This window comes from Lagenorhynchus albirostris, chromosome X (genome assembly GCF_949774975.1).
Source record: "Lagenorhynchus albirostris chromosome X, mLagAlb1.1, whole genome shotgun sequence".
NCBI classification, from domain to species: domain Eukaryota; kingdom Metazoa; phylum Chordata; class Mammalia; order Artiodactyla; family Delphinidae; genus Lagenorhynchus; species Lagenorhynchus albirostris.
Window position 1 is genome coordinate 120864027 of NC_083116.1, and position 144179 is coordinate 121008205.

General features: G+C 40.3%; 1 protein-coding gene across 1 annotated transcript; it reads left to right on the forward strand.

The window, feature by feature from the left end:
* The first annotated feature begins 12390 nt into the window (after positions 1-12390).
* LOC132513229 (cytochrome b-c1 complex subunit 7-like) lies at positions 12391-96924 on the forward strand. Its single transcript, XM_060137384.1, has 3 exons — positions 12391-12503; positions 13394-13577; positions 96474-96924. The coding sequence occupies exons 1-3, from the start codon at positions 12391-12393 to the stop codon at positions 96831-96833; spliced, it is 657 nt and encodes a 218-aa protein (XP_059993367.1). The 3' UTR covers positions 96834-96924.
* Positions 96925-144179: the final 47255 nt, after the last annotated feature.

Consider the following 144179-nt stretch of genomic DNA (forward strand, 5'->3'; position numbering starts at 1 on the left):
AGTGACAAATTAACAGAACAAACACATTAGGCTCAACGTTTACATGAGTAATGTCTATGGAGTTCTAATTAGAAACATATTAATGAGGAATGTTGAATATATAAAACTTGGAGTGAAAGAGCTATTTTGAGAACTTTGCTTTTCTTTAAAGGTCACTTTTATATTTATAATCTCTGTTGAACTTACGTTTTTTATTCTTCTTCTATGAATCACAGTATATTAGAGATGCGGATGGCCTTATTTCAAGTACTTTGTGTTTGTATTGATGCCAACAGGCTATGTTTTCTTAGCCTAGTGAAGCATGTGGACTTAGTAGGGACGGTGGCATTTGCAAGCCAAGATGGCAAGGTGGAGGGGGGTCACTGTAATTTTCCTATCTAGCGACATTGAGAAATTATCGATAAGGGTGAATACATTTTGTTTTACCTTGAGGGCTTACATTTAATTTGAGGAAAGAAGACAAAAATCACAACGGCCTTGATCAGAAAAAAGAAAAGTTATAATCTCCTGAAAGGTTGTGCAAAACAAACCGTTCATGCTCTCAAAGTATGTGGATCTGAGCTAGCTTCTTTTTTAACTTTTTCTTTTGACATAATTATAGATACACCTGCAGTTTTAAGGAATGATACAGAGATATCATACATACCTTTTATTCAGTTTCACTCAGTAACATCTTGTAAAACCAAAATACAATATCACAACCAGGGTATTGCCCTAGTTTTTACTTGTACTCATTTGTGTGTGTGTATGTGTGTTCGTTTAGTTCCATGCAAGTTTATCACATGGGTAGGTTTGTCTATCCACCACTATAGCCAACATCCTGAACAGTTCCATCACCGCAAGAATCTTTCGTATTGCCCTTTTCAAAGCACAACTACCTCCTACCTGCTCTCTTGTTTCCCTGTCCTTAAGTCCTGGCAATCACTAATCTCTTCTCCATTTATACACTTTTTTTCATGTCAAGAATGTTATATAAATGGAATCCTATAACATGTAGCCTTTTGGGATTTGCTTTTTTTACTCCGCATAATTCTCAGGAGATTCGTCCAAGTTTGTTGCATGTTATCCATAGTCTCTTGTTTTTACTGCTAAGTCAAATTCTGTGGTGTGGATGTAGCATAGTTTGTTTTACTCTTCACACATTGAAGGACATCTGTGTTGTTTCCAGGTTGGCGTTATTCCGAATAGAGCTGCTTTGAATATTTGTGCACAGGTTTGGTAGGAACTTACGTTTCCATTTCTCTTGATTAAATGCCCAAGAATGCAATTGCTGAGTCTTATGATGACTGCAGCTTTAGTTTTACGAGAAACTACCAAACTGTTTCCCAGAGTGGCTCTACCATTTTACATTCCCACCAGCAGTGCATGACTGATTCTATTGTTTCTCCACATCCTTGTCAGCACTTCGTGCGTCACTATATTTTATTTTAGCCAATCTGATTGTCATGGAATGTACTTTTAATCCGGGGCTTCTCATCCTCAACACTACTGACATTGGATAGGATAATTCTTTGGTGTTGGGTGGTGGGGAGGGGCGGTCCTACACATTGAAGGATGTTGAACCACATCCCTGACCTCTACCTGCTAGATGCCGCGTAGCTCCCTGCCCCCCACTGGGACAACCAAAAGTGTCTTTAGATATTGCTAAATGTCCCTGTGGGGACAAAATTTTCCCCTCTTAAGAATCACTGTAATCCATCATGACATTCTAAATCTAAGCAAAACAAGATCACTAATGCTCATTTATCTCCTCCTCTGGGCTCTTTCCCGTTTTGGGAAATTAAACACTTTTCTTAACCACCCACTTCCCTCCTCTTTTCCAACCAAACTCCTCAGCTCATCACCCAGATCCGTAAGATGATAAGCCTGCTCTGATGACTTACTAGACTAAGACCAAAGTGAACTTGCTTTCATATGATTTTAGCTATTAAGTCTTGCCCAGACTCTAAACTCTCAAGTTGTCTCCACTAGCTGTGAATGTGCCCTGCTCCAACTTGTCTATAAGATGCTAATCTCATGGAGGAGAAAATTCAGAACATTTATGAGACAAGAAAGGAGAGGAAAATCTGGACAATGGGCTTTCTTAAAGGGGGGCTGGGGCAGATCAGAATGAATCCAGGTTAAAACAGATAATGCTACAACTTGGGAAAAGCTAGAGGTCCAGTGGCTATGCCTGCAGCCTTTTACCTCTAAGCATACACTCTACCCATCACTTCAGGTATACGTCAAAACACTAATTCCCCCACTTCTCAGCCTATTAAAATGCTTCTCATCTTCCAAAGCTCAGATCAAGTGCTGTCTCTTCTTGAACACCTTCTCTAATCCTCCCAGCTGGAACAAAATCATCTTTCCCCTGGATTCTGCCAACATTTATCTCCACCTTGATCATGGCTAGGATTTATATCATTCTCAACATGCTTTAGTTATGTGTGCCTCTTCCTCCATAGTGAGATGGCCAGCTTCTTGAATTTTATTTATCAGTGGCTTAAAGACCAGAGCAAGAGTGCCTGTACAGGGGTACGGTAGAGTACATAGAAGGCCGAAGGGGAAGAGATGGAGAAGCAACCGGCAGCTGAAAGACAATGGAAGAAAGGGCGATTTCCAAGTCAGCATTTTTAGGGGGCTTTGGGGCTAAGCCCATCTTGGAATTGGAATCCAAGTAATCTCTGGGACTGGGAGAAAAAACTGTTTACTGTGAAATAAGGGCAAAAGATCTTCTGGGTCAGTGGCTGTCAAACTGAATCACTTGTAAGGCTCCTTAAAATACAAATTGCTAGAAATTTTGATTTGGTGTCTGGAATGAGCCTGAGAATATGCATCTTTAACAGCTTTCTAGGTGATACTGATGCTGGTAGTCTAGCACCACACTTGGAGAACCACTGTTCTAGCACTGGCTGTGTTGATGGCATGGGCTTACCATGAAGGTTCCAACACAGCCTGTGGAGGTCAGCCCAGCTGCACTGCAATGGAGAGCTATTGGGGGAAGGACTTGAATAGGGAGACCAAATTGGGTAGCACCTCCTCTTTGCTCAGACAAGTCTAGAATCTCCCCATGAGCATGGGCTCTGGACCTCTTTTAATGACTTTAACTAGACAAACATTCAATGAGACATTCGTAGTCATCTTTGTATCTCTCAAATGCTTTGCATGGGTAGGTAGAGGACACTCAATAAATGCTCATTAAATTAAAAAGAAAAGGATGGATGAACTTAATATCCTTTTAGTCCTTCCGTGTTCTTTACATAGAGAAGTTAGTTGCCCAATAAAAGTTTGTTTGTCTTCCAGCTGCTGCTGCTGCTGCCATAATATCCTTCTCAATCTGATGCTAAACAAGGTGCTATCTATGGAGGACAGAGGGTGAGGAAATAGTTGGTGGAATGAATAATTAGTTTTGAGGTGATAAAGGTCTATAAAGCTAATCTATGCTGCAGATATTCCCATGAGCTATTTAACTACTGGAATCTTAATAAAGATGCATAGGTAAGTAGGTGGATGGATGGATGGATGGATGGATGGATGGATGGATGGATGGATGGGTGGATGGACAGATGGACAGACAGATAGTTAGATACAGAGATATACCCACTCCCCTTCATGGGTTCTGTGGATTCTGCAGGCAAACTTCTAAGATGGCCCCAAGGAGCCCCACCTCCTCGTATTCACACCCATGTATAACCCATGCTCTTTGAGTATGCCTGGACCACCATAGCAAGTTGTTTTAAAAATTGAATACAGAAAAAGTAATAGGATGTTACTTCCTCGATAGAAAGTAACAAAAATTCCAAATCACTGTGACTTTCTTCCATCTGACTTTCTCCCGTCTGACTTTCTCTTGCTTTCTCATATGCTCGTGCAAATAAATCCAGATATGATATTGAGAGATGACCTGTGGAGAGACCACATGGCAAGGAACTGAGAGAGGCCTCTGACCAACAGACAATGAGAAACTGAGACCCTCAGTCCAATATGGGTCCCACAGCCTCATGAGTGAGGTAGGAAGCACGTCCTTCTAAGTTAGCCTTGAGGGGACAGTGGCCTTGTTAGAGACCCTGATACAATGGACCCAGTTATGCCATATGTGGATTCCTGACCCACAGAAACTGAGATAATAAATGTGTACTGTTTTAAGCCCCTAAATTTGGGAGTAATTCGTGATGCAGCAATAGATAATGAATACAGATTGTTTTCTAAAAATGCCAAATAATTAGCATCTTCTGCATATCATCAAAGAAGTAGTGTGTGTGTGTGTGTGTGTGTGTGTGTGTATGATCAGGCAGGATTCCAAAGAGATTTTTGATCCCCTCTAATGGGCATAGTCTTATTTCCCGTCACACAAGACTTGTTGCCAATCTGATTCCCTAAAAATGTAAACACCAACATTTCCAGGATTAATTAGGCTTGTCATTCTTATCATTATTATTCAAACTTGCCAGTCCTAATCGGTCCATCCCACGCACCTTATTCATAACTAATTGACAGAACTGTGATATTGTGTAATAATTTTTAGTCTTACTCTTTCTGACTTACATTTCTAGCTCCACTCATATCTTCCCGCAGACTTAAGTGAGACTCAAGAAGAATGTGGCTACCCCCCAGCCATGGCTAGAGTCTCAAGTCCTTCAACCATACATAGACACTTTTACACATCAAGAATAACAGACAGCATTCATTCACCTATCCATTTAATTTTCAACAGATCTTGACTGACGGTTTACTAGGAGCAATGTGCTGTGCTAGGAGCGGTAATGGGAAGTCTGCCATTGGCATGTACTTTGACCAGCCTTTAAAAATGAAACACCAGCAATGCACCCCTTCAGCTATTGCTGGCATGGCATCTGACTTGAGGTTTGAAACTCTGGCTAGTGCTTTCCCAAGGTGCCACCATGAGCGCTAAGGGAAGATTTTAGGGGTTCATCTCTCTGTAAAGATGAACCTCAGCAAGGCAGACACCAGTGTGTGTCTGATACGGATTCATCTCTGCTTGCACAGCCAGCAGCTAGCACAACCACAGTTCATAACATCCCTTGTCCCTCAGGGTTCCCAGAGATCATAGGAAGTGAGCAAGAGACGGAATATGCTCATGAGACACATTGCTTATAACTGAAAAGCAATATATAAGTACTAAAACGGATCCAGAAGAGGCAATTTGGCAATGCATATGAAAAGACTTAATTTGTAGTTTGCAGATCTTTTGATCTAGCAAATCTACTTCTAGGAATTTATCCTAAGGGGGGAGGAAATCACAGGGCTTTGAAAATCTGCTTACATGAGTATTTGCTAAAATTATGTTCATGAGGGAAGAAAGCTTAAATATGCACCAAGTATAGACGGAGTAAATGGATTATTATATAATTCACAACGGAATGTAATCCAGCCCCTAAAATAATATTGTGGAAGAATAATTAAGAAGGATGTTGAGCCTCCTTTCATGTGTTTGTTGACAATCTGTATGTCTTCTTTGGAGAAATGTCTGTTTAGGTCTTCTGCCCATTTTTGGATTGGGTTGTTTGTTTTTTTTATATGGAGCTGCATGAGCTGTTTGTATATTTTGGAGATTAATCCTTTGTCCGTTGCTTCGTTTGCAAATATTTTCTCCCATTCTGAGGGTTGTCTTAAGAAGGAAAGTGTTAATGTTCATTATATATTATAAAGTGAAAAAGTAGGCTAAGAAACAACATGTACAATATTTTTATGTTTTTGCTTAAAAATGCGTGTGTATACATCTGTGTGTTTTATATATGTATACATACATACGGAGGGAGGGAGAGAGAGAGACTTTAATAGTGGTTCTGTCTAGATGTTGAGCTTATGGATAGTTTGAATATTATTATTTAACTATGGTCTATTTTTCTATAATGCATGTATTATTGAAATTAGGGATAATTTAAATTTTATTAGTTTTATTTGACTATTGTCTGTATTTTCTACAATGACCATACGTTGTTTAAAAAACTTTGAATTATTATCAGAAAAAGGGATCAACTGAAAAAGTACACTAAAGGGATTCTTAAGCCAAATCTTGAGGCTTTTAGGTACATAAAAAAGGGAATATATGTAAGCATCTTCAGTTCTACCTTCTGCCCAGAGACTTAGCTATCACTCAAAGGCAATAGAAAGGTAAAGGGTTTCAAACGTCACTGTCAGGTAACAATTCTAGGTCCTGTTATCTTCTGTCATTGGGACTTTCCTTTCGCCAATGAATGAATCAAAAGGAACTTGTCTTTGGGCTGTGGGAGAAAAAGGAAATGGCCTTTCAAGGAGGAAGGAGAGAGAGAGGACAGTCCCCTAGATGAAGACAAACAAGTGTCAGCTGAGGAAGGCACATATGCGTGGCTGCTACAGAGAGCTACGTCCTCAAAGGCAGTTCAAACACAGATGCATTCTGTTCAGAGACAGTGGGTGTTTTTCCTTTTCTTTTTCTCTTTTTTTAAAATCTCAATAGGCAAATAATTCAGAGAAACTGAAATCTAGAAGATGTGAATATAATAGGTGTAGGGAATACTTGGTCTCTTCCTGAGATCCAATAAAACCTGGTACTTTACCAGGCAACTGACTTTTATTTTAAATCAAAATAATACTTCACACTTAAGTAATTTTCCCCTCTGAGAAATTTTCCATTTCTTTTATCTGAATAAAGAAAGAGAGGTTTCCAACCTGAGTTCATTTGAAGCATACCTAAAATATCTAAATAGACCAGAAACATATAATTTTTTTCACATCTTTATTGGAGTATAATTGCTTTAGAATGTTGTGTTAGTTTCTGCTGTTTAACAAAGTGAATCAGCTGTATGTATACATATATCCCCATATCCCCTCCCTCTTGCGTCTCCCTCCCACCCTCCCTATCCCACCCCTCTAGGTGGTCACAAGGCACCGAGCTGATCTCCCTCTGCTATGCAGCTGCTTCCCACTACCCATCTATTTTACATTTGGTGGTGTATATATGTCAATGCTACTCTCTCATTTCGTCCCAGCCTAACCTTCGCACTTCCTTGTGTCCTCAAGTACATTCTCTATGTTTGCGTCTTTATTCCTGCCCTGCCCCTAGGTTCATCGGAACCATTTTTTAATTTTTTTGATTCCATATATATGTGTTAGTATATGGTATTTGTTTTTCTCTTTCCGACTTACTTCACTCTGTATGACAGACTCTAGGTCCATCCACCTCACTACAAATAATTCAGTTTCGTTTCTTTTTATGGCAGAGTAATATTCCATTGTATATGTGTGCCACATCTTCTTTATCCATTCATCTGTCGATGGACACTTAGATTGATTCCATGTCCTGGCTATTGTAAATAGTGCTTCAATGAACATTGTGGTACATGACTCTTTTTGCATTATGGTTTTCTCAGGGTATATGTCCAGTAGTGGGATTGCTGCGTTGTATGGTAGCTCTATTTTTAGTTTTTTAAGGAACCTCCATAGTATTCTCCATAGTGGCTGTATCAATTTACATTCCCACCAACAGTGCAAGAGGGTTCCCTTTTCTCCACACCCTCTCCAGCATTTATTGTTTCTAGATTTTTTGATGATGGCCATTCTGACCAGTGATACCTCACTGTAGTTTTGATTTGCATTTCTCTAATGATAAGTGATGTTGAGCATCCTTTCCTGTGTTTGTTGGCAATCTGTATATCTTCTTCGGAGAAATGTCTATTTAGGTCTTCTGCTCATTTTTGGATTGGGTTGTTTGTTTTTCTGATATTGAGCATAAGCTGTTTGTATATTTTGGAGATTAATCCTTTGTCAGTTGCTTCATTTGCAAATATTTTCTCCCATTCTGAGGGTTGTGTTTTCATCTTGTTTATGGTTTCCATTGCTGTGCAAAAGCTTTTTAAGTTTCATTAAGTCCCATTCGTTTATTCTTGTTTTTATTTCCATTTCTCTAGGAGGTGGGTCAAAACGGATCTTGCTGTGATTTATGTCATAGAGTGTTCTGCCTTTGTTTTCCTGTAAGAGTTTTATAGTGTCTGGCCTTACATTTAAGTCTTTAATCCATTTTGAGATTATTTTTGTGTATGGTGTTAGGAAGTGTTCCAATTTCCTTCTTTTACGTGTAGCTTTCCAGTTTTCCCAGAAGCATTTATTGAAAAGGCTGTCTTTTCTCCACTGTATATTCTTGCCTCCTTAATCAAAGGTAAGGTGACCATATGTGCGTGGGTTTATCTCTGGGCTTTCTATTCTGTTCCATTTCTATTTTTGTGCCAGTACCATACTGTCTTGATTACTGTAGCTTTGTAGTATAGTCTGAAGTCAGGGAGCCTGATTCCTCCAGCTCTGTTTTTCTTTCTCAAGATTGCTTTGGCTATTCGGGGTCTTTTGTGTTTCCATACAAATTGTGAAATTTTTTGTTCTAGTTCTGTGAAAAATGCCATTGGTCGTTTGATAGGGATTGCATTGAATCTGTAGATTGCTTTGAGCAGTGTAGTCATTTTCACGACGTTGATTCTTCCAATCCAAGAACATGGTATATCTCTCCATCAGTTTGTATCATCTTTAATTTCTTTCATCAGCGTCTTATAGTCAGAAACATCTAATTTAACAAATGCTTTGACTCGACTAGGTTCCTTCTTCCTAGGAGACACAAAACGTCCCAAGAAGATATACACTCACTAAGTGTGCAGAGAAATCATTTATCCATTTACTCATTTAACATGAATTTACTCATTGCCAGCTGTTAAATGTCCAGGATAAAAAAATAAATAAAGACCAATCCTGCCCTACAGGAACCCTCAGTAAGAGAATAGGTGGGACAGTTGAGAAAGAAGACTTGTTAAAATAAAGCAGAGAAGCAAATCCTATTTTCAGCACAGTGTATTAAGTGCTTTAATAGATTAACGCACAGTGTGAATGCTATGGAAGACCATGGGACAGATATTTTTTTTAAATAACCAACAGAAGGAGCCATTCGTGAGGCTTCCAGAGGAGGAAAGACTTGCCGAATCTTGAAAGGATGGAAAGTTAACACAGTAGATGAGTGGGGCACACATGTAAGGGCAGAGACGTGTGACAAAGCAAGGATCACTAGCTAGGTTGGGAACTTATAAATGATCTGGCAGTAAAGATGGGCAGAAGTCAATAATATTAGGATATAGGCTCCAAAATACCAGTGGCTTAAATAAGATAGACATTCATCTTCTCTCTTGTAACTTCAATCATAAATCATCCAGGGAGATAAGACAGATTTACAGTGTGGGCTACCCAGGCCCTTTCCATCTTGTTACTCTGTAATCTCCAACCCATGGCTTTCTTCTCACGGTCTGAATGGCCACTCCAACTCCTACCATCATGCCTGTATTCCAGGAGGAGTGTGGAAGGCATGCTCCTTTCCTTCAAAGTGAATGAGCCAGATGTTTCACTCATCACTTCTGCTCATACGCTTTTGGCCAGCACCAAGTAATATGATTGCAAGAGAGAATGGAAATGCAGTCTTTACCTGATCATCATATGCACAGCAAAAACTCAACGGTATTATTACTAAAGTTCAAGGGGAAGAATGGATAACGGGGGCAATTAGCAGTTTCAGATACAATTATCCAGTTGGTAAGTGGGTTGGATTGTGGGATCTGGCTGGAAAGCAGGAGGAATAGCATTATCACACTTATATTTTTGAAAAACCACTTAAGTTAAGGTATGGAATTTGGATTTGAGGGAATCAAGTCAGGAATTATGGAGACCAGTTAGGAGGCAGGTGCAGTAGACTAGATGAAAAATGATGGTAGCCTGAACTCTGAAAAGAAGTGGTCTGATCTGAGAGAATTTTAGGAACGATAACCCGTAGCACTTGGGGACTGATTGAGTATAAGGAGTGACCAAAAGAAGGAAATAATCAGGAATGTTTCCTAGACTTCTGCCTGGAGATTGGGATGGACCATTCTCAGAGACTGGGAAGTGTAGAGAGGGAGTCAGATCGGTCAGCTTGAAGTTATGGTGAACTGATATTGTAAGAGAGGACAGGATTAATAAAATGAATTTTGGACTCATAAGAGATCATGTCACTGATGAAATGTGGACTGGATACATATGAAACAAAGGAATTCTTAGGGCAACCTAAACATACCTGTTAATTTCTGTTATTTCACTGAAACGGAATTTGATTATACGTTGGCTGTTAACAAGCTCATATGGTTTAAGAACTTGTAAGATTTCCCGACTGTGGTATAGTAAGTTATTGTTAAAAAATTATTTATTCAAAAAAAAAATTATTTATTCACCCCCGCATTTTTGTGGGTGGAGTATACTTGCCCAATCCCTTGATTCTGGGTTTGTCCACTGACTTGCATTAGGCAATGGGATGTCAGGAGACACGAGGCTTGAAAAATACTTGAGAGGTTGGGCTTTATCAATTGCACCTCTGCTATAACCATGAGAAGAACTTACTATCTCCTTATTCCTGGGAAGAAAATGAGAGCCACGGAGAGCAGAACCTCCCCATCCTAGTCCCTCCCAGATTAGTCATCCCCAAGCTCATCTTCGAATCTGTGGGCTTATTGCTGTATGCTTCTGAGATTCCATGGTTGTTTGTTATGCAGCAGTATTGTGATCATAGTTACTGATACACCAATAAAAATATTTCCTGATACAATGCCTAGAATTCCCAACATAACTAATATTTCTTAAATGAGTAACTCATATGACAATTTTGTATCGTGTTACTGTATGATATGCGAGTTTTGATTGGAGAGAAGAAATACAGAGTTTGGTTGAGATGAATGCCAGACACCCAGAAGAATTCGTGAAGTTCCTGGGCTTTGGGTGGTAGGAAAAGGAGAGGAGAAGACAAAAAGAGTGGAGAGCAGGAATGAAGCTAATATTAACCTTCTTCACATATTTTTTCAGGACGTATCTGGCATTCAACTAAATGCTTGACTTGGAGGGAGGCAGATCTTTTTAAACTTTAACACTGCTCCTCCAGATATACTATATTCGTGGATTAGAAGACTCAATATTGTAAAGATACTATTTCTCTCCAAATGGATGTATAGATTATATGCCATCTCGATCACTGTGAAAATATACAAACTGACTGTAGCATTTACATGGAAATGCAAAGGCCAGGATATCCATGGTAATCTTCAAGAAGCCCAAAGCTGGAGGAAAATGCCAGATGTCAAGATTTATTATGAAGCTAAAGGAATGAAGTCCGTGTGGTACTGGGGCAGGGAGAGACAAATAGACCATTGGAACAAAATAGAGAGTCCAGAAACAGACTCACCCATATACAGTCACATGATTGATGACCAAATTGCTGTGCAGGGGGAGAAAGGATATTTTCAATTATTTAAATACCCAAATGTAAAAAGCAATGACTCTTGCCTACTACCCCACATTTTCCCCCAAATTAATTTCAGACAGAATGTAGACATAAATGTAGAAGTAAAGCAATGAAAAAAAATAGGATACTATTTTCATGACATATGAGTAGGCAAAAAGTTCTTAAATAGTATCATAAAGGAAATGAATGGCAATTTGGACTATAATTCTAATCATCCGGTTTTGAGATGACACTACCAGTACCATTTCAAGGGTGAAATGTGCACCAGAAGTCATTATTTCATTTATGGAATAGACACTTAAATGTATTATCGCCACTTCAAGCCTCACTGTATAAAATTCCCAATCTCCGATAGGAAAGACCAAAACTTTCCTTACTAATGATATGGATGCTGAGTAGAGGATGAATGAGTCTCCTTTCTAATATCAGATGTTATTCACTGTATTAGAATCAATTTAGGGAGCAATCCTAAAGAAGTCATCTTCTTCCAATATAATTTTCCCCAGTATTAGTATGCTCACCACAGAGAGGCATCACAGAGCCAGGAGAGAATGCCTCCTTGCTTCGTGCCCTCGAAGCCCTGGAGTACTGCATTAAAGGCCCATGTGGATAGCAAGCTTCCTTACTGCGTTGTGATGGTCTACAGACACTGACTACTTGACTGACTGGTGGCGGCAAATCTCAAGTGTTAGGTCACTCTGAAATGGAAAGAAAACATCACACATGATGATCTGAGTCAAGGGAAAAGACGATTAAACCTATATAAGCAATACTTAATAGCATCCATCAGATACAGGAAGGTAAACATATTCAATTTCAAGAGCTGAGAGGTTCTTGGGAAAGGGAGACTCAAAAGAGTAACTGCCAAAGAAGCATGGAAGTGAGCCCAGGAAAGGACAGCCAGGGCAGGAGCCCTGTGTTCTCTGTGCTCTGCGATCACATACACACAGGGCGCAGACCTCGCCTCAAGTGGCCCAGAGGCTGCCCCAAAAGGCTGCGCCTGAGTAAATGAAACGGTGAGCTATTTTTCCCCTGCAGATGTGCGTCACGATGGATTTGTAGTCCCAAAGGGAGGAGTCAGAGCATGAGCACTGAAATCATTCCGTAGCGAGATGTCAGCACGCCCCACAGAGAACCGTTCCTCCCTAACAGGCATGCTCCCTGGCGTCATGCAGCCGACCTTGATGATTCCAAGTGAGGCCTGGCAGAATTCGAAAGTTCTGATGTGAAGGATGTGTGTGTGTGTGTGTGTGTGTGTGTGTGTGTGTGTGTGTGTGTGTGTGTGTGTGATTCTGTCACTTACAACAGGATGGGAGGCGTTTTACAGCCTACTGCATGGGGGTACTCAGACGCAACACTTTTCTTTTTACTGAAGTATAGTTGGTTCACAATGTTGTGTTAATTTCTGCTGTACAGCAAAGTGATGCAGTTATACGTATATATACATTCTTTTTTATACTATTTTCCATCATGGTTTATCACAGGATACTGAATGTAGTTTCCTGTGCTATACAGCAGGTCCTTGTTGTTTATCCATCCTATATATCATAGTTTGCATCTGCTAATCCCAGACTCCCAGCCCATCCCTTCCCAACCCCCCTCCCCCTTGGCAACCACAAGTCTGTTCTCTATGTCTGCAGATGCAACAGTATTGAGCCGTAACAAAAAGCTGCCTGTTAAGGATTACTCTTGTATCTCTCGGGGAAAGAAGGAGACATAATGCCTCCCAGGAGGAAAAGCAACGTATATTATCAACATTCAAGAAATACTGTCAAGAGGTCATTTTTTAAACATAATTCCCACCCCCACCCCCCATTTAAGCTGCTACAGTGACAGCATCAAATAGTAGCTTCTCCCCTGGCGATGTTACCTACTCAGATCTTGGATTAAATTAGTTAACCTCTTCTGGATTTCTTTACCTGAAAAATTAAAATGTAAGGTATTTGTTAAGGTCTCCCCCCCCCGAATAAAGAACCTATGAACATTTAAACTTGGACCATTACTTTCTGTTCTGCCAGCTCACTGTGTCACGCAGTAGCGTGCTAATACCCAAATGTAGTTAACCTTGGCCGAGACTGATTGAGCGACTTAAAGTGACTTCAACTTTTATTTTAGAAGTGCACAAGTACAGGTGGGCGCCGGAGACGGCGGATCCACGCAGGCGGCGCCCGCGCCTCCGCTCCCCGGCCGGCCCTCGCGCTCTCCCGACCGCCGGGACCGTCTGCAGCCTCCCGCCGCTGCCGCCGCAAGGTTGGCGGCGCCGCTGCTCGTCTTCCAGCCTGTGGATGAAAAGCTTTTGGTGCTCCAGCCAGGAAGCAGGGCACTGCCTCTGAGGTAGGACAGCCAACTTCAGGACACTGATCAACAAGAGACCTCCCAGCTCCACATAATATCAAACGGCGAAAATCTCCCAGAGACCTCCATCTTAACACCAGCACCCAGCTTCACTCAACGACCAGCAAGCCACAGTGCTGGAAAACCTATGCCAAACAACTAGCAAAACAGGAACACAACCCCACCCATTAGCAGAGACGCTGCCTAAAATCATACTAAGGCCACAGACACCCCCAAACACACCACCAGACGTGAACCTGCCCACTAGAGAGACAAGATCCAGCCTCATCCACCACAACACAGGCACTAGCCCCCTCCACCAGGAAGCCTACACAACCCACTGAACCAACCTTAGCCACTGGAGACAGACATCAAAAACAGGAGGAACTACAAACCTGCAGCCTGCAAAAAGGAGACCCCAAACACAGTAAGATAAGCAAAATGAGAAGACAGAAAAACACACAGCAGATAAAGGAGCAAGATAAAAATGCACCAGACCTAACAAATGAAGAGGAAATAGGCAGTCTACCTGAAAGAGAATTCAGAATAATGATAGTAAGGTTGATCCGAAATCTTGGAGATAGAATGGACAATAGATTGGACAAAATGCAAGAATCAGTTAACAAGGACCTAGAAGAACTAAAGATGAAACAAGCAACGATGAACAACACAATAAATGAAATTAAAAGTACTCTAGATGGGATCAATAGCAGAATAACTGAGGCAGAAGAACGGATAAGTGACCTGGAAGATAAAATAGTGGAAATAACTACTGCAGACCAGAATAAAGAAAAAAGAATGAAAAGAACTGAGGACAGTCTCAGAGACCTCTGGGACAACATTAAACGCACCAACATTCGAATTATAGGGGTCCCAGAAGAAGAAGAGAAAAAGAAAGGGACTGAGAAAATATTTGAAGAGATTATAGTTGAAAACTTCCCTAATATGGGAAAGGAAATAGTTAATCAAGTCCAGGAAGCACAGAGAGTCCCATACAAGATAAATACAAGGAGAAATACGCCAAGACACATATTAATCAAACTGTCAAAAATGAAATACAAAGAAAGCATATTAAAAGCAGCAAGGGAAAAACAACAAATAACACATAAGGGAATCCCCATAAGGTTAACAGCTGATCTCTCAGCAGAAACCCTACAAGCCAGAAGGGAGTGGCAGGACATACTGAAAGTGATGAAGGAGAAAAACATGCAGCCAAGACTACTCTACCCAGCAAGGATCTCATTCAGATTTGATGGAGAAATTAAAACCTTTACAGACAAGCAAAAGCTGAGAGAGTTCAGCACCACCAAACCAGCTTTACAACAAATGCTAAAGGATCTTCTCTAGGCAAGAAACACAAGAGAAGGAAAAGACCTATAATAACGAACCCAAAACAATTTAGAAAATGGGAATAGGAACATACATATCGATAATTACCTTAAATGTAAGTGGACTAAATGCTCCCACCAAAAGACACAGATTAGCTGAATGGATACAAAAACAAGACCCTTATATATGCTGTCTACAAGAGACCCACTTCAGACCTAGAGACACATACAGACTGAAAGTAAGGGGATGGAAAAAGATATTCCATGCAAATGGAAGCCAAAAGAAAGCTGGAGTAGCAATTCTCATATCAGACAAAATAGACTTTAAAATAAGGACTATTAAAAGAGACAAAGAAGGACACTACATAATGATCAAGGGATCGATCCAAGAAGAAGATATAACAATTGTAAATATTTATGCACCCAACATAGGAGCACCTCAATACATAAGGCAAATACTAACAGCCATAAAAGGGGAAATCGACAGTAACACATTCATAGTAGGGGACTTAAACACCCCACTTTCACCCATGGACAGATCATCCAAAATGAAAATAAATAAGGAAACACAAGCTTTAAATGATACATTAAACAAGATGGACTTAATTGATATTTATAGGACACTCCATCCAAAAACAACAGAATACACATTTTTCTCAAGTGCTCATGGAACATTCTCCAGGAGAGATCATATCTTAGGTCACAAATCAAGCCTTGGTAAATTTAAGAAAATTGAAATTGTATCAAGTATCTTTTCTGACCACAACGCCATGAGACTAGATATCAATTACAGGAAAAGATCTGTAAAAAATACAAACACATGGAGGCTAAACAATACACTACTTAATAATGAAGAGATCACTGAAGAAATCAAAGAGGAAATCAAAAAATACCTAGAAACAAATGACAATGGAGACACAACGACCCAAAACCTGTGGGATGCAGCAAAAGCAGTTCTAAGGGGGAAGTTTATAGCAATACAAGCCCACCTTAAGAAGCAGGAAACATCTCGAATAAACAACCTAACCTTGCACCTCAAGCAATTAGAGAAAGAAGAACAAAAAAAACCCCAAACTAGCAGAAGGAAAGAAATCATAATAATCAGATCAGAAATAAATGAAAAAGAAATGAAGGAAACAATAGCAAAGATCAATAAAACTAAAAGCTGGTTCTTTGAGAAGATAAACAAAATAGATAAACCACTAGCCAGACTCATCAAGAAAAAAAGGGAGAAGACTCAAATCAATAGAATTAGAAATGAAAAAGGAGAGGTAACAACTGACACTGCAGAGATAAAAGAGATCATGAGAGATTACTACAAGCAACTCTATGCCAATAAAATGGACAACCTGGAAGAAATGGACAAATTCTTAGAAATGCACAAGCTGCCAAGACTGAATCAGGAAGAAATAGAAAATATGAACAGACCAATCACAAACACTGAAATTGAAACTGTGATTAAAAATCTTCCAACAAAGAAAAGCCCAGGACCAGATGGCTTCACAGGCGAATTCTATCAAACATTTAGAGAAGAGCTAACACCTATCCTTCTCAAACTCTTCCAAAATATAGCAGAGGGAGGACCACTCCCTAACTCCTTCTACGAGGCCACCATCACCTTGATACCAAAACCAGACAAGGATGTCACAAAGAAAGAAAACTACAGGCCAATATCACTGATGAACATAGATGCAAAAATCCTCAACAAAATACTAGCAAACAGAATCCAACAGCACATTAAAAGGATCATACACCATGATCAAGTGGGGTTTATTCCAGGAATGCAAGGATTCTTCAATATACGCAAATCTATCAATGTGATAAACCATATTAACAAATTGAAGGAGAAAAACCATATGATCATCTCAATAGATGCAGAGAAAGCTTTTGACAAAATTCAACACCCATTTATGATAAAAACCCTGCAGAAAGTAGGCATAGAGGGAACTTTCCTCAACATAATAAAGGCCATATATGACAAGCCCACAGCAAACATCATCCTCAATGGTGAAAAACTGAAAGCATTTCCACTAAGATCAGGAACAAGACGAGGTTGTCCACTCTCACCACTATTATTCAACATTGTTTTGGAAGTTTTAGCCACAGCAATCAGAGAAGAAAAGGAAATAAAAGGAATCCAAATTGGAAAAGAAGAAGTAAAGCTGTCACTGTTTGCAGATGACATGATCCTATACATAGAGAACCCTAAAGATGCTACCAGAAAACTAGTAGAGCTAATCAATGAATTTGGTAAAGTGGCAGGATACAAAATTAATGCACAGAAATCTCTGGCATTCCTATATACTAATGATGAAAAATCTGAAAGTGAAATCAAGAAAACACTCCCATTTACCATTGCAACAAAAAGAATAAAATATCTAGGAATAAACCTACCTAAGGAGACAAAAGACCTGTATGCAGAAAATTATAAGACACTGATGAAAGAAATTAAAGATGATATAAATAGATGGAGAGATATACCATGTTCTTGGATTGGAAGAATCAACATTGTGAAAATGACTCTACTACCCAAAGCAATCTATAGATTCAATGCAATCCCTATCAAACTACCACTGGCATTTTTCACAGAACTAGAACAAAAAATTTCACAATTTGTATGGAAACACAAAAGACCCCGAATAGCCAAAGCAATCTTGAGAACGAAAGAAGGAACTGGAGGAATCAGGCTCCCTGACTTCAGACTATACTACAAAGCTACAGTCATCAGGACGGTATGGTACTGGCACAAAAACAGAAAGATAGATCAATGGAACAGGATAGAAAGCCCAGAGATAAACCCACGCACATATGGACACCTTATCTTTGATAAAGGTGGCAGTAATGTACAATGGAGAAAGGACAGCCTCTTCAATAAGTGGTGCTGGGAAAACTGGACAGGTACATGTAAAAGTATGAGATTAGAACACTCCCTAACACCATACACAAAAATAAGCTCAAAATGGATTAAAGACCTAAATGTAAGGCCAGAAACTATCAAACTCTTAGAGGAAAACATAGGCAGAACACTCTATGACATAAATCAAAGCAAGATCCTTTCTGACCCACCTCCTAGAGTAATGGAAATAAAAACAAAAATAAACAAATGGGACCTAATGAAACTTCAAAGCTTTTGCACAGCAAAGGAAACCATAAACAAGACCAAAAGACAACCCTCAGAATGGGAGAAAATATTTGCAAATGAAGCAACGGACAAAGGATTAATCTCCAAAATTTACAGGCAGCTCATGCAGCTCAATAACAAGAAAACAAACAACCCAATCCAAAAATGGGCAGAAGACCTAAATAGACATTTCTCCAAAGAAGATATACAGACTGCCAACAAACACATGAAAGAATGCTCAACATCATTAATCATTAGAGAAATGCAAATCAAAACTACAATGAGATATCATCTCACACCAGTCAGAATGGCCATCATCAAAAAATCTAGAAACAATAAATGCTGGAGAGGGTGTGGAGAAAAGGGAACCCTCTTACACTGTTGGTGGGAATGTAAATTGATACAGCCACTGTGGAGAACAGTATGGAGGTTCCTTAAAAAGCTACAAATAGAACTACCATATGACCCAGCAATCCCACTACTGGGCATATACCCTGAGAAAACCAAAATTCAAAAAGAGTCATGTACCAAAATGTTCATTGCAGCTCTATTTACAATAGCCCGGAGATGGAAACAACCTAAGTGCCCGTCATCGGATGAATGGATAAAGAAGATGTGGCACATATATACAATGGAATATTACACAGCCATAAAAAGAAACGAAATTGAGCTATTTGTAATGAGGTGGATAGACCTAGAGTCTGTCATATAGAGTGAAGTAAGTCAGAAAGAAAAAGACAAATACCGTATGCTAACACATATATATGGAATTTAAGAAAAAAATGTCATGAAGAACCTAGGGGTAAAGCAGGAATAAAGACGCAGACCTCTTAGAGAACGGACTTGAGGTTATGGGGAGGGGGAAGGGTGAGCTGTGACAGGGCGAGAGAGAGTCATGGGCATATACACACTAACAAACGTAGTAAGGTAGATAGCTAGTGGGAAGCAGCCGCATGGCACAGGGATATTGGCTCGGTGCTTTGTGACAGCCTGGAGGGGTGGGATGGGGAGGGTGGGAGGGAGGGAGACGCAACAGGGAAGACATATGGGAACATATGTTTATGTATGACTGATTCACTTTGTTATAAAGCAGAAACTAACACACCATTGTAAAGCAATTATACCCCAATAAAGATGTTAAAAAAAAAAAAAAAAGAAGTGCACAAGTACAAAATATTTGCGGCCGTTACTGAGAAAGCTTTGGTGATTTATTTCTGTATAGCAGAACCAAAAGAATGTTCATTAAAAAAAAGGAGCTGCTTCTTAATCAAAAAATGACTTTTCAAAAAAAATGACTTTTCCCTTTAATAAAACAAAATCAGCCATTCATAGGAGATTCATGCATAACTGGCTGTGTGTTAAACACACTGAATAGGCTTAGAGGATTAATAATATATTTAGAGATTTTAGCACAGTTAGGAGTACCTCCCGTTCCTTTTAAACATCTCCCACAGCTCAAATCCCAAATGGACTCACAGAGAGAGGAAGACAATTTGTCAGTTCTGAAATATTGTGTAATATGGATAATCTTGAGAAACAAAGACTCTTTGAAGCTAACGTGTCAATCTGTGTGTCTAGAAGACAACTCTTTGCAATGGATTTAGCACAACACACTAAGATTCTGGCGTTGCTAGTTCTAAAAAGACGTGAGTAGAAAGTGGCTTTTTTGTTTTGTCTGATCAGTGTAAGTTACACTGGTCATCAGCCTTCCAAACTGTCCCCGCAGTCACTGGCTCCCTCCCTGCTTCTTCCCTTGATTAAAGGAAGTTGGCTACACTCTGATGGGCCATGGAGATTAATTCTGGATATGTGCAGAATCCACCTGGCAAACCGGATAAAGGCAGCTTCCAAGAGTAGAAACAGAACAAAGGCATGAATAATAACATAGGGAGATTCACAAAGGACAAAAATATGGGCCGCCATTTGAAAGTGACAGTAATTACTTAAGTAAATGTCAAAACTCTTGAAAGAAACAAGAGGAAGACAAGTCATGAATATTTAAAGTAGAAACATGCCATTCCATTGATGTGCTATTTGGAAAGAGAACCTTCTTACATTAGCTCCGGTAGTGTGTTTTGGAAGTGGTGTACAGCCTATCTATCTTTATAATGGGCCAACTGACTTATAAATGCTACATAATCCACACATATTTTATCCAGTTCCTTAGTGCCTTGCTACTCAAAAGACTAGCAGCCTTTGTCCCAGCTGGAAACTTGCTAGAGATGCAGAATCTCGTACCCCATCACAGACCTACTGATTCAGAACCTGCATCTTAACAAGACTCCCAGGTGGTTTGTGCGTGGTAAAGTTTAAGATGCCCAGTCTCAGAACATTTTTAGTTTTAGTTTTAGTTTTTTAATAAAATGATCCAGAGATTCTTTATTTTTTCTTTTATTTTTGGCTACGTTGGGTCTTCGTTGCTGTGCGTGGGCTGTCTCTAGTTGTGGCGAGCAGGGGCTACTCTTCCTTGCAGTGCGCAGGCTTCTCCTTGTGGTGGCTTCTCTTGTTGTGGAGCACGGGCTCTAGGCATGCAGGCTTCAGTAGTTGCAGTGCGTGGGCTCAGTAGTTGTGGCACATGGGCTTAGTTGCTCCGCGGCATGTGGGGTCTTCCCGGACCAGGGCTGGAACCCGTGTCCCCTGCATTGGCAGGCGGATTCTTATCTACTGTGCCACCAGGGAAGTCCCAGAACATTTTTAACTGGCATCTTTTCAGTGATGCGTTGTTCCAATCTTCTGTATTTAGAATAGTTTTGTGGATAGTAAAAGGGTTGCAGTTGCCTCAGAGAATAAAACTATAAGTAATTTGTTAACCTACCTGGTGTGGTCGTGAATAGGTTCCTAACTGTCCAATTGTGGTAATTTATAAGAGAACCTCTGAAGAATATGTAATCCCATAGAGGTTCACAGATTAGGTTTCAAGAAGAAAAGTCTGCAAATTATTAATGCATTTTTAATGCATTCCTGCTACATAAAGACAGTCCTCCATCTCCTTATTTCCTTAAAACATTGGTGTAGCATTTTCTTAAAAGAAATTTAATTCCAATTACTGATGGGAAGGTTATCAAAAGATTTCTGACCTCAAACAGTAGACCAAATCAAGTCAGTACCAAGAAAAGTACAGTGTGCTCAGAATCGTCAACTGTTAGACCTGGCAATCACTTTAGAAATCAGCTAGCACACCACCACCCTATTTTGACCATGCAGAAAATAAATTCCTACATGGTGAAATGACATGTTCAAGACTTCACAAATAATTGATGACAGAGCCAGAATTACAGGTCCGGTCTTAGGAATCAAATCAGTGCTGTTTCTCTGCTCAACATGCATGGATGTGATCTGCATGATGACTGAGGCGTGCAGATGGAAGAAAGCCCCCAGCTTTTCCTGTCTCCAATTGCATCACCCAGTGCATTCAACAATGCCTTTACCTGCTCATTTTGAAGCAATTATTTTTAAGTGAATTTCAAAAGCAGTGTCCAAAAATAAAAAGGGGGTGTAGCCCTTAAAAAAAATAGAACTTTTTCAAAAGGAGCCAGGTGCCTGTTTGAATGGTTAATAGACAATCTTGAGCATCTGCTTGAAGTTAGCATTTGTAACAATTATGTGTGCCAATGTAAGCTTTTTTTTTTTTTTTTTTTTTTTTTTTTTGCTGTACGCGGGCCTCTCGCTCTTGTGGCCTCTCCCGTTGCGGAACACAGGCTCCGGACGCGCAGGCTCAGCGGCCACAGCTCACAGGCCCAGCCGCTCTTCGGCATGTGGGATCTTCCCGGACCGGGGCACGAACCCGCCTCCCCTGCATCGGCACTGCGGCACTGCGCACTGCATCTCAACCACTGCGCCACCAGGGAAGCCCTGTAAGCTTCTCTGAAGAAAAGAAGAGGTGGTCTGAGTGAATTACTTTCTCAACTTGAGACCTGGAAAGTCACAATGAGGCCTGCTATTTTTCCCCTTGCTTTTGCCACATGGGCAAGAGGACCCGAGGAAGTTAGAAGGGCAAGCAAGTTCTCTTCCGTAGGCAGGGGAGAGTTTGTGTACAGAATTCTCAGCTAGCACAGAGAGATGAGAAAGCCAACGTGCTGCTCCTGTGAGACCTCCAGAGGCCTGGGCTGGTACCGGAAACACTCACAGTAAGAAAAGGCTCGTGGTAAACTGCTTTTTCCACCTTTAGAATAATTGCTTTATTCAACTTTAGAAGGCTTTTTAGTTTAGGAGGTGAAATTAAGCCAGCTCATAGTTAAGTTTGGTGATAGATTTGGTATTGCTTTCCCCTAATCACCAGTGAGTATTTCATTAGCATGTTTTCTTCCTTTAAAATATTTTATGGACTTCAAATGAATAAATAAATTATGTACTAATCTATAATATCCGATATCTTCAACAAGAGTAAGTCCTAACGGCATCAGCAACTGTTTTCATTCACGTGATAGTGCCTACCTACAACACAGCGTAAAGGAATATGTAACTTCCTAAGCATTCGTCATTTAAAGTTTTTTATAAGAGGATATTAAAATGAAACTCTCTCTCAGTTTTGGTTGAGAGGATAGAGAACAAAACAATCATTGGCAACAATTCCCACCCTCCAGACTGGAGAGCTACACCACTTCTGCAGGACTTGGAAAGGAGGGATCTGAAAACGTCAATGAGTTACTTTCTCGTCCAGCTCTTACTCCTTGGGAACCGGTGCTCCACTTTTGCTTTGGTCTCCCAAGAGTTAATCCATCGTTACTGGAAATGGAATTTGCCACCCAGCCACTCTTAACCAGGTGGAGTGATTTGATTCAGTTGCGGTATGTAGGAGCCAGGCATCTATCTGTCTTTGACAAAATGCCACAGTACTCCTGAAGTGAACTATAGAGAACTGGTGCCTTAAGCTGCCGGAGTGAAACTCTGAGTGTAGTTTTTTCTGGTAACGTAACAAAGGGAGATTTTTGTAGAGGGAGTGTCTTCATAGCACTCCTCAAATCACACGGTGCTGTCTCCCACATTTATCAAATGGACAGGGACTTGCGGTAGATTGTTAAATAATGGCTTTCAATTCATCACACCTCCCAGAAGCCTTGCCCTGTTTCATCCTCTCTCTCTTGGCCTCTGGACTTGGCCACGTGCCTTGCTTTGGCCAGTAGAACATCAGTACATGCCATTCAAGCAGAGGTTTGATACGTGCTTGTGCAGTGAGTTTTGCTCTCCTGGAACCCTAAGACCATGGTGGAGAAGCTGACACTGAAAGACTACGTGAAGAGAGGGGCGCAGCCATCCAAGCAGAGCCACCAGCTGGCTGTGGTGAGCTCTAGTGAGAGCACAGAACTGCAAGGAGTAATATTGGTTGGGCAGAAAGTTCGTTTGGCCAGCCCAGTACACCCTTGCTGAACGAACTTTGTGGCCAACCCAGTACACCCTTGCTGTTCTAAGTCACTATATCTTGGGCCAGCTTCTATTGCAGAAATAGGTAATCGAAACACGATGCAGGGAAACTGTTCACTATATCCATTTAAAAAAGCAACTAATCGGCAAATGCATGAAGTATAAATTTTAAAGTTGCTCGTAGAGTTGAAAAGTAAGATACCTAAACTTTGAGTAAAGTTACATCTCTGCATAATGGATTCCCAAAGAATTAATAAACAAAATAGCACACACATCCCTCTCATTCAGGGATTTTCCTGTTTCAACTCTTTAGTACCCATACAAGTCTCTGACTTCCAGTTCTTTATAAGATCATACAAAATTTCCATCTTCAATGTTTTTAATATAAAAGGCCCCCCCAATGTCATTTAATATGTATGTGTGCATGTGATCTAGAAAGGTCAAATTATTTACTAAGTCACCTTAACCAATTAGTTGCAGAACTGTATAAGTCTCAGGTCTCATAATTTTGAGTCAAAGCTTCTCTCTACTCACCATCTTTCTTAACTGCTCTACTTGTATTCTTGGAGAAGTCAGGCAGAGTACCAAGGGACTTGGGAAACTACAGGAAAACCATGGTGCACCTTTCTGGTGTGTATCTTTACTTGATAGAATTTAGTTTGATACTACTTTTTAAATTAAGAAAATATAAATATATTGTGCAAATGTAATATTCACAAAAGGCTTAGTTCAAAAAATAGTAAGCTAGCTAGCTCCCTGAGAGTAGATTCTTTTTTTTTTTTAACCAAATGAATACTCTGGTGGAATATTTTAGAAGCACTATACTAGGCTGTCACTCCTTTGCTTCTGGTGATCTCTCATTATCATCATGGAAGAGGAAAGAATTCCATGTGGAGAGGCATTGGAATTGTGAACGTTCCCTTGATAAGTCACTTCTCTACAAAGCATGAATGTAGGAAAGGAAGGTGAAGACTTGAATCAATTAGATAATCTTTGTGCAACACTCTGTACAGATTATCACAAGTCTAAGTCACTGGTTTTTTGTTTTCTTAGAGGATAATCGTTGATTTCATACGTCCACAGAATATTTACAAAGGACTGGCATGCACTTGGCCACCAAAGTCACTGGTTATTAAATATCCAAATTTGTACCAAACACCTAAGAGAGATCAGTGGTTTTCACACCCAGAGATTCTGATGTAATTAGATTTGGGTGGGACGTAGGCATCGGTATTCTTTAAAAGTTCTCCAGGCTTGTTTCTTACCATAGGACAAAGTTTTTATGATTATACTAGATACTGAAAATAAGAGGTCTTCAATTTGTTCATTGTCTTAAGTAGGGTTGGCAGTATTTTCCAGATCTATTTTTCATACTTCTTCAAGTCTTGAGAATACCCAGGCTAAAAAGGGAGGTGGAACAGAGTTCACAATCACTGACATTATCTCTTTTATGTTGAGAATGTCTTTGTACTAATAGTGGGTGAGGCTTGAAAGTCAAGAAGTTAATTTTTCATGACCCATCTTAAATACCAGCCCTATCTTGAAACTGCCCAGATGGTCTCCATCTTAATTTCGTTTTCTATTACAATGCCTTCAATGTTATCTTTCTAAAAAAAAAACACATGCTGTATTGTGATTGCCCTTCTCACAAATGAGTAGTGGTTGTCCATTTATTAAGAAAGTCACAGATTTCTTAGTCCAATATTCAAGACCCTTATTGAGAACCAAACCATTCTTTAAGCCAAATTCTAATGACCCAACACACCAGTCTCTTCTGTTGTTATTCCTAGACTATGTACGACGCTTCTGCTATAAGTGGCTTTGCCAAGACTTTCCTTCTTTCCTCTCTCTTTTCATGCTTCAGAGCCCTAGGCAGATGCTACCACCTCCATTAAAACATCTCTAACCCTAATCAGAATGAATAGTTCTTCTTCTACCTGCCCAGCGTTGATTTGCATCACAACTAGTATTTGTTGCACAGTGGTTTTCATTATTGGTATTTATGTGTCTGCCTTTCTCCCTAGAAGATGACAACAATAGAAAAAGACAAAGACAGTAAAAAAGAATGTTTAGCAACCACTTATTTTTTTGCCAGCTGCTAAGCTAAATGCTTTCTATAGTTCATACTTAAATTATCACAACAACTCTATCATTAATACCATTTTATAGATGTAGAAACTGAGGCTTAGACGGTTTAAGTAGCTCACTTCAAGGTCAAATAAGCTAGGAAGCTGTAGCTCTAACTTAGATTTGTCTCAGACCAGGGTTCAAATTTTACCCACTGTGCTATTCTACTTGTAGTCGGGGGCAGTATATAATTCTTTGTGTATCCTTTGCTATCTCCCAATATCGAGGATAATTCCTTAGTCATAGAAACTCCAAAAGGTTTATTAAATTGTATGTCTTGAAAAGATAAGATTTACTCCATTGGCCATGTAAACAACCACAACTTTTTCCCACAGACAAATTTATCATGTGTGTCTTGTGCTTCAAAATACAGTCTGACTTATCTTGGTTGACATGGGAATGGCAGATGGATAGATTTTCAATAAAGGTATATAATGGGCACAAAGAAGTCTAGTGGGGAGAGGGGGCTTGGGAGAGACTATTCGATGGCTTTGTATAAACTCCTTTTTCCCACAGGGCATATTTACATAGGAGGTTAGTTAAATAGGCTAAGAGACCATGTGTATTTGTGAAGGGCAAACAGTGAGGTCATCCTCTGTTTGGGAAACTCAGTTATCCATGTTTGATGTGACTCCCCCGAGTGCAACAAGCTGACCCCAGTTGGAATTGCTAGAATTTACGCATTGGCATTCAAAACATGTTGGGCATATGTAACACCTACCATCTCTCTGAAGGAATCAAACTTGGAAGAGAAAATTTACTAGATACTAGGCAGATCGTGGTCTCTCTGAATGTAGAGTTTGAATAATCCATCTGTCATTTATACTCATGACAATGAACCATGACACCTATCAGTGCCAGATGTGCTAATTTATGATTGGAGGTATAATTACTACTGAAAACTGCCAGAAGGAGGGAAGGAGAACTTTTGAATAAGTTTTCTTTTTTTTTTTCTTAACATCTTTATTAGAGTATAATTGCCTTACAACGGTGTGTTAGTTTCTGCTTTATAACAAAGTGAATCAGTTATACATACACATATGTTCCCATATCTCTTCCCTCTTCCATCTCCCTCCCTCCCACCCTCCCTATCCCACCCCTCTAGGTGGTCACAAAGCATCGAGCTGATCTCCCTGTGCTATGCGGCTGCTTCCCACTAGCTAGCTATTTTACGTTTGGTAGTGTATATATGTCCATGCCACTCTCTCACTTCGTCACAGCTTACCCTTCCCCCTCCCCATATCCTCAAGTCCATTCTCTAGTAGGTCTTGTGTCTTTATTCCCGTCTTACCCCTAGGTTCTTCATGACCTTTTGTTTTTTTCCTAAGATTCCCTATATATGTGTTAGCATACGGTATTTGTTTTTCTCTTTCTGACTTACTTCACTCTATGACAGACTCTAGGTCCATCCACCTCACTACAAATATCTCAATTTCATTTCTTTTTATGGCTGAGTAATATTCCATTGTATATATGTGCCACGTCTTCTTTATCGATTCATCTGTCGATGAACACTTAGGTTGCTTCCATGTCCTGGCTATGGTAAATAGAGCTGCAATGAACATTTTGATACATGACCCTTTTTGAATTATGGTTTTCTCAGGGTATATGTCCAGTAGTGGGGTTGCTGGGTCATATGGTAGTTCTATTTGTAGTTTTTTAAGGAACCTCCGTACTGTTCTCCATAGTGGCTGTATCAATTTACATTCCCACCAACAGTGCAAGAGGATTCCCTTTTCTCCACACCCTCTCCAGCATTTATTGTTTCTAGATTTTTTGATGATGGCCATTCTGACCAGTGTGAGATCATATCTAATTGTAGTTTTGATTTGCATTTCTCTAATGATTAATGATGTTGAGCATTCTTTCATGTGTTTGTTGGCAGTCTATATATCTTCTTTGGAGAAATGTCTATTTAGGTCTTCTGCCCATTTTTGGATTGGGTTGTTTGTTTCTTTGTTATTGAGCTGCATGTGCTGCTTGTAAATCTTGGAGATTAATCCTTTGTCAGTTGCTTCATTTTCAAATATTTTCTCCCATTCTGAGGGTTACCTTTTCGCCTTATTTATAGTTTCCTTTGCTGTGCAAAAGCTTTGAAGTTTCATTAGGTCCCATTTGTTTATTTTTGTTTTTATTTCCATTTCTCTAGGAGGTGGGTCAAAAAGGATCTTGCTTTGATTTATGTGATAGACTGTTCTGCCTATGTTTTCCTCTAAGAGTTTGATAGTTTCTGGCCTTACATTTAGGTCTTTAATCCATTTTGAGATTATTTTTGTGTATGGTGTTAGGGAGTGTTCTAATTTCATACTTTTACATGTACCTGTCCAGTTTTCCCAGCACCACCTATTGAAGAGGCTGTCTTTTCTCCACTGTATATTCTTGCCTCCTTTGTCAAAGATAAGGTGACCATATGTGTGTGGGTTTATCTCTGGGCTTTCGATCCTGTTGCATTGATCTATATTTCTGTCTTTGTGCCAGTACCGTACTGCCTTGATTACTGTAGCTTTGTAGTATAGTCTGAAGTCAGGGAGCCTGATTCCTCCTGCTCCATTTTTCTTTCTCAAGATTGCTTTGGCTATTTGGGGTCTTTTGTGTTTCCATACAAATTGTGAAATTTTTTGTTCTAGTTCTGTGAACAATGCCATTGGTAGCTTGATAGGGATTGCATAGAATCTGTAGATTGCTTTGGGTAGTATAGTCATTTTCACAATGTTGATTCTTCCAATCCAAGAACGTGGTATAACTCTCCATCTGTGTGTATATCATCTTTACTTTCTTTCATTAGTGTCTTATAATTTTCTGCATACAGGTCTTTTGTCTCCTTAGGTAGGTTTATTCCTAGGTATTTTATTCTTTTTGTTGCAATGGTAAATGGGAGTGTTTCCTTAATTTCTGGTTCAGATTTTTCATCATTAGTGTATAGGAATGCAAGAGATTTCTGTGCATTAATTTTGTATCCTGCTACTTTACCAGATTCATTGATTAGCTCTAGTAGTCTTCAGGTAACATCTTTAGGATTCTCTATGTATAGTATCATGTCATCTGCAAAGAGTGACAGCTTTACTTGTTTTCCGATTTGGATTCCTTTTATTTCTTTTTCTTCTCTGTTGCTGTGGCTAAAACTTCCAGAACTATGTGGAATAATAGTGGTGAGATTGGGCAACCTTGTCTTGTTCCTGATCTTAGTGGAAATGCTTTCAGTTTTTCACCATTGAGGATGATGTTGGCTGTGGGTTTGTCATATATGGCCTTTATTATGTTAAGGAATGTTCCCTCTATGCCTACTTTCTGGAGGGTTTTTATCGTAAATGGGTGTTGAATTTGGTCGAAAGCTTTCTCTGCATCTATTGAGATGATCATATGGTTTTTCTCCTTCAGTTTGTTAATATGGTGTATCACATTGATTTGCGTATACTGAAGAATCCTTGCATTCCTTGGATAAACCCCTCTTGATCATGGTGTATGATCCTTTTAATGTGCTGTTGGATTCTGTTTGCTAGTGGTTTCTTGAGGATTTTTGCATCTGTGTTCCTCAGTGATATTGGCCTGTAGTTTTCTTTCTTTGTGACATCTTTGTCTGGTTTTGGTATCAGGGTGATGGTGGCCTCGTAGAATAAGTTTGGGAGTGTTCTTCCCTTGCTATATTTTGAAAAGTTTGAGAAGGATAGGTGTTAGCTCTTCTCTAAATGTTTGATAGAATCTACCTGTGAAGACTTCTGCTCCTGGGCTTTTGTGTGTTGGAAGATTTTTAGCCACAGTCTCAGTTTCAGTGCTTGTGATTGGTCTGTTTATATTTTCTATTTCTTCCTGGTTCAGTCTCAGTGGTGTGTTTTCGGATGCCTGTGACCTTATTATGATTTTAGGCAGGCTCTTTGCTAATGGGTGGGGTTGTGTTCCTGTCTTGCTAGTTGTTTGGCAGGGGGAGTCCAGCAGTGTAGGTTGCTGGTCGTTGAGTGGAGCTGGGTCTTAGCGTTGAGATGGAGATCTCTGGGAGAGCTTTCACCGTTTTATATTACATGGGGCCAGGAGGTCTCTGGTGGACCAATGTCCTGAACTCGGCTCTCCCACCTCACAGGCTCAGGCCTGACGCCCGGCTGGAGCACCAAGACCCTGTTAGCCACACGGCTCGTACAAAAAAGGAGAAAAAAAGAAAGAAAGAATAAAATAAAATAAAGTTATTAAAATAAAATTTTTTTTAATTATTAAGAATAAAAAAATTTTAAAGTAATAAAAACAAGAAAATAAAAAAAGAAAGAAAGAAGAGAGCAACCAAACCAATAAAACCATCCACCAATGATAACAAGCACTAAAAACTATACTAAAAAATAAAACAAAAAACAGACAGACAGAACCCTAGGACAAATGGTAAAAGCAAAGCTATACAGACAAAATCACACAAAGAAGCATATATATACATATTCACAAAAAGAGAAAAATGAAAAAAATATATATATGTCAAAAAAAGGAAGAGAGCAACCAAAGCAATATACAAATCTACCAATGATAATAAACTCTAAATACTAAATTAAGATAAACATAAAACCAGAAACAAATTAGATGCAAAAGGCAAACCCCAAGTCTACAGTTGCTCCCAATGTCCACCGCCTCAATTTGGGATGATTCGTTGTCTATTCATGTATTCCACAGGTGCAGGTACATCAAGTTGATTGTGGAGCTTTAATCCTCTGCTCCTGAGGCTGCTGGGAGAGATTTCCCTGTCTCTTCTTCATTCGCACACCTCCTGGGGTTCAGCTTTGGATGTGGCCCCGCCTCTGTGTGTAGGTCGCCTGAGGGCGTCTGTTCTTCTCCCAGACAGGACGGGGTTAAAGGAGCAGCTGCTTTGGGGGCTCTGGCTCACTCAGGCCGGGGGGAGGGAGGGGTACGGATGCGGGGCAAGCCTGCGGCGGCAGAAGCCAGTGTGACGTTGCACCAGCCTGACGCATGCCATGCGTTCTCCCGGGGAAGTTGTCCCTGGATTCCGGGACCCTGGCCGTGGCGGGCTGCACAGGCTCCCCGGAAGGGGGGTGTGGAGAGTGACCTGTGCTCGCACACAGGCTTCTTGGTGGCGGCAGCAGCGGCCTTAGCGTCTCATGCCCGTCTCTGGTCCGCGCTGATAGCCACGGCTCGCGCCCGTCTCTGGAGCTCATTTAGGCGGTGCTCTGAATCCGCTCTCCTCGTGCGCCCCGAAACAGTGGCCTCTTGCCTCTTCGGCAGCTCCAGACTTTTTCCCGGACTCCCTCCCGGCTAGCCGTGGCGCGCTAGCCCCCTGCAGGCTGTGTTCACGCCGCCAACCCCAGTCCTCTCCCTGGGATCCGACCAAAGCCCGAGCCTCAGCTCCCAGCCCCGCCCGCCCCGCCCCGGCGGGTGAGCAGACAAGCCTCTCGGGCTGGTGAGTGGTTGGCACCGATCCTCTGTGCGGGAATCTCTCTGCTTTGCCCTTCGCACCCCTGTTGCTGCGCTCTCTTCCGCGGCTCCGAAGCTTCCCCGTCCGCCACCCGCAGTCTCCGCCCGCAAAGGGGCTTCCTAGTGTGTGGAAACCTTTCCTCCTTCACAGCTCCCTCCCACTGGTGCAGGTCCTGTCCCTGTTCTTTTCTCTGTTTTTTTCTTTTTTTTTTTTTGCCCTACCCAGGTACGTGGGGGTTTTCTTACCTTTTGGGATGTCTGAGGTCTTCTGCCAGCGTTCAGTAGGTGTTCTGTAGGAGTTGTTCCACGTGTAGATGTATTTCTGGTGTACCTGTGGGGAGGAAGGTGATCTCCGCATCTTACTCCTCTGCCATCTTGAAGGTCCCCCACCTTTTCCATCCTTTCTCGCTCTTAGGTCTACACAGCTAGAAGCAAAGGACTCCAAGATGGCTGAGTCACAAAATAAAAGTCACTAGTTCCTGAGTCCGTATTTGGAAGAAAGGCAGGCAAGAGGAGCATTCAGTCCACATGAATCTGTGCTCTAAATGCTTTTACTGTGTCAATCCACTGAAATTTGGAAATTACTATCACAGAGCTTTGCCTATTCTAACTAATAAACACACTATGGTAAATAGAATTAGAAAATTTCATCCACGTGATAGTCTCCTAATTGCCTATGCTCTTGGGAAGATGAATAACACATGAACCTAATCCACCCTGATAATCACAGATTTTCCTCCTTTCCAGAGAAATCGAAGAAACAGAAGATGTCTTAGAATTTTAGGGGGCTTAAAAGGGGGTCTCTGAAAGGAGGGGAGTGGGCGGAGGGCATTGGGAAGTAGTACTTTGGGGTTTCAGGATACCAGAGACAGTCCTCATTTACTTCAATGGTTAAAAGTTATACCAAAGGAAAATAAATTATAAAGGAATTATAATGTAACACCCAGCTCACTCATGCTACTGCTTCCTTTTACTTTATTTTATGCTAGATAAAGCTGAGTGGATGTATAAATAGAAATGACTGGAGCCTTTGTGTCTAATGGCAGAACTCATTTTTATTTCATTTTTGGCCTCTTGATAAAGCTAAAGGATAAAGTCCTTTTTAGAAAGCTTTTATTTTGGATCTGTTAGGCTGTTCTGTTCTAAAATGTCATCAATATTCTTTAAGGTATCAAAACTAATTTTAGCAAAAAGCCCCAGGAGTTGACTGTTGCTGGTCTGATAATGGATATCAATTTTTTAAACTTAAAACAACTAAGAGCTCCTAAAAAAGCACCATAAACCAAGCCGATTTTGCTCCTCAAACAATGAGCTCTATGCTTTTTTCACTTTCCACCATTGTACCTCTTTTTATAAGCTACAAGAGGCATATCTGAACCATGACAATGATATAATCCCTTTCATCTTAGACTTCTCACATTTCCCAGTTCATTTGATCTTCTGGCCAGAGGAGAGTAACAAAATCAAGATTCCAGTTTTTATTTCAACAAAGCCATATTGACATATGTGTAGATACACATACATTTACCAGCTGTCTTCATTTTCTACATCTTTTTATTCTATGTGAACTCTTTTTCCCAACATAGTCATTCAGTAAAGAATTTGGCCCAAAGAGAACATCTGGCCTTTGCCCTGTTTCTGGGAGGTAATCTGTGGGCTCTTGTGATGTTACGCCTGTTAGGACTGTCCTTGTATGCCTGGTGGCCTTCAGTCATACTGGATAGCCGCACAAAGTGATTTAGGATAGGGTATGGCCACACCCATAGAGTCTTTTTTTTTAGATGAGAAAGTTCATAGCATCTTTATTCACAAGAGCAAAGAATTATAAACCACTCAAATTTTCAGAAAATTAACAGAAGAATGGAAAACAAAGTATGGCAAAATCAAACAGTGGAAGAATTTTTAACAATCGAAACAATAAACTGATAAATACAACTACAGAGATAAATCTCAAAACATGCTGAGTGAAAGAAGCCCTGCAAAAAAGACCACATACTGTATAATTTTAGTAAATTGTAGAAATCATACACCAGATTTCTTTGATAGAAGACAGATCATTATTTGCTTGGGGCTGGGTCTCTGGGGGCACACCCATGTAGTCTTAAGGTGAGGGCTGGCCATGCCAGAGCGACCCACAATGTGATTTAGGGTGTGGACTTTGGGTCATGTGGTATCAGTTGGCCTGGAGACTGAGATCAACCATGTAGGCAATCAGTTGATCAATCATGCTTACATAATGGAGCCCCAGTCAAGCCTCCAGATGCTGAGGCTTGAGTTAGCTTCCCCGGTAGGCAATACTGCATGTGCGTATCTAGAAAGTAACATATCTTGACTCCATGGGGAGAGGACAATGAAAGATTTGTGTTTGGAACCTTCCTGGACTCTGCCCTATGCCTTTCTTCCCTTGACTAGCTTTAATCTGTATCCTTTTCCTACAATAAACCATAACCATGAGTATAATAGCTTTCAGTGAGTACGGTGCATTGAAACTGAGGGTGCTTTGGGGAACCCTTCCCAAACTTGCAGTTGGTGTCAGAAGTGAAAGCAGTCTTGGGGACTGTGCCCTCCGACTTCATATTCTGGCCTAAACTCTTCACAGTGGTATAATGTAATTGGCAAAGATCTAGGGGCAGAAAATCCAGGTTCAGTGGCAGGCTCTGTGACTTACTAGCTGTGTGAATTTGGGCAATTTATTTACTCTCTCTGTGCCTCAGTGTCCTCATCTGTGAAATGAAAACAATACCATCTACATGCAAGAAGACTACTGCAAAAATTAAATGAGATATTGTATATGGGCTGTTTAAAAATTGTGACGTTTTTATACATGTTAATTATACAAATGTTTCCTTGTCGCCTTTGAAATTATTCCATGTGAAATCATGCTCTCTGGATTCTTAATCTGCCACTATATCAAAATTATTTTTTTTCCTAAACACAGACTGCTTTCAAATTACTGGAAATATCTGTAATCTCATATCTCATTTCAAACTTAGGGTGCACTTTGAATGAAAGAACACTAATCATTTCCTGCAATGATAGGGCATAAAACCCCAGATATGATGAAACAAATAATCCAGTAAAATTAGGTATTCAGAGTATGGGCATTAGAGGGAAATCACACAACTGTCAATAACAACACCTTAAACTTGTGTAGTTTTCTCTAGATTTAAAATCTTTTTTTTAAGTTATTATTATTTTTTTACATTTATTTATTTTATTTACCTTATTTTTGGCTGCATTGGGTCTTCGCTGCTGCGCGTGGGCTTTTCTCCCTTTGGGGTGAGCAGGGGCCACTCCTGTTAGGGTGCGTGGGCCTCTCACTGCCATGGCCTCTCCTGCTGTGGAGTGCGGGCTGAAGGTGCGTGGGCTTCAGTAGTCGTGGCACGTGGGCTCAGTAGCTGTGGCACGCGGGCTCTAGAGCGCAGGCTTAGTAGCTGTGGCGCACGGGCCTAGTTGCTCCGCGGCATGTGGGATCCTCCCGGACCAGGGCTCGAACCCGTGTGGCCTGCATTGGCAGGCGGATTCCCAACCACTGCGCCACCAGGGAAGCCCCTAGATTTAAAATCTTTACAAACATACATCTTGACCCGTCCCAATAATTTTCTGAAATTGCCAGAATTTTTAATGTTACTTCACTTTGTGGCAACTTGAAACCGAAAAGAGCTATACAGCCCAGAGTTTCATGTGTTCATTCATTAAACACATAGCTATTGGGCAATGACTATCTATTATGTAATGTATCAATACTATTCTGGGTGTGCTGTTCTACAGTGATAAATAGGCAAAACCCTTGAGCTCATGAAACTTACATTTTAGGGATTCTGGTTTCATACATTCGCCATGTAGCTATATATTATAGAAGTATCTGAGACAGGACTTGAATGTGGCTTTTCTGAAAACTACTTCTGTGCTTTTTTTTTAAACCATTCTACTTTAATCTATCACTAATATGGACTCAATCTCCCATATACTGGTCAGACCATATCTTTCATCTGTACTTTAACTTACACAGTGAAAGAATGTCTTTTAAGGTGATTTCAGACAAGGAACAAACAAGTAAAAAAAAAGAAGAATGGATATCTTCACAAATCCCATCAGACTGTAAATGAAAAAATGTATATAGTGTTTGAACCTAAGGGAAATAACTATTTAATTGTTCATAGTCCCAGATTAGTAGAAGTGTATACAACCTTTGAGAATTAGAAAGTTGTGGAGTCATTGCGTATTTGGAACTAAGTTAGGAACTTGGGATATAAAGTTCATTACAAAAATTATGGACTCTAACATTAATAACATTGTAGTCTAGCCAAAGATGCATTTTTTTTTACCAAATTATACATTCTTTATCTCTCCCTAAAAGAAATTTGGTGACTGCTACCAAAGTTTTGTTGTAAAGTAATTAAAGTATTGATTCACCCATTCGGCACTTATTTATGGAGCATCTGTTATGTGCCAACAGTGGTGCTGGGACTGGGAATGCAGCAGCGTGTGAAGCAGGAGTAGCCTCTACCTTCTTGAGTCCTGCAGTGTAAGTTAGTAAGACAGAAATGCCCTCCAAAGGGAAGGCGAGCACAGGAGGGAAGCAGGTGAATGGGTTGGAGGTTGAGAATAGATGGGTGTGAGGACCTGGGTGTGGGGAGGGAACAGTCAGGGTGAGGGCATAGAAGCACTGGTCCATTCGAGATGGCTCAGAAGGACTGAGCTGAGTGGGCAAGGGGAAATGTCAGTGAGGCAAAACAGCCAGGCTGCAGGCAGATCATGGAAGGCGTCATGAGCTGAGTTAGGCGCCTGGCCTCTGTTGTAAAGGCTTTAGGAGGCATCAGATGGTTTCAAAGAATGGTGATATGACCATATTTGTGTTTATGTAACCAGAAAATGGAGAGTGTACTGGAGGAAGGTGAAAATTTCAGGGACGGGACCAGTTAGGTAGCCATGACAGTGGTCCAGTTCCCAAAAAAATCATGTCCTGAAGCAGGTAGTGGTGTCTGTAGAGAGAAGATAAACTTGAGAGACAGGGAAGTGGAAAAGTACGCAGACGCAGAGATCAATTGAACATGGAGTGTGGCTAGTTCAGTTGAGTGGATGGTGGCTCATTTATAGGGCTGTGAAGCACTGGGAGAGGAATATTTCCGTGTGCATGCATGTGTGTCAGAATTTGGTGGCTCGGTTTTGGGTTTATGTTTGAGACATCCATGGAGAGACGACATGACTAATGGGACTATGCTGATTTGTAGCTCAAAGGAGAGGCATAAAAAAATTCAAACTGCCCGAAGAAAGGAAAGTACTAAATCCATTAAACAAACTAAAATGCTCCATGTTCCTTTATCACTTGAATTATTTGTCCTCTACCCTCTTCCTGTTCTGGTAATTGGATACAAATAATTAATTCAAATTGGTAGGCAATAGGAGTATTCTCTTGCATGCATCTTTATTATTTGCCTTTTGTCACTGTCAGTATGGACTTAATACATCCACAGGCTCAGCTGGTCCCAATTTAGTAATTATTGCTGACCTTTTTGGATGTTCAATTTGTTGCAGAATGCCTGAGAGGGACACTTTGTAAGGGCCATCATCTTCAGACATTTAAAACATATATCCTCAACAAGGTATTTTGAGTTCTCTTGCCCCAAAAACGACAAACATCTGGGTACCAGGGAGAGTACATTGTATTATTTCTCAAGAGAGCTCAAAGCAGAGCAACGTTACATAGGAGCTTCAAACCACTGACATAAGGCAGAAAAAGTACTTTTTCTCCAAAGCTCAAGTATCAGATGTATTTGTGACCTTCCTCTAATATGAGAGTCTATTAACCCATTTTATTTATTCCTTCCAGTAACTCCTGGTGTACCATGCCATATTTTGTCCCTGCAAACAACGCTCTTGATTTATATTGTTGCCCCAAATTTAGAAGTCTTCATTTTCTCTTCTTTCTCTTTTGCTCAAGCATCATGAAATTGACACCAAAATATGAAAGTCTAGATCGGGGGTCAGCAAACTACAGCCCATGAGCCAAATCTGGCCCATTGCCTGATTTTTAAAATAAAATTTTATTGGAATGCATCCGTGCCCGTTTGTTTACATGTTGCCTATGGTGGTTTTTGCACTTTAAGGGCAGAGTTGAATGGTTGTGATCGAGATTACCTGACCCACAAAACCTAAGATGTTTCCTATCTTGCCCTTTAGAGAAAACGTTTGCCAACCCTTAGTCTGAATGAACTCCCTTGTCTGTACCTGTCAGTCATTTATTGTCTAAAAAGAAAAAGAAATCCCAACATTCTTCCAAGGGAACACCAAAGAATACAGAGACACAGGCTACCCAGTGTCTACGCAGGCTAGATTCTCATAACTTTGCCAGCAATAACAAGGAATGAGTCAATGCAGATATTTATAAACCTTTAAGGTTTTTCCCAAAGCTCTTTAACTTTTTATGGTTATGGGTCATAGTATCATGACTTATTATTTATCATGGGAACCTTAATACTGAACGGCAACTTTTTAAAGGCCTTTGTGTTTATATATATTTAGTAGATTGCTTCTATTAAGAGTCCTAGGGCTTCCCTGGTGGCACAGTGGTTGAGAGTCCGCCTGCCGATGCAGGGGACACGGGTTCGTGCCCCGGTCCGGGAGGATCCCACATGCCACAGAGCGGCCGGGCCCGTGAGCCATGGCCGCTGAGCCTGCGCGTCCGGAGCCTGTGCTCCGCAACGGGAGAGGCCACAACAGTGAGAGGCCCGCGCACCACTAAAAAAATAATAACAATAAAATAAAAAAGAGTCCTAGTTTTTCACTTGCACTCCCCCTCTTGTGTCCACACTCTTTACCATGTGACTTTGCAGTCTCTCTCACTAGAGAGGCAGAATGTGTTTTCCCATCTTTTTCGTCTGAGTTGGCCTCGTGACATGCTTTGGCAAGGAGAATTTGATGAAGATGATGGTGTGCCGGCTCTGAGCCTAATTCCGAGAAGCCTTGTATGTTTCTGCTGTCTCCCTTGGATCTCTGCTTCTGCCATAAAAACATACCCAGGAGCGTGAAAGATACAGGTAACATATCTGAGTCACCCCATCTACTCAAGCCACAACCAACAGTGAGCAAGAGCCATACCTGTAGGTGAACCGAGCCGAGAATGGCAGAGCCCATTTGACCAACCAGTTCAGGTGTGTAAGCAATAAACACTTACCGTCTTATGCAACTGAGGTTTGTTCGTTCATCATGCAGCATCATTGAGGCAGTAGGTAACTGATACAAAAAATACTGAAATTACTTATCTGGTTGTTAGGCCAGTCCGTCTTTTCAGAAACTAATTAAGGATGTTACAGAATACAACCAAATTGAGTTTGAGAAATTTGAGTCACTTATGAAACTTAATCCAAAGAGTTCAGGTAGAATAATTTCTATGAATTGTCGAAATTTTAAAAGAGCCAACCAGAAAACACTAGCGCATTTGGATTATGGCAAATTTCATTTGTAATTCTGTAATCACATTACATTTAAATATCCCCAGATCCCCGTACGATCAAGTCCCCAACATTTTTGGATGTATCCCAGAAGTTTTAATCCTCAGACTAAATGAGGGTTTTCTGTCCCAAGAAGGTTCTGTCCCAAGAAGGTCTGGTTCTGTCCCAAGAAGGTCCCCTCTTCTCTCTGGAGATCCAGCATTCTCAAAAATTTCTTGTTTGAGCTGTATTTCCTCCCTGTTCACCCTCCCTTCTCTCAGGATCCTTTTTAATTTGCCTAAGGAAGAACTTCCTTTCATTCCGAATATTTTTAAATCAAATCCCATTTAGCCAAACTTTTCTTGGGGTACTTCCCCAATCATCTTTCATTGAAAATGTGTGGGTGAGGAGGGAAGCCCTCACCCATCCCCCATGCACCTTCTTAGTTTCAAGTCAAAAATTCTAAATGTTCCAGACAGGAAAAAGTATTTGGTCGTTTTCCAAGACTGGAGAAGATCTGGGCTTTGTGCCAGCGTCTCCTTCTTTATCTCATTTGGTTCTGTCCCAAGAAGGTCGTCTTTTCTTAAACAAGGTTTTGTCTGCAAATATTAGTTAACACTTTGATTGCATTGTTTTGAGACAGTTTCAAATCAGTATGCTCAGGAACCATGTCTCACCCTGGATGTAATTATGAATACAGTTCGTGACTTCTCAAACATTCTAGTACTGTATTTCACCAGGTAACATGCACATCTATTGAACAGAATTTTCAAAAAGAGATTACTTTTTGTTAATTTTTTACCATTGGCAATTTCATGTTTTAATGAAATACTTTTGATTTTTCATTTGAAATGTGTCTATTTCCCATAGAAAATTACTTCTGAGACCCAAACTTTCGCGTGCCATTAAAAAAAATTTTTGTATGCTCAAATCATCCAAAGTTGGAGTTCCAAGTTCGGAAAACTTTTTCCGAAGAGGAGCTTTTAAACCTCTGAAATACAGATTAATTTCTACACATGATAAATTCATCATAGCTTAAAGTAATAGCAAAACTTTTGATCTTATTTTTTTCCCCTTGAGCTCTTCCTCCTTGGGTTAGTGACAATAAGCATATTCCAGCTCCTTTCTTCTCCTCTCACATTTAAACCCAATTTTGCCTAATAAACAGCCCTTTATCAGGATTTTGGTTCGGAGGTACTTCCCTCATCCCAGATGTTACCATTCCTGATGGATCTATTCTCAGATCAGTGTCATGATTTTAATGTCAGTTGTCCTTAACCTCCAGACACTGCAGTACTAATCCGTGTTACATTTCCCCATTTCCTCCCAATTCCCTCAGCCCTAGGGAACCACAAATCTTTCTGTATCTATGGATTTTGGATATTTCATATAATGGATTCATAAACTATGTGATATTTTGTGAGGGTTTTTTTGTTTGTTTGTTTGTTTGTTTTGTTTTTGACCGCACCATGTGGCATGTAGGATTCCCTGCCCAGGGATCAAACCTGTGCCCCCTGCAGTGGAAGCATGGAGTCTTAACCACTGGACCACCAGGGAAGTCCAGTATAATATTTTCAAGATTCTTGCAAGTTGTAGCACCAATTAATCCTGCATTCCTTTTTTTTTTTTTTGCTGAATAATGTTCCATTGTATAGATATACAATGTTTTGTTTATACATTCATCAGTTGATGATGGACATTTTTTTTTAATCTCCATCTCTTTATTGATATTCTGTATTTGATGTGACATTATTATCTTATTTGATATGACATTGTTATACCTTCTTATACTTTTTTAATGCACCATGTGGCATGTGGGATCTTAGTTCCCCGACCAGGGATCAGACCCGCACCCCCTGCACTGGAAGTGCAGAGTCTTAACCACTGGACGTCCAGGGAAGTCCCAATGATGGACATTTGGATTGTTTCCACTTTGGGCTATTTTGAATAATGTTGCTATGAATATTAGTGTACAAGTTTTTGTATGGACATATGTTTTCATTCCTCTTAGGTATATACCTAGAGTAGAATTGCTGAGTCATATGGTGACTAAGAAATCGACAGAGTGATTTCCAAAGTGGCTTCTGTTCCCACCTGCAATGTATGAGGATGCCAGTTTCTCTACAGCCTTCTCAACACTTATTGTTTTCTGTCTTTTTGATTATAGTCATCCTAGTGGATATGAAAGTCATATCTCATTATGGTTTTCATTCTGCAATGCAATTTTAATGTTCTTACCAGTTAAAAGCTACAATGCAGGTGCTGAAATCGTTGCAGAAATCTAATACTTAGAACCTCTTTCACTTTGTGTGGCCATTAGCGCAGCTTACTTGGGGCTTTTCTGCCTTCCAAGTCCTAAGGCAGACTGCATTTCCTGAATGGCTTGCAGTGAGGTAGGGCCAAGTGACTCGCTCTGGCCAATAAGCTGTGAATGGAAGCAGTACCTGTCACTTCTGTGCCAAGCATTTAATTGCTGTTGCAGGACCATCCAGAACTCTCTCCCTCGACCTTGAGAACCAACAGCTTTCAAGATAGTGACACTTTGATAACCTGAGTCATGGGGTTTGGGGACATTCAGCAGAACTGACCTGTGATGCACATGTTATGTGAGTGAGAAACAAACGTTTGTTATTAAGAGATGGGTTTTTTGGTTACTGCAGCATGACTGGGCATATCCTGCATGATAAAATAATCTTTGTTTGGTTACCGTATTAGAGTTCAACAGATGTGGGAAATAATTTAGCATCTCTAAGCCTCAGCTTCCTCATCTAAACATGGGTGTCATAAAACTACCTCACACAATTGCTTGAAGTTAAGCAAGACAATGTATTATTCAGTAATGCTTAGCACAATGCATGGTATGTGGCAGCTTCTTAAGAAATGACTGTTATTAATAGAAGGGCAGTGAGGTGAGTGCTGTAATATTGGAGGTAACTTTTTGCGGAAGATGATGAGTTGAGCCTTTGAACGACCAACCCATAGAAGCAAGGAGGCAGGGAGAAGGGTAGTAGCTTTTCTTTGGGTAGTTTGTTTGAGCCTTGCTGCAAGCCTGCATGGCAAACTTTCTTCTTCATGTACAGATGCATACCGTTATTGCAGGGTAGGAGGACCTTCTTTTGGGTCTTGATTTTTCTTCCCAGAAGAGAAGAAATGGCCACAGTATTCTGACTCATTTCATGGAACGAGGAGTACACAATTTAGAATGTAATTACATTTAAAATATGCTGGAAAGCGATTTCATGAATCCAGAATTATTGATCACTCTTCAGAATGACAGGCAAAGGGGAAAATGCCAAAACAAGTTCCCTTGAGAACATTTAGAATCAATATAAAATATATTTTTCTGTATATGCATGCCTTCCTTGAGATTTAATGAGGCAGAGACCTGGTTCAGCAAAAGACAATCAACAGAATTAGTTAATACCATGCAAAGATTTCCGTACAGGGTGAGAGGAAAGAGAATTCAATAAACCCAACCATTTCCATCCATTGGGCACTGGTGTCCACGAATCTTCTTTCTTGGCTTTGTCTCCACTTTCTTCTTTTCTCTTCTTAAATGCTTGACCGTTCCTCTTTGTTCTTTAGCTGATTTGCTCGCCTACTCTGCCTGCATTTTAAATACTAGTACTCCACGTCTCAAGAATAAGTCTTGTTCTCTCCTCATCCTGCAAACCCTCCCTCAAAGTACTCATTCTCTACCACGGTTTTACCTGCCCCTATGGGTTGATAACTTCTCCAAGGCCTTGTTTCTGGGTGCATGTTCCTATCTGCTTATTAGAAACCTCCACCTGGATGTCTTACAATATTTAACCTGCCTTGTTCCTTCTTTTTGAGACATTATTCTTTTATCTTCACCAGCCTAACTCCTTCAAGTCTCCTCTTAAGCTTTACTTCAAGGTAGTGTTTCTTGAGACTGAGATCTACCTGAATGCAGTATCCAAACACCCTACTATTTTACCTTAAGCAATTCAGAGCCAATTGTTTTAAATTATAAATTTGTGAGGTTATTCATTTTTCTCTCTTCCATGCTAGACTTTTTACTCTGTGAAGGCGAACACAGCATCTGCTTTGATCTACGTCAGATTCCCAGTTCCTAGCACATGGTAGCCACTCAGTAAAACTTTGTTGAATAAATGAATCAGTTATATAATCTGTACCCATAATACTCCCCACTTCTCCTCTTTCTATTTGTATATTCCTGGACATAATGAATGTGTCCCCAAGTTATCCCATTAGTTCAACCAGAATCGGGGAGCTGTCCTATGTACCACCTGTATACCACTCTATATACCTCACCTGTAACATCTAAACACTCACAAATATCTACCTTTCCTCTTGAGAATCCATTCCCTCCTCTCTCTCTCTCTCTCTCTCTCTCTCTCTCTCTCTCTCTCTCTCTCTCTCTCTCTCTCTGCTGTTGTTGCTTTGTTTAGGTTCTTGTCATTTTTTCTGAATTCATTATCTTCTAATCCTTCACCATCACTACAGAACATTTTCTTAAAATACTGATCTGACCACTTACTCTTTTACTTAAAACCCTTCATCAAACTCCCTATTGCCTTGAAGATAAAGTTCATATTCTTAGGCCTGATGTACAAAACCTTCCACAATCTGACAATCTAGTCTCAGTCTTCCTCGTTTACCTCTTTTCATCCTACCCCATTCCTTCTGGTCATCCAGAACTAATGATTCCCAAACCTACCCTCCTGCCTTTGCACAAATTCTCCTTGCCTACAATGTTCCCTTATAGATATTCTCTACCTACTGAACTCTTCACATTTCAAAACAAAGCTTTAAGTTCCCTTCCTCTGGGAAATCTATCCAAGCTCTCCCAGGCAAAATTTAGTGCATTCTCCTCTGCACTCCCATGGAACTTTGCAGGAGTCTCAGTTGTAGCCCCCAAAGTCTTCAGTGATTATTTTTTATTCAGTTATTATTTTATTTTTTATCCTCCCGACACCTTCATTGAACCGTGAGCTCCTAAAAGCAGGATCTAGCTATTACTCACCTCTGAATCCACTGGAATGCTGGGTCTATATTTGCAAACTATTTGTCTGATAAAATACTTGGACCCAGAATATATAAAGAACTCTCAAACTCAATAAAAAGTAAATAAATATCCCAATATAAGATGGGCAAAAGATTGAACAGACACTTTGTCGAAGAAGAGATACACATGACAAATAAGCAATAAAAATATGCCCAGTATCATTTGTCCTTGGGGAAACGAAAATTAAAACCACAGTGAGATACTACCATACTTATTCAAAGGTCTAAACTAACAAAGACTGAACATATCAAGTGTTGGCAGGGATGAGGAGGAACAGGATTTTCATACCCCACTGATGGGAATGTACAATGGTACAGCCACTTTGGAGAACAGTTCGTGGCGATTTCTTAAAAAGTTAAACAAGCACCTACCATATGATTTGACCATTCCACTCCTATGTATTTATCTGATAAAAAATCAAGCATATGCCCATACAAAGACTATCATAGAAACTTTATCTGTAATAGCGCCAAATTGGAATCAACCCACATGTCTATCAACAGGTTCATGGATAAATAAACTAAGATATAGCCATAAAATGGAATATTACTCAGCAATAAAAGGAATGAACACACAGAAATATGGATGAATCTCAGAATAATTGTGCTGAGTGAAAGAAGTCAGTCCAAAAAAGTACATACTTTTGGACTCTATTGATATAAGATTCAATAAAATGCAAACTAGCCTCTAGTGACAGGAAGCAAATCAAGTATTTCCTGGGGATGGGAGATGTGATGGGAAGGGCATGGAAAACTATTACAAAGGGCCACAAGGAAACTTGGGGGTGATGAATATGTTCATTATTTTTATTGTGGTAATGGTTTTACTAGTATATACATATGTCAAAACTTAAACTGTACTCCTTAAATATATGATATTTATATGTCAATTTTATCCCAATAAATGTGTTTTAGGGACTTCCCTGGTGGCCCAGTGGTTAAGACTCCACACTTCCAATGCAGGGGGCATGCGTTAGATCAGGGAAGTAAGATCCCCCGTGCCATATGGTGTAGCCAAAAAACAAACATGTGTATTTAAAATAGCCCTTAATTTTTTTAACCATGTTGTCAAGGATTAACTTTTTAAATTACCAAAGGCCCTTTTAACACAATTTTTAATTCATTTTACAGACTCACTAAATCCTACCTTCACTTTGCACGTGAGACACCCACTTGTCTGCCCACCTAGGCAAAGAAACATTGGGCTAACTTCTCCTGCCTCTCCCACTTTTACCACCTTCACATTCTCTTCTCCATCCTGACAGAAGGGAATTTAGCACTGTTTTTTATAGCTCTCCGTTATCTTCTCTGCAGTGTCTCATGCATGGCTAGTACTCGTTGCTTCACAAGTGTTTGTCAACAATGTGTGCATAGATGCAGGACGGTCTTATTGCCCTGGGTGGAATGGTTACGCCTTCTCAGATGATTAAAATTAACCAGCTCTAGGTCAAGAGGCTGGCTTTAATCTCATGTATAGAAATGCACAATGTTTTTCAGCTCTAGGATAATTTAGCCTGTAAACGAGAGAAGGTTAATGATGTGGCTGCAGTTGACACCAGAGTCAGTTCCTCAAGAATGTACATTTTACCACAGCAGTGAATTCCACCATTCTGTCTTCCAGGTCACTTATCCGTTCTTCTGCCTCAGTTATTCTGCTGTTGATTCCTTCTAGTGTACTTTTCATTTCAGTTATTGTATTGTTCATCTCTGTTTGTTTGTTCTTTAATTCCTCTAGGTCTTTGTTAAACATTTCTTGCAACTTCTCGATCTTTGCCTCCATTCTTGTTCCGAGGCCCTGGATCATCTTCACTATCATTATTCTGAATTCTTTTTCTGGAAGGTTGCCTATCTCCACAAACAGAGAGAAAGGATGAAGCATAGGACAGGAACAATTCTGAGAGGAGAAAGGAATACACTTAGGAAGCAAACCTTTAGCAATCGAGCACACTCATATTTATAGAAATGGAATAACGTGTGAGAAGATTGAAACTAAGGGATTATTTTCCTTAAAGTAAACATCAATTATGTTTACAACCAAATGAAGAAGGAGCAAGTGAACAGCAACTCAAGGCAGCAATGGAATGAGGCAGCCTCCATTAGAGACACAGGCAGCCATTGCTCAGTGCTTGGAAGAGGAAAAATCATAATGCGATTGACCTCCCCTCGAGCAACCCTGGCCTGGAGATTCCCGAGCAGCTCCTTTCAAGGTGACAAAATACCATTTTCAGCCTTTTTGCTTCAGTAGTAGCTCCCTCCCCAAACCTTGGTAGCAATTTTTGATTCTCTACATTTCTCCAGCCTCGACTTGCCTTTATTTTTGTCACTGGGAGCAAGCCAAGGGCAAGAAATGATCTCTTCCCACCAAATTGTGCAGGAAGAAAGCCCACTTTATCATTAATTACGTTATCTAGCAGTCTCTTGCTCCTCAAAATATGGTCCCTGGATCAGCAGCATTGACACCATCTGAGAGCTCATTAGAAATGCAGAACCTCAGGCCCCATTCCAGAGCTCCAGAATCAGAATCTGTATTTTAATAAGATGCCCAAGTGGTTTGTGTGCACATTAAATTTGAGAAGTGCTTGTCTAACCCTCAGGACATCCTGTATAAGGTAAGGATTACTCAGTTTAGAAAACGAGAACAGGGAGGTAAAATGACTTGTCAAGGCTCAATAACTAAAAAGTGCCAGTGTTGAGATTTTTAAGGTAGTTCCCACAATTCTAAATGCCAAGCACTCCTCCCTTCCACCATGCTTTTCTCCATGGAAATGAATTCAGTATTTCTAGTCATAACTACCCCACTGTCAACCTTATCCATTGACTCATTGCTAAAGCCCAAACTCTTACTGTCAGATATGCAGGATTTACATTAAACATTGCCCGTCCCTTGAAATATTTTAAACACCAATATCTGTGGGGAAAATAACTTAATAAATTCCTTGAATCTTAGTGTTTAGGAGTTTGATCGGACTGTTGCCTTTACCCATGGATGGGAAGAGCAAAGCAGCTGGCGGTCCACGTTGCCCCCTGAGGCAGAGGAAGAAGGAGAAGGATTGAAGGAGGAGAAGGAAGGAAAGATGAAGGGAAAGTACCTCCGGTTTATAATTCAGCCCTTCCAAGGACCTTGGCTTGAAGGTTTCTGTGGCTGCTGGCTTGAACGTGTTCCATTGCTTCTGTTATGGGCGTCTGAATATTCTGAATTAGGCCTGTGTCCTTTCCCTATGGTATTTCCAGGGAGATGTATGCAGAAACCTCTGCAGATATTCACCACTGCTACCCAGGGTCACAGAGGAGAAATATGAAATAGTTGTGCTTACCAGTGCTCAAGGCAGCAGCATCATAAAAAAAAATACTCCAAGACTCTATGGTTACCAATAGTAGCTATTATTTTTGAGGTTCTACTATATGCCAGACACTGTACTAGATACTTACCAAATATTCCCCACAATACTATTGAAAATATGTATTATTTAGTAAATGCAGCTGATGAGGAATGGAACCTGGCTTCTAACCCAGTCCTGTTTGAGACAAGAGTGAGTGTTCTTTCTATCATAATATACTACTGTGGCACGCTTCAGTTAACCCCCTACTCAACCTTCAATGCCTGGCTTAAATCACCCCTTCACTAGGCAGCTCTCTCTCAGTGACTTCGGTGAGATCTCCCTGTAGCCCTGATTTGGCACTTTTCATGTGACAGCTTGAACTCTTGCTTCCTTTTTTATTCACATTCATTCTCCCCCAGGTTGCAATTTATGCCTATGCCCCCCCAAGTCCAAAACCCTGAGCCCTTAAATGTTCTTTGGGTCACCAGCGCCAGCATCATAGCAGGAGTTCAATGATATATTATCGGTTGGCATAGAAACTGAGTTAGGCACATAGTCCACCGTCTAGAAACGTCTGGAAGTCAAACATTTGCTGTCGGTTGAGCCACTCCACATTGTTTACATGTCGCCTCCAATAGCCAGCAGCCCCCGTCCCTATAGCAATGGCTTACCCTTGGGAATTTTGTACCCATTTACGAGTTGCTCTTACACTGGTTTTGTGCTGCTTTTCTTTCCCCTCATTCTCTTCCAAGAGGAGAACATGGCTCGGGTTCTCTTTACACTTGGCTTCTCCTCCCTCTCTGGTATTCTTTACACTTTGGACTCTAGGTGAATAAAGGAAGGAAATAGAACTTCTAGTGGCTCTCTTCCTCTCTGTGTACTTGCACTTGCTTGTTCTCTCTTTAACATTTGAGAATTTACTGTGTCTCAGACATTGTGCCAAGCATTTCACGTGTATCATTTAACTCTAAAACAAACAAACCTATGAAATATGCACTATCATTCTCCCCCTTTTGCCTAGGAAGACCCTCAAGTATAGAAAGGTTAGGTAAGTTGTCCATGAGCACAGAGCCAGGAAATGGAAGAGCCAGAATGTGAATGGAGGCTAAGTGCTGCTGTCAATCACTTATCAACTGATGTCAGTGAGAAACATAAGTGAAGCGCGGCAAATGCGGAAGCATAGACCAGTATGGTTGTGGGTAGCATGTGGAGTACCAAGGAAACGGGATCTCTAAACTTTTCTTGTAACCAGCCCTTGACTGGGTCCTGTCTTCCTGCCTTCTGTTACAGGCGCTCAGAGAATATAGAAGAATTGTTATTAGTTTGAGCTAAGCTCTGAGAAGTATAAAGTCCCAGTGAGTGTTGAAGTTACTATTATTTTTTTTATTAGTTATCCATTTTATACATCTTAGTGTATATACGTCAATCGCAATCTCCCAATTCATCCCACCACTACCTCTGCCATGTTCCCCCCTTGGTGTCACTGTTTACAGATGACACGATACTATACATAGAGAATCCTAAAGATGCTACCACAAAACTACTAGAGCTAATCCGTGAATTTGGTAAAGTTGCAGGATACAAAATTAATGCACAGAAATCTCTTGCATTAATTAATGCAACAAATCTCTTGCAGTTTGTTCTGTACATCTGTGTCTCTATTTCTGCCCTGCAAACCGGTTCATCTGTACAATTTTTCTAGGTTCCACATATGTGCGTTAATATACGATATTTGTTTTTCTCTTTCTGACTTACTTCACTCTGTATGACAGTCTCTAGATCCATCCACGTCTCTACAAATGACCCAATTTCATTCCTTTTTATGGCTGAGTAATATTCCATTGTATATATGTACCACATCTTCTTTATCCATTCGTCTGTCAGTGAGCATTTAGGTTGCTTCCATGTCCTGGCTATTGTAAATAGTGCTGCAATGAACGTTGGGATGCATGTGTCTTTTTGAATTATGGTTCTCTCTGGGTATATGCCCAGTAGTGGGATTGCTGGGTCGTATGGTAGTTCTATTTTTAGTTTTTTAAGGAACCTCCATACTATTGTCCATAGTGGCTGTATCAATTTACATTCCCACCAACAGTGCAAGAGGGTTCCCTTTTCTCCACACCCTCTCCAGCATTTATTGTTTCTAGATTTTTTGATGATCGGCATTCTGACCGGTGTGAGATAATATCTCATTGTAGGTTTGATTTGCATTTCTCTAATGATTAATGATGTTGAGCATCGTTTCATGAGTTTGTTGGCAATCTGTATGTCTTCTTTGGAGAAATGTCTATTTAGGTCTTCTGCCCATTTTTGGATTGGATTGTTTGGTTTTTTAATATTGAGATGTTTATATATCTTGGAGATTAATCCTCTGTCCATTGATTCATTTGCAAATATTTTCTCCCATTCTGAGTGTTGTCTTTTCATCTTGTTTGTAGTTTCCTTTGCTTTGCAAAAGTTTTTAAGTTTCATTGGGTCCCATTTGTTTATTTTTGTTGTTCTCTCCATTACCGTAGGGGGTGGATCAAAAAAGATCTTCCTGTGATTTATGTCAAAGAGTGTTCTTCCTGTCTTTTCCTCTAAGAGTTTTATGGTGTTCGGTCTTACATTTAGGTCTCTAATCCATTTTGAGTTTATTTTTGTGTATGGTGTTAGGGAGTGTTCTAATTTCATTCTTTTACATGTAGCTGTTCAGTTTTCCCAGCACCACTTATTGCAGAGACTGTCTTTTCTCCATTGTATATCCTTGCCTCCTTTGTCATAGATTAGTTAACCATAGGTGCGTGGGTTTATCTCTGGGCTTTCTATCCTGTTCCGTTGATCTGTATTTCTGTTTTTGTGCCAGTACCATATTGTCCTGATTACTGTAGCTTTGTAGTATAGTCTGAAGTCAGGGAGTCTGATTCCTCCCGCTCCGCTTTTTTCCCTCAAGACCGCTTTGGGTATTTGGGGTCTTTTGTGTCTCCATACAAATTTTAAGAATTTTTCGTTCTAGTTCTCTAAAAAATGCCATAGGTAATTTGATAGGGATTGTATTGAATCTGTAGATTGCTTTGGGTAGTACAGTCATTTTCACATTATTGATTCTTCCAATCCAAGAACATAGTATATCTCTCCAACTGTTGGTATCATCTTTAATTTCTTTCATCAGTGTCTTATAGTTTTCTGCATACAGGTCTTTTGTCTCCCCAGGTAGGTTTATGCCTAGCTATTTTATTCTTTTTGTTGCAATGGAAAATAGGAGTGTTTCCTTAATTTCTCTTTCAGATTTTTCATCATGAGTGTACAGAAATGCAAGAGATTTCCGTGCATTAATTTTGTATCCTGCAACTTTACCAAATTCACGGATTAGCTCTAGTAGTTTTGTGGTAGCATCTTTAGGATTCTCTATGTATAGTATTGTGTCATCTGTAAACAGTGACAGTTCTACTTCTTCTTTTCCAATTTGTATTCCTTTTATTTCTTTTTCTTCTCTGATTGCTGTGTCTAGGACTTCCAAAACTATGTTGAATAATAGTGGCAAGAGTGGACATCCTTGTCTTGTTCCTGATCTTAGAGGAAATGCTTTCAGTTTTTCACCATTGAGAATGTTTGCTGTGGGTTTGTCATATATGGCCTTTATTGTGTTGAGGTACGTTCCCTCTATGCCCACTTTCTGGAGAGTTTTTATCATAAGTGGGTGTTGAATTTTGTTAAAAGCTTTTTTGGCATCTATTGAGAAGATCATATGGTTTTTATTCTTCAATTTGTTAATATGGTGTTTCACATTGATTTGTGTATACTGAAGAATCCTTGCATCCCTGGGATAAATCCCACTTGATCATGGTGTATGATCTTTTTAATGTGCTGTTGGATTCTGTTTGCTGGTATTTTGTTGAGGATTTTTTTTTTTTTTTTTTTTTTTGCTGTACGTGGGCCTCTCACTGCTGTGCCCTCTCACTGCTGTGGCCTCTCCCGTTGCAGAGCACAGGCTCCGGATGCGCAGGCCCAGCGGCCATGGCTCACGGGCCCAGCCGCTCCGCAGCATGTGGGATCTTCCCAGACCGGGGCATGAACCCGTGTCCCCTGCATCGGCAGGCGGACTCTCAACCACTGCGCCACCAGGGAAGCCCTGCTGAGGATTTTTGCATCGATATTCATCAGTGATATTGGTCTGTAATTTTCTTTTTTTGTAGTATCTTTGTCTGGTTTTGGTATCAGGGTGATGGTGGCCTCACAGAATGAGTTTGGGAGTGTTCCTTCCTCTGCAGTTTTCTGGAAGAGTTTGAGAAGGATGGGTGTTAGCTCTTCTCTAAATGTTTGAGAGAATTCACCTGTGAAGCCATCTGGTCCTGGACTTTGATTTGTTGGAAGATTTTTAATCACAGTTTCAATTTCATTACTTGTGATTGGTCTGTTCATATTTTCTATTTCTTCCTGGTTCAGTCTCGGATGGTTATACCTTTCCTAGAATTTGTCCATTTCTTCCAGGTTGTCCATTTTATTGCCATAGAGTTGCCTGTAGTAGTCTCTTAGGATGCTTTGTATTTCTGCGGTGTCTGTTGTAACTTCTCCTTTTTCATTTCTAATTTTATTGATTTGAGTCCTCTCCCTCTTTTTCTTGATGAGTCTGGCTAAAGGTTTATTAATTTTGTTTATCTTCTCAAGAACCAGATTTTAGTTTTTCTGATTTTTGCTATTGTCTTCTTTGTTTCTGTTTCATTTATTTCTGCTCTGATATTTATGATTTCTTTCCTTCTCCTAACTTTGGCTTTTGTTTGTTCTTCTTTCTCTAGTTCCTTTAGGTGTAAGGTTAGGTTGTTTATTTGAGGTGTTTGTTGTTTCTTAAGGTAGGATTGTGTTGCTATAAACTTCCCTTGTAGAACTGCTATGGCTGCATCCTATAGGCTTTGGTTCGTCGTGTTTTCATTGTCATCTGTCTCTAGGTATTTTTTGATTTCTTCAGTGATCTCTTGGTTAATTAATAACGTATTATTTAGCCTCCATGTGTTTGTGTTTTTTACGTTTATTTCCCTGTAATTGATTTCTAATCTCATAGCGTTGTGGTCAGAAAAGATGCTTGATATGATTTCAATTTTCTTAATTTTACTGAGGCTTGATTTGTGACCCAAGATGTGATCTATCCTGGAGAATGTTCCATGTGCACTTGAGAAGAAAGTGTAATCTGCTGTTTTTGGATGGAATGTCCTATAAATATCCATTAAATCTATCTGGTCTATTGTGTCATTTAAAGCTTGTGTTTCCTTATTAATTTTCTGTTTGGATAATCTGTCCATTTGTGTAAGTGAGGTGTTAAAGACCCCCACTATTTTTGTGTTACTGTCGATTTCCTCTTTTATAACTGTTAGCAGTTGCCTTATGTATTGGGGTGCTCCTATATTATGTTGGGTACATATATATTTATAATTGTTATATCTTCTTCTTGGATTGATCCCTCGATCATTATATAGTCTTGTAACCTTCTTTATTTTAAAGTCTATTTTATCTGATATGAGTATTGCTACTCCAGCTTTCTTTTGATTTCCATTTGCACGGAATATCTTTTTCCATCCCCTCACTTTCAGTCCATGCGTGTCCCTGGGTCTGAAGTGGGTCTCTTGTAGACAGCATCTATATGGGTCTTGTTTTTGTATCCATTCGGTGAGCCTGTGTCTTTTGGTTGGAGCATTTAATCCATTCACGTTTAAGGTGATTATCAATATGTATGTTCTTATTACAATTTTCTTAATTGTTTTGTGTTTGTTTTTGTAGGTCCTTTTCTTCTCCTGTGTTTCCCACTTAGAGAAGTTTCTTTAGCATTTGTTGTAGAGCTGGCTTGGTGGTGCTTTATTCTCTTAGCTTTTGCTTGTCTGTAAAGCTTTTGGTTTCTCCATCGAATGTGAATGAGATCCTTGCCAGGTAGAGTAATCTTGGTTGTAGGTTCTTCCCTTTCATCACTTTAAATATGTCCTGCCACTCCCTTCTGGCTTGCAGAGTTTCTGCTGAGAATTCAGCTGTTAACCTTATGGGAGTTCCCTTGTATGTTATTTGTCGTTTTTCCCTTGCTGCTTTCAATAATTTTTCTTTGTCTCTAATTTTTGCCAATTTGATTACTATGTGTCTCGGCATGTTTCTCCTTGGGTTTATCCTGTATGGGACTCTCTGCGCTTCCTGGACTTGGGTGGCTGTTTCCTTACCCATGTTAGGGAAGTTTTCGACTCTAATCTCTTCAAATATTTTCTCGGGTCCTTTCTCTCTCGTCTCTTCTGGGACCCCTATAATGCGAATGTTGTTGCATTTAATGTTGTCCCAGAGGTCTCTTAGGCTGTCTTCATTTCTTTTCATTCTTTTTTCTTTATTCTGTTCCACAGCAGTGAATTACACCATTCTGTCTTCCAGGTCACTTATCCATTCATCTGCCTCAGTTATTCTCCTATTGATTCCTTCTAGTGTAGTTTTCATTTCAGTTATTGTATTGTTCATCTCTGTTTGTTTGTTCTTTAATTCTTCTAGGTCTTTGTTAAACATTTCTTGCATCTTCTCGATCTTTGCCTCCCTTCTTTTTCCGAAGTTCTGGATCGTCTTCACTATCATTATTCTGAATTCTTTTTCTGGAAGGTTGCCTATCTCCACTTCATTTAGTTGTTTTTCTGGGGTTTTATCTTGTTCCTTCATCTGGTACATAGCCCTCTGCCTTTTCATCTTGTGTATCGTTTTGTGAATGTGGTTTTTGTTCCACAGCCTGCAGGATTGTAGTTCTTCTTGCTTCTGCTGTCTGCCCTCTGATGGAGCTACTATTATTTTTTTTATAAATAATTTATTAGAGAAAGAATGTAGCTGCCACTAATATCTTCCCTAACTCAGTATAAATGATTTTTGAATAATTCAAGTTTTGGATTATTCATATCCACTTGACCTTCTCCAGTAGCAGAAATCTTTAAGAGTTGATGGTTTGCAGGTATTTGAAGAAGCCATTATGCAAACGCAAATATCATGTCCACTAAAGATATTTGTGGTAGGCATTATGGCAGACACAAAAAAGCATAATGTATTCTCTCAAAGGTTCACCGTCTTTTTTGAGAAAATATACCTGATACGTGTTTCTCATTAAATAACAATAAAATTTTTAAATGGCTCTTTGAGAGGATGATCACAAGATAATGCATAGTTATACCAACAGCAATTCAGAGAAGAGATACATAACTGCTGGCTAAAATAAGTGATCTAGACAAGTTTGGTGGAACAGATGGATTTTAAACTACAGGTTTAAAGGTCAATAGAATTAAAGGAAGGAGCAGTGAAAGGAAGGGCATAAACGGTTGAGTAGAACAGCATGGGAGACTAAACAATCCATAATAGAGAATGTCTTTATGCATAAACAAACTAGCATCATTATTGCACTTAGTTTGGACTTGGGACTTGAGTGAATAGAGAGTATCTGTGATCCAGTTTGAACTCTGTGTCTCTCAGCTCAGGGGTTTTTGCCAAGTTCTTCTGGTAGCGAAGTTCAACACTGCAAAGGAAGCAACAAGTGTTGCTTGGTGGGCTCTCTTGGGTTATTGCAGGACTAGATTTCAGGGCACATCAGATGGAGTATCTGCTTTGGAGAAACACTGCCTAGTATCACCCAGTCTTGCTCCACTAGGCCCCCGGAAGGACTTTGTGCTTATCACTTAAAAGTGAGACATCTGATCTAGTGATCGCACTCCTGGGCATATATCTGGACAAAACTATAATTCAAAAAGATACATGCACCCCAGTGTTCATAGCAGCACTATTCACAATAGCCAAGACATGGAAGCAACCTAGATGTCCTTTGACAGATGAATGGATGAAGAAGATGTGGTACATATACAATGGAATATTACTCAGCCATAAAAAAGAATGAAATAATGCCATTTGCAGCAACATGGATGCAACTAGAGAATATCATACTAAGCGCAGTAAGCCAAAAAGGGACAAATACCATATGATATCACTTATATGTGAGATGTAAAATATGACACAATTGAACCTATCTACAAAACAGAAATAGACTCACAGGCATAGAGAACAGACTTGTGGTTGCCAAGGGGGAGGGAAGGAAGGGGAGTTTGGGATTAGCAGAGGCAAATTTTTATATATAGGATGGATAAACAACAAGGTCCTACTGTATAGCACAGGGAACTATATTCAGTCTCCTGTGACAAACCATAATGGAAAAGAATATGAAAAAATATATATATATATGTATAGCTGAGTCACTTTGCTGTACAGAAGAACTTAACACAACATTTTAAATCAACTATACTTCAATAAAATTTAAAAAAGAAAAAAGAATCAAGACCATCTAGGGAACCTGTCCATAAAGGGCACAGAGAAGAGCATAGGGCTTAGTTGGGCCTCAGACAAGGAAATGCACTAATGGGTCTCTGAACCTTTGGTTTGGGATAAACATCTTTTGCCACCCTTAAAAGAGGATTCAATAAGGCATTGTCTTAGGCATCCATGCTCTGAGCATTTGTATTTGAGGAGGGAGTACAAGCAAAACCTCTGTGGTCAAATTCACATGGTGAAGACAAATTCAAAGAGATTTTTTTTCTTATGAAATAATATCCATCAGGTACAGTAGTGTGGTTCCCAAGGACGCAAGATGGAGGTGGACTGGAGTCTCTGCTTTTTCTCCTGTATTACCAAGAGTTATTTCTCTCTTTCTCTCCTTCCATCCTCATTCTCTTCCCTCCTCCCTTTTCTCTGAATTTGTCATTAGTGTTTTATTGATGATTTTTTCTTTTTTACTCTTTTCAGGTAACCAGGAGTCTAGGTCTCACCCTACCTGTGGAACTTCCAAGATGAAAAAAACATGGTGACCATTAGTAAGGAGACAAGTGCAGTCTTAATCAGGAAAAACTTTCACCAAACCTCATCATCATTTGAATAAAGGTAAAGAGTGGCCGGGTTTGGGTCTGTTAATAAACAGGGGGCCAGGTAGAAATTTCTGGAGTATCAGAAATACAGCTCCAGAGTGGAGCAGGCATTACATTTACAGAAGTCCAAAGGCGGCCCAAGCCTACTAGAGGCGGGTGATAACCACTCCATCAGCCAGGCGCACCCCATTCAAGGAGCATCATATTTGGCCAGCAGGGAAGACTGTCTTCTCCAGCGCTAGCCTCCTCCTGGGTCGCTTTCTTGAGCCTCAGACACAACACCAGCGAGCCCAGTCTCCTCTCTTTCCAAAAATGACTCACAATCTAATTTGTGTGATTCTAATTCCTTACTCTGTAAATGAACAAATGGTCTCCCCAAACAATGCAGAGACGTGTTAAAATTTTACATATATGCCTTTGGGGTTTTCTTTTTAGAGCAGTAATAGACGAAATCAGTTCACATTCTACTGGCTCTTTTCATTAAAATTCAAAACAGCATTTCTCTCTCATTCATGCCTACCTCTCCTCAGAGACTCTCCCTTTGATATCTAGTTTTTCACTAATGAAATACAATAACTAGTATAGCATTCTGGAGGACTATTTAGAAAGCTCGAGCATACAGATAAAAACTTCCAATGACCAGTTTTGGCTGTGACACACGATAAAGTAAAGGTGTTAGTGGAAGGCTTCAGCTGGTACTATGACCAGTTGCTCCCTTATTTCACGACGAAGGTCCGCAGAACACGTGTTTCTCGAGAAAAATCCTGTCCGGGTAGACTTAACCACTAGCTTTACTCATTCCAACAACCTAAAAGGCAAGTACTGACAAAAATAAACCAGTCTGACCCCAAACATGCCAGCCTAGGGTGCGCTTCCACTAAAAATTAGAATCAAAGCCTCTAGGAGTGAAAAGAAACTAAAACTGGACTCCAAATGAACCTAACCTAGTTCTTTACGTAAACCTAGTGGACTAAATGTAGGAGTTTCTGTATGAGTAAGAGAAGATGTGACATCAGTCATGCAAAACAACTAAGGGAATTCTATAATAGATAGACATTAAGTGAAAATGTTATTTTAGTTCCCTGAAAAAAATATTTCTCTGTGAAAATCATAATCAGTACAAAAAATTTAATTCCCTTCTATAGAAGCTGCTCTTATAGATCTGATATGGGGAAGGTAGTAAAAAGACAGTGGGCTTTCTTTTTAGCCATTTCTCCTCACTCACATGGGCAGAAGGGACGTGAGATGAAAGTATACTGTTCAAGAAACAGAATTCCTTCCTTGCCCCTCTTTATTCTCCCACGTAGGAATAACCAATAATCTGCATTAATAACAGGCATGTTATTGATGGTTTGGCTTCTGAAAGTAATTGGAGTATGTAACATTGCTTGATTGGTTAAAATGTAGTGTTAGGGGAGTTGAAGGATGGACAGAAAATTGACAGATATATTGACAATAAAAACAGTGACCATAATAATAATGTATTGTATTATCATAAGCATCTGGTCCTACTTTAAATGACTCTGTGCTCCTGAGCTTTTGCAGTATGTTCCTGGATAATGCATTATTTTGTCCTCTTCTTTGAAGCTGGTTGTCACTTTTTATAGTCATTAAAATGCCTACGTATAGTATTTTTCAAAGTGTAATATTCATGCCTTTCATGAGCGTGCAGGTGAGTATGTGTGTGTCCGTGCATATATGTTTGTGTGCCCATTTATGTCTTAATATACACATTTTTGCACTTCCTGAAATTCACCTTTATTTCTATTAGTTGAGGCTAGAAAGTAATAGAATTCTGGTGAAATGCAACTCTACTGTCATCTTGATGATATTTGTTAGAGAGAATTTTGACTTTGGTGTGTGAGTTTTTGTGACTTGGTAGTAACCAATGTTTTATATTGCTTTCTAATTTTTCAATTTATTTTGAAATAGTTCAATCATACAGAAAGGTATTGAAATGATATTATAGAAATGTATTACATCTTACTCAACTTAAGAAATGATATATTACCAAAAGAATTGATACTCCTTGTTGAGGCCTCTTTGATCAAAATTTACACCCTTCTATAGATAATCACAGCCTAGGTTTTGGTGGATTTCTTTGGAGTTTAATTATGTGTGTATGTTTGCTTGAATAATATTTAATGTTTTAAGCTTTACATAAATTGTAAACTGTTTTTGTCCTTCTGAAATTTGCTGTCTTCATTCAGCATTAAGCTTAGATTTTCATCTCTATGGATACATGTAGCTCTGGGCCCATGGATTTTTCATTGCTGTTTATTATTCTATGGGATAGATAAACAATAATTGAAACATTCTCTTAATGATTGGCATTTGGGTTCTTCTTATTTTTGCTATCATGAAGTTGCTACCAATAGTACTGTTGTGTTTGTGCCTATATGTGCATGCATGAGAGTTTATTGAGCACATAGACCTAAGAGCAGAATGTCTGGGTAACAGGGTATTAATGACATTGATAGATATTGCCAACTTGATTTCTAAATTTTTGTACAGATTTATACTCCTAGCATCAGTGTATCCTGACCATAAGTAATATGAACAGGTTTTAACTTTCATTTCCTTGATTACTAGTGAATTTGAGAAAACTTTATACATACATATACATATGCTCGCAGGCTTGTAAGTTCTGCCTAAGTTTGAGGGTAGAACAAAACTGCATAGAAAATGGTACAGATGAACTGGTTTGCAAGGCAGAAATAGAGACACAGATGTAGAGAATAAACATATGGACACCAAGAGGGGAAAAAGGGGTTGGGATGAATTGGGAGATTGGGATTAACATATATACACTAATATGTATCAAATAGATAACTAATGAGAACCTGTTGTATAGCACAGGGAACTCTACTTCACTGTGCTATACAGTAGAAGCTAATACAACATTGTAAAACAACTAGACCCCGATTAAAAACAAAACTGCATAGGCACAAGGTGGTGGTTAGCTGCTACTGTGGGATAGGCAGGAAACCTGCCCATGTCCTGGAGCCTTCTCTAAAGAAAGGTGAAAGCCATCTGCTGTGGGAATAGCGAAGTGAGGCAAGAGGAGAGGAGGTTTTATATATAGCCTTTTAACAGCAATCATGATAGAAAATTTCCCTAGGATAATATCCTTTATGCTATTGGAACTATTAGCCTTATCTTTCAAGTATTGCATGACCTATAATATGAATTCAATAAATATAATATCCCTACCTAACCACTTAGTTCTTCTATGCGGGTAGGGGAAAAGGGAATGGGAGAGAATGCATAAAGATAGTAATTCCTAACTCATTAAATTGAGTGAGATATAATTAAGTAAGGTATAAAGTGCTCAGCCCTAAAGTGGGAAAAGGATATTCGCTCAAGAAAGGTAAGCTACGGGACTTCCCTGGTGGTCCAGTGGTAAAGAATCTGCCTTACAATGGAGGGGACATGGGTTTGATCCCTGGTCAGGGAACTAAGATCCCACATGCCGCGGGGCAACTAAGCCCACGTGCCACAACTACTCGCATGCCTCACCTAGAGCCCTTATGCCACAAACTACGGAGTCCACACGCCCTGGAACCCGCACGCCACAACCACAGAGCCCACACACCCTGGAGCCTGCACGCCACAACTAGAGAAGAGAAAACCCACATGCCACAACTAGAGAGAAGCCCGCGCAACACAACTAAGAGCCCGTGTGCCGCAACGAAAGATCCCACATACCTCAATGAGGATCCCGCGTGCCGCAACTAAGACCCGATGCAGCCAAAAATAAATAAAATAAATAAGTAAATAATAAGTAAATCTTACAAAAGAGAAAGGTAAGTTAGAAAAGATTTTTTGAGGAAAATAAAGATAACTTCTCATAATATACCACTTACAATGTTCCGTGAGGTTACATAAGGACGTCCTCCCATGCCAGCCCTTAATTCACTGTCTCCAGGCTATTTTGGATTTGGAGATCAGACAGTCCAGCTTACTAGAAGTAAGAGTAAATAAGTGTTGAGGTTTGTCTGAGTATCTTTCCTATGAGTAAAGAACAGGAGATGTTGGTACTTTGATCGGACACATTTTTATAACTTATTTTTTGTTCTTGGCTATGTTCCTGATAGGTGACAACTTGAGAACTGAAAGAATGAGGATTTCTTTCTTTCTTTCTTATAAATGTCAGTAGACTATAATAGCTTACTCTCCAAAAATAAGCATTAGTCTAGGAAAGAACTGGAGGGAGGTTTTTCTCTTCTCAATAAGCCAAGAAGAGGATATATTAATACTCTTTTACAAACTCAAAGAAATAATAACTAACAATTAAGCATCTAAGTTTTTACTGTGTATGGCCTCAAAATTTATGTTCCAAAGTGACGTGATATGATACACATAACAACTTAGGAACAATCTGTAACATCAAAAGTATGATTATCCATTAGGGTTTAAATCTCAGTATATCCTAACAATCGCAGAATATCTTTTCCAATAAATAAAATATATTTAAATGGCAGCTAGGTCATACAGGTGGTTCTAAAAGACTATATAAACCATGATTTAGCCAGACCCCAATATTAATAGTATGTGCCTGAACACTAGATTACTTCAGATGTGAGGAGGAAGAAGAAAATGCCCTTTTACTTTAATACTGTCCCGTCTCTCTTTATGAGTCTTATATTCCCTTTTTTGCCCCTCTCTTAAGAGTATCTGTATTTTCATGCTGTCCCAAATCCTCCATTCCTTCCTGGTTAAAGCTCTGAATCTCTAAGTCATTCAGTGAAATTGAGATAATATTAAAGCAGGCTAATTGAACTAATTCACACTAACATGAAAATGGTTTCTTAATCCTTCCAAAGGAATTTGAATTCTTAAAGGTAGCTTTGATAAACTAATTGAATTCTCAGTATCAGTATTTCAGGCACATTAAGTAAGTAGAAAATTCAATTAATATTTGGTGAGGTATTTGGAACGATGGGAGATGACTTAGATATCATCACTGCCTTAGGAATTGCTTTTCATAATCTATTCTCTCCCAATAATAGAGACATTCAAATTTCTCCAATAATATATACTTTCCATAATAGTAATAGATATATCTAGAGAGGGCTTTTTAAATGTTCATGGTCATATTTTTATATCAGAGGCTGGTATACAAGGGCTTCTTTCAGAAAATAAAAATAATCACTTTTGAAACGTTTGTGTTTTATTTTTATCTTTTGAAATTAGTCTTTTGGGCTTTGTTTTTTATATTCTTGATGGAGTTGATGGGAAAGGATAATTTGTAGACTCTGAAAAGAAAACACTTCATCCTTTATGCTCCCTCTCATTGTGACTCCAACAATAAATAAAGAAAAAAATGGGAAGGGGAGGATGAAAGAAAAGAAGCGAAGACAACCTACATATCGGAAGTAATTATTCATCCTAGATCTTGACATAGAAGGAAAACTTTAAAAAGAGGCTTGCCTCTGTGTTTTGCAGTAAAAATGAATATTAGCATGAAAGGATGTTATCTGCAAAAGTAGTGAAAGATTAACCTTAAAGTTAAAAGGAAATAAAATCAAGTTTCATGTGATCATAAAAATGTATTGGACACAATTACAGATCTGGTCTTCTAGTCAATGAATACCTGATTCTTGAAATAAATGGTTTTAGAGATAGCAATGTAAGGAGTATCTTGACACAATGGTTATGATATCTAAATTGTATTAGTGATTCATAGTCCAGTGAGTCCATGCTTACGTTGTACTTGATGACGAGACAACCTGCTCTTTGACAAAATGGTGACATGTGTCCTAAGCCTTTTCTAAGTCCTGCTGGAGGTCACTGATCCAGAAGAAATAGAAAATGATTCTTGCTCATCTTTTAAAGATTCCTTTGTTTCATCCAAGCATTCTCATTGATTGAATCTCATTATTATGCCTGCACTGAAGTCTCATAAGCCATGCCTGTCTTTCTTCTGGTCTGTTCAGCTCAGACCCTTCTTTGAACGGGGCTGAATTGAAACAGAAATTTGGATTTCTACTTCACTTTCGTCCTCACTTCTCAAGGATCAGAATTTTCCCAATACAGCATTTATTTTTTAAAAGAGAAACGTCCTTCAGGAGTTGTTCTGTTCTTAAAACTGATGGCAACAATCTGATGTTAAGCAAAGCTTCAGTCAGGGAATTCCATTCACGAATGGGGTGCTTTAATTTGTTCATTCATCTGTTCACAAAGATTTATTAGGCCCATATTATATGCCAAGTACTAGATTAATTGCCAGACAGAAAGCAGTGAGCAAGAGAGACCTCTCACATCTTAGGAAGCTTAGCACTGAGGCAGAAAGACAGAGCTGAACGATAATTACAAGATTGAGGATGTTATCTTCTTTCTTTCTTTCTTTCTTTTTCTTAAACTGAAGTGTAGTTGACTTACAATGCTGTGTCAGTTTCAGGTGTACAGCAAAGTGAATCAGTTATACATATACATATATCCACTCTTTTTTTTTTTGAGATTCTTTTCCCATGTAGGCCATTACAGAGTACTGAGTATTCCCTGTGCTATACAACAGGTTATTGTTAGTTATCTGTCACCTTCCCCTCTCCTAACCACCTCTTTTCCTAAAAGGATGGCGATGCCAATCCCATCCCTAGGTTGCCCTTCCCCAACAGACCTCACTTTCTAGCCTTGAACACTCTCCTGTGTTTTCAGCTTAGACTAGCATTGCCTCTAGCACAGTTATATGAGTCTGTGAACATTTCTTTCTGCAGTAAACATGCAGGTTATTACAAGATATTGAATACAGTTCCCTGTGCTGTACAGTAGGACCTTGTTTATCTATTTTATATATAGTAGTGTGTATCTGTTAAACCCAAACTCCTAAGTTACCTCTCCCCTCCTTTTCCCCTTTGGTTACCATAAGGATGTTAGAAGGTGAGAAGTGCATGTACCATCAGGGCATACATAGTAAAGGCCTTTTGGAAGAAGGCATTTAAGCAGAAACCAGAAGGATCAGTAAGAATGGCAAATGCTAAAAGTGGGGAGGGCTTATGCAGAAAGTACAACTTATGTGAGTACTCTGAGGTGAAAGAGAGTATGACCCATTTACAGAAAAGCAGTTCTTTATCGCCAACACATGGGGAATGAGGTCAGGAGTGCAAGGGTGAGATTTTAGAGATAGGTGTGATTCGTATCACAGGGGACCTTGTGGTCATGCCAAAGAGTTGGTCTTTTTCCTTAAGGCCATGACAGATTTTTAAGCTGGGGAGTAACATTTGCATTTTAAAATTATCTCTCTGCCTGTAATTGTAAAACTAGATCTGAGAATTGTGAGATTGGATGCAAGGAATCCATTTATGAAGTTATTACAAACCTCTGGCTCCAGAAACATGGTAGCCTAAGATATCAGAAAAAATATTCTTGCTGTGAATAGCTAGACGTTCTGAAAAGAAAAAATAGTTTAAGGAAGTGTGTGTGGTCATAAGAAATATAGATGACAGAAATGAAGGAGCTAAAATCCCAAAGAAGCCAGCAAGAGAGCCAGCACTGGCTGTCTGGGAGAGTTAACACTACCCAGTCATTTGCAAGCTTAGGTTTTAATACCCAGAAAGGGACAAAGGTGTTGTCTTGAGCCTGAATGAGGTGAGAAGTTGGAACTAAGATCTCAAAGGGCTGCACCCTCAATAAAAGCGTGAAATAGATAAAAATCCACCCATCAGCAGAAGAACATAGGAAGAAACTTTGAACTCCTGTCTTTCTTAAGATGGCCTTGAGAAAGGGTACTCTCATCTGAGAGTTTTAGCTCCTGGGCCTTCACCTCACACAGATTTGGGGTTCATATTTATACTACCAACTTGGACCAAGAACACCCAGGAAACCAAACACAAAATTCTTCAGGAGAAATGTTCCCATAACCCATACCACAAACAATATTCATGGAAAAACAAAACAATACAAATGTCTGCTAAGAATGGTTTCAAGAACAAAATTTGATATTTTTAGAAGGAAATAGCTTATAATGGATGAGAATTGTTGGAGATAACAATCCACATATTCAAGCTGGAAAGAATTCAGGAAAATGAAATGACATTCTGGAAGGGAATTTGAAATTAGTAGGTATAAACAGCAAAAAAGAAGGAACAGACTCTAAGAAACAGATGCTAATAAAAATGATAGACAAAATAGGGGGCTAAAAGAACTTCTAGAAATGAAAGACATAGTCGCTTAAATTAAGTCAGTGGACAGGTTAAAAATTCTATTAGAAATAGCTAAAGAGAAAATTAATTAACTACAATTTGGATCTGAGAAGGTTACCCAGAATGCAGCATAGAAATCTACAGAAATGATTATCACAAAAGAAAAGTCAAGAAAAATAGAAGATACAATAGGGAAGATCAGCGTGCTCAATAGGAATTCCTGAAGTAATACACAGAGAATGAGGGACAGACAATATTCAGAGAGAAAATTGTATTGCTCTTTAATTGATTAAAAATGAAAGCAAACATATGATAGCAATTCAAGGGAAGACTTTCTGAAGGAGTTGATGTATGTGTGGTGTAGTAAATTGCAAATAGGTGTTAGCCAGGTAAGACTATTTTTTTTGCCTTTTAAAAAATTGTGACATAATTTATATACTATAAAATTCACCCATTAGTTCTCCAAAGAAGGTATACAGATAGCAACAAACACATGAAAGGATGCTCAACATCACTAATCATTAGAGAAATGCAAATCAAAACTACAATTAGATATGATCTCACACTGGTCAGAATGGCCATCATCAAAAAATCTAGAAACAATAAATGCTGGAGAGGGTGTGGAGAAAAAGGAACCCTCCTGCACTGTTGATGGGAATGTAAATTGATACAGCCACTATGGAGAACAGTATGGAGGTTCCTTAAAAGACTAAAAATAGAACTACCATATGACCCAGCAATCCCACTACTGGACATATACCCTGAGAAAACCATAATTCAAAAAGAGTCATGTACCACAATGTTCATTGCAGCTCTACTTACAATAGCCAGGACATGGAAGAAACCTAAGTGTCCATCGACAGATGAATGGATACAGAAGACATGGCACATATATACAATGGAATATTACTCAGCCATAAAAAGGAACAAAATTGAGTTATTTGTAGTGAGGTGGATGGACCTAGAGTCTGTCATACAGAGTGTGAAGTAAATCAGAAAGAGAAAAACAAATACTGTTTGCTAACACATATATATGGAATAAAAAAAAATGGTTCTGAAGAACCTAGGGGCAGGACAGGAATAAAGACCCAGATGTAGAGAATGGACTCGAGTCCACGGGGAGGGGGAAGGGTAAGCTGGGACGGAGTGAGAGAGTGGCACAGACTAATATATACTACCAGATGTAAAATAGATAGCTAGTGGGAAGCAGCCGCATAGCACAGGGAGATCAGCTCAGTGCTTTGTGACTACCTAGAGGGGTGGGATAGGGAGGGAGATACAGAGGGAGGGCATATGGGGATATATGTATGCATATAGCTGATTCACTTTCTTAAAAAGCAGTAACTGGGCTTCCCTGGTGGCACAGTGGTTAGGAGTCTGCCTGCCAATGCAGGGGACACGGGTTCAAGCCCTGGTCTGGAAAGATCCCACATGCCGCGGAGCGGCTAGGCCCATGAACCACAATTGCTGAGCCTGCGTGTCTGGAGCCTGTGCTCCGCAACAGGAGAGGCCGCGATAGTGAGAGGCCCGCGCACCGCGATGAAGAGTGGCCCCCACTTGCCGCAACTAGAGAAAGCCCTCGCACAGAAACGAAGGCCCAACATAGCCATAAATAAATAAATTTAAAAAAAAGGAGAACAAGCCACTCAAAAGTCATAAGGAGAGTGTGTTTCCTTTAAAAAAAAAAAAGCAGTAACTAACACACCATTGTAAAGCAATTATACGCCAATAAAGATGTTAAAAAAAATTCACCCGTTGAAATTGTACAACTTAATGGGTTTCAGCATATTCACAAGGTTATACAATTCTCACCATTATCTAATTCCAGAACTCCAAAAAGAAACTCCATACCCGTTGGCCATCACTCTCCATTCCCTGTCTCCCTCCAACCCTGGGCTCCCTCCAACCACTAATGTAGTTTCTGTCTCTATGGATTGCTAATTCTGAACATTTAATGCAAATGAATCATATAATGTATGGCCTTTTGTATCAGACTTCTTTCACTTAGCATAATGCTTCAAGATTCATCCATGTTGTAGCACATATCAGTACTTCATTCCTTTTTATTCCATTGTATGGAAATGCCACGTTTCGTTTATCCATTCCCCAGGTGATAGACATTTGGATTGTTTCCACTTTTTGATGATTATGAATAATGTTGCTGTAAACATTTGTGTACGAGGTTTTGTGTGAATACGTGTTTTTTTATTTTCTTGAATATCTTCTTAGGAGTAGAATTGTTGGGTCTATATGGTAACTCTACATTTAGCTTTTTAAGAAAACTACCAGACTGTTTGCCCTGCAGCTGCGGCATTTTACATTCCCATAGCCAGGTAAGACAGTATGTAGGTATGTGTACATGCATAAGGGAAGGAGAAATGGAGGGAGAGAAATACTTATATCAGGGACGTGACAGTGACCAAAAGGAAAAGCAATGGCATTAGAGTCAGAATGGCACGAATCAAACCCAGAAGATGAGCAATTGTATTTTACGTTGAAGAAAACAGAAATTGTTTGGTATTGCTGCAGCACAAAATTGCAAGGCAGAGGGTTAGAGGATTTAGAGATTTAAGACAAGCAAGATTGTCACCACCTCTCATGTCACCTTGGGCAATTCAGGTAACATCTCTGAGCTCTGGTTTATTCATCTGAAAAGTGGGATTAACACTTCTCATCCTGTCAACCTCCCAGGATTATGGGAATCAAATGGCAAAGAGGCTACAAAAGTGCTCGTAAGATTGAGGGTGTAGTAATAGCAGAAAGCTAGCTTCAGCATAAGCGTAACAAGGTTGATGCCCAGGCACAGCCTCAGTGTAGCTCATATAGTTTTGATCTCCAACAAAGCCATAGATTCCTCCTGTTTTTCACTTCTCAAGTGAAAAACATTGATGCACACCAACCATCCTTCAGAAAACAATTCATGTGACATGTCCTTCTGATAGTGAGTAAACATCTGAAATAATTATTTATTGATTTACCATCAACTTAACAGTCTGTTGAGGTGTTCTTTTGGGAAGAACTAATAATGTACTTTTTCACAGTAATTCTTCTACCTAATTTGTTTCACGATACTTCATTCCGTGTTAAATACTCTAATAAACGAAAATCTCAGAGGTTTAAACAGTTTATTTGTTTACATAATAGTCCAAGATGGTCAACAGGGGCAAGGGAAGATGGGGAACACATGGGAAGGCTCTGTTTCCATTCAGTCATTCTGGGAGCCAAGATGTAGTTCTTTCTTGCTGGGAGCTTCCAATGTCATAAGAAAAATGAGGCATAACAATAAATAATGTCAAATATATGTATGAGCTGCCACCATGATGTTGGGGTCTGGGAGGTTGCAATGGAAGAAGCAGGTCCAAGGTTTGCAGTGGTCTGTGATGAGTTCCTGTATAAAGATGGATGCCTTAACATAGTGGAGAGGTATTCCACGAAGGAGACACGAGAGGAGTAAAATTTTGGAGGTGGAAGAAGCCAAAGTGATTTCAAATGAGACAAGCATTTCTTCCTTTTTAGAAGTGCGCCATGGTTGTGTAAGATGTTAACATTAGGGGAAGCTGGGTGAAGGGTATACAGGAACCCTCTGTACTAGCTTACAACTCTTATGTAAATCTAAAATATAAACAAGTTTTAAAAAATTGTGTGTGTGTGTGTGTGAGAGAGAGAGAGACAGACAGACAGAGAAAGAGAGAGAGAGAGTGAGAGAGAGAGAGAGAGAGAGAGAGAGAGAGAGAGAGAGAGGGTTTGGGTGTGTCTGTGAGGAATGTGATAATGAAGGACACAACTAGCATGGAGGAAATGGGAGAATCACTGTAGTTGTCCAGCTACACAACTGAGGCAACTGATGCAGAAAGAACAGGTGTTTGTCCAAAGGCACATAGCCACTTAGAAGCAAAACTGTGACTAGCCCACTCTAGTGTTCCTTATACAGAATAAAACAAGCTTTAAAATGAGCTTGAAAAATGGGAGAGATCCTGAGTAGAGAATATTTGCGACCAAATACATTGTCAGTAAATTTGTGCTCATTATGGCTTCAGACTGTACAAGTTAAGTCATGGGAAGCAAACTTCTAAAAATGATTGATGTCAAATTTAACAAATTAAGAGTTAAAATATGCTCTTCCCCATAAGTAACCTACAGGCTGATTTACTTCACCATATGTGACTAATGTTCTGGTTTTAATCAGCAGCATATTGCATAGCGAATGCTTACCTGTGACCTGGTCCACTAAAATTAATTGGTAAACATGGCTGTATTTTTAGAATGTAATTGCAACATTTATTAATGAAGGGATGAAACAGCGTCTCATGGTTTCATGTCTGTCAATAGGGATTTCATAAGGGCATTAAATAATATTATTACAGGGTCCAGGGTGGAGCCCTGACATTCCATTTTAGATTATGTTATTTTCATAGTTTCTTGAATGGAGATGGGGATGATAGATGTTGGAAAACCTTCCTGTAAATATGCAGCAAGGAAAAATATGTGTGTGTGTGTATATATATATATACATGTATGTGTATTTATAAATTACACATATATTATATATCTAATCTGTAGTTTTAATCCTCCTTTGCTTGAATAGTCACTAAAAATATTAACAACAATAATAATTTATTATATTATTTTATACAGTTGTATAATAACCATCACATTTAGAACTTTCTACATGCCAGGTATAGTTTTAAGCCATTCAGATACATCAACTCAGAAAGTACAAGGAATGCCTGATTTACAAGTAATTAGCCAACAGACAACATCCTCCATTCCCTGTGTACAGGTGACCCTATGCAAAACCACTAGATTACCAGTTGCCACGGAAAGAAAGCCACTGGGGAAGAAATGGTACCTTTTCTCCAGATTCAGACTTAGGAGAATAAAAATTAGGTAGGGGAGTTTAGGAGGCCTGGTTAGGAAGAGACTCATAGGCTCTTGTGCCCCTACGACGTCCCTTCCCATCAGTCACCCAACCCCTGCAGTTACACACACCACGTCCTCATGTAAATCTCCTTGCCCTCCAAAGCTGCCTAAATGTTTCACTTCAGCTGTGTATACTGGAAATTTTGCCAGTAAGAAATTTACTTGTAATAACAAGGATTTTCTTAAAAAATGATACTTCTCCAGTCTGAGATATTAGAGTATTAATCAAATAAAAATTCCTGTAGATTCATTCAAGGGGAAGTTTGCTTCTTCCTACTTGATGGAAGAATGTTTGTTAGAGGGGCTAAGTCCCATGGAGCCAAGCAAGACAGTGAAAGGAGATAACGAGTGAGTGAGTGTGATGGGGAGTAAGATGTGCTCTTTAGAATAGACTTGTTAAGACAAAGACTACACCAAGATGAGACTCGGAGTTGGTAGAGAGCAAGCCTGATGAATACTGAGGGAAGACATTTCCAGACAGAGGGAACAAGACAGGAGATCCTGGGGTCTCTAAGGTATTGGAAAGACTTCCATTGGTACTCTCGTGAGATGGCAAAACCTTGGAGAATTTTCAGCAGTGCAGTGACGTGAACTTGCTTACATCTTGCAGGATCTCTGTGGCAGTTCTGCTGGGAAATGACCATACAGAGGCAAGGGTAGGAAGAAGGGAGGTAAGTTAGACTACTGGAAGCAATGACAAGAATCTGATAGGAGAGGCGAATGGTTCTACCAGAGTAGCAGTGCATAGGTCAAAGTGGTTATATTTGTTGAAGGATCGGATGTGAGGTGTGAGAGAAAGAAGAATCACCAAGAACACCAAGATGGTTGGCCCGAAACACTGGAACCATTAAGTTACTATTATCTGAGATGTGGTAGGAGAAGGTATTGGGGAAGAGATCAGGAGTCCAGTCACGTACGTGTAGAGTGTGAGGTGTCAGTTAGATATTCAAGTGGAAACGGTGAGAAAAGAGTTGAAAATGGGAGCAACAGTAACTATAAAATTATGTGCCATCTTAAAGACTTGCAAGATGACCAGGATATCCTGAGGAAAGTTTTATTTTTTCTTTTATATTATCAAATTGGTGGAACACGAGCATTTGGGGACAAGGTATGACAGTCTTGAATAGACTACTGAAGATGGGCGGAAAGTTTCACTAGGACAAAGGCAAGAAAGTAAAGATAGGCGAGCATCCAAGACAAACTTCAACCTTTTTAAATACTGCTCTGAAAGAAAAAAACCAATTTAATCCCTGTCTTGCACATCCCCTCTGCATGCCATGGACTCCTGCCCTACCCAGCTTTCCAGAATTCACACTAATACCATTAGTTCAGCTTCTGGGGCTCCTTCATCTCCCAAGAAACCAATAATTATTTATAACATTGTTTCTATGGATAATTCCAAATGATGCCCACCTCACTTGAAAATACAGCACTGCCTGGATTTTAAAAGCAAAATCATGCCTAATTAGGTAATTCAGTTCACATCTCAAATTGTCTGGGCTCCTTCGCTATCACTTGCAGTTTTCTCCTCATATAGCTGCCAGTCATCCTTAGAGGGCACATGTTCGCTGCAAACAGCAAGTTGACGGGGCTTCCGCATGGGGCTTTAGAGGTTAGACCGTCATTCACAGCAACTCCTGACCTTCTGGAACAGAATGCTCTGCCATTGCTAGATTTTGTGACAACTTAGAGTCCTATGTACCCCCATACTGTCTCCAGAATTCTTTTTTTCCATTAATAAATTAATTAGAGTTTTGTTTTGGGAGAATGTTGTGACACCTCTTGAGATAATTGGAGACGTCCTGGGGAGCTGCAGAACCAGAGTCAGGAATCACTTCTCTGAGATATTTTCATCTGAAAACTGGGGAAATTGTCACAAGAAAAATAAATGACATGTGGCGTTTTAGGCGACCGGGGGAAAAAGGGTCTCTAATTGAGAAGCTGAATGAAAGGACAGATAACTAATGATACAGAAGGATCAACCCAGTTCTGATGATCAGCTGAACAAGTTGAGATGCAGGTTCTAGTCTCAGAATTGTATATGGGCTGAACACATAGACACAGGATCCAGGAAGTACTATGCAGTTACCTTGCCCTGAATATTTAAGTGCTAGGGAGGCACAGAAAGAAGGAACCCCAGTTTTCCAGTAGAGATGATGGAAGGATCGTTATTGTCAACCTAGTGCTGCTTCACTTCTTCTCAAATGTAAATATGGATCTCCATTATTCATGGCAGTTCATTAGGGGTTAGATTTCTCTCCCCACGCCTCCACTCCAGCACCAGCCAGAACCCCATACAAAATGAATAACTGCTAAACTGGAACATGACTTGCAAAGCTGTAGACTTTTATTTTGATGGCTTCTGGCAAATGTCAAAAATGTTAACAATTTAGATTGTTTCGAGGGTTTCATTTCGCTCTGACCTCCACCTTGTACTTGGCCCACCAGATTTTCAGTCTAGGCCAAAACTCAAATAACATGTTCAGGCAATGAAGTGAATTTTGATACTAAGGGAGAAAGGAAAGGGTGTCGTGATCAAACTCATGGATAGGCCCCAAAGTCATTCATTAGATATTAAATCCACGAGAAAACATAATCAGACGCTCAGATCACTGCTGAGGCTAGCCAAACTCCTACTTCCTGCCTGTCCCCCTCTGCTACAGGGCTGCCTATTCATGCCTTTAGCCTGGAAGCAGATGGGGTGAAAGAAGAGACTGAGTTGTGTTGTATAGTCATGAAAGGATATCTAAGAGGAGATGAGAACCCATAAAATAAAAATTTCACAGTTGAAAAAGAATGCTTAGTGTCCTCCAATCCAACTCCTTCATTTGACAGATGAGAAAGTAAAGTCAAGAGAAACAGAACGACTTGTCTAAGATATGAAAGCTGGGGTGAAGTGAGAGTAGCATCGACATATATACACTACAGAATGTAAAATAGATAGCTTGTGGGAAGCAGCAGCATAGCACAGGGAGATCAGCTCAGTGCTTTGCGATGAGACGTGGGATAGGGAGGGTGGGAGGGAGGCCCAAGAGGGAAGAGATATGGGGATATATGTATGCATATGGCTGATTCACTTTGTTGTACAACAGAAACTAACACAGTATTGTGAAGCAATTATACTCCAATGAAGATATATTTAAAAGAATAACAGGGAGGCGGAGAGGGCAGTGGCCAGCGCATGGGGCTCCCCCGAGCAGCTGCGTGGCTGACAGGGTCTTGGTGCTCCAGCCGGGTGTCAGGCCTGAGCCTCTGAGGTGGGAGAGCCAAGTTCAGGACATTGGTCCACCAGAGACCTCCCAGCTCCATGTAATATCAAATGGCAAAAGCTCTCCCAGAGATCTCCATCTCAACGTGAAGACCCAGCTCCACTCAAGGACCAGCAAGCTACAGTGCTGGACACCCCATGCCAAACAACTGGCAAGACAGGAACACAACCCCACCCATTAGCAGAGAGGCTGCCAAAAATCATAATAAGGTCACAGGCACCCCAAAACACACCACTGGATGCAGTCCTACCCACTAGAAAGACAAGATCCAGCCTCATCCACCAGAACACAGGCACTAGTCCCCTCCACCAGGAAACCTACACAACCCACTGAACCAACCTTAGCCACTGGGGGCAGACACCAAAAACAACAGGAACTATGAACCTGCAGCCTGCAAAAAAGGAGAGCCGAAACACAGTAAGTTAAGCAAAATGAAAAGACAGAGAAACACACAGCAGATGAAGGAGAAAGGTAAAAACCAGCCAGACCAAACAAATGAAGAGAAAATAGGTAGTCTACCTGAAAAAGAATTCAGAATAATGATAGTAAAGATGATCCAAAATCTTGGAAATAGAATGGAGAAAATACAAGAAATGTTTAACAAGGACCTAGAAGAGCTAAAGAGCAAACAAACAATGATGAACAACACAATGAATGAAATTTAAAATTCTCTAGAAGGAATCAATAGCAGAATAACTGAGGCAGAAGAACGGGTAAGTTACCTGGAAGATAAAATAGTGGAAATAACTACCACAGAGCAGAAAAAAGAATGAAAAGAATTGAGGACAGTCTCAGAGACCTCTGGGACAACATTAGACGCACCAACATTCGAATTATAGGGGTCCCAGAAGAAGAAGAGAAAAAGAAAGGGACTGAGAAAACATTTAAAGAGCTTATAGTTGAAAACTTCCCTAATATGGGAAAGGAAGTAGTCAATCAAGTCCAGGAAGTGCAGAGAGTCCCATACAGGATAAATCCAAGGAGAAACATGCCAAGACACATATTAGTCAAAATATCAACAATTAAATACAAAGAAAAAATATTAAAAGCAGCAAGGGAAAAACAACAAATAACATACAAGGGAATCCCCATAAGGTTAAGAGCTGATCTTTCAGCAGAAACTCTGCAAGCCAGAAGGGAGTGGCAGGACATGTTTAAAGGGATGAAAGGGAAAAACCTACAACCAAGATTACTCTACCCAGCAAGGATCTCATTCAGATTCGATGGAGAAATTAAAACATTTGCAGAAAAGCAAAAGCTAAGAGGCTTCACCACCACCAAACCAGCTTTACAACAAATGCTAAAGGCACTTCTCTAGGCAAGAAACACAGGAGAAGGAAAAGACTTACAATAACACACCCAAAACAATTAAGAAAATGGTAATAGGAACATACATATCGATAATTACTTTAAATGTAAATGGATTAAAGGCTCCAACCAAAAGACATAGACTGGCTGAATGGATACAAAAACAAGACCCGTATATCTGCTGTCTACACAAGACTCACTTCAGACCTAGGGACACATACAGACTGAAAGTGAGTGGATGGAAAAAGATATTCCATGCAAACGGAAATCAAAAGAAAGCTGGAGTAGCAATTCTCATAACAGACAAAATCGACTTTAAAATAAAGACTATTAGAAGAGACAAAGAAGGACACTACATAATGATCAAGGGATCAATCCAAGAAGATACAAGAATTTTAGATTTTTATTCACCCAACATAGGAGCACCTCAATACACAAGGCAAATGCTAACAGCCATAAAAGGGGAAATCGACAGTAACACAATCGTAGTAGGGGACTTTAACACCCCACTTTCACCAATGGACACATCATCCAAAATGAAAATAAATAAGGAAACACAAGCTCTAAATGATACATTAAACAAGATGGATTTAATTGATATTTATGGGAGATTCCATCCAAAAACAACAGAATAAACTTTCTTCTCAAGTGCTCATGGAACATTCTGCACGAGAGATCATATCTTGGGTCACAAATCAAACCTTGGTAAATTTAAGAAAACTGAAGTCATATCAAGTATCTTTTCCAACCACAATGCTATGAGACTAGATATCAATTACAGGAAAAAATCCATAAAAAATACAAACACATGGAGGCTAAACAATGCACTACTAAATAACCAAAAGATCACTGAAGAAATAAAAAAAATACCCAGAAACAAATGACAATGAAAACATGATGACCCAAAACCTATGGTATGCAGCAAAAGCAGTTCTGAGAGGGAAGTTTATAGCAATACAATCCTACCTCAAGAATCAAGAAACACCTCAAACAAACAACCTAACCTTACACCTAAAGCAATTAGAGAAAGAAGAACAAAAACCTTCTAAAGTTAGCAGAAGGAAAGAAATCATAAAGATCAGATGAGAAATAAATGAAAAAGCAATGAAGGAAACAATAAAAAAGATCAATAAAACAAAAAGCTGGTTCTTTGAGAAGATAAACAAAATTGATAAACCATTAACCACACTCATCAAGAAAAAAAGGGAGAAGACTCAAATCAATAGAATTGGAAATGAAAAATCAGAAGTAACAACTGACACTGCAGAAATACAAAGGATCATGAGAGATCACTACAAGCAACTATATGCCAATAAAATGGACAACCTGGAAGAAATGGACAAATTCTTAGAAAAGCAGAACCTGCCAAGACTGAACCAGGAAGAAATAGAAAATATGAACACACCAATCACAAGCACTGAAATTGAAACTCTGACTTAAAATCTTCCACGAAACAAAAGCCCAGGACCAGATGGCTTCACAGGCAAATTCTATCAAACATTTAGAGAAGAGCTAACTCCTATCCTTCTCAAACTCTTCCAAAATACAGCAGAGGGAGGAACACTCCCAAACTCATTCTACGAGGCCACCATCGCCCTGATACCAAAACCAGACAAAGATGTCACAAAGAAAGAAAACTACAGGCCAATATCACTGAGGAACATAGATGCAAAAATCCTCAACAAAATCCTAACAAACAGAATCCAGCAGCACATTAAAAGGATCATACACCATGATCAAGTGGAGTTTATCCCAGGACTGCAAGAATTCTTTAATATACATAAGTCAATCAATGTGATAAACCATATGAACAAACTGAAGGATAAAAACAATACGATCAACTCATAGATGCAGAAAAAGGTTTCAACAGAATTCAACACCCATTTATGATAAAAACGTTTCAGAAAGTAGGAATAGAGGGAAATTACCTCAACATAATAAAGACCATATATGACAAACCCACAGCCAACATCATTCTCAGTGGTGAAAAACTGAAGCCATTTCCTCTAAGATCAGGAACAAGACAAGGTTGTCCACTCTCACCGCTATTATTCAACATAGTTTTAGAAGTTTTAGCCACAGCAATCAGAGAAGGAAAAGAAATAAAAGGAATCCAAATCAGAAAAGAAGAAGTAAAGCTGTCACTGTTTGTAGATAACATGTTACTATTCATAGAGAATCCTAAAGATGCTACCAGAAAACTACTAGAGCTAATCAATGAATTGGGTAAAGTAGCAGGATACAAAATTAATGCAACGAAATCTCTTGCATTCCTATACACTATTGATGGAAAATCTGAAAGAGAAATTATGGAAACACTCCCATTAACCATTGCAACAAAAAGAATAAAATACCTAGGAATAAGCCTACCTAAAGAGACAAAAGACCTGTATGCAGAAAACTATAAGACACTGATGAAAGAAATTAAAGATGATACAAACAGATGGACAGATATACCACGTTCTTGGATTGGAAGAATCAACATTGTGCAAATGACTACACTACCCAAAGCAATCTACAGATTCAGTGCTATCTCTATCAACCTACCAATGGCATTTTTCACAGAACTAGAACAAAAAATATCACAATTTGTATGGAAACACAAAAGACCCCGAATAGCCAAAGCAATCTGCAGAACGAAAAACGGAGCTGGAGGATCAGGCTCCCTGACTTCAGACTATACTACAAAGCTACAGTAATCCAGACAGTATGGTACTGGCACAAAAACAGAAAGATAGATCAATGGAACAGGATAGAAAGCCCAGAAATGCACCCACGCACCTATGGTCACATTATTTTTGACAAAGGAGGCAAGAATATACAATGGAGAAAAGACAGCCACTTCAATAAGTGGTGCTGGGAAAACTGGACAGCTACATGTAAAAGAATGAAATTAGAACACTCCCTAACACCATACACAAAAATAAACTCAAAATGGATTAAAGACCTAAATGTAAGTCCAGACACTATCAAACTCTTAGAGGAAAACATAGGCAGAACACTCTATGACATAAATTACAGCAAGATCCTTTTTGACCCACCTCCTAGAGAAATGGAAATAACAAGAAAAATAAACAAATGGGACCTAATGAAACTTCAAAGCTTTTGCACAGCAAAGGAAACCGTAACAATACGAAAAGGTAGCCCTCAGAATGGGAGAAAATATTTGCAAATGAAGCAACTGACAAAGGATTAATCTCCTAAATCTATAAGCAGCTCATGCAGCTCAATATCAAAAAAAAATCCAATTCAAAAATGGGCAGAAGACCTAAATAGACATTTCTCCAAAGAAGATATACAGATGGCCAACAAACACATGACAGGATGCTCAACATCACTAATCATTAGAGAAATGCAAATCAAAACTACAATGAGGTATCACCTCCCTCACACCCGTCAGAATGGCCATCATCAAAAAATCTAGAAACAATAAATGCTGGAGAGGGTGTGGAGTAAAGGGAACCCTCTTGCACTGTTGGTGGGAATGTAAACTGATACAGCCACTATGGAGAACAGTATGGAGTTTCCTTAGAAAGCTAAAAATAGAACTACCATACGACCCAGCAATCCCACTGCTGGGCATATACCCTGAGAATACCATAATTCAAAAAGAGTCATGTGCCACAATGTTCACTGCAGCTCTATTTGCAATAGCCAGGATCTGGAAGCAACCTAAGTGTCCATCGACAGATGAATGGATAAAGAAGATGTGGCACATATATACAATGGAGTATTATTCAGCTATTAAAAGAAGCGAAATTGAGTTATTTGTAGTGAGATGGATGGACCTAGAGTCTGTCATACAGAGTGAAGTAAGTCAGAAAGAGAAAAAAAATACCATATACTAAGACATATATATGGAATCTAAAAAAGAAAAAAAAATGGTTCTGAAGAACCTAGGGGCAGGACAGGAGTAAAGACACAGACGTAGAGAATGAACTTGAGGACACGGGCAATGGGAAATTTAAGCTGGGACGAAGTGAGAGAGTGGCATGGACATATATACACTACCAAATGTAAAATAGACTGCTAGTGGGAAGCAGCCACATAGCACAGGGAGATCAGCTCGGTGCTTTGTGACCACCTAGAGGGGTGAGATAGGGAAGGTGGGAGGGAGACGCAGGAGGGAGGAGATATGGGGATATATGTAGCTGATTTACTTTGTTATAAACCAGAAACTAACACACCATTGTAAAGCAATTATACTCCAATAAAGATGTTAAAAAAAAAAAAAAGCTGGTTAGATGGAAAGCCCCTGAGCAATAGAAAGGAAGGAACTACTGATACCTGCAACAAGGTAGATAGATCTCCTTGGAATTATACTGAGTGAAAGAAGTCAATCCCCAAAGGTTACATACTTTATGATTTCACTTATGGGACTTTCTTCAAATGACAAAATAATAGAGATGGAGAAGAGATTAGTGGTTGCCAGGAGATGAGGGCAGTAAGTATGTGCTGCTATAAAAGGTCATGGGGAAATCCTTGCACTGATGGAAATGTTCTGTATCTTGACTGCATCATTATTGTCAATATCCTTGTAATATTGTGCAGTTAGTTTTATGAGATGTTACTCGTGGTAGAAACTGGGTAAAGGCTATATAAAGCATATATGAGATTTCTCTGTGTTATTTCTTAACACAGAGATATGCAATTACTTCCAAAATTAAAAATTTAATTTAAGAAAGCATAGTTCAGAACAACACTAGTTGTTACATTTATAACCATTCATGAAAGTGTTTCCTTAATCTTGATTAGGTGATGGTTGCACGGTTGTATAGGTTGTCAATCTTATCAAACTGTGTACTTAGTATCTGGGCATTTATTGTACATGAATTATATCTCAATAAAAAAGAAATACAGGGACTTCCTTGGCTGCGCAGCTGACACGGGTTTGAGCCCTCGTCCGGGAAGATCCCACGTGTCGTGGAGCAATTAAACCCGTGCACCACAACAAGTGAGCTGTGCTCTAGAGCCTGCGAGCCACAACTACTGAGCCCATGAGCCACAACTACTGAAGTCCATGCGCCTAGAGCCTGTGCTCCGCAACAAGAGAAGCCACCGCAACGAGAAGCCTGCGCACCGCAACAGAGTAGCCCCTGCTCACTGCAACTATAGAAAGCCCGCACGCAGCAACGAAGACCCAATGCAGCCAAAAATTAATTAATTAATTTTAAGAAAACCAGCACTATGAAATCAATATCTGCCAACACAATTGTTGCTCCAACTTTTGGACTTGAAAGGAAAGCTGTACAAACCTTTCATGAAGGGATACTTTTCTCTGACTTGCCTTCTTAGGACCAATAAACATCCTGTTTGCATACCACCACCACCCCTTCAAAAAAAAAGCAAATTAGAGTGAGGTCTACAGCGTGGATAGTATGACTCTTAGTAGAGTGCCCACTCCAGGGCTAAGATGCGATATCTCAAAAGTGGCCCCAATTCGTGAATTACGCTCTACAGGGTTGCAGATTCTGAGTAAAAGGATGGTGAAATGGCTCCAGAATAAAAAAAAAAAGGGGGGGGGGGTTGTGCAATGAAAATATGAGACCAGATGTGAGTAACTAGCTACAGAAATAGGCTTTGGGGTGGGTCTGACGTTCGGGACTGCTAAGAGGGCAATTTGCAAGTGAAGTTGACTTGGGAAATTTATCTTCACTTCATCCAGGCTTGCTTCAGCCTCAGCATGTTAGTTGCCCTTACCAATTATTTGCACCAGTGCCTGGGGAGACATGTGGTTAGAGGCTTCAGAATAGTAGGGAGAATGAGAAGGGGGAGCTGTGAAAGGACCTGAAGGGGTTTTCCCTCATTCAGGTGATCTTGCCGGAGGTCTGTAAGCCACGGAAGGTTGCCCCTTTGCCTTCTGGAGATCAGCTCCAGAAGAGACCAGCTGCCTTCAGGCAGCTGCTGGATCCCCTGTGTGTTCCTGTGTCCCCATCTGTAGGCAGTGTCTTCTTTTTCCTCCTGCCCCTCACATCACTACCTCTTCATGACAGCTATGCCAGATGTCTGCTGCAGTTCAAACAGAAAGGTGCTGGTAGGGTGATCAACTCATTTTGATTTGCCTGGCACTGATTCCGTTTTAGTACCGAGTATCCTATGTCCCAGAAAGCCCTCATAATCCCAGGCATTTCAGGGACAGCTGGTTACCCTAGGAGCTGGTCGAGGTCAGAGGTCACCAGAGAAAGTTGCTCGTCACTAAAAGGTTTCCCACAGTGTCACTTAAGCTGACGAACTCACCCCAGTCCAGGCTTAGAAATTTGATTTTTATTCCCCACACTGAAAGTAGATCCATCTTATGGGAAGACTCACATCATTCCATGTTTATTGAAACTGACACATAAAGCCAAGTACCTCTGGAAGGCTGACCTGGCAGATCAGAGCATTCTCTCCTCATAGGGAAGCTTCATGCAAATACCAATGATTGGCAGAAATTTTTCAGGTGAGCAGGGGATCAGAAGAAGGAGCGTAAACTTTATGATCCATGACAGGTTATACCAAAACAGAGAGAAAAGGGCTGGAGTGCAGGGGCAGAAGCACACACCTGAGGACACACACATGTACCCCAACTGAAAGAAAACTTTCACTGAACAATTCTCACCCTTGCAACACATGGTACCTCAGATATTTTCTATTTTGTTCTATTTCATTTAAAAAATATTGGTGATTTAAAAATGTTTGAGAAGCACTATGATCAAACCTGACAATCATATGTTCATAGCCTTTCTCCAAACAGGTTAAATTACAGTGCATTGGATTTCTGCTACTTAAATGGTGCTCACTTTCCCACTCAGCCTCCATGTATGCTCAAGTCACTGTGACTGAAGTTGTGTCAAACTCCGCTATCTGACATTTCAGATGCAAGTTTACCCCTAGCTTTACCCCTGGACATTCTCTGTGTGTGACTGTATGTGTGTGTGATTGCGTGTGTGTGTGTGTGTGTGTGTGTGTGTGTGTGTGTGTGTTACTAGATTAATGCTCATTGAGACACATTCTTTCCAACTTCTTGGGGAGCATCTCACTCATGCCCCCAAGGAACATCCTACAATAGTTAACTAATTACTCATTTTCTAGAACTTGACAATTAGCCACGTGCATTGCTATATGTTATTACTTGAGTATCCATGAAATAAATCAAGCAAGTATCATTGTCTTCAAATTTTACAGATATAGAAACTAAGGCTTAAAGAGAGTAAGTGATATTCCCAAAGAGCATAGCCAGAGAATGGCAGAGATTCTATCCGCTGACAGGATCAGCTCTAAGATCTCAGGAGGAAGACTTGTTAAGACTTTGTATTATTTCACCTTCCAATAGATGTCTATCTCAGCAGCCTCTTCCATACGCCCTCCTCACCCTTCTCCAAAGAATACCCCCTTGTGTATCAGGACATTGCTCTGAGGAGGGACCAGAGGAGAAGCCAACATGTAGGTATCCTTCAAGGTCCAGACTCTGTTTCCATGTCAACCGTCCCCTTTGTTGTCTTACCTTTGGTCTCCTCTACTTTGCCAGCTCTCCCCCACTTCATCACCTAGTACACTACCTCAGTTCTCTCCCACTCCCCGCTCATCAGTCTCTTCCTTTCTATTTTTTGAAATCTATTCTCATCAGTCTGCTTTATTTATGGAACCATGGTCAGGGGCAGCACTTTCTGGTACCAAAGATGGTTCAAGCTCACTACAGACCATCACTGACTTACAATTTATGTGTCAGGGGCCACATGGAATTAAGATACCCCAGAAATAAGAAATGCCATATGAAGTGCTGGGCTTAATCAAGGCCAGCCACAATGGCAGGCAAACCATTTCGTAAATTATTCTGAGCCACTCTCTCCCTCACCCATATTCTTGTCTGTGATACCTGGTCCCGTTCACTGCTTTCAACTTTGTTTTGCTCTGGACTTTTAGATTTCTAGTTCTCTCCATCAGAAGGGCCTCCCCTGGGGAGAGTTTCTTACTGCCCATCCCACCACCACCTCCAGGAGGTAAAACAAACCTGAGGTTCAACTCCTAGAGTTAACTGAGTGCTTCCTAGAATTTAATTTTTGCAGCTTCTACTGTGCTTAGCACCCTGGCTTTATAGTACCACAAGGTGCCTCCAGTTATCTTGAGGAGAAACAAGGAATCTACAAACTAATGTTAGCTTTAATATATAAAATCATAGGGCATTTTCAGGTGAGAAGAATGGTGTCACCAAATCAAACTGTGTTAATACTTTGCAACTTCAAATTGTTTAGGAACTACTGTTTTAGGGAACCATGATTATAGCATTTGCAGACTAGGGAATGTTGTATGGTGAGTTTGAACATATATTCATAATGATAAAGTAAAAATGTACGATATATGTGTGGAAAATATACAGCTGAGTACTAATGCATATGGGGGTCTTTTGAGGGCTGGGAAATTTTATCAGTGTGCACATTTACATTGTTAGGTGATTGATTGAGTGAGTGATAACATTTTTAATCCCCGAAGCAGAGAAAAAAAATGTTCCCATGTTTTGGCTTCAAAATGATGCTGCTGTCTGAAATGCAAGCCGTGCATTCTCAGGAAGGTTCCTTTCCCAGTGTGGTGTCAGCTCAGTAAAGGGAAGACCAAGCTCAGGCTAGAGGAAACTGGGTCTCCAGAGGCAGGTGAAATGCAAAGTACTGAGGCACGTGGTCTCAAAGTGTTCCATGACATGGTTGAGTCTTCCCACATAAACGAGGTGGGGGGATAAATTGGAAGATTGGGACTGACATATACACAGTGCTATATGTAAAATAGTTAACTAATAAGGACCTACTGTATAGCACAGGGAACTCTACTCAATACTCTGTAATGGCCTATATGGGAAAAAAATCTAAAAAAGAGTGGAGGGCTTCCCTGGTGGTGCAGTGGTTGGGAGTCCGCCTGCCGATGCAGGGGACACGGGTTCATGCCCCGGTCCAGGAGGATCCCACGTGCCGCGGAGCGGCTGGGCCCATGAGCCATGGCCGCGGAGCCTGTGCGTCCAGAGCCTGTGCTCCGCGGCGGGAGAGGCCAGAGCAGTGAGAGGCCCGTGTACCGCAAAAAAAATAATAAATTAAAAATTATTTTTAAATGAATGGATATATATATATATGTATAGCTGATTCACTTTGCTGTACACCTGAAATTAACACATTATAAATCAACTATACTCAAAGTTAAAAAAAAAAATTCCAAGCCTGCCTCTAGTCTGAGCACACCCAAACCAGAGAGTTTCTTCTGGAAGCTCAGAAATTTAAAAACAAAGAAAACAAAACAAGAACAGCAGCAGCAACAGGACCCTTAATCTTCTGTGTCTTGTTGCAATTTAACTTATTTTCATGCCCCCGGTAGATCATAGTGGCTAAGTGTTGGGCTTTGGTTGAGATATACGGAACAATTTTGCATCCTGGCTCCTGCATTTACTGGCTCTCTCTCTCTCTCTCTCTCTCTCTCTCTCTCCAAATCATAGTTTCTCTATCTTTAAAACAGAGATGATGGGAGTTCCCTGGCGGTCTGGTGGTTAGGACTCGGCACTTTCACAGCTGAGGCCCTGGGGTTCAATCCCTGGTCGGGGAACTAAGATCCCACAAGCCACATGGTGTGGCCAAACAAACAAACAAAAAAAAACAGAGATGGTAAACCCCAATTTGAGAACTACTGTAAAATAGAAATGAGTTAATGTATTTGTGGCTCCTGGCATATATAAGATGTCCAATAAATGGAAGTTATGATTCTTTTCCTCTGTGGAAGAAAAGGATTTATAAAAAGAATCTTCATTCACCCCTTAAAATACTAGACGATAATATAGTAATCATCCTACATCCTGCAGTCTTTAGTCTTTTTTCCCTTCTATTCTCTTCAGACCAAACATGTTTGGCTTCTTTAATTTTTCTGATACAGTTTACATCCTGGTTAATATTTGAAAGTATACTGGCTCCTGATCCTGGTATAGCAGAAGTGAGTAGTTTATAGAAGATTCCTCCTGGATCGCGCACTAAATAGAGTGTAAACTTTAAGCAAGTCTCTTTAACTCTTTAACCCTCTTATCTATTGAATAAAAAGTGGATAATTGTAGAGAGGAATAAAATGGGAAAGTCTGTAAAAGTGATTTGTTTACCAACAAATGGCTCTCTAATTGTTAGTAAGGATTGATATGATATAACCATTGATTTAATAGAATTTTCAACTCTAGAAATATATTCATAACTATAATAATGCTTTTTTAAAATACTGTTTATAAACCTTACTTGACTTGTAGTCCTCTTTCATAAAAATATATAATAATCCTGTAAACGTCCTTAGGACATTTTAAAAATCACTTAGGCTCTTTTCTTGGTAAGAGGTAAATAGTTTTAAGGAAAAATGTGCACATATACTTTACTTAAGATCATTATACTGTTAAATAATTTAATAGAAAGTTTAATTGAAGTATAGTAATAATCATAATTCATAAAGACAAATTTTACTTTTTCCCATTTAGGGTGATACAAGCATTTGATTTATTTTAAATAAGTTTTTAAACAAAAATGTATAATTTATTAAATTCAAAATTTATATAAATATTTAATTTGGCAATTGACTAGACAAACCATGGATTAATGTCGAACAATGTGTTGTGGCATTTAAAATTGGTAAGAATCATTTGGGTGGCATGATATTTAGAATTCTTGCATTTTTTATTTAAACACCCACTTGGCTTATTTGTATTATTTGGAGGTTTGTTGCTAAGTGACATCAAGTAGAGGTAGCCGCTGCTCTTTGCAATTGTAAGCGTTCAAACAATACCTGGCAGGTGTGGAGGGTCTTCATTTTCAATGAATGAAAAGTGACAGTTATGTAATTTTCACCGCTTAACCTTTCACACTGTCTTTGGGAGTCCTAGAGTAATCTTCATGTGCGAATTGAGAATTTGGACCAAATGGATGCAGCTCATGGCTCTGATGGAGGTCATCTTTAGGCTCACCCACGGAACTGTTATCCTTTCTATGCTCTTCACTAACCAGTGTTTCAACATCAGTGCGCTTTATAAGTCCTGCCTTACCCATCAGTTCATTATTACATTAAATTAAATTAAATAATATTTGACTCAGAATGGAAACACTTTGAAACTTTATGATACTGATAAGCTCCTTGGGAGCTTTGTACATAAGTGATGGTTGGAGTCACTATTGAGTGTGCTCATCTGATCTCCACTACTTTGTCATACAGACAGATATCATATGCAAATATCACTGTGAACTCAAGATAATCTCAAATACTTCTCTTTCAAAGGAAAAGTATTCATATAATGATTTCATCTTTCAATCATTTCAAGAAAGAGAGGGAAACCAATACTCTATCAGTATTGATATGCTGCAGTAACGAACAGCCCCAAACTCTCAGTGGCTTCATGAACATAAAAATTATTTCTCACGTATAGGGTTTCTGCTCGTGGTGTTCACTCAGCACTTGCTTTGTAATCACTACAGCAGAGGGATAGGACTGTGGCCAATCACTGACTTTTAAGGCTGACAACTGGAAATGACACAGGTTACTTCTGCTGTCACTTTGTTGGCTGAAACAAGTTACATGGCTGCTTCAAGGAGGCAGGAAAGTGCAGCTCTATCATATTCCTAAACAATCCTGGTAACTACCACCGATAAAACAAATGGAAAACTTCATAGGCTGAGAAAACACTGCTCTAAAGGACCACTCTTCCCAACCTGAGAGGTTTGGGCATTCTTGTGCTGGAATTTTGCGCTTACCACCTTCTTTTTTGTGCCTTTTCAATAAGTCCCCAGCTTCCCCTTCGACATTTATGACAGCTAAACATTAGCAATGCATATCATAACTTTTCCAAGCTTTTCAAGTTACTTTTTAATGGGTGTATACTTTCTAATGAGGATTCCAGCTATAAACTTAAGTCATTAAGATTAAAACAGAGCTGTCAACACAGATATGACCCACTTTTCTGATAATCACTGGTCGTCTTCGGCTGATTGTCTAATACTACCCCATCCAGGAGACATTGTTAATAAGGATTTGGCATTTGAAGCTTATTTTATGGTCTATTCTCTTTATTTTCTTGGCATGTTAAAACTAACTGTACATCCAAACTACATAATTCCATTTATTTAAAGGTCAAAATTGAGCAGAACGTATATATGGTGCTGGAAGTCAGGATAGTTGTTGTATTTGGGGGAGAAGTGACTGGGACAATGCATGGGGGTGCAGGATTCGGGGGGTTAACAATGTTCTGTTTTTGTGGGGTTTTTTCTATGGATGCTGATTACACGGGTGCTTTTGTCTTATTAAAATGCATTAAGTTGTACTCTTATTCATGTACTTTTCTGTATGACATATTTTTTTTAATTGAAATATAGTTGGTCTACAACATCATGTTAGTTTCAGGTGTACAGCACAGTGATTCAGCTATATATATACATATATATATATACATATATATATATACACACACATATTCTTTTTCAGATTCTTTTCCCTTATAGGTTATTACAAAATATTGAGTATAGTTCCCTGTGTAGGTCCTTGTCGGTTATCTATTTTATATATAGCGGTGTGTGCATGTTAATCCTAACCTCCTCATTTATCCCTCCCCTCCCTTTCCCCTTCGGTAAACATAAGTTTGTTTTCTATGTCTGTGGGTCTATTTCTGTTTTATAGATAAATTCATTTGTATCTTTTTTTTCCTAGATTCCACATATGAGCAATATCATATGATATATGTCTTTGTCTGGCTTACTTCACTTAGTATGATAATCTCTAGGGCCATCCAAGTTGGTGCAAATGGCATTATTTCATTCTCTTTTATGGCTGGGTAATATTCCATTGTATATATGTACCACATCTTCTTTACCCATTCCTTCAAAAACTAAAAATAGAGTTACCATATGATCCTGCAATCCCACTCCTGGGCATATATCCAGAGAAAACTATAATTGGAAAAGATACATGCACCCCAATGTTCATTGCAGCGCTATTTACAATAGCCAAGACATGGAAGCAACCAAAAATGTCCATCAACAAGTGAATGGATAAAGATAACATTATATTTCAATACAAATTTCACTTTAAAAAAACTAACTGGACATTTATGGCAGTTCTATAACTTTTATGACAGGATTTCATTCTATAGAGAAGATAGAGGAGAAGGGTCTGTGGCCTCTCAGCTTTGGTGGTTCTATCACGTCATCTACTCCACACAGGACATTTTCTTTTTTTAAAAAATAAATTTATTTATTTTTAAATTTATTTTTGGCTGTGTTGGGTCTTCGTTGCTGTGCGCGGGCTTTCTCTAGTTGGGGTGAGCTGGGGCTACTCTTCGCTGTGGTGCGTGGGCTTCTCACTGCGGTGGCTTCTCTTGTTGTGGAGCACGGGCTCTAGGCGTGTGGGCTTCAGTAGTTGTGGCACATGGGCTCAGTAGTTGTGGCTCACAGGCTGTAGGGTGCAGGCTCAGTAGTTGTGGCGCATGGGCTTAGTTGCTCCACGGCATGTGGGATCTTCCCAGACCAGGGATCGAACCCGTGTCCCCTGCACTGGCAGGCGGATTCCCAACCACTGCACCACCAGGAAAGTCCCAAGGACATTTTCTTAATACTTTCTTTAATCTGTTTTGTACGTACCTGGTGGTGAGTGTAGAGAAAAACTTTGAAGAGGGTTCAGTCTCACCCTCTGCAAATCTGCAAACTACCCTGGTTGCATTCTTCTTACTTATGTGCAGTTGGGTCTACCCCAGATAAATCAGGGTTTGCTTCTCATGGATATTGGGTCAACGTTGTTATGAAACAGCTTCCCTATGGCTCATGAAACTCATGAATTTGCAGTTTTCCCATCCTTTTGTCATTGTTAAAAAGAGTGAAAGCGACTCCTTCCAGATCTGTATATCCCCGAGCCTCTTTGCTCTTTTTAATCTTGACATTGTTGAAGAGACAGGCCAACAATCATGGAGGATGCTCCTCACCATGTTTCCTCATGACTAAATTCCAGATTATTCGTTATTGGCAGGAACACCACAGAAGTGATATCGTGTCCTTCTCAGTGTATGATATCAGAATCCACGTGAGGTTGGTTTGCCCCAGTATAGGTAGTGTTAACTTTGATCACTTGATTAAGGTGGAGTTTTCCAGGCTCACCACTGTGCAGTTATGCTTCTCCCCATTATAATCAATGAGTAAATATGGGTTCAATACTCTTCCTCATCGGATGTTTACCCATTAGTTTAAGCATCCATTGGTGGTTTTCTAATTCCATCATTCTCTATTTATTGGTTGGCGTTTTTCTGTAAGGAAGGGTTTCTTCCCCATCATTAATTTATTTATCTGCTTTTTTTCATTAGTATAGACTCATAGACTCTTAGTTTATTAAGTTATCCATTAATCTCTTTATTTTCATGCTCAAATTGCTCTAGATTTTACTAATATGAGCCTCCTCAAACAGCTACCTGTATCCTTTTGGAATATCTGGTAAATTTTTTTGAGTAGTTGTTACTTTCTGGTGAGTGAGATATTTCAAGCTAATCTTGTATTTTCCTGTCCTGACCTTGAATTGGCCTTTTCTCTAAGGAGTTCTGGTTCACTTACTGGAAAATAGTGTTCAAAAACCAAGATCTAGATACTATACATGCTTATTTCTACTGATTATATAGATTTTTGAATTCACACTGATACCTCCGATTCCAACATAATACAATAAAGTATATTCTAAATTTCTCCCTATATATTAATACCTCTTTTATCCAGCAATGAGAAACCTGACTACAATTATCTTCAGTATATTTGCTTATAGGATCAATTTTCTAGTATGTAACCAGTCTTCCCATCAAAACCTCTACTCCCATCCAGACACCTTTCTTAACTTACTTGGGGTCTGACATGGGCAGTCTGAGCTACCACTCCTCCTCCGTATCATTGTCCTTCTCACCCCTACAGGGTCCTAGCAACCACCCTTGCTGGTAATTACCTTGCATGGCTTTTGGACTGAATTATTAAAGAAGGAAGGCAGGAAGGAAGGAAGGAGGGAAAATAGCCTTCTTTTTAGTGGATGTTTGAATAGAATTCTGCATTGATTTACTTTTTTCTTTTATGGCTTTAGAGATTTCCATTCTATGTCTTCTAGCCTCCACTGTTTCTGATATAAGATGAGTCACTAATTGAATCATTGCAATGTGTTCAATGTACTATTTCTCTTTGGCTGCCTTCAAGATTTTCTTTTTATCTTTGCTTTTCAGCAGTTTGACGCTGATGTGCCTACGTATGGTTTTCTTTGTATTTATCCTGTGTAGGGTTCACTGAGCTTCTTACATACATGAGTTTAAATATGTCACCAAATTTAGAAAAAAATATTGTAGAGATTTTAGATTACATCATCTTCCATTGAAAAGGGATGATTTTTATTCTAGTAGGCAATTAATTTTGTAACCGAGCAAGACCCCATGGGGGACTTCCTGGGACAGGCCTTCCCCCATATCCTCTGCTTTAGCTCTTCTCTGAGGTACCTAGATAATAGTATTTGATGCACATTTCCTGAGTTGTTTTGCAGATGTAAAAATCCCCCCTCTCCAACAAATGGAAGACGTTAACTACTTGATGACCATGAGCACATATCCCCAGGCCTCCTGGAGCCTAAGGACTGATAATGTGAACCCCTATGACACCGCCCTGCTACTGCACCATCAGCCAATCAGAGAATTGTGCACAAGCTGATCACAGACCCTGAGATACCACCCTCGCCAACCTGGCTTTTTTTTTTTTACTATGGGGTCCATGCAAGGTTTATTTTGATGTCAGAGATCAAGTTGACCCACTACATATTATTTTGCTGGTTTGAGATTCATGTTTTTTTAACATCTTTATTGGAGTATAATTGCTTTACATTGTTGTGTTAGTTTCTGCTGTATAACAAAGTGAATCAGCTATACATATACTTATATCCCCATATCCCCTCCCTCTTGCATCTCCCTCCCACCCTCCCTGTCCCACCCACCTAGGTGGTCACAGAGCTGATCTCCCTGTGCTATGCAGCTGCTTCCCACTAGCTATTTTACATTTGGTAGTGTATATATGTCCATGCCACTCTCTCACTTCATCCCAGCTTACCCTTCCCCCTCCCCATGTCCTCAAGTCCATTCTCTACGTCTGTGTCTTTATTCCTGTCCTGCCCCTATGGAGAAGAGTATGGAGGTTCCTTAAAAAACTAAAATAAAACTACCATATGACCCAGCGATCCCACTAGTGGGCATATACCCTGAGAAAACCATAATTCAAAAAGAGTCATGTACCACAATGTTCATTGCAGCTCTATTTACAATAGCCAGGACATGGAAGCAACCTAAGTGTCCATCGACAGATGAATGGATAAAGAAGATGTGGCACATATATACAATAGAATATTACTCAGCCATAAAAAGAAAAAAAAATGAGTTATTTGTAGTGAGGTGGATGGACCTAGAGTCTGTCATACAGAGTGAAGTAAGTCAGAAAGAGAAAAACAAATACCGTATGCTAACACATATATATGGAATCTAAAAAAAAAAAATGGTTCTGATGAACCTAGGGGCAGGACAGAAATAAAGGGACAGACCAACCTGGCTTTTAAAAGTGCTTTGCCGAAAGCCGTCGGGGAGCTCAGGGCTTTTTAGGGCATGAGCCACCCCTCTCCTTGCATGGCCTTTCTCTGCTCCAAGCTCGGACGTTTCCGTGTGTTTGGCCTGACTGTGTGTCGGGCACAGGAACTTGCTTTCACAGTTCGGCTGGATTCAAATTCAAAACTCTTTTTGGCAGTAGGTGGCAGCTGAACCCGCTCAGTTCTTTTAGCTTTGCAGATCTTGCTTTCCCTAGGACTCTTGGAATCCTACTTGCACAGTATTTGGGTGGAGTTAATATCAGATTTCCAGTCTCCCCTTCTATGGCTCCCTCCTTTAGGATAAGCGTACTTACTTTCCCACTGCTCTAGTAGTTCAGAACTCTATCTACCTTTGAATTCGTCAAGCAGTTAAGACTGTGGCTTTCTGCTGGAGTTTCAGCAGCCCCTTGCTGGGCTGGCTGGAGTGCCCTCAGGCAGAAAGTCCTATAAATGTAAATTTAACCCAGTGCAGTTTTCTTTCAAGGGTCAATTTCTGTCTTATTTCTTCCAGCTTTATTCATTCACCACACTTTTAAAATAGTTTATCTTAAAATTGCATTGCCAGTTTTTAATTGTTATCTGTGGGATTGATAGTTGGATACAAGTGACTCGGCCATTGCCTGAACAGAACTCTTCTCTGTTTTTTTTTTTTTTTTTTGAATCCGTCCATTTTGTGCCATTTTGCCTGATATATTTTATTCATGTGTTTATTTATCTGGGTTGTAGTTTATAGACTCATTTATTTTAATACTCATATATTTAGTCTATTATGTACTATAGGCATCTCTTTTTTTTGCACTGTAGCTACTTTTTGCTGCTCTTTTTTTTCCTTCTGGCTCTTTGATGGTTTGCCCTCCTCCAAACTAAAGTAAATCAGTATAAGATCCTTCTCCAAATAAAGCAAAATAATTAGCATGCTTGGATTTACCTTCTATCTCTGTCATCCCCTTGATGTGGAGATGTATTATGGGACATGTTTTTAAAATGTATAATTAGTGCTAATTTTGATTTAACAAGAAGTCTTACTAATTTCTCTGCTTAGTGTTGCTTCTTTTTTTAAATAAATTTATTTACTTTATTTTATTTATTTATTGTTTTTGGCTGCGTTGGGTCTTCATCGCTGCGCGCAGGCTTTCTGTAGTTGCGGCGAGCGGGGGCTACTCTTCGTTGCGGTGCGCGGGCTTCTCGCTGCGATGGCTTCTCTTGTTGCGGAGCACGGCCTCTAGGCACGTGGGCTTCAGTAGTTGTGGCACACGGGCTCAGTAGTTGTGGCTCGTGGGCTCTAGAGTGCAGGCTCAGTAGTTGTGGTGCACGGGCTTAGTTGCTCCACGGCATGTGGAATCTTCCCGGACGAGGGCTCGAACCCGTGTCCCCTGCATTGGCAGGCGGATTCCCAACCACTGCGCCACCAGGGAAACCCCAGCGTTGCTTCTTGAACCCCACTGTCTCCTTCTGTTGTTGAACCCAAGTTCGTGTGCCCCACGCACAGTGAAGCCAAACCAGCGTGTGTGTATGTGTTTCTGTGTCTGTGTCTGTGTGTGTGTGGCACCGAGTATTGTTCAATTTATTTTGCTCAGCAAGTGGTTGGGTCAGTCTTTATTCTTTCTATTGACTATTCTTTATTTACCATTGAGAAATCCTGACATATTGAGTTGTACTTCCATTATCTCTATTTTCTCTTTCCAGAAATATTTAAGGATATTGGAATTTATGAATCTGCTGTGCAGTTATCCTGTTGAGCTTTTTATTTTCTAATTATTATTTTTAATATCTAAGACTATAATTGACAACACTTGTTTCTCTTCATAGGTACAAATCCCTTTTACTCTCTAAGGATACAAATTAAACTTATTTTAAAACCCTGTCCCATTTGCTCCTCTTATCCTGTTTCCTTAGTTGGAAATTCTTTCGTTTGCTGGGTCTCTTGTCTCCCCTTCATAATTGGCTTTCATTAAACGTGTAGAAATTTGGGCTTGTATACTCAACTCCGTAATCAAAATCTCTGGATAGACAAGAGATGCTACAGTGATTTCTATTTTCAATGCATTTGAAGTAAGACTAGTGGATGGACAGCTGAACTGCCAGGCACTGAACCTCAGCAGCTTATCCTCTGTGATTGGTTTCCCTGTCCATCTCAGGGATATGACTTTATTCTTTGATTCAAGATCCCACAAGAGACTGACAGGCATTCCCCTTTGCTAGTGTATGGCTCAGTTCATGCAGGAATATCCCTGACTACTCTTGCTGCTGCCCTACACTAACCAACATGCAGGAGCCAGCCCCTTTCTGCTCCTGGGATCATGGACACCCAGGAGGGAAGAGTTCTTAGTGGTGTTCTCTCCTTTTGATGTGGACCTCACTTCCAAGCATTTGGGTCTGCTATCTCCTTTTTCAGTACAGTTCTCTTGGTTTTCTACCTTTCAGAACTTTCTCAGAGTTTCTGGTTTGCCAACGTTCTTCTTTTTGTTTTTGTAATTGATGATGCAGTCATTAATTTATCATATCTTTGCTATCATTTCTAAAGATTTTATTAAGGAGGGGCAGGCTATGTGTTCAGTATAGAATTCTGAAACAGAATTCATCATTACTTTTTTCCCTTCAGGGTTAATATATTTTATATTATATAATACTTAATAGTGTGTAATATTAGCTGATATGAAAGTAAGACTCACTTAATAAAAAATGTTTCACAGAAAGAGTCTACATATATGTCCCTTCAAAAGAGGCATATTAATCATTTTTTCAAATGCCAATGTATCAGAAAAAGCCATTCCCCTTTCAGGTCACAAGCTAATTCTTCTGCTAACAAATTAATGTAATGAGTTAATGCTACCACTAGAGTAAGAACTACTTAATTGTCATAATTAATTGAAGCTAAACATAATCATTGCATAATCAGGCAAGGTACATTTTGAGATGCTGTTTCACTGATTTTTCATGGTGGTTTCTCGTTCCCTGAACTTAATGATAAACTTGAGCAAATCACAGTGTGTCTCTCAGCAATTAGTTCCAATTAGTCAGATTTAAATTCTGTCATGAGTCATGTACCTTGTTTCTTTAGTCATATTTCTCCAGTACGATCTAGAACTTAAGGATATGTACCCATTAATTAAGAAAATCACATTAATTTCCAGAATACACTTCTCAATAACTTTAATTTTGTCATTTATTCTAAAATATCTGGTGAATACAAATGAGTATGTGTATCCTATAAAATATTAATAAAATAAGCTCCCGTGTACCAATCACCAGCTAAGAAATGTAACATATCCAAAATTTGAAGCCCTCCGTTTGTCCTTTCTTGACTCCTCTCTTATTCCTCCAGGGTAGTGATTATCCACATTTAGCATTTGTATTATTATACTGATTCTCTTTAAGATTTCTGTGGCACATGTGGGCATACACATGCATTCTTAAAATGCAAAGAGTTTAAACTGTTTTGTAAAATTCTTATAAATGGTATTCCTCTACCATTTGCTTTTTTATTCAGTGTTACGTTTCTGTGGTTAACCCATGTTGATGAATTTAGTACTAGGTTGTTAATTTTCTCTACTGTGGAGTGTTCCATTTTATTATTATTCCAGAATGTTCTTAACCTTTCTCCTAAAACAGGCATTTATATTACTTTTAGTGTTGTTGCTGTTCTTGGTTTTTGTTTTGTTTGTGCTTTTTTCTGTTATAAAAATGTGGCTAAAAACATTTTTGTTTATGTTTCCTATGTGCACATAGAAGAGATTCTCTAGGGTAATAGCAGGAAGTAGAATATCTGGGTTGGAGGTTACACTATTTTAAAAATTAGTGAATAGTGCCAAGTTTTTTCAAAGTACTTATTTATAATTCCACTAGGAATCTATAAGATTTCCCCTAACTCATATGCATACCACTTGGTATTGTCGGGCTTTAAAATGTTTTGCCTATCTGATTGTCTTAGTAAGCTTGGGCTGCCATAACAAAATACCATAGCCTGGGTGGTTTAAGCAACAAAAACTTATTTTCTCACAATTCTAGAGCCTGAAAGTCCAAGGTCAGGTTACCAGCATAGTTGGGTTCTAATGACGGCTCTCTTCCTGGACTGCAGATGGCCATCTTCTCACTCTGTCCTCACTTGGCAGAGAGAGATGGAGGGGAGAGAGAGAGAGTTCTCTCTGTGTCTTTTCTTATAAGGACACTAATCCTATGGGATTAGGGTCCCACCCTAATGATGTCATTTAATCTTAATTAATTTCTTACTCCAAATACAGTCACATTGGGTGACATCAACATATACATTTTGGGGGAGACACAGTTCAGTCCATAGCACTGGTGGACTGCAAAGACATCTCATTCTAGTTTTCCTTCAAATTTCCCCAACGTGTAATGAGATCAAGCATGTTTTTCTAAGTTTATTGGTCATTGAGGTTTCCTCTTTCTGTAAATGTCCTTTGATCATTTTTCCTTAGTTTGCTTACCTTTATATGGACTTATACAGATTTTTATATCTTTATATGGATCTTTAAATGAATTTTTATAATTTCTTAATGTATTTTGGAGAATAATTCTTTGTTGATGATGTAAGTTGCAAATATTTCCTCCTAGTCTGTGGCTTATATTTTCAATTTCTTTATAGCATATTTTGATCACCAAAAGTTCTTAATTTTTTAAATAAATTTATTTATTATTTTATTTATTTATTTTTTGGCTGCGTTGGGTCTTCGTCGCTGCACGTGGGCTTTCTCTAGTTGCGGCGAGTGGGGGCTACTCTTTGTTGTGGTGTGTGGGCTTCTCATTGCAGTGGGTTCTCTTGTTGTGGAGCACGGGTTCTAGACACGTGGGCTTCAGTAGTTGTGGCACACGTGCTCAGTAGTTGTGAGTCACGGGCTCTAGAGCGCAGGCTCAGTAGTTGTGGCACACGGGCTTAGTTGCTCCGCGGCATGTGGGATCTTCCTGGACCAGGGCTCGAACCCATGTCCCCTGCATTGGCAGGTGGATTCGTATCCACTGCGCCACCAGGAAAGCCCAAAAGTTCTTTATTTTTTTAATGTTATCACATTTATCATGTTTCATTAATAGCTTATACTTTTCTATGTAGTTTATAAAACTCCTTTCCACCCAAAGCTCATAAAGATAGTCTCCTATTTTTCTTCTAGAAATTTTAAAGTTTTGCTTTCCTCACTTAAGTTTTTAAAGTACCTGGAACTAATTGTGTGGATGATCTGTAGTTAGGATCCATTTTTTTTCTTTATAGATTAATTAATTAATTAGTCAGACCACTGTTTATTGAGAAGCCCATCCATTCTCCACTGATCTGAAATGCTCTCCTTGTATCTGTTTCTGGGCACTCCTGTATCATTGGTCTATTTTTTTCTATCCCTGTATGAATTCTTCACTGTCCTAATTACCATACCCTTTCACTTTATTATATAGTAATATCTCCCATAGTAAATAAGCTCACCCTATTTTTCTTCATGAATGTACATACAGAAAGGAGAGACTCCTTTCTCTTCCATATAAATTTTTGAATTAGAATCTGTTGTGATTTTCATTGAACTTCCATTGATTCTATACACCGCTTTGAAGAGAAGTGGTATATCTACATTGTTTTGATTTTCTAACCATGAACAATTATTTGGTGTCCTTTAGTGACTTTTAATAAGTTCCTAAATTTTTTCATATATAGATTCTGCCCAGCTTTTATTACATGCTTCTGATTCCAGGTCTGTAATCTACAACAGAGAGGACAGAAATTGAACTGTTCAGTAACACTATGGTTAAAAAAAAAAAAAAAACTGGACCTAGGTGGATGGTACTTGGGGCACCAGCATACAAGCTCTCCCCAATAATCTCTCAGTTGCCCCATCCACTAGAAAAATAGTGAAGAGACTCTAGACAAAGAAAACTCCAATCGTGGTTTTGTAATTAAATCACTGTGCCTTTAGGGTAGTTATTTTACATGAGTGAGCCTCAGCTTACTCATGTGAAAAATTAGAAAGGAAAACAAACCCCAAAGTGTTCCAATCTAGCCTTATATGAATTTTATTAGGAGAAGATTCATAGTAAAGAGAACAACTAACAGGGTCATGAAACTTTCAAACATAATCTTCTGACTTAGCTTTCTTGCAATAACAAACAACCCTCATTTACAGTAACTTATAGGAAGAAACTTTTTTTCTTGCTCACAAGTCATTAGCTGTGGGTTGGCCATGGCTGCTGTAGATCTGATCAGCTCTGCAGCTTTTGCAACTGTACCCTGGAACTCTCCCTGTGAAATGTTGTCCCAAAGCACTACTTGCTAACCTAACAGTTTCTCGCATGAATTGTCAATAAAAATTAAAATTGTTTTAATTACAGTGTATTTGTTCTGCTTATAAAGGCAATATTGCTTAGGAAAGAGCATCTGGAATCCATAAAAAAAATAAGAATATAATGCAAGTGACCCATAAATCCAATAGCTGGATATAGTTAATATTAATTTTTTGATACTTTTCCTTTTAGTTTTCACCTTTGTGTCAGTGCATATATATATATAAGTTTTAATAAAATCAGAATTATGTTGTGCAAGTCATTCTGTAATCTTATAACAAAACCTAATGTATAAGACTTACCCAGCAGGCAACGCTTCTGTCTCAGGTTAAAACGGTGAGTAGGCCTGCCGTTGCAGCGTCAAGCAAGTGGCTGGAGGGTATTCGAAAATGGTATTACAATGCTGCTGGGTTCAATAAACTGGGCTTAATGCGAGGTGATACAATATGTGAGAATGACGATGTAAAAGAAGCCATAAGAAGGCTTCCTGAGAACCTTTATGATGACAGGGTGTTTCGCATTAAGAGAGCACTGGACCTGACCATGAGGCAGCAGATCTTGCCTAAAGATCAGTGGACAAAATATGAGGAGGATAAATTCTACCTTGAACCACATCTGAAAGAGGTTATTCAGGAAAGAAAAGAGAGAGAAGAATGGGCAAAGAAATAATCATGTAGTCTAAATCTGGATACGGCTATCCTAAAGTATTTTTATGAAGCTGGTTAAACCTAAAATGTACAATGTAGAACTATCTGGGCTGTAAATGTATTAATTTAAATAAATCTCTATTATAATTATTAAAAAAAAGAAAAACCTAATGTATATTGTAATCATATATTTCTTTGTCTTTATGGACTTTAAATACAGGAATGTAAATGGCTGCATAATGTCCCAGAATATGCATGCTTCATAACTTAGTTAACCCCTTCTCCATTGTTAAAGTGTTTCCTTTGTTCTGCAGCTGTAAGTAAGGCTGCAGTTCATGTTTTTGTAAGTAAATCAGAATATTGGTCATCTATTACATCTTTATGAAAGATTTCTAGAAGAGTAACATGAATTCTGGTGTTGGGGTGAGCTTATGTCAAACTCACCACATAAACCTGACATCTCAGTGTAATGGGGGATAAATATGCCTGCAGTTGAAGTCATATGACCATGAGTTATCTGGTTGTTGAGAGTAAACCCAAGGGCAGGCCACGTTCAATTGACTAGGGGTGAGGGGTTTAGTTGGAGGAGGTAGGTAATGAAGTAATGTAGGAAAGAGGTCTTGCATTAGCGAGTCCCATTTTTATGCCAGGCACTGTTGTTTTGGTTTTCTTGGTTTTCTGGCTGCGTTGGGTCTCCGTTGCTGCATGCAGGCTTTCTCTAGTTGCGGCGGCGAGCGGGGGCTACTCTTCGTTGTGGCGCGCGAGCATCTCATTGCGGTGGCTTCTCTTGTTGTGGAGCACGGGCTCTAGGCGTGCGAGCTTCAGTAGTTGTGTCTCACGGGCTCTAGAGCGCAGGCTCAGCAGTTGTGGCACAAGGGCTTAGTTGCTCCATGGCATGTGGGATCTTCCCAGACCAGGGATCGAACCCGTGTCCCCCGTATCGGCAGGCGGATTCTTAACCACTGCACCACCAGGGAATTCCTACTGTTTTGTTTCTGAGCTGTTTGTTCTGCCTTCCTGCTGGCACTATCCTGCTAGCAAGTCCTCCTCTTGCTTTGGCGTTTGCGTTAGTGTTTATACTATCTGACCAGCCAGTCACATGTCCTCAATGGGCACACACTTACAACTTATCTTCCACACACACAGCAAATTTTACTCACTCTTATACATCTAAACATCTGAACTAGTTCTTATGCCAACCAGTATGACCATATCAGCTTATCTATGCAGGACTCGTTTTTACTGTACGTATTTGTTCTTCTTAGAGCCAAGAGGACATTTAATTCACATGCTATTTGCCTTTTAGAAAAGCTTCACAAGGATATGGTGGCATATATGGCACCATATGTAGCACTAGATCTTCAGGAAACAATTCAGCAGTGACCATAATCTGGGGCAATGCAGATGGGAAAGCCTTCTCTCGAGGTCAGATCCACATCATGACATGATTACTACTAGAAAGGGAAGAATCCTGATTGGCTTCAGCTGACCAGGTAGAATACATTTATTACAAATATTTATTTATTTATTGTTAACTTATTTTATTGAAGTATAGTTGATTTACAATGTTGTGTTAATAACTGCTTTACAGCAAAGTGATTCAGTTATACATTTACATACATTCTTTTTCATATTCTTTTCCATTATGGTTTATCACATGGTATTGAATATATTGAATATAGTTCCCTGTGCTCTACAGTAGGAACTCATTGTTTATCCATTCTCTATATACTAGTTTGCATCTGCTAACCCCAAACTCCCAACCTGTCCCTCCCCCACCCTCCCTGCCCATTGGCAACCACAAGTCTTTTCTCTGTGTCTGTGAGTCTGTTTCTGTTTCATAGATAAGTTCATTTGTATCATGTTTTAAATTACGCACGTAAGCAACATCATATATTTGTCTTTCTATGTCTGACTTGACTTAGTGTGATAATCTCCAGGTCCATCCATGTTGTGGCAAATGGCATTATTTTATTCTTTTTGTGGCTGAGTAGTATTCCATTGTATATATATGCCACATCTTCTTTATCCATTCATTTGTCGATGGACATTTAGGTTGTTTCCATGTCTTGGCTATTGTGAATAGTAATGCTGTGAACATAGGGGTGCATGTATCTTTTTGAATTATAGTTTTGTCTGGATATATGCCCAGGAGTGGGATTGCTGGATCGTATGGCAACTCTATTTTTAGTTTTTTGAGGAAGCTCCATCCTCTTTTCCACAGTGGCTGCACCAATTACATTCCCACCAACAGTGTAGGAGGGTTCCCTTTTCTCTACACCCTGTCCAGCGCAAGTATTTATTTTTATTAAGCACTTACATAGTGCTTACTATACTCCATGCCTAAGAACTTTATAAATATCATCTGATTTGATCCTTACAACTCTATGAGGTAGGTACTATTTTTATTATCTCCATTTTATAGTTTAGGAAACTAAGGAACAAAGAGTGTAAGCAACTTTCATAAGGACAGTCAGAAATTCAACCAGAAGAGTTGGCTCCAAAGTCCAAGCTTTGTATGAGGCAGTATGTTAGGACTAGGGCCAACAAAATTATTTTAACAAAATCACTAACCTTGACCTCAAGGATAGCATGGATCTGAACTTACAAGTTGAACCAAATGATGAAAATATTGTGACCAGGTCAAAAATAAAGGGACATATATAAAGATCTTTAGGACTAAAAATGAAGAAACTATTAATACTACAAGGAATTAATGACACTATCAATTCTGCATAGGGTATGTTGGGAGGGTACAGAGAGGAGATGCCATTTGAACTGAGTCTAAGAATGAGTAAGACATGAAGGAGTTGCATGTCAGCACTCAAAGAGTGAGTTCCAGCACTCAAATTATTTCTCAAACTAGAAGGGAAAGAAGTCTGCCAAACTATGTATATTAAGGGCTGGGGGATGTGTCTCTGGGCACACAGTGTGATTATATTTCCCAGAATACCTTGCAGTCACAAGGAGCCACATGACTAAGTTCCGACCAATTGAATGTGGACAGAGATGCATTCTGTTTCCAAGCCCTGCCCCTAAAAATCTCCTGTGTGATCCTCTGCATTATCTCTTCTATCAGTGATGTGCAGAAGATCCAGCAGAGTTTAGGACCTTTAGGACATGAGGGATAACAAAGCCACAAGGTGGAGAGAAACTGGATCTCTGAGATCCCCCCATGGAAGGGTGCCCGCTAGTCATACGCAACTGACTGTACTTTGTATGAACGAGAACTAAACATTTTATTGGGTTAGGCTGCTAAGATTAGGGAGTTTGTTACAGCAGCTAGGATTTTTTTTACCCTAATTAATAAAGAAATCATTAATTTACAACTTAAGTTTTTAATCTCCCTACTTCCCTGTGGATCAAGGACCTAATGAGTTATAGGAAGAAAATATAAAGCTATTTTATGAAGGAAAATATGGAAGGACATGCATGCTAATTCACATGGGTTGTATGTACAGGGTGAAATTCGAGGTAATTGGCACGTGTGTGGGGAAGAGAGAGAGAGGTAAACAGTGAAAGAAAAGGAAAAAAAGATCTAAAATGGGGTTGACAAACTACCACCTGCAGGGCAAATCCAGTCCACCATCTGTTTTTGTAAATAAAGTTTTATTGAAACACAGTGCTGCTCATTCATTTATGCATTGTCTGTGGCTGCTCTCTCCTACAAGGGCACAGTTAAGTAGTTGCAACAGAGACCACGGGATCCATAAGCTGGAAACATTTAGTCTCTGGCTCTCTAAAGAAAAAGTGTGCTGACCCCTGGTCTCCAAAGAGCATGTACATATTCACCTTCATGCATCTATGTAAAATTATATATATATGTGACATATGCATAAATACTTTTAAATAAATATTAATAAGAGAAAAATAAAGCTATATTTTCTTTGCACTTGTAAGTAACAGTGTGTTTAAACTTTAGCCCATATCCTGGAAGTTGCATCCATGTCAACAGTTTGCATGATTCTCCAGGGCACAGTTAAATGATTTTTCCAGGCGTTCATCCTACCCTGCCCCTCTCATAATGTCTTCATGCTGTCTTCGCATGACATTTGACCTGCAGTTATCACCCCTGTCACTTTCATACATCGTGCTCCTACATCACTTGTGCTCTGCTAACTAGCTCCACACATGAGTTAGGCCATCAGATTTTTCTATTTAGGAAGCTCCTCTCAGTAAATACTTTCCAGGGACACTAGACAGGATAATTGTCCTCAGTAATGTTTCTCCTGACATTCTTTCTCTGAGTAGCTTCAAGAGCGACTACGTCCTGATGGAAACAAAAAAACCTAAGGAAAGGCTGCCCATTCTCTGACTCCAGAACTTTCAAAATTAGGAGAATATATTTCTCCACCCAAGAATCTTTTATTACAAATGTACAGAGGGTTTAAAGAAAGTGTGTAAAAGGCTGGATTGGCATTTTTATCCATCTCTGTGTGAGTCCAAAGGGAGAATCTTGGGTAAAATCTGTAAGTATGAACACTGATTTGAAAAATTGTCTGAAAAGCAAACTTCTTATGAGGAGTCCCTGAGAGTGGGAGAGGAAAATGGGGAAGGAGGGAGAAGACAGAGGCAGATACTCTTGGTCTTTGACCAAAGCAGGCCGCCCCCTGCTATCTCCTATTCCTCCACCAGTACTTTTTTTTTTTTTTTTTTTTTTTGCTGTACGTGGGCCTCTCACTGTTATGGCCTCTCCCGTTGCGGAGCACAGGCTCTGGACGCGCAGGCTCAGCGGCCATGGCTCACGGGCCCAGCCGCTCCGCGGCATGTGGGATCTTCCCAGACCGGGGCACGAACCCATGTCCCCTGCATCGGCAGACGGACTCTCAACCACTGCACCACCACGGAAGCCCCCACCAGTCCTTTTTAATAGTGTGTACGCCTGCTCTTTTTATGGAATGAAGATAAATCTAAAATGACCACGTGACCCAGCAATCCCACTCCTGGGCATATATCCAGAGAAAACCATAATTTGAAAAGATATACGCACTCCTATGTTCGTAGCAGCACTATTTATAATAGACAAGACATGGAAGCAACCTAAGTGTCCATCGATAGATGAATGGATAAAAAAGATGTGGTACATGTATACAACGCAATATTACTCAGCCATAAAAAGAATGAAATAATGCCATTTGCAGCAACATGGATGGACCTAGAGATTCATAGTAAGTCAGACAGAGAAAGACAAGTATCATATGATATCGCTTATATGTGGAATCTAAAAAAAAAATGATTCAAGTGAACTTATTTACAAAGCAGAAATAGACTCACAGACATAGAAAACAAACTTATGGTTACCAAAGGGGAAGGGGGAGAGGGATAAATTAGGAATTTGGGATTAACAGATACACACTAGTACATACAAAATACATAATCAATAAGGACCTACTGTATAACACAGAGAACTATACTCAATATCTTGTAATAACCCATAATGGAAGAGAATGTAGAAAAAATACATGTATTTATATTTTGTATGTATAACTGAATCACTTTGCTGTACATCTGAAACTAACACAGCATTATAAATCCACTCTATTTCAATAGAAACTTTTTTTAAAAAATAAAATAAAATGATCTCTCTTACACGCACACGCACACACACACACACACACACATCCACATCCACACATGAACTATTCTAACACTCTCTGCAGCACTGCCTGTCACCCCTCAGTCCCTAAAATCACCATCGCCCACAAGCTATATTCAGTCAGCTGCTGGAGGACAAATTGAAGAGTTTCATTTTTTAGCTGGAGAGGTGTCCAACCTTTATAAAAAGGAAAACTCTTCTTACAGACTTCCAGTTTCAACTTACGTTGTTTTTATCACAATGTTATGTAGTATGTACAAACATAATATATGAATAGGTCTCCAGTGTTGAGTGCCTCTCAGAGCCAGGAATTCTTGTGAGGACTTCAGTGACTAAGCTTGTTTTGTGTGCACAAAAATTCTTTGATGTCAAACTGTTATTATCCCTATTTTCTAAAGCCAGTTTTCAAGCATAGGCACGATCGTTGCAGATCCATGACCTTAACCAGTATTCTCCTCCTAAATGTTTATTTCTTTGAAACAAAGATAACAAGAAAACATAGTTTAAAATTGCATGTGAACAAAGCAGTAAAACCAAGAAAATTAAAACACACAGACACACATACACACCATACCTGCACTCCCATACATATGCATGTATGTGTGTGTGTGTGGTGTGTGTAGAGAGAGAGACAAAAAGAGAGGGGGAGAGAGACAGAGACAGAGAGACGGGAGGGAGAGAATGCTATGGCAGCTTGTCATTTCTGTATACCAGTTTCTGTATTAGCCACTTTTGCTTGTAGTGACAAACAGTCCCCCAGAACTTAATGGCTTACAGTCATAAACATTTATTTCTCACACACGTAGCGTGTCGGCAGTGACACCTTAGCTGTGGGTCAGTTGCATGGACTGTGGCTTTCCTCAGCTCTGATTGGCTCTGCTTTGCTTCCCTTGTCTTTCTCATTCTAACATGCAGGCTCAAGGAGCTCTTGAGGCGGTCTGCCCATTTCTGGCCAAGAGGATGTGCAAAAGGCTAAGCCAGACCACACAGCCATACTCAAAGCTTTTGTTTGAACTTGATCTATATCACATGACCTCCTATTTCATTGGCCAAACATAAGTTATGTAGCCAAGTCTAGAATCAGTGGGGCAGAAAGGTGCTCTGAGAAGGAGGCAAGAGAATGAATAGCTGTGAGCAGTAATACAATACACCGCCTCTTCTTTATGTGTTTAAAGATCGCAAGGCCAAATTCTGTTATCAGCTACCCCACAGCTAACTATCTTATGGTGTCGTCGCAATCCATGCTTATTGACTGAGAGAGCTAATTCATCCCGGAGAAGTTTCTCTGGAATAAGTATGCGTGCACTGCTTTTATCCTTCCATTTCATTGCAAAGATTTCTGCATTATCAGCATGCTAATTTGAAAGAACATTAAAGAACTGAAATTTTTAAAAAAATCTTGTTGCTTTTTTGCTTCTGTATTAGCACAACTTATTCTGCACAGGCTCCAGCTAGAGGGGCTCTTCAAACCAAAGAGATTTTAGGATGCATTCAGAGAATCATATACTTTTACATCCTTTTTTGTTACCTTAATTACTTTCCTGTTTGCATTCCAAATGCTACTTTATTGAATTTCAATTCAAATTCAGATTATGGTCTCCTGGATAAGAAGGCATTGCTAGCCTATGCTTATTGTTATAAATGGCCCTTGGAGAAATCTGAAGCTTCTGTTGCATTACCTTAAAAATTTGAATGTTCCTTTTGATCCAGAGAGAGGACAAGTTGGACTAAAATGCCCATTGCGGTAGGAAGCTGGCATTCTAAAGAATACGATTTTTGTAAAACTCATTTATTTGAGCATTACATCACCAGCACTGGCTCAATTTGATGTTAATGTTTAATTCAGAATGTCCGTTTTGCTAGGCAAATGAGAAATCCTGCTGTTAGCTTTTTGAGTAATTCAACTTTCTACCATGTATTTTCCTTTCATTGGAGCCTTTAAGGTCCTTGACTTCAATCTATCCCACCCACACCCCGTTTCTTTTTGTTGCATGCATCATTGGTTCCAAGGGGACATGGGACAGCCTTCTGAAAGCATTTCTTTCTTTTATTGTGTCCCTGGCTATTCTTTGTCAACTTCAGAGCTTCAGTCTCAGTACATATGAACCCTCAGGAACTCCACAGGATTAAATCAGAAAAGCCAGGTTAACAGTGAAGCATGGCTTAGATGGTGCAAATGGAACCCTGAGATTTTATTGTAGGTGGACATGTCTGGCCAGACAGTGGGACAAGAAGTAATGGGGTTCAGGACACACTACCTCAAAATATGGCACCTTAACATACGGAATATTTTAAACGGAAGGAATTGGAGAAATGGCAGGTGCTGGAAGGACTCTCTGACTTTCCCGTGAAACAGGTCATAAGATCTTCTTGTGAGAAGTACCCTCCCGATACTCGGAGGAAAGGAGCATCCTGATGTCCGCAGATGGAGGGACACCGAGAGGAATCTGAACCAACAGGCCTTGCTAAGTTTCCCAGAGTTGACTACCCTTAGCTCATACCGTTTTGTCCTGTCATATTTTTCCACGACTTTCCACTCATCACCAAGCCTAATATAGAAACACTCAAATGTAACTGTTTCTTCAGGTCTTCATTTCCTTTTTTAAGGTTCCCAAGTCATGTAAAAAATACATTAAATAAATTTGTATGCTTGTCTCTTGTTTAATCTTTATTTTGTCATGGAGACGTAGCTGAGAACCTAAGAGAGGTAGAGGAAAGAATTTTTTCCTCCCCTACAAGGGAGATGTGTTATCTGGTCATGTTCAATCTTTAATAAGCAGGAAATGTGTCAAATTTCAATATCTTTTTTGATTTATAAGTTTATAGGGGGAAAGAGCGCTGGTACCCTAAAGCAGGCAAAATGGTTCCCTCCTGTAATATACATACTGCTGTATGTATACATACTGTATGTATACATACATACTGTAATATGCATAACTGCTACTCAAATTTCATCTGCAAAACCGCAGCAACGGCACCTCAGCGATCGTTAGAAATGCAGAAATCTCAGGACTGATTCTTGACCTACCGAATCAGAATCTGAATTTTTACATGTCCCCAGGGGTGTTAGAACATTAAAGTTTGAGAAGAGCATACCAGGGAATTCGACACATCATTTCATCAGAAACAGACTATGAATACACCAAGGCTGGAGTGTGAAGATAGAGATATGTATTCTTTTGGTACAGATCGTTTCTGGTACCCAAACTCCTTTTCCACCACTGTCTTTCCTTGTGGTTCTATCCCAATCCCACCCCACCTACTTTACTGTCCAGCTTCCAAAGCCTTCCAGGTGCTTCATCCATCCAAGGCGTCCCAAAAGCCCTCACCAAGACCAGGTCTCCATCTAACCTGTACAGTGGAATCTCCGTTAAAGCTTGAAAAGATTGATACCAGAGTCTCACCCTCAGAGTTTCTGATTTAATTAATCTCCTGGACATTCCTATGTGCAGCTCAAGTTGAGAACTTGTCCACTAGTCCTGCTCTTTTTTAACTCTCTTAGAAGACATAAGATTGATTTTCTATGATCCACACTAAAAGGTTTATAGAAGTTAATGACTTACTTGATAAATCCAAAGAGTGTTTCCATCTTGACTGGGGAACTACCTCACCCAAGAGGCTAATCTCTAGTGGTTTTCAATTTCCTACTCTTCAGAGCGCTACTCGAATCAAACAAGGAGAGTAGCTGCCCTCTTCTACGGAGGCTGAGGGATCGCTGAGGATATTCAGAGGGTGGCTTGACATCTTCCCAATGGGGTAGAGAATCACCATTGCTTTTATCATAAGGAAGCAGTCAGCTCTCTTGGGCCCATGAATGAGGAGTTCCTGACTCCTTGGTACATTCTGGCCGCCTGGGTGGCAAATAGCTATGTTGCTCCCCTCTTCCTAGAATGGTTAAGAAGACAGAAGAAATCCAAAACATCAGGAATGATCAGACTTTGGTGATGCTTATCCTCTGTCAGCATGGCTCACAACTTGGAAAAGAATGTGTGGAAGGGCCTCCTCTTCTCAGGAGAAATCCAGTGCTATTCTGCTGCCAAAGGGGAACCAGTGAAGCACCTCAAGCATCTTCTGCTTTGTCTCTACTCTTCAGTGGATATTTGCTTTTTGCCTAACCAGCAGCTATTCCATACTTTTCCCTTCTTAACAGGACCCAGTCGTATCCTACTATGGAGCAGCTGGGATTTCTGCATGGAATTATCCTCCGTGCCAGCTAATTGGCCTAAACCAAACATTTGTCCCAGTGACTGGTTCAGGGATGAGTTGTAACCTAGCTCTAAGCCAGTCTGTAAAGACCTTCCTGGCCAGTTAGCTAGTGTTATGATCGGAATGTTTGTGTGCCCCCCAAATTCATATATTGAAGTCCTGACCCCCAGTGTGATGGTATTTGGAGGTGGGCCTTTGGGAGGTAATTAGGTTTATAGGAGGTCATGAGGGTGATGCCCTCATGCCATCATGAGGTGGTCTTATAAGTAGAGGAGGAGGTATAAGAGCCCTCTGTCTCCACATGCATACACCAGAGAAAGGCCCTGTGAGCACACAGCCAGAAGGCAGCCATCTACAAGCCAGGAAATGGACTCTCAGCAAACACTGAACCTGTTGGCACCTTGATCTTGGGCTTCCCAGCCTCCAGAACTGTGAGAGATAAATCTCTGTTGCTGAGGCCACCCAGTCTGTAGTATTTTGTTATAGCAGCCTGAGCTAAGACAGCTAGTGATTGGTTACTATGTGGATGAGGGTGGCACACACCTAAGTTGATCCAATCAAAGCAAAGGCAGGACACTGTCCAGTCGTTGAAGGAAAGAAAGCTTTCTCTCTAGGACTGAACCTGAAAGGAAAGTGTATAGCCCCAGATGCTTCTGGAATGCTCTCGTAGACAGCGATGACACCATGGGTGGCAGCATGGAGAGACAGAAAGAATCCTGCCATGCCATTGAACTTTCCATGTGTGTGACACTGCAAATGGCCTTATGTGAATTGGTGTGAATCGGGATTTCTGTTACTTTGAAACTGAAAATATCTTAGCTGATACATGTCTTGATCTGGACTAAATGTCCCCAGCTCTTACAATGGCGTGATAGTCTCTTTGTGCCCCTATGATGAGGAGAATGCTGCTTTACCAAGAACAGGCTCAGAACACTGGTTCTCAAACTGATCTGCACACTGGAATCACGCAGGAGTTTCAAAAGATACTGATGCCTGTGTGTCATCCCCCAGAGATTGTGATTTAGTTATTTTGAGTATGATTGTGCTTTTATGTGTCTGCCTGTCTTATTTGCTTAATTTTGGTGTGAGAGGGCAGGTGGCAACTGAAAAGAAGTGGGAAATTTTGATATAACAAATAAATAAGCACATATCAAATTTAAAATTTTAATATTACCATGCCCAGGATGCTTCTTCTCCTAGCCATGACCCCTAGGACTCTGGGATAAGAGGAAAAAAGAAATAATCCCAGTTTATAGAATCTTGAGGGGATTTCATTAACCTTATGATACCCAGAAAACCAAGTCAGTGAATGATGCCATTTCCTGAGTTAATTTCCGAGACGCAGATGTTCACAAAGGTTTTATAGGTCCCAGTATGACAATATCTTCTCTAGTCTCTGCTCTGTTCTCCATCTCTTCTCCAGTCACCAAGACAACCCACATAGATTATTAGCCAAGAAACCCGGAAGGGACACTTTTAGTGTTTTACCTCATCTCCTTTCTTAGTTCAGAGAATGATTCATATTTGAGAATTTCCTGGGATAGATGAATTAGAGATTCTCAAGCTCCAAAACTATGACAGGTCAGACTGTGGGAAGGGACATATCCCTATTCGAGAGCCATTGAAGACGTAGCAGTGGTACACCAAAACAAATGTTAGTTGCGGTAAAAGGAAGAAAAAGACAATTTCTATGCAAATATAGGACCACTTAACTTTAGGGAAGGAATGTCAGAGGCCTTATTCAGATCTCAAGAAAAGGAGAAAGAGTCAAATGATTTCTGCCTGGATTCACTGTGATTGTGCTTTCGAACCGGGCTTCCATATGACTAATAAAATGCCTTTAGCATCAGGTCTCAGCAGCCTTAACTTGCTAATGTTCTTTAACGTTTGGTTATGAGGAAGTGTGCCTTGGCTTGCACCTAGTGTTTTCTCTCCTCAGCAGCTACATGATATATCAATCGGCTTCTACCGCTTAACAAACAATTCCAGAGCTCACTGGCATACAACAATAAACATTTGTTCACCCTCTAATAGGTCTGAGAATTGGCTGGAATGGCTCTGGTTCAGATTCTGTGTCTGAAGTTCAGTTCCAGTGGCTCTGCTCCACATTCCTTTTATTCTTATGCTATGAGGGATGTGTCCTTCTAGTGACAATGACAGAAATACAAGAAGGAAAAGCAAAAACATGTAATTTCTATTATTGCCAAGGTTTGGAACAAGTGCACTATCTCTCATGTTCCATAGACTGAAGCAAGTCACATGGCCCAAGCCCAGCATCATTGAAGCAGAAAAACATATTCCACCCAGTGGTGTGAAATTCAAAGTCACGTGACAAGAGTATGGATTCAAGGAGAAGTGAAGAATGGGAACAATAATGTGGTCTATCACACATGATCGAGTCCAGACTCTAAAGCAGAGGTTGGCAAACTTTTTCTGTAAAAACGCAGATAGTGAATATTTTAGGTTTTGTGGGCCATATGGTCTCTGTCACAACTATTCATCCTCTGCCATTTGCCATCGTAGTGCCAAAGCAGCCGTAGACGATATATAAATGAATGAGCTGGATGTATTCCAATGAAACTTAAGTTATTGACACTGAAATTTGAATTTCATATCATTTTCATGTTACAAAATATTCTTCTTCTTTTCACTTTTTCCAACCATTTAAAAATACAAAAACCATTATGAGTTCACAGGTTATACAAAGACAAGTAGCAGGTCAGAACTGACCCACAAGCCATAGTTTGCCCACCCCTGCCCCTCAGTTGTCTGCTGCCTCTCAAGTCTCACCTGCCATCTAACATTCCAACCATATGAAAACAGAATTTCCCAAATAACCCATTCGATTTAGTGGTCTTACCCAGCATACAGCACTAAAATTGAAACGGCTTAGCACAATAAATGTCTATTTCTCACGCATATAATGGGGCCGTGGAATCAGGTGAGCATTTGAACTCTACTCCATTCAATCAGTTAATGACTCAGTCTCCTGTCTTGTGGCTCAGTCTTCCAGAAGATTCTTCAGATCTTCTCTGTTCTGCAGTCAAATGAAGAAGAGAGTAAGGACTGTGGGAGAGAAGGTTGTATGGGCCAGGCTTCGAGTGTATCCCTTCCGCTTGTGTTCCATCGGTGAGGACCCCATCCTTTGGCCACATGTAACAGTAGAGGAAGCTAGAAATGAAGTTGAATGAATGAATGAATGAGTTGTGAGTATAGGAAAATTTCATTCATTTAGAACAGTGAACACATTGCTCTTAGTAGATGACTGAAACATTAGCAGCAACTGAACTTGTTAAAAAGCAAGCAGGACTGTTATAACCGGCTCAGGTAAATTTCATGTTCCCTTTTCCCCTTTCTTTGTGTTTCCAGAGGTGTTGTAGGTCTTTTGCAAAATGTGCCCTCCTCTATGTCAATCTCCTTTCACCAGTTAAAAACAGAATTATTTCACTCAGGCCTGCCTTACCTTTGCCCTTCCTCTGACAGTGTGTTTGCTCAGGTTAGGGACTACCAAGGACTCAGAGGCATAGCAGTTTTGCTAGGCAGCTTCCTACCCACCCCGTCCCCGAATGCCACCCCCCAACCCCCAACTTTGCTGCCTTGAGTGTGGCCTTGCCTCTCCAGCCCATCTGCACTTGATCTTGGCTGAAATGGAATGAAAGACATTCGCTGTTTGCCTGTTTGTCTCACACAGCTCCAGGGTGTGTCCCTTTGTCCCTTTGTCGGTATGCTGGCTCATACAACAGTTGCTGCTCTCAGCCATCCCTACTGAGAGAAAACAACGGTGCTTCCTGTTGATAGAGCTCCTTTGCTCTGAATCAAAGAAAAGATGTTAAGGCCACGGAGTCCTATTTAATGCTGTGTCTGGGGGGTATTGGTTTTTTGATCATACATACAATTGCTAGGATTAAATCCAGCATGAGTCTTAAGGGTATATTCCGGGAGGGGCTACAAAGCACAAAGGGCAGAAAAGACGAATAACGTGATGAGTTCACTTCTTTTTTTTTAATTTAATTTTTTTATATTAGAGTATAGTTGATTAACAATGCTGTGTTAGTTTCAGGTGTACAGCAAAGTGATTCAGTTATACATACGTATATATCTATTTTTTTCAGATTCTTTTCCATATAGGTTATTACAGAATATTGAGTAGAGTTCCCTGTGCTATACAGTAGGTCCTCGTTGATTATCTATTTTATATGATGGGTTCTCTTCTGCTTCTGAGAGGAGTCCATTCCCCACTTCCTAGGTCATCTGACCCACAGAACACAGAACGACCAGGAGCTAAGACTTATGTGCCTTTCTTTACTTGTGACATGACATGGAAAATTCCAGAAAGCAGTGCTATCTCCCTTCCTAGCTTTTGCTCTTCTGTTGGATAGAGCCCCTCTTCACCTCTCTGCACCCAAACAGTCAGTTTTGTTCTGGATTCGTCTCTGCAGCTCTGTACCACTTCGAGTTCAGAGATGGTGCTACCAGCAGTGCGGCTGGTAGTGCGGCTCAAGGGACTGATCCATGATAGCCGTCTGCACGTTCTGGACTGGGATGCTGATGTGTGGTTACAGTATGAAGCTGATGATTTTTTTTTTTTTTTTTTTTTTTTTTTTGCGGTACGCGGGCCTCTCACTGTTGTGGCCTCTCCCGTTGCGGAGCACAGGCTCCGGACGCGCAGGCTCAGCGGCCATGGCTCATGGGCCCAGCCGCTCCGCAGCGTGTGGGATCTTCCCAGACCAGGGCACGAACCGGTGTCCCCTGCATCGGCAGGCGGACTCTCAACTGCTGCGCCACCAGGAAAGCCCGAAGCTGATGGTTTTTGAGGGCCATGTGCCAGGCACTGTGCCAAGTGTTCTGCCTGTATTATATCATTCAGTCTCCACCGGTACGCAAGAGTTGGCACCATTTCCTCCCATTTTGTGAATGAGGCAACTGAGGCTTGGACTGAATACCCGGGTCAAGGCCACATAGCTGGGAGGGGGCAGAGCCGGGGTTTGAAACCAATTCTCTGTTACTGCAGAATTTTTGATCCAGAATTCTGTGCTGCTACCTGTCAAACTAGTACAGCTGCAACAAATGTAAGAGAATTTCTCGACTCTTAATCCTAGAGTGTGGTTTATAGGCCAGGAGCATCAGTATCACCTCGGAGCTGCTATTAGAAATGCAGGATCTCAGAAAATCCACACGTGCATTTCAGCAAGACCGGTGTGATTCGTAGGTAGGTGAAAGTTTAAGACTCTCTCATCTAGAATGCCTTCTGTTACAGAAGCGTAGATGTCAAATGATGAGCCTCGGCTCCATCAGCTGGTGCAGACGCAGGACTGGAATCCAGGTCGCCACAGAGATGGAGCAGAGGATGCATTGCATGCAGAGAGGGAGGGGTGAGGCAAGAGAGTTGATGGTGTCTTAAACTGGGTTCACGGGAACAGCCTCTAAAGGAGGTCGGGAGAAGCAGGATTGAGCAGAGGGAGAATTTGGACTTCAACATTTTTGCAGAAGAGGACTCGGCAGATAACAAGGGGAGCTGGGATCGCCCTTCAGCATTGTCCCACACTGAGGCAAGGGGGACAGACCTTTGTACATCCCACCATTGACCAGTCATTGGATGATAATCCCAACTGAGCATGATTCCCAGGGAGAGACAGCTGTGAGCCCTGCATCATCAAGTGGGAGATGAATGCCTGGATCCTGAAGGGAGGGGTCCGGGCCCTGCCCTGTGATGTTCACTACAGAGGAGGGAGAGGCTGCGGAAAGGTTTTAAGCTTTCTGCCAAGAACAACAGGAAGTCATTCAGAATGACATCATACAGTTTGCATTTGCTAACAATCCCTTTGGCTCCTGTGTGGCAGTGGATCAGAAAGGACAAGAATCAAAGAAAAGCAATCCGTTAGTGAACAGTGATCACTCAGACAAAAGGAGTAACCACCTTTAGAAGCGGGCAAATTCAAGAGAAGCTTTGTGCTTAGAAAGTACAAGATATTGTGATTAATTTGCTGTTGAAATGTGGAGAAGGAAGGATCCAGATGGACCATGGGCTTCTGAAAGGGTTCACTGGGAGAATGAAGGTGGGTTTGTGGGAATGGGGTCACTGAAGGAGAAGATCTGCAAATAAAGATTAAAGTCTTCTTTGACAATTTAACAACACTCAGTTTGCCACAAAACTTTAAACTCTTCTTTGACTCATCTCATTTAGAATCATCATTCCCAGAAGCCACAGTCCCTCCAGCATGCATGGCAGATACTGGGGGACAGTGCTTCAGATGTCCTCAAGAAAATTTGAAGCTTCTGCGGTTTTTGTTGTTGTTTTTCCCATATTTGTTTTATTTAAATATATCTTACAAATGCTTTTGGTGAAATAGTTCTAAATTACCATTTTGCTGAGCATAAAGAAACAACTCAAAAGAACAATCATAAGAAAATCAATTTGACATCTGAAAGAGCACACCTGTAAAATTAGACCAAAACCACTTACGTAAACAAAGGACCCTAAGAAAATAGTGTCAAAGCAGAATTTCTGCTGCTGTATGTGTATGAGTTTGCTTGTGTTCCTTTTATTACTCCTTCTGAAGCGATATCAGACCTCTGTACCCCCGACATGCAATTAATTCCCGGAGACAGAGTTTTGGGTGAAGTAGAAAAGAATAGCTTTATTGCTTTGCCAGGCAAAGGGGGCCACAGCGGTCCCGTGCCCTCAAAACTGTGTGTCCCCACCTGGAGGGGGTAGTCAGAAGTTTGATAGTAATGGTTCAAAGAGGGTGTGATCAGCTCGTGGACGTTCTTCTGATTGGCTGGTGGGGAGGTAAGTGGGCTTCAGCATCATCAAACTTCTGGTTCCAGCTGGTCTGGGGTCTAGGTGCTTGTGGGCAGCATGCAGTTAACTTCTCCCACCTGGCGGGGGTTTCAGTATCTGCTGAACAGCTCAAAGATATTGTTATGTGTGTCCCTTGAGGGGAACCAGGACTCTGCCCCAAGGCAGCACTGTTGTTTCTGTTGACTGTTCCTCCCTTGTCTCCGCATCCCCTCCCTTCCCTAATTAGCACCGACCAGTTGGAACTCAGGGAAGGTCAGGGGGGCTGAATGAAGCCTATTGCCTGTAACCAAGAAACTGGGGGCGGGGGAATTCCCTGGTGGTCCAGTGGTTAAGACTCCAGGCTTTCACTGCTGAGGGTAAGAGTTTGAAACCGAGTGCGGTCCTGTGGGGCTCCTGGGCACAGAGTCCCTTTTTGTCCCGTGTTTCTTGTAGGCAAGACTCCAGCCTCCGTGACCTTCCCTGAGTTCCAAAGGGCAGATGTGAACAGTTGCTAATCAAGGGATGAGCAGCCAGGAAAACACCTGAGGCGAGAGTAAAGAGGCCCGAGAAGCTCATCAAGCTTAGGAGACCAACCACCTGAGACCCTAATCTTGTCAGCAGCCCCGCCCTTGAATCGTTGCTATAAAACTCTTCACCAAACGCCCCTGGGTTGGGACTCAGTTTTTCGAGGCAGGAGCCTGCGGTGTCCCACTGTGCCTGGCAAAGCAATAAAGCGGTCCTTTACTACTTCACCCAAAACTCTGACTTCGAGATTCGATTCGGCACCGGTGCACAGAGAGGCTGAGCTTTCGGCATCAGGTTCAGTCCCTGGTGGGGGAACTACCGCAAGCTGCACGGCGAAAAAAAAACCATGGGGGACACAGAAAGGCTTTTGTGCCCAGGAGCCCCGCAAGGTCCTGCTCGGTTTCACTTCTCCATTTCTGTAACCGCCCTGGTGGGCATGTTACCGAGTCCAAGCTCGCTCTGCTCGCCACTAACAGGCCAATATATCGGAGACGAGGTGTTGATGCAAGGAAGACGACTTTATCGGGAAAGCCGGCAGACCGAGAAGATGTCAGACTAGAGTCTCCGAAAAACCATCTTATCGGGGTCTGGATGCCAGTTTCTTTTATAGCACACAGAGCGGGAGGAGATGAGGACGTAAAGTTAAAAGGCCGTAAGTTTTGCAAATACCCCTGGAATGGCCAGCCTCGGGGAGGGGATGTGTTACTTTCTTCCTTCGTGCAGCCACCCACAGGTGGGAGGGGTCAGACTGTCTCCCTGGGAGCTGAACGAAGGCACTTTAGTGTAACGTTCAGGCAGAGGGGCAGGGTTCCCTGAGGCAGGCCATTACGTATGATTATGATAACAAAAGCAACGAAAAGCAAAGGTTAAAGTCAACGAAGCAGATCGAACATGGAGTCCGATTTAGCTCTTCCCTGTTACGGGCAGAGCCGGGCACCCTTATTAATCATTCAGTAAATTTATGCCATTATGCATTCAGCCTCACGTACTTCAAATACAGTTGAGCCACCCGTGTTGTCGGGTGCAGACAGAGATGAATGGAACCCAGTCGTACTCTTTAGGAGCTCACAGCACAAAAATAAATATTCTTCCGTTAGCACTTAATAAATGCTAAAATTAATTATCCTTAACACTAAGTGATCTTTTGTTAGATTTTAATATTTGTGAAATCAGTATGCATTCTAAAACATGATGTCAGAGGAGAAAGAAAATCTGCGTTGTTGGCCTGAATGTTTGAATTTAGCCATGTATTAAAGGAATCCATTCATCTGATTGCCACCACCATTGAGATACTTGCTTTGAAAGTGGTACACATAGTTGAATTTTAATTTATATTTACATCCTTTTTTTAAATAAACTTTTTATTTTAGAATAGTTTTATACTTACAGAAAAGTTGGAATATAATAGAGTCCCACATACCCCATAACCACTTTCCCCTATTATTAGTTTCTCTAATTGGTATGGTACATTTGTCACAACTAATGAAACAATAGTGATACATTATTACTAACTGAAGTCCATATCACATTTCCCTAGTTTTTCCCAGTGTCCTTTTTCTTTTCCAGAATCCCATCCAGGATACCACATTACATTTATTTGTTGAATCTTCTTAGGCTCTTCTTGGCTATGACAGTTTCTCAGAATTTCCTTGTTTTTGATGGTCTTGACAGTTTTGAGGACTGGTCAACTGTTTTGTAAAATTTCTCTCTAGTGAAATTCGTCTGATGTTTGTCTCATGATTAGATTACAAAGGAAGTCACTTTGTGTAGCCCAAACTTAAGAAGTGGGGAATAATGTTCCACCTCCTTGAGGGCAGAGTATCTACATAAATTATTTGAAATTCTTATGCCTGGGGGGATTTGCTGCTTTTCCTCTAGTTAGTTACTCAGCTAGTTACTTAGTCATCCAACCATTTATTTATATCCATACGGACTCATGGATATTTATTCTATACTTTGGATAATAATCCTATACTGCTTTATTTTGTTGCTCAAATTATTCCAGCTTCGTCCATTGGGAGTTCCTTCAGTTGACTCTTGCATCCCTCGACATACTCCCATCATTGTGGGGTTTTTTTAAGCATTTCCTTTATTTCTACCTCTACAAGATGCTCCAGACTTGTGTATTTCCTGCCCCAGCCCTAGAATCAACTATTTGTCCAAAGAGCCCTAGTTCCTTTTATTGGAGAATGGTATTACAAACAAAGATTTGGGCAGTAGTTACTTTAATTGTCTTTTAAAATGACTTTTAAAAATATTCCACTCATGCTGCATCGGAAAGAGACATTACTGTGCAAATAGAAGATTTCTTGTGAAAATACCAGGACAACAAAGGCAGTAGAAATAAAAAATCTCAGCAGAGACCATAGGATTCTGAAAGCCAAGAGCGGTTGGTGTGGCTCCTACACATGTGAGAAGGGACTGTTACCCAGGCACCAAAGAGCTATTAGTCCAAAGCTTCTGGCTCACTTTCAAAGGAAGCTGAATCTCTTCCAGCGAATACGGGATTTGATTAAACGAAAGAATCAGAAACGAGAGTTTAACCAAATAAGAAATGCAGACACAGCCTTGGTATTCTTAGATAGTTCTCCACACTTACTGTCATCCTAAAGCTGGTGGGGAGGTCAAGTCCAGCAGCTCAGATGTTGAAATCAGCCCATCACTGTGTGCTGTTCACCACTGCAGCCGCTGAAAATGAGTCCCAGGAAGTTTTAGATTCTGCAGTGTGAAGAAGGCTTAGACGCAATCTGGTGATATTGAGACGGTGGTATATTAGTATATGAATGCGTGTTTTCTAATTTTGGGTTCATTCAATGTAGTTTGTTTTATCCCTAAAGTATCTATAATTAAATTGATGGTTTTACAGTCAATGGAGATTTAGAATCAAGGAAATACTTTGATCCCCCAGGCCATTCATCCCGCAACAATGGGAGCTCCAGAGGCTCAAGGCCTTTTCCTGGCCTCCCACTTGGGCTAATAACATTTAGTTTTCCTTAGATCCATTTTGTGAAGTCCTTGCGAAATCGCCAGTTTCTCTCCCTCCCCTGCTCCTTTGCTCTCTCCAGCCTGTGAAAATCTTTTTGAATGTCAGGTGTGCTTGTCAGCATCACTGTAGCTTCTGGCTTTGTAAAAAGATGAAATGTTCCTTTTTTTCACTATTCCCTGGAACTGTCTCAATGGTTTAGGAATATTTGAAACTTCAGATTTGAAAAAATGTACCTGTGAAAACTTTTTTTTTTCACTGTCTCCTATAGTTACTGAGCTATTTAAACATTTTCCTTCTTTCTGCATCATCTTTTTACAACTGTGTAGTCCTAGAAATTTTTCCTTTTTATCCAAATTTTAAAAATTATTAGCATAGAAGTATGTAGAATATTTGTATAATTCTTTTCTGTTCCTCTGTATATATGATGCTCCTATTGTATTCCTAATTTTGTTTGCTGAGTTTCATCTTTTTTTCTTAATTAGACCAGTTAATGGTTCATCTATTTTTTCTCATTTCTAAGGAAAACATGGCAATTTTTTTCTGCATTTTCATTTACTAATGTCTTTCTATATTTGTGAGTGAATTTCTTCTGCTTTCCTTTCGTTTATATTTCTTATTATTTGCTTCTTGAGTTGACTGCTGGATTCATTTGTTTCGTTTTTGCTTGTCTAGTAAATGGCTGGTAATCTGGAAACAATATTCGTTGTCTCCTATATGTCAGATTAACAAAAAGGCATGGTGTACATACACCTATGGACTTACAGCATAACAGATAAGCGTGTGTGTGTCTGTGTGTGTGTGTAGATGTTTTAAGGATAAAAGAAACTATATTTTAATGTATGCAAAACAAGAGTACATGTGTGTAACCATATAATTATATACCACTCTTTACAGCCTCACAAAGAGCCTGTCTAAGCTGATGCTATTAAGAACCTAGGATTTTCCCAAAGACAAATACAGAAAATAAAGCATCTTTCAACAAAAACACAGCTAAATCTAACCTGGGAGGGAACTAAGAAGCAGACAGCCATCCTCCATACCATCAAAAATAGCTTTTTCTGCCATGTTTGGGTTGGAGTATGATTTCTACTCCAATGTTTACTAAACACATCTGCAGGTTAGAATCATCTGGGAAGTTTTTTAACATTTCAAAGCCCAGGCCATACATCAGACCAATTAAACGTAATCTCTGCATAGGACACAGGCATCAGTATTTATGACGTACCCCGGGTGATTCCAACACGGTGACATAGTAGGACCTGACATAGTAGGACCCACTGCCCCATGCACACAGTCTAGGACACGCGCAGCTGAACCTTACTTGCAGTTAATCCTCAGGGTTGTGAGGCAGTAGTTCTCAAGCTTGAACTGTATCAGAATCATTGGAAAGGCTTGTTAAAGCACAGATTTCTGGGCTCTACCTCACAGTGTGTGATTCAGTAAGTCTTGGGTGAAGCCCAAGAGTTGACATCTCTAACAAGTTCCCTGGCGATGCTGACGCTGCTGGTCTGCAGACCATACTTTGAGAACCACTACTGTAAAGTATTGGCTTTAGTTTCAGAAAGGAAAAACATATTTCACATTTAGCTGTGGCATGAATTCTTTCAAGAAGGTACCATGACTAGACTTTTTAAAAAGCAAGCATATTGAGTACATTTTTAAAGACCATATAAACGTACATTTTCTAAACCTGCTGTACTCTCATTTAACAGAAGTCTTTATGAAGTATTTATTAACAAGTACTTTGTAGGTGACTAAGCTAATTGCCATATTAACAATTCAAGTGTGATGTAGTTGCTTTAATCTAAGAACTTCATTTAGCATTAATTTCTAATTAACTGCTAATGTTGTCTTACGTTTTTTTATGAGCTCGTCTATGTGTAGATGAATTCTTAATCTGCACTGATTTCTGTTAAAAAAGGGCTCAATGTTTCTTTTCTCTCGAAGGATAGATGATACTAACCTGAATAAAAGAAAACCACTCTATGGTGACTGAGCATCTGTGTGTGAACATGTGTGCGTCAGCAAGTGTGAACACTAATACAGTGCTGTGAGGTCCAGTAATTAAAGACGACAGTCCAGTTGCAGATTGAAGGTTTTGAATTCTGTGCTGTATGGGTCACTAAAACTTGCAAGAGATAGTCATGTCCCCTGGTAGCTTAGACCCTAAGACACGGGTCAACAAATTATGCCCATAGACCAAATTCAGCCCGTGCTTGTTTTGTAAATTATGTTTTATTGGAAAACAACCATGCTCTTTCTTTTATGTATTGCCTAGGGCTGCTCTTGGGCTACCATAGTAGACTTGAGTAGTTCAGCCTACAAAGCCTAAAATAATTACTACCTGGCCCTTTATTTTAAAAAAAAACATTTCCAACCCCACTGATCAACTTTCTATGTGTAGGAATAATTAGCCATCCACATAATTATGCAACCATAGGATCATCCTATCTATATTCTCCCTCATGGTTCTCAAGACTACCCAGGAAACTTTGCCAAGTATTTTACTGAAGACTACCCAGTAACTTTGTCTAAGAGGTAAATTGGGCTACTTCGGCATTATTTATGAATACTGAACCTTCTACTGGCTGGGAATAGTGGCTCACTTAGCATTCATCCCGTTACTTTGAGAATCTAAGGGTTATCTTGCTGAATCAGAGTCCTAGTTGACTAACTCTAATGGTCATTGTGGGGAGTTTCTGAGAAATACTTTTTGCATGGGTTGTTCTTATTGCTTATCCTCTCTTTTGTGATAAATGGTAGTTGACCTCAGGGGCAGTTGGTGAAGGGGCAAGAAGATGGGCTGCAGTGGCAATGATGGGAACCATGGGAGTGTATCCATGTGAGGAGTGGACAGTATAAGCCTTGATGGGCTTAAAGATATAAGAGTGATAACTTCCCATTTCATCGCAACTTGCTATTAAAATGAATTATATAGGGATGGGGGATTAGCATTTCCGGTTGGATCAGATACTTAAAATAATAATAACTTGCGAGAGAAAAAAATTTGTGGATGGGAAAGCAAAAGAAAATAGGTGGACGGGAAAGTGACTAGAAAATTGTCAACTCCCATGTCCTAAGAGGAAGATACAGCAGCACATGAAATCTGTGCATGGGGTGAGGTGAGGTGTGTGGTTGAAGAAGCTGCTACAGCAAGAGGAAAGTAATTACAGAGAGAGAGGCGATTAAGAAAAGTCAGTAACAACTTGGAAATTAATGTGATAAGATGGCAAAAAGAAGCCAGCCAACTGAAGGAAGTTGGAGTCATCTTGTGCCTCACTGCTCTAGAGATTGCACCATGAATACCAGATTTAGCTCTGTTGTGAGACATCAAGGATTCACAGAAGACATGAGACTAGTGATGAAAATTACTGAGCCCTGAGAAAAAGTAATTTATAGATAAAACAGTGCATTACTTCTTATCAGATGGGCGATGAGAACAGTGCAGTAAAAAAAGGGGCTTGAAATGAATACTCCTGCCCCACTAAGAAAACAAGGTAGATTGATGCCCATTATTCTTGTGTTTGTGACTACCCTGCATGAGTAGAATCACACAGTAAAGTTCAAATCCTGCTCTTTTGCTTCTACTGAGGAAGAAAAAAGAAAGGAAAATAAAGGGGTAAAGGTGAGTTGGGGAAAATACTTGATGCTGTTTTATCCATAATCAGAGATTTGAGTGGCAGGGGACGCACATGCTGATATTGATGGATTTTATTGTGCATTTTACATTTAAATTTGCTTATTGAGACCTAGCTTGATTGATTTTTATTGCACATTTTAAATTTAAATTTACCTATCACAGTCCCTGCTGTTGTTGCCAGGCATTGTACTAGGAAGTGACCAAATAAGACGCTGTCCTCAAAGACTTATGGAGGGTTAGATAAGTAGTCAGACGTTTAATATACGTGCTGTAATGGTGAGGTCCAGAGGAAAGACATCTAGAGGAATCTAGGAAAGCTTCCCAGAAGTGACACCTGAATTGAGACCAGAGAGAATTATGAGTTATTAAAGAGAAGGGCTGGGGTAAAGGTATTCTCTGCAAAAGGAAAATAAAGTCGATTTGGTAGACTGATTGCAAAAACGGCCCAGATTCTCCACCCATTTATGTACCCATCTTTTTGCAATGTGGGTTTGTAGCTCCTACCATCCAGTGGTGGAGTCTATTTCCAACCCGTTGATTCTGGGATGACCTTGTGACTTGCTTTGACTAATAGAACGCAACAGAAATCATATTATGTCAGCTTCATGCCTAGGCATCAGGAAGCCTTGCATGTTTCTGCTCTCTCTCTCTTTTTTTCTTTCTTTTAAACTCTGCCACCACCATGGGAATAAACCAGGGCTTGCCTATTGGAGGTGGGGAACTACGTGGAGGGGAGCCAGATCATTCCAGACCAGCCAGCCCCCACCTGGCCTGCTAAATGAGTAAAGACAAATGAGCTAGTCCACTGGAGATCAGATGAATCTGGCCCAAACAGAAGAATTACCCAGCTAACCCATAGGTCCATGGGAAATAATAAATGATTGTTGTTATAAGACGCTAAGTTTTGGAATGGTTATGCAGCAGTAACTTACTAATGCAGAAAATCTGAAGGTATAAGAGAGCAGGGCCCATTCAATAAACTAGAAGTAATCTAGGATGGATAGAGAAAGGAGTATGGAGGGAAAAGAATGAAAGATGATGATGGAGAGGCAAGCAAGAACTGGATCCTTCAGAGTTAAGTGATGGGAAGCTCTCTAGGGGGTTGAAGAATATGTATGACCAGCATTTCAGTTTTGACATATTACTGCTTGTAAAGGTTAATGACTACAAGGAACACAAAGCTAGGGGGAGGGAGGCCAGTAAAGGGATCACCATTTGTAGTGATCTAGGCTAGAGATGATCATAATCTGAACTGGAATGGGGACCATGAGGTAGAGTAGAAACAGACAGATTGGAAACATAATTGAGGGGTAGAATTAGTAGGACTTGGTGCTTTATCAGACGTGAGAGATGAAGGAGAGAGAAACTTCAAAGCTGATGCCTGGTATCTAATTTGGGCAAATAAAAGGTTGCGGGGAATCATTCTGCAAGACAGAAACTCAGGGAGAGATTGAGGTTTGGATGGGAGTGGAGGAGATAAGAAACATAGTTTGGGATTTGTTAAGATTGAGATGCCAGTGAGATACCCAGTCAGAGATGCCCAGCAAACAGTGGGTTATATAGATCTGAAGCTCAGAAGAGCAACTTGGGTTGGAGATAGTTTAGCAGTTGTCAGCCTACAGTTGGTACTTGAAACCACTTAAACATTTACTGAACACCTGATACGTGTCATGTCCTGAACTCTGTGCCAGGAGTAGGGAGGTTAGCAATCCAGACTAGGCTATATAATCTAGTGGAGAAGGCTCAACATTGATCAGATAATCACACAAATATAAATATACTGTTTTAGGTACTGAAAGAAATGTACAGTAAACCATGAGTATATACCAAAGAAACTTGATCCAGTCTGAGGAATCGAGGAACAATCCCCTGAGGAAAAAAAGTGGTTAAGCTGGGATCAGAATTATGAGAGGGGTTTCCAAGGTCATAGGGAGTAGGAAAAGAGAATGTTCCACAAAACAGGACAGGAGCAGTGAACCTAGTTTAAAGGCCTCTAAAGTCAGTATGGCAGGATCTTGGGGGGGTGGGAGGGGAAGGGAAATTGGTACAAGATATGTAGAGAGGAGTGTTGGTAGATATGGAAAGAAATTGACAAATTTGCAAGATATTTAAGAGGCAAAACTGACAAGATAACAAGAAGAATTAGAGGGAGAGGGAGGAGAAATTATTAAGTATAATTTGGAGTGGGGGCTGTTGGTTTGTGTATCTGAATGGATGATGGTGTCATTCATTGAAACAGAAAACACTGGGGAACGAGATCTAAATGTAGAGAGAAAATGCAAGATATCAGTTTGGGAAATATTGAATTGGAGAAGCCTTTAAAATATCCAAGTGGCAAAGCTGAGGGGAAAATTGGATATACAGGTTTGGAGTTCAGAAGGGAGATCTGATCAGACATTTAATAAACTTGTGGATCATCAGGATTTAAATAGTAACTGAAGTCAAGGGCAGGGAGACTTTGAGAATTTTAACAAAAAAGGTTCTTAGGATCAAACCTTGAAAAGCTCAATATTTGAAAGATAGATATTTTGAGATGAGCCCGCAGAGTGGCATAGAGGGAGTAGTCAGAAAAGGGGAAGGAAAGTGTGATGTCAGAGAATCTAAGGCTATTCTAACAAGCACTCACTCCACGGGCTTTAGGCTACTAAGAGGTCAGGGGAAAGATGGATAAAAATACCCACTGGGTTTAGCAATGTGAAGGTTACCAATGACCTTCTCAAGAATCATCATGGTGGAGTGATGAGAGTGGAAGCCAGTATGTTAGAATGGGCTGAAGAGAAAGTGGGTGGTGAGGAAGTGGAGGAACATTTGTAGGTAATTATCAGGAATTTTGGCTAAGAAGGAGTAGCACAGTAGGTGCATGGCATAGCAAAGGTTGAAAGACAGATTTTTGTTGTTGATGATGTTGTTCATTTTTTGTTTGGTTTTGGTGGGAGAGATTTGGGCTTGGCTGACAAGAATTCAGAAGAAAATGACATATGGAAGAAAAAGGGGAGAATCCAAAGAAGTAGGTGAGATCACTTAAGAAAAATGTATAAAGGGAGAAGGGAAAATGATCTAGGAAAAAACATTTAAGAAATATCATCATTTTGATGGTTATCATTAAAATGGAATACTATGCTGCCATTAAAAATAATGTTGAAGAATATTTAATGATGTACAAAGATGGCTGGGATATTCCACTGTATGGATAACTATCATCTGTTTAACCAAAATAATATGTAGAATATTATCCCAGTTTTGTTTTTAAAAATTAAAAATATGTACATAGGAAAAAGTATGGAAAGGTACGCACCAATAAACTTTTCGTAGTTACAAAAAAAAACAAAGAAATACCAACATTTAAGGGAATGTAGAGGATCAATGTACTAAGATCTAGACAGTGATAGGAGAAAAAGTGGAACATAGTTCCAGGGAAGGCATGGAAAAAGACTGTTTCAGGAAGGAGAGGGAGATCCATGGAGTGAAATGTGCTAAGAGGTCAAAGATGATAAGGACTGAGAAATATCTGCTGGCTTGAGTCAATGGTCATAAAGGCCTAGGAGAGAATTGGTTCCTTGGAGCACTGGGATGAGTCCATATTACAGTGGATTAAAGTATGCGTGGACAGACATTTCACAGAGAATTTTCATGAAGAGCAGAGTGAGCCTGGAGATGGGCAAGAAGTTACGTAGAGCCGTGATGGTTGGCTTTGGTATTTGTAAGTAAGTTGGAAGAGACTTGAAGATAATTCAGTGTTGATGACAAGGAAGAGACCGAATACATAGAGATTGAGGATAAGAAAAGAATGAGTTCTCTGATAATGAGGAAGAGAGAAAAGAACAAGTGGAAGGGGTGGGCTAAGGAGAGGGGAGACACTGTTCTCCTGGAGCCACCGAAAACAGGAGGAGATGGTGATGGAAGCAAGGATGTTTGTATTATTGATGGCAGAACATTGAGGGAGTTACAATAGGGTGGGCTTTTATTTTCTTTGTTAAATAAGAGCCAACATCACCTGCTAAGAAAGAATCAGGGATACATATACAGAAAGCTTCAACTGTCTTTGCAATATTTTATTTCCTGAGTGGGTGGTGGATATACAGGTGAGCTTCTTTCTTTATACTTTTGCATATGTCGGAAATTATTTTTATTTTATTTTATTTTATTTTATTTTTGCGTTATGCGGGCCTCTCACTGTTGTGGCCTCTCCCGTTGTGGAGCACAGGCTCCGGACGTGCAGGCTCAGAGGCCATGGCTCATGGGCCCAGCCGCTCCGCGGCATGTGGGATCTTCCCGGACCGGGGCACAAACCAGCGTCCCCTGCATCGGCAGGCGGACTCTCAACCACTGCGCCACCAGGAAGCCCGGAAATATCTTATTTTGAAAAAAAGAATAATGGGAATTATGGTAGAGTCCAAAATTTGGGAAACACTAAGATTTGAAATAACTGATAGAAGAGAAAGAGCTGATTAGGGCAACAGAGGATGCTGGGCAGGCAGCATCCCAGTTGATTTTAGTGACCATGAATTTACAGTGGCTAACCAACTGTTCACCAAATCACTTCTTTTTCCTCTAGGGTAGCCAGCTAAGCTGCATTTTCCAGCCTATGATGCAGCCAAATCATTGAGTCTGAACCAAAAGAATATGAGACAGAGGGATATAAGCCCCCTTCATGACCCTCCACAGTCCTCACATATGTGGCCTTTCCTTTTCTTTCTCCACTAGATGATTGAACAGAGAGAACTCCAAGGACTTAGAGGAAGATGGAGCCACAACATGGCAGGAACCTGGGTTCCTGAGCCAGCAATTTGAAAGGAGGATCCCAGGAGAGTCATAAGAGTGAGAATACACATGGTACCCTCTTATGTAAGTGAGACCTTCGCTTTGCTATGTTACTCTCATAAAATTTGAGGGTAGTTCTTCATAGCAGTTACTCTATCCTTGTACTCATCTCTCCAAGTGTGTGATTTTGTTTCAAATAGTAGTGAACAGGCAGCTGCAGATGCTGAGAACTGTTCAATTACATTCTGTGTATTAGATAATTGAATGGGATGGCCCAAAGGGCAAAAGAACACAAGGAGTCATGAATAAACGATTGGGTTTGTGAACAATTACATTCTTTGAATAACGAGTACTTAACTAATTAGGATTCCCATTTGGAGGCAGAGGACTTGAGAGACTCCAAGAGCATGGTTGGGATTTCAGAAACATAAAACAGATTCCTCTCCTCAAGAAGGTACTAGAGAGAATGCCCACTACCTGTCTAAGCTGGATTTACAAGAGAGAATCCTGGGTTCCATCCAACCACAATCCCTGAGGGGTCCTGACCTGCATAACCGTCAAATCTCGCTGCAGAGAATCGAGACGAAAAAGGCCCCTCCTCCAGCTGGTCTAGGGTGCTTGGTGTGGCAGAACCACCCCTCTGCCTGCAGAGAAGAGCTTCTGGCCCAAGCTCGGGACACGGAGTTCACCGGTCCTAGTGGACTCCCCACAGGAGATGGAAAGCTCTCAGCTACTGACCACCGTAGACACTCAGAGTGGGGGGACAGAACAAATGACATGGTGAGCCTGATCTGTACAGGCTGAAGACCTGTAGGATCTGTAAGTGGACCGGCCCTCCTCTATCATAACTTGCCCTCTCCAGGGAAATTCTCTTCACAGGCCATGGGATGCCCAGTCTCCAGGCCCTAAACTCCTGGACACCCACAGGCCAGTGAGGCAGACGAGCTTCCCCGACTTCTTCCTGCAAGGCTTCCCACTGTGGGGTTGCTCTCAGGGTCTCAGTGGAGGCCTCCAAAAGTCGATGAAAGCAGTATAATCACCTGGGACCTACCCAGCTTCCTGCACAGCCACCTTCCTTTCGTATTCTCCTTCTTCCTGCCCAGTGGGTCTTCATTTGAGCCTCAGAGCCCACCTAGTACAGGATAGTTAATATGAAGAAAGGCTGAAGTTGGAGAAGACTGCAAACTTTGTAAATGATGGCAATAGACTGGGCTCGAGCTCAGTAGATTTGAGTTCAGTCACTTACCAACTGTGTGGTCATGGGCAGGTCACATGATGAATGTAAAATGAGGATTACAATGCCTAGCTCCCAGGTTTATTTTAAATATTGTCAGTGACTTATGTAAAAATCTCTGGAACGTGGTAGATCTTCATAAATGGTGATTTTTGTTGTTATTGGGGGTGGTGGTGGTTAATGGACTTGTTTCAGGCAGCATGCTTAAACTTTCTGAAAGGGAAAGAGGGAGGAGAGTATGATTCAGGTTGAAAGTTGCCCTAAAGGAATGCCCATCCATGCTAGCCTAGAAGCTCCATCCATCCTCTGTCCTCACCTACCCACAGGGCCTTTGCACGTGCTTTCCTTCTGCCTGTCTCCTCCAAGACTGGCGCAAGCCTCATTCTCTTGCTTCCTTCAAGTCTTCCCTCCAAAGTTACATCCTTAGCGAGGCCTTCTGTCTCCATCCTGTCTCTCTACAGTAGCATTCCCTAGCTGTCACTCTGTACCCCCTTGGTCTGCTTTAATTTGCTTTATGAAAATGGTCACAACTCGAAAGTTATATATGTATTTCTTTACTTGTTTATTACTCCGCCGATAGAATATGAGATCCATCAGGGTAGGGACCTCTCATATCTCCACAATATCCCCAATGCCTGGCAGATAATAGATGCACAACAAATGTTTATTCAATGATGATTTTAATAGATGCTTCTGAATGGATGAAAAATGCTGTATTGAATAAGGTATATTTTAATTTTTATTCATTCATTGAAAAAATATTTGTGGTGCATTTATTAAAATCATCATAAAAGCCATTATTAGCCATATAATTTTTCTCAAAATAAAAGACTAATGTAAAATATATATTTTCTCATAATATATAGTTTTCTCTCATATCTAATTCTCTTCATAGTAGACCATAATCAAGCCTTCCATTAACAGAAAAGTCTTTTGATTTTCTGTAACAGGGATCCCTGGCTGGGCCAGATTTCAAAGTTTGATACATCAGATACACACACGTGCACACGCATGCACACACACACATTTATTTGTTTATATTTACATATTTACTTGGGGACTGGGAAGTGGGGGTGAGGCATATTTAACCCTGACCACAACTTAAGTTCAGATATGTATAAACAAGTTCTACACGCTGGTAAGGCCCCAAAGAAGGCTGGATTCCAGGGAGGGCTGCCCGGTGCCCTGGGCATGAATTTATGATGGGGGAGATGATCGCCAGAATAACCAGCCAGACTCAGGAACATGGCCTGAGGGTGGGAGGAGATAGTAGTTTTAGCTTTTCTGTGAACTTAACCCCCCTGTGGTATGATGAACCCAGCAAGGCAGAAGAGCCATGAGTGGGAGTGGAAACTGCTGGTTCCTTCAGCCTCGTGGCACTTTAGTTCCCAAGCAGCCTTGCTGTGGAACAGAGTCTTCCTTTCACCTTGAAGGGGGCTGTATGGATGCTGATATTAAGTGGGCCACAAGAATGAGGTTTTGGAAGCAGCAGCTACAACTCTGTCTCATGGGAGCAGAAGTGACGTACCTCTGCAGGGCTGTCAGGGCCAGCAGGGTCGTGGAAAGCTCCACAGAGGCAGCAAATCTCTGGCTCAGCCACACTGAGGCGGCAGAGGCAGCTATAGCTGGTGTAATGACACCACTGCACAGCCCTCCTAGGAGATTTAGGACCTGCACATTCAGAGACCCCACTTGGCTGGCAGCCACAGCAAGCCGGGAGTGAGTCTGATAAACAGACACCTGCAAGGCAGCCCTGAGGACCCCCAAAATGCCCGGGGAGGGGAAATTTGCAAGGCACTGATATTTCCGTATAAGCAGATGGAAACTGGGAGCCAAGGGGAATCAGTATTAATATTAATAAGTCCGTATTTGCAGTCAGTATTCATAAAACCACATTTGTCCTCACAAGCATGTAGAGATGGGAACATTCAGGTATGCTTAGAGCCACAAACAAGGCTAAACTCTTTTGATTGCTGCATCCTCAGAACGGAACCCATGATTTTCACACCCTCCTGCACCCCCAGCAGTGATCCAAAAGGTTCAGATTCATTTGGAAGACATAGCATATATGCCTCTTGCTGGCTTCAGAAAAAAAATTCCAGAACATTCTAATAAAAGTCGGGAAGAGAAAGGCGGCTTCGACATTTGAGTCAAATATAGACATTTAATTCTCTGTTAGGGGGCTTCCCTGGTGGAGCAGCAGTTAAGAATCCGCCTGCCAATGCAGGGGACACGGGTTCGAGCCCTGGTCTGGGAAGATCCCACACACCACCGAACAACTAAGCCTGTGCGCCACAACTACTGAGCCTGCGCTCTAGAGCCCGTGAGCCACAACTACTGAAGCCCACGTGCCACAACTACTGAAGCCCGCGTGCCTAGAGCCTGTGCTCCTCAACCAGAGAAGCCACCGCAATGAGAGGCCCGCACACCGCAATAAAGAGTAGCCCCCGCTCGCCGCAACTAGAGGAAGCCCGCACGCAGCAACGAAGACCCAATGCAGCCAAAAATAAATAAATAAATTTATTTTTTAAAAAATATACATACCTTAATTAAAAAACACTTTATTGCTAAAAAATGCTAACCGTCATCTGAGCCTTCAGCGAATTGGAACCTTTCTGTTAGTGGAGGCTCTTGCCTTGACGTCGATGGCTGCTGACTGACCAGGGTGGTGGCTGAAGGCTGGGTGGGTGTGGCAATTACTTAAAATTAGACAAAAGTGACGTTTGCTGCATCGACTGACTCCCTTTCATGAATGATTTCTCTGTATGTAACATGCAATGCTGTTTGATAGCATTTTGCCCACAGTAGAACTTCTTTCAGAATTGGAGTCAATCCTCTCAAACCCTGCTGCTGCTTTATCAACTAAGTTTATGTCATATTCCAATCCCTTGTTGTCATTTTAACCATCTTCACCAGGAGTAGATTCCATCTCAAGAAACCACTTTTTTGGCTCATCGATAAGAAGCAACTCATCATCCGTTAATGTTTTATCCTTGATCCCTGGGTTGCAGAATGGATGTTGTGTTAGCAGACATATAAACAACATTAGTCTCATTGCCATCTCCTTCAGAGCTCTTGGGTGACCAGGTGCATTTTCAGTGAGCAGTAATACTTTGAAAGGAATCTTTTTCTGAGCAGTAGGTCTCAACAATGGGCTTAAAATATCCAGTGAACCATGCTGTAAACAGATGTGCTGTCAGCCAGGCTTTATTGTTCCATTTATAGAGCACACGCAGAGTAGATTTAGCATAATTCCTAAGGGCCCTGGGATTTTCACAATGGTAAACGAGCACTGGCTTCAACTTTTAGTCACCAGCTGCATTAGCCCCTAACAAGAGAGTAAGCCTGTGCTTTGAAGCTTTGAAGCCAGGCACTGACTTCTCCTCTCTAGCTATGGAAGTCCTGGGGGGTATCTTCTCCCAATAGAAGGCTGTTTCATATACATTGAAAATCTGTTGTTTAGTGTAGCTACCATCATGAATTATCTCAGCTAGATCCTCTGGGTAACTTGCTGCAGCTTCTCCATCAGCACTTGCTGCGTCACCCGGCACTTTTGATGTTATGGAGACGGCTTCTTTCCGCAAACCTCATGAACCAGCCTCTGCTGGCTTCAGACTTTTCTTCTGCAGCTTCCTCACCTCTCTCAGCCTTCATTAACATTGAATAGAATCAGGGCTTTGCCTGGATTAGGCTCTTACGGGAATGTTGCAGCTGGTTTGATCTTCTATCCAGGCCGCTAAAACTTCCCCCATATCAGCAATAAGGCTGTTTTGCTTTCTTATCATTTGTGTGTTCACTGCATTTTGAATTCCCTTCAAGAACTTTTCCCTTGCGCTCACAGCTTGGCCAACTCCTTGGTGCAGGAGGCCTAGCTTTGGGCCTATCTTGGCTTTCGACATGCCTTCCTCACTAAGCTTAATCATTTCTAGTTTTTGACTTACAGTGAGAGACATGTGACTCTTCCTTCCGCTTGAATGCTTAGAGGCCACTGTAGGGTTACTAATTGGCCTAATTTCAGTATAGTTGTGTCTCAGGAAACAGGGAGGCCTGAGGAGAGGGAGAGAGACGGGGAACAGCCTGTCAGTGGAGCAGTCAGGACATGCACATTTATGAAGTTCACCATCTATGTAGGCATGGCTCATGGAGCCCTAAAACAATTACAGTAGTAACATCAAAGATCACTGATCACAGATCAGCTTCTCAAATATAATAATGAAAAATTTTGACACAGAGACATGAAGTGAGCAAATGCTGTTGGGAAGATGGCCCTGACAGACTTGCTCAATGCAGGGCTGCCACAGACCTTCAATCTGTGCAAAACACAGTATCTGCAAAGAGCAATAAAGGTAAAGCACAATAAAACAAGGTCTGACTGTGAAGGTTTCTGATCTCAAGTTTAACTGACTCCGTAGAATCCCCTCTCTTATTCTGTGATGAGAAGTAGCATAAGAAAGAAATTAATATCTAAACTCGAATAGGTGAAGGTTTAAATCCCAAATCTGCCTAATAAAAGGCATGGAACTTTGGGCAATCTGCAAGCTTCAGTTGCTTTAACTCTAAAATGGAGAGAGTAATAATAATACCTAGCTCATAGGGATTTTTATAAAGATTAAGTAGACTATTAAATAGAATAGTGCTTGTCGAAATAGTAATAATAATAATAATAATAGAGTAGGAGGAAACTTTGGAAGGTGATGAATATGTTTATGGCCTTGATGATGATGATGGTTTTCTAAATGTATTCTTATCCCCAAACTCAGCAAGTTGTATACGTTAAAAGTGTACAGCTTTCGACATGTCAATCATACCTCAATTAAGTGGCTTAAAAAATATCAATAAAAAGTGCCTATAAAACACTTGGCACTGGGTCAGCCACAAATATTTACTACTATCATTGGGTATTATTTTTGTACTTTCTACCTTGAAAAGATAACTTTGCTGTTTCATAAGGAACCTAACAGAAGAAATTTCATTGCCCAAGATTTGGTTTTGAATTTGTCCCAAGGAATTTATCTCAAGTGGAAAAAATATCTCTACGGGGTAAATTAGGAGCCTCTACCCTCCTCCCGGACTTACAGATGGATGTGCCTATGATAGTGATATTATTATCCTTTGTTTTTCTGATGAACGTTGTATGTAAAACAATTATTTTCCTAAATGCAAAAGCTTACTATGTACATCAATATACACTCAAGGGGGGAAATTGATAATGAAACCAGCTGCTTAGTTTTAAAAAAAAACTTTATAATATTTTCCTCCCTCTTCATTTTATAGAATTTTTAAATTACATGATCAAAATCTGTTCCAGAGAATATTGCTGAACATGAGAATCTTGCCATCTAGAGAGAAAAGATGAGTCCTGTGATGTGGTAAAGTAATCGCTATAAAGTTTAATGAAAATCTGTTCCAATACAGTGAAAATCAAAGAGCAAGAAATATCTACCATGCTGGCAGCATCAGTAAGAGGGAGGAAAACCTACCAGGTTCTAGAAGTAAATGTAAGGATTTGAACTAATGGCCATAAGAAAGGGAGGGAATGATGACAACACCAGTGCCTCGGAGAATGTTATCTAATTAAGCGAAATGATAAACCTTCAGTCAGGACATAGTCTCACATTCTTAGCAATTTACCCTCAGAGGGAAGGAAGGAACCAAAGTAATAACTAGACGGAGATAGATGAGTGTTTTCATTTCTGGTGAGTGTTCCCACACACATTAGTGTCAGCATTGGTACACTTGGTTCTCCGTGTGCTTTTAAAAATGGAGAGACCGAGCAGAGAAAAACATTTTATTCTCATCTCACTTTCAACAGGCCAATTGCGTTACGTGAATGGAAACAAATAACCTCCCTCCAAAGATTTTCAGATCTTTTCAAACAAAAGCTTCGTTCCATGATGCATCCAGCAGACACATTCAAGGGGACTTCTCCCCAAAGCTGGGTCTTTTCCAGCAGGCTGAGAAGGATTGAAGGAGCAAGGCCACTGGAGGCCTACAGGCTAGGGTCCCAGGCTTTGCCACTTGGCCACCGTGCGATCTTTGGCAATTTACGTGGACCTCTCAGTCTCTCTTTCCTCATCTCTGAAAAGGAGGGAAATGATACTGTCTTACAATGGCAACCTCCCGAGTTTGGCTTGAGATGCTCTGAGGACCTGTGTAATTTCCATTAAGCACCCATACCCAAAACCATCACAGGTAAAGATAAACTAAGTAAAAATAGTATGATTGCCTGAAAACAAAGCTTCAAGCTAAATCCTTAAACTCTTCGTTTTTCTCATTTCCTTCATCCGTCCCACAAGGAACTAGATCACTGGTTCTAAGACCCTCCACGGAAGGAGTCTTAGTTAAAAGGCTTCGGTTGTAAGACACACAAGTCCATTCAAGCCAACTAAACAAAAGTTCATTAGAAGGATGCTAGTGCATCTCTTGGAGCCCACAGAAGATCAAACTTGGGAACTGGAAAACTGTCAGCAACCCAGACAGGTCTCTGCGTTCCTGCTTCTGCCTCTCTCTACATAAGTATTCCCAACTCTGATGCTTTAAAATCCAAGGAGGATTCTAGGACACAAACTTTAGAATATAAACATGAAAAATTATTCTCCGTGGATTCAACAGTTCTGATCAATTCTAGAAACGGGCCACAAATTTTAAATAGGTAATTTGAATGCCTTCTGCACAGAGTGATACACTGTTCAGCAAGGCTAGTGAGATGCTGTCACCCAGCAAGCACATTCTTGTTTCCCATTGTCCTCTTTCAGTTCCCCCAGCTGGGGCTAGTTCTTCCCCTGTCCTGGGATTAAATACTTCTCTACTTATTCTTAGGTAATTCAAAGGAGTCTGTGGCAACTGCAAATCTCAGAACGCAGTGTCCAATCAGCATGTGTTCAGTCCCATATGATAATGAACGCTTCAATCTTCATTTGAAGGTTCTTGTTCCCCTCCCCTGGGTCTGGTGTGTTCCCCTCCCCTGGGTCTGGTGTGTCTGGTGTGTTGCACAGCAAAATAGAAAAATACCGCTCGCTGGCTCTCCTGCAGGCAAAGATTTGCCCCAAGGCACTCATCCCCTTGATGAGGCTGCGAATTTTAAGACTAGTTTACCCTTTGCAAGTTCTGGGTGATGGTCAGTCTGGCAACCTGATTTGGAATCTAATCCCATAGCCAAAGGTATTGGTCCCACGGGTCCCTTGACCAGCTGCTGTGAAGGCGACTGCCCACTCCCCTGCCACCTTATTCACCCTGGAGGATTGCCCTTGGCAGTAGGCGTGGCCTGGCTAGAAGTGCCTGGGAATTTCATTCCCTCACCCAAGGCGACAAAGGTCTGTGTGATGTGAGGGTACCAAAGCCCTGCTTCCTTGCCTCAGGGTGAGGCAGACTCCGGTGCTATCCCCAAAGTTTCGAGCCAAGGCTACACTTCACCAGAAACCACATCCTTGCTTCATCTCTCCTTCCCTGGCCAGCTTTCTCCACTCCTTTACAGACTTTTCCTCTAATCACTTACACAGAAATCCCTGTCTCGGGCTCTATTTCTAAAGAATGCCATCTAAGACAGCTACATGTTGTACCTCGGTTCCCCGGTCAAAGCTCTCAGTTAACACCTTGTTACCCCAGAAGCTGATTATCCTATAATATCGTCGTCCTCATCCACCGGAACAGTGAAGTCCCCCTGAACACTTTTTAATATTCAATAAGGTATTGCTTTGTCTCAATAAAAAAGCATGCAATTCTAGATTCTCCCTATCTTCTCTTTTGTCTCTGATTGCTTCCTGCCAAAAAAGAGACAGATGAATGTGGTTTTTCTTTTCTCTCCCTTCCTAAATCATAGATTTGGCGATCCAATTTCTAACTCTGAATACCAGTATTTTCCACTAGATCAGAAAGGAGGATTATCTGTCAACTCCTAAAGGAAAATCAAACCAAGATGCACAGGCAGAAAAAAAAAATCAATTTTCTCCAGGTCATTCACCTACATCATTCCTTCAGAATAGAAACAAAGCAAAAGAATTGCTTTGTTCTTTCAGACAACCTGCCCCCAAGAATGCAGAAGGCAAAGGATGAACTCAGAGTTGCCTGGGCTTAAATAAGTAAATAATGTGCATTAAAAGGTCACTCTTGATTCTCTTCACTCAGTTGTGACAGAAAAATGTCTGACTGCCAAGAAGAGCAGTTTGTCCTAGTGTGAATCCGAGCCCACAGAAAGGTGACATCAATCCAGACGGCCTTGACAGGTGAAGGTAGCCTTAAATGCCTCCTACCAAACCACAGGAAAAGAGATGGCAGGTAAGAAAGTTCTCAGTGATGCTCTAGTGCAGAGGTCAGCAAACTTTTTGTAAAGCACCACACAGTAAATATCTTTGGCTTTGCGGGCTATTCCATCTCTGGTGCAACTACTCAGTTGTACCAGAGTAGCTTGAAAGCAACCCTAGATGATACTTAAAAGAGCGGGCGTGGTCACGTTCCATTAAGACTTTATAAATAAACACAGAAATTTGAATTTTATATCATTTTCACTTATCTCAAAATATTATTCTTTTAATATTTTTCAACCATTTAGGAATGTAAAGTTATTCTTAGCTCCTGGGCCATCTGAAAACAGGGGTAGGCTGGATTTGACCCAAGGGCTGTGGATTGCCACCCCCTGCTCCAGGTCTTAGGGTAGAATTTCTCCTCTTCAGTTCATTCAGGACTGGAAGTTGGTTGTTAACTTGAAAAAGTCAGTTAAAGTAAGGAATCATAAAAAGAATAATTCTTTTTTAATAAACTGCTTTGAATAACAACACATCAATATGTATGCACTAACCAATTCTTTCAGCATAAGGTCATGACTTTTTATTTTAGCAGAAGTCTGCCAATGAGACTTCAGATGGCCTTCCTTAGTACTTTGACTAAAGTTCCTAGTTCACTTTAGTCTCAAGTACAATGAGAATTTAAAGTTGCTTGAAATTCATTTAAGGTGCAGAATACTTCTAATTTTTACAAACCTCCCTAAGCTTTTCTGGTTATGCCCCTAACACTTTTTGACAGCAATGTTTCAGAAACTCGCCTTTACAAGCGTTTTTCCACAGCACCCAACTCAATTTCTTAGAACAGCAATTTTCTTCCTTATTAAATTGAGTAATTGCTGTGACAAAGAAGAGTGGCATAAACTGGCATAGAAGCATATGCAATGAACACTTGATAAGCACAGACCCTAACGGTGGGAACAGCTCTGTGCGTGTGTGTGTGTGTGTGTGTGTGTGTGATTGAGACCAGCTTACAAGGCACAAGCATTCAGTGGACAGTGGGCATCAGTTGCTACTTTGCATAGGAGGAAGGTAGCGACCATTAATCCAGGAGTCAGTTGAGTGGAGCATCTTGCTTTCTGACTGTGCTCTTCCGGTGCTTGAACCGGATGTGGGAAGGAAAATTAGTACAAGGATTTTACATCTTTTTATTGAAAGAAGTGAGTAGAATTGCATTTTCCAGTGTTTAAAGCAAGAGCATGCCTACCTCCCCTCAAAAGTAATATATTTGTCATTTTCTTCCTCAACAAAGATAAAAGACCAGTTCAAATAAGTTAGCCCATGATCTAGAAGGAACATACTGAATCTTCCCAGGAGGGATTGGTTCTCTCCCACAGTCATGGGTATTCTCTGCTTTGAATAGCAGTGGGAGTGAGTTTTATGGATGGAAATTAGTACAGCTGTTGAAGGAATGTCAAGCTGATTAGAGCATAATCATCACGAAAACATAGTCAAAATGTAGTGGAGGGGCTTCCCTGGTGGCGCAGTGGTTGAGAGTCCGCCTGCCGATGCAGGGGACACGGGTTCGTGCCCCGGTCTGGGAAGATCCCACATGCCGCGGAGCGGCTGGGCCCGTGAGCCATGGCCGCTGATCCTGCGCGTCCGGAGCCTGTGCTCCGCAACGGGAGAGGCCACAACAGTGAGAGGCCCGCGTACCGCAAAAAAAAGAAAAAAAAAAAAATGTAGTGGAAGGAGCCGAAAGGGAATTAGGAGAGAAGACAAACAAGGGTAGCCCCAAAAAAGAATTGCCACATTGCCCAAAATAAACATGTCATCTCTTTAGCAATTAAATTCCAATGCTTTTATCTTCTCCAGTGAGCACAGTATTAGTGAAAAACAAATTGCTATATTTGAATTATTTGTACATTGTCTTCCTAGATCCCTCCAAGAGCATACGAACATCCTTTGTAATTAATCCTCATTTACTCTATTCTCATGAAATACAAATGGCTTTTCGCCTCCATGTCAGTATATGTCATCCATTCCTATGGAACCTCCACTGCTCTCTGATGGATGCTCTGCCCGTTCTTACCTGAAGGGTTCATCCTTTTTCATACAGTCCTTAGTACTAATGTAACCTGAGGTCATTGACAAGAAAAGGACCAACACTTGAACACCCAAGCTTCTGACTGGGACCTCCATTCTGATTTGATCCTTTGAGAAATTCTTCTGATTTTCTCTTTTTTTGTTTTAACTTTTATTGGAGTATAGTTGATTTACAGTGTTGTGTTAATTTCAGGTGTACAGCAAAGCAAATCAGTTATACGTATACATATATTCATTCTTTTTCAGATTCTTTTTCCTATATAGGTTATTACAGAATATTGAGTAGAGTTCCCTGTGCTATACAGTAGGTCCTTATTAGTTATCTATTTTATATATAGTAGTGTGTGTATGTTAATCCCAAGCTCCTAATTTGTCACTATCTCCCACCTTTCCCCTTTGGTAACCATAAGTTTGATTTCGAGATCTGTGAACCTATTCCTGTTTTGTAAATAAGTTCATTTGTATCTTTTTTTTATTAGATTCCACATATAATTTATATCATATGACATTTGTCTTTGTCTGTCTTACTTCACTTAGTATGATCATCTCTAGGTCCATCCATGTTGCTGCAAACAGCATTATTTCATTCGTTTTTATGGCTGAGTAGTATTCCATTGTGTATGTATACCACATCTTCTTGATCCACTCATCTGTCAATGGACATTTAGGTTGCTTCCATGACCTGGCTGTTGTGAATAGTGCTGCTATGAACATTAGAGTGCATGTGTCTTTTTGAATTATGGTTTTCTCCGGATATATGCCCAGGAGTAGGATTGCTGGTTCACATGGTAGAGCTTTGGCCTATCGTTGCTCTTTAGACAAATGCATATTAGAATACCATGGGCTATACTCAAACCTATGACTCCTTTAGAACTACATGGATGTGAGGAGAGAGAAGAGGAGAGGGGAAGAATGCTTATATTTGGTCTTATAATGCCTTAAGCTGTCATTATGCTTGGTGAGCTTCAGAGATGTTCAAAGCTCCCTCCTGAGACATGTAAGGTCCCCTTCATTGTTTCCCAGTTGATCTACTCTGTACTGACTTCCCTTGACTAGAACATACATCTTATGTCTCCCTTAGACATTGGGCATTTCCTGGTACACGCTCTCCCAATATTTCTCTTTCTCTCTTCTCCTTCCCCCAACCTCTCCCCACTGCCACTGACCACCTCCCCCCACCCACAAGAAACACTCCAACTTGTATGTCATACAGCCCCAAACTGGAAATTCAGGCCATCCAAATACAGAAAGCTTCTCTTGGCTCTGGGAACAAAGTAGTTTCTCAGATCTTCCTGAACCCTCTTTTTCATTTCTTGGGCAGGAGTGTGACCTCAGTCTTTCTCAGGCAACAGTCAGACACCAGTCCCCGTATCTCCCAACAGCAGGAGGCACATCTCAAGCTCTATCAGTGCTTTACTTCCTGGCCCCCAAACAAGGATGGGACTAGAATGTAGCCCCTTCCCACCACACCTCTAAAGAGAGCAAGAACCTGCAGCTCTGCAGCAGTCCTCTTGTTGAAGAGAAATTGCTTCAACGATCTCCTTTACAAAGTCCTCTCTCTGATGCCTTTTTATAGCCTCGATATGGTTGAGGGGTCCAGGAGTCCTGGAACAAAATCTTGGACTCAGTTCCTTTAAAATCACTTATGATGATTTGGCTGAGTCATTTTTGGACTTTCATCTCTATTGTCATTTCTTGTCTGGCCTGAAACTTCAATCTTAACATGGCTACATATGCAAAATTCCATCTTCCAGAGACAGTCGCTGAAAACATTTGGATGTATATCCTTTTGTATATTTAAAGTATATATTTCTTAACAAAAATGAGATTATTTTGTAACCTGAATTTTTTCCAATTAACAATATATTCTGAGCATCTTTCCATGTCAATAAATCTCTACACCAACATTTTTAACACTTAAAAGCTATTCCATTGTATGGAACCCACCATTATTTAATGAATTCTTTCTTGACATAAATTGAGGCTGTTTCTTCTTTCTATTATAATAAATGATCCTGTGAAATACACCTTTATTTATGCACATCAACTCATTCAATTATTTAACTAATATTTATTGAGCACCTATTATAAAAGAGTACCGTGATTTCCTTGGGAGAAATTTCTAGATGTGGAATAGCAGAGTCAAAATGTATGCACAGAGATTGGTTCAAGATGGCAGAGTAGAAAGATGTGCGCTCACTCCCGCTTGCGAGAGCACTGAAATCACAGCTAAATGCTGAACAGTCATCGACAGGAAGACACTGGAACTCACCAAAAAAGATACTCCACATCCAAAGACAAAGGAGAAGCCACAATGAGACTGTAGGAGGGGCACAATCACAATAAAGTCAAATCCCATAACTGCTGAGTGGGTGACTCACAAACTGGAGAACAATTATACCACAGAAGTCCACCCACTGGAGTGAAGGTTCTGAGCCACACGTCAGGCTTCCCAGCCTGGGGGGTCTGAAAATGGGAGGGGGAATTCCCAGAGAATCAGACTTTGAAGGCTAGCGGGATTTCGACAGGACTGGGGGAAACAGAGACTCCACTTTTGGAGGGCACACACAACGTAGTGTACGCATCAGGACCCAGGGGGAATGAGCAGTGACCCCATAGGAGACTGAACCAGACCTACCTGCTAGTGTTGGAGGGTCTCCCGCAGAGGTGGCGGGTGGCTGTGTCTCACCGTGAGGACAAGGACACTGGCAGCAGAAGTTCTGGGAAGTACTCCTTGGCGTGAGCCCTCCCAGAGTCCACCATTAGCCCCACCAAAGAGCCAGGTAGGCTCCAGTGTTGGGTCTCCTCAGGCCAAACAACTAACAGGGAGGGAACCCAGCCCCACCCATCAACAGTCAAGCAGATTAAAGTTTTACTGAGCTCTGCCCACCAGAGCAACAGCCAACTCTACCCACCACTGAGTCCCTCCCATCAGGAAACTTGCACAAGCCTCATCCACCAGAAGGCAGACAGCAGAAGCAAGAAGACCTACAATCCTGAAGCCTGTGGAACAGCAACCACATTCACAGAAAGACAGACAAGATGAAAAGGCAGAGGGCTATGTACCAGATGAAGGAACAAGATAAAACCCCAGAAAAACAACTAAATGAAGTGGAGATAGGCAACCTTCCAGAAAAGAATTCAGAATAATGATAGTGAAGATGATCTAGGACCTCGGAAAAAGAATGGAGTCAAAGATCGAGAAGATGGCAAAAATTGTTTAACAAAGACCTAAAAGAATTAAAGAACAAATACCAAGAAGAATTAAAGAACACACAAAGAGAGATGAACAATACAATAACTGAAATGAAAAATACAGTAGAAGGAATCAATAGCAGAATAATTGAGGCAGAAGAATGACCTGGAACAGTATGGTGGAATTCAGTGCTGCAGAACAGAATAAAGAATAAAGGATGAAAGGAACTGAAGACAGCCTAAGAGACCTCTTAGGACAACATTAAATGCACCAACATTCACATTACAGGGACAACATCAAATGCACCAACATTCACATTATATAGGGGTCCCAGAAGGAGAAGAGAGAGAGAAAGGACCCGAGAAAATATTTGAAGAGATTATAGTCAAAAACTTCTCTAACATGGGAAAGGAAATAGCCATCCAAGTCCAGGAAGCACAGAGAGTCCCAGTCAGGATAAACCCAAGGAGAAACACACTGAGACACATAGTAATCAAATTGACAAAAATTAAAGACAAAGAAAAATTATTAAAAGCAACAAGGGAAAAATGACAAATAATATACAAGGGAACTCCCATAAGGTTAACAGCTGATTTCTCAGCAGAAACTCTACAAGCCAGAAGGAAGTGGCATGATGTATTTAAAGTGATGAAAGTGAAAAACCTACAGCCAAGATACTCTACATGCCAAGGATCTCATTCAGATTCAAAGGAGAAATCAAAAGCTTTACAGATAAGCAAAAGCTAAGAGAATTCAGCACCACCAAACCAGCTCTACAACAAATGCTAAAGGAACTTCTCTAAGTGGGAAACACAAGAGAAGAAAAGGACCTACAAAAACAAACACAAAACAATTAAGAAAATGGGAATAGGAACATACATCTCGATAATTACCTTAAACATGAATGGATTAAATGCTCCAACCAAAAGACACAGGCTCACTGAATGGATACAAAAACAAGACCCATATATATGCTGTCTACAAGAGACCCACTTCAGACGTAGGGACACATACAGACTGAAAGTGAGGGGATGGAAAAAGATATTCCATGCAAATAGAAATCAAAAGAAAGCTGGAGTAGCAATACTCATATCAGATAAAATAGACTTTAAAATAAAGAAGGTTACAAGACTATATAATGATCAAGGGATCAATCCAAGAAGAAGATATAACAATTATAAATATATACGCACCCAGCATAGGAGCACATCAATACATAAGGCAAATGCTAACAGCTATAAAAGAGGAAATCGACAGTAACACAGTAATAGTGGGGGACTTTAACACCTCACTTACACCAATGGGCAGATCATCTAGACAGAAAATTAATGAGGAAACACAAGCTTTAAATGACACAATAGACCAGATATATTTAATTGATATTTATAGGACATTACATCCAAAAACAGCAGATTACACTTTCTTGTCAAGTGCACATGGAACATTCTCCAGGATAGATCACATCTTGGGTTACAAATCAAACCTCAGGAAATTTAAGAAAATTGAAATCATATCAAGCATCTTCTCTGACCACAACGCTATGAGATTAGAAATCAATTACAGGGAAAAAAATTGTAAAAAGCACAAACACATGGAGGCTAAACCGTACGTTGCTAAATAACCAAGAGATCACTGAAGAAATCAAAGAGGAAATCAAAAAATACATAGAGACAAATTACAACAAAAACACGATGATCCAAAACCTATGGAAAGCAGCAAAAGCAGTTCTAAGAGGGAATTTTTTAATAAATAAATAAATTTATTTATTCATTCATTCTTGGCTGCATTGGGTCTTCATTGCTGTGCACGAGCCTTCTCTAGTTGCAGCAAGCATGGGCTACTCTTCGTTGCGGTACGTGGGCGTCTCATTGCGGTGGCTTTTGTTGCAGAGCATGGGCTGTAGGTGCACGGGCTTCAGTGGTTGTGGCGTGCAGGCTCAGTAGTTGTGGCTCGTAGGCTCTAGAGCGCAGGCTCAGTAGCGGTGGCACATGGGCTTAGTTTCTCCATGGCATGTGGGATCTTCCCGGACCAGGGATTGAACCCATGTCCCCTTCATTGGCAGGCAGATTCTTAACCACTGCACCACCAGAGAAGTCCCTAAGAGGTAAGTTTATAGCAATACAATCCTACCTCAAGAAACAAGAACAATCTCAAATGAACAATCTAACCTTACACCTAAAGGAACTATAGAAAGAAGAACAAACAAAACCCAATGTTAGTAGAAGGAAAGAAATCTTAAAGCTCAGAGCAGAAATAAATGAAATAGAAACAAAGAAAACAGTAGCAAAGATCAATAAAACTAAAAGCTGGTTCTTTGAGAAGATAAACAAAATTGATAAACCTTTAGCCAGACTCATCAAGAAGAAGAGGGAGAGGACTCAAATCAATAAAATTAGAAATGAAAAAGGAGAAGTTACAACAGACACCGCAGAAATACAAAGGATCATGAGAGACTACTACAAGCAACTCTATGCCAATAAAATGGACAACCTGGAAGAAAGGGACAAATTCTTAGAAAGGTATAGCCTTCCAAGACTGAACCAAGAAGAAATAGAAAATATGAACAAACCCATCAGAAGTAATGGAATTGAAACTATGATTTAAAATCTTCCAACAAACCAAAGTCCAGGACCAGATGGCTTCACAGGTGAATTCTCTCAAACATTTAGAGAAAAGCTAACACCCATCCTTCTCAAACTCTTCCAGAAAACTGCAGAGGAAGGAACACTCCCAAACTCATTCTGTGAGGCCACCATCACCCTGATACCAAAACCAGACAAAGATACTACAAAAAAAGAAAATTACAGACCAATATCACTGATGAATATAGATGCAAAAATCCTCAACAAAATACTAGCAAACAGAATCCAACAGCACATTAAAAGGACCACACACCATGATCTAGTGGGATTTATCCCAGGGATGCAAGGATTCTTCAATATATGCAAATGAATCAGTGTGATATACCATATTAACAAATTGAAGAAGAAAAACCATATGATCATCTTAATAGATGCAGAAAAAGCTTTTGACAAAATTCAACACCCATTTATGATAAAAACTCTCCAGAAAGGGGGCATAGAGGGAACTTACCTCAACATAATAAAGGCCATATATGACAAACCCACAGCAGATGTTATTCTCAATGGTGAAAAACTAGAAGCATTTCCTCTAAGATCAGGAACAAGACAAGGAAGTCCACTCTCGCCACTATTATTCAACATAGTTTTGGAAGTCCTAGCCATGGCAATCAGAGAAGAAAAAGAAATAAAAGGAATACAGACTGGAAAAGAAGTAAAGCTGTCACTGTTTGCAGATGACATGATACGATACATAGATAATCCTAAAGATGCCACCAGAAAACTACTAGAAGTCATCAATGAACTTGGTAAAGTTGCAGGATACAAAATTAATGCACAAAAATCTCTTGCATTCCTATACACTAATGATGAAAAATCTGAAAGAGAAATTAAGGAAACATTCCCATTTACCACTGCAACAAAAAGAATAAAATACCTAGGAATAAACCTACCAAGGGAGACAAAAGACCTGTATGCAGAAAACTATAAGACACTGATGAAAGAAATTAAAGATGATACAAACAGATGGAGAGATGTACCATGTTCTTGGATTGGAAGAATCCAAGTATTGTGAAATGACTATACTACCCAAAGAAATCTACAGATTCAATGCAGTCCCTATCAAATTACCAATGGCATTTTTTTAGAGAAGTAGAACAAAAAATCATAAATTTTGTATGGAGACACAAAAGACCCCGAATAGCCAAAGCAATCTTGAGGGGAAAAAAAAGTAGCGGGAGGAATCAGACTCCCTGACTTCAGACTATACTACAAAGCTACAGTAATCAAGACAGTATGGTACTGGCACAGAAACAGAAATATAGATCAATGGAACAGGATAGAAAGCCCAGAGATAAACCCACGCACCTATGATCAACTAATCTATGACATAGGAGGCAAAGATATACAATGGAGAAAAGACAGTCTCTTCAATAAGTAGTGCTTGGAAAACTGGACAGCTACATGTAAAAGAATGATATTAGAACACTCCCTAACACCATAGGAAAAATAAGCTCAAAATGGATTAAATGCCTAAATGTA

What these genes read in the sequence shown, in the direction of transcription:
- LOC132513229 (XM_060137384.1), top strand. Translation starts at nt 12,391, where the DNA reads ATGTCAGCACGCCCCACAGAGAACCGTTCCTCCCTAACAGGCATGCTC. An exon ending in CAGAATTCGAAAGTTCTGAT is followed by an intron (nt 12,504 to 13,393) that starts GTGAAGGATGTG and finishes CTTTTATTTTAG; the next exon opens with AAGTGCACAAGTACAGGTGG. An exon ending in CTGTGGATGAAAAGCTTTTG is followed by an intron (nt 13,578 to 96,473) that starts GTGCTCCAGCCA and finishes CTTACCCAGCAG; the next exon opens with GCAACGCTTCTGTCTCAGGT.